Raw genomic sequence first — 144179 nt, 5'->3', positions numbered from 1 at the left:
TTTCGGGTCATACAATAGTAGTTGGCCATAATCTTTCCTAATTATAATCTCTCCACTCTTTGACAAACCTATTGGATGCAAGAATTTAAACGGCATAGACATCTCGTTTTGTCCAACTTTAAACAGCTACGTCCAAGAACCGGCAACACCATATTCTCCCATAACCCAAATATCAACTTCCATTACTTGAAACATATGGAACAAAGAAAGTAATCCACCTAATTCTCCAAGACTCACTCTGACCTCACCCAGATGAGACACATAATTAACATCCAAATCCGGCAATTGCATCTCATAAAAACGCTCATCCTTGATATCAAAACAAATAGTAACACCCTCCGATTCACAACCTAACCAATGTGTCACTCCATTAACAAGTACATAATATGTTTGATCAAAACCCGACACCTCAGGTTTTTCTACGTCTCTCCATGCCTCTTCTATTCCTTTGAGGTTAACATTTTCTTGCGCCCAAATACCAACTTTAATAGTGAACACACTTACAACACAACACGGTTTACGAAGGATCAATCTTATAATCTTGTACTCATTACTACTTTCACAATAACCAAATGTGAAATTAACGTTGTGATTCGAATGCCAAAGTCTTTTTCAAGGTAACTTGCATTTAATAGTAATGTAATCTTGTGTAAGAGGATTTAACACGTATAAGTTGAACGAATGGTTAGCTAACCAACGACTTAAACATATTAAACCATTGTAAACGCCAACAACCATTAAAGCGGAAGCTGGAATTTCTATTTTTATGGGATTGGAATTGGAGGTAACCTCTAAGTGGTAGAATTGGGATTTTATGTGGTTGGGTCTAGTGACAAAGATGACGCTGGAACTGTGGACTTGGATTGAACGGTTGAGATGTAAATTGATAAATCTCAAATCGAATTTGAGTAAGTTAACCATTGTTTGCAAACGCAGTAGAATTTTATTAAGTGTATGGCTTCTACTTTTGAGAGTATTTCGTTGAAAATGATGTCTTCAGGGATTGTGTGTTTTAGGTCCTTAACAGATCGATCTAATCACTTCATTATTCTCTTGAGGGATAGATGGAGAGATTATAAAAGGGGGGGAAATCACAAAACTAAGAAGTTGGGTTTGTAAAGTACCAAGAGCTACATGACAGCAAACAAAAGAGAGGCTCCTAGAAGTTCTACACTCGCGTCATAACAGCACCACTAAGCTTTCAATCACCTGGGAAAAAAAACAAATAAATAAGGCGTCAAATGCGCATAGCAAGTATAGCTACCCAATAATTCATCAAGTTAACGAAGAGAGAATGTAGCAAGAGAAACAACAAAAATGCAATTAATACCATACATACGTGTACCCAAATAAAATAGATACAACACATCAAAGCGTACCCGTATTAACTATCATGTTAAGGAGCATCCATGTTATAAGACTTACCCAATGCATAGGTTCTCAAAGTGTATGAGAATGTATATACTTAACTACTTCAATAATCTTCAATATAGAAACCGTGACAACTTTACTTTAAGGGTTTTCCTTAAGTAAAATCTCCAAATTTAACACGCTCATAATTAGTCCAATGCTACTATGAGCCAACGTACGCCGAAAGGATCAATTATGCTCACACGAAGCCAATCCACTTAATTACGGTGACAATTTGTTACAAGTAAATAAGGTTAATTGGTAATCAAATAAAATAATAATCTCTAATTCGACAAAACCGTCAATTTCTTACATGTAATTAGAGCTAATTTCGTGTTTAGTTGCAATAACAAACACTAATTCAACCAAACCCCCAATTTCTTACAAGCAATTACACTTAACTTGTGTTCAATTGAAATAATAAATCATAATTGGAAAAAACAATCCCCAATTTATACTAGTAAGTACGGTTAATTACTGTGGACAATTGAAAAGTAAACCATAATGTTTTTTATCAGTAAAAGTAAACCATAATTAGACTAAAGCCCTAAATTTTGACATGTAATTAGGGTTTGGTCTCAACAATCCTTATTAAAAATTATGGGGTTTGGTCTCCACATTAATATATTGATTCAATTAAGTAAACAGAAACATGCAAATGGTACAATAAACGCCATACCTTTCGACAAGCGATACTCAACATGATTGTTTTCCCGCGTTCTAACCAATCTTTTCAATGGATCCAACTTCACCAACTAAAAGTACCCAAATTGACTTGATACAATAACTAATTAAAAGATGAGGAGATGTGGTTGGCTGGGGTTATGGAGTAATGAACTAATGTAGTGTGATTACGTGTTGGCTAATGGACTTATGAAATGATTGAGTGTGATGAGGAGATAGATCGATCAGGTGATGGAGGGCTAGGGCTTTGGACTGATGGACTTCTTCTTTTTCATACGTGATGGCTGATGGACTTCTTCTTTTTCATTAGCTTACAATTGTTTCCCGCGCTCTTGAAATATTTCGCCAGTTAACAACTTGGAATCTCACTAGAATTTGAAATGAAATATCAAATCGAAATTTAACTTAACAAATCAACAGGAAATTGACACTTTCATCTAGGGATGTCCGAAACTCCTGATGTCCATTTTTTGGGATGATACATACTAGATAGCATTATGTTGAACACCAAGTTTTGATCTGCCAAAGTATGGATGGTACATACTATGTAGCATCCCATTTAGGAGCGTGAAGATGATCCGAACAACATTGTTAGATCGTTTGGCTCATAGAAAAGCGATCTGTGGAGGTCGTTAAGGCCTGTTCCGTCTGTTTAGGATGGTATATCATATGTAGCATCCATTTTTTGGGATGATACATACTATATAGCATCCTGTTGAGCACAAAGTTTTGATCTGCCAAAGTATTGATGGTACATATTATGTATCATCCATAGTTAGTAAATTCGCGGAAGGCTAAAAATCAATAAGGAAATTATTCGCCAAAAATTCAAAATGTAATCATAATAATACGTTTAAAAATTCGACAAAAATGCCAAACATGCCATTCGTGTTTTATACAGGTATAATACAAAAAAAATCAGATATATTTTGTCGCATTACAAGTTTAGAATGCAAGAAATTGTCAGAATTGCTCATTAACTACACATGCATAACTCAAATTTTCATTTATATATACTTGCTAACACTTTAGTTCTTCGATATTCTTTAGGTATGGAAGGTTCTAACTTAAGTGGATTTTCAAAACCTTCCATTTTGAAGTTGCATCATACATTTTATAGTACGTTTTTTTCCATTTAAAAAATACTGACCATATTTTTTGGTAACTATAAGCCTGGATCATAGAATTCGTGTATTAATTCCTAGGTTTGAAACGTTCTCCTTATTAATCATATTATACATAAAAATGTATAAAACGGGTATTAAACACAAATTTACTAGCTATGGTACCTACAAGAGTTTTGGGGTTCAAAGATTATCTGAACTACCCCGTCTGATCGTTTGGCTCCTTGAACAGCGATCTGAGGAGGTCGTTTCGTCTGTGAGGATGGTACATATTATGTAGCATCCATTTTTTGGGATGATACATACTATATAGCATGTTGTTGAGCACAAAGTTTTGATCTGCCAAAGTATGGATGATACATACTATGTAGCATCCCGTTTTAGGCCTTGAAGATGATCTGAACGACATCGTCATATCGTTTGGATCATAGAAAAACAATATGTCTAGGTCGTTAAGGACCATTTCATCTGTGTAGGATGGTATATCATATGTAGCATCCATTGTTTGGGATAATACATAATATATAGCATCATGTTGAGCACAAAGTTTTGATCTGCCAAAGTATTGATGGTACATACAATGTATCATCCATAGCTAGTAAATTCGCGGTCGGCTAAAAATCGATAAGGAAATTATTCGCCAAAAATTTGAAATGTAATCATAATAATACGTTTAAAAATTCGACAAAAACACTAAACATAAAATTCGTCTTTGATACGGGTATAATACGAAAAAAATTGGATATTTTTTCTCGCATTACAAGTTTAGAATGTAATAAATTGTCAGAATTGCTCATTAACTACTCATGCATAACTCAAATTTTCATTTATATTTACTTGCTAACACTTTAGTTCTTTGATATTCTTTAGGTATGGAAGGTTCTAATTTAAGTGGATTTTCAAAACCTTCCATTTTCAAGTTGCATCATACCTTTTATAGTACGTTTTTTTCCATTTAAAAAATACGGACCATATTTTTTGGTAATTATAAGCCTGGATCATAGAATTCGTGTATTAAATCCCTAGGTTTGAAACTTTCGCCTTATTATTCATATTATACTTAAAACTGTAAAAAACGGGTATTAAACTCGAATTTACTAGCTATGGTAGCATCCCGTTTTGGGGCTTGAAGATGATCTGAACGACCACGTCAGATCGTTTGGCTCATAGAAAAGCGATCTGAGGAGGTCGTTAAGGACCGTTTCGTCTGTTTGGGATGGTACATATTATGTAGCATCCATTTGTTGGGCTGATACATACTATATAGCATGTTGTTGAGCACCAAGTATTGATCTGCCAAAGTATGGATGGTACAGACTATGTAGCATCCCCTTTTGGGCCTTGAAGATGATCTGAACAACATCGTCACATCGTTTGGATCATAGAAACGCAGTCTGTGGAGGTCGTTAAGGCCCATTTCATCTGTGTAGGATGGTGTATCATATGTAGCATCCATTGTTTGGAATGATACATAATATATAGCAGCATGTTAAGCACAAAGTTTTGATCTGCCTAAGTATTGATGGTACATATTATGTATCATCCATAGCTATTATATTCGCGGACGGCTAAAAATTGATAAGGAAATTATTCGCCAAAAATTCAAAATTTAATCACAATAATACATTTAGAAATTAGACAAAAAGAAACGAGAAAAATGCCATACATACAATTCGTGTTTTATACGGGTATGATACGGAAAAAATCGAATATATTTTGTCGCATTACAAGTTTAGAATGCAAGAAATTGTCAGAATTGCTCATTAACTACTCATGCATAACTCAAATTTTCATTTCTATTTACTTGCTAACACTTTAGTTCTTCGATATTCTTTAGGTATGGAAGGTTCTAACTTAAGTTGATTTTCAAAACCTTCCATTTTGAAGTTGCATCATACCTTTTATAGTAAGTTTTTTTCCATTTAAAAAATACGGACCATATTTTTGGGTAATTATAAGCCTGGATCATAGAATTCGTGTATTAATCCCTAGGTTTGAAACGTTCGCCTTATTATTCATATTATACTTAAAAATGTATAAAACTGGTATTAAACGCGAATTTACTAGGTACGGTAATGTCCCGTTTTTGGGCTTGAAGATGATCTGAACGACCTCGTCAGATCGTTTGGCTTATAGAAACGCAATCTGAGGAGGTCGTTAAGGACCGTTTCGTCTATTTTGGATGGTATATAATATATAACATCCATTGTTTGGGATGATATATAGTATATAGCATCCTGTTGAGCACAAATTTTTTGATCTGCCAAAGTATTGATGGTACATGCTATGTATCATCCATAGCTAGTAAATTCGCGGACGGTTAAAAGTCGATAAGGAAATTATTCGCCAAAAATTAGAAATGTAATCATAATAATACGTTTAAAAATTCGACAAAAATGCCAAACATACAATTCGTGTTTTATACGGGTATAATACAGAAAAAATTGGATATATTTTTTCACATTACAAGTTTAGAACGCAAGAAATTGTCAGAATTGCTCATTAACTACACATGAATAACTAAAATTTTCATTTATATTTACTTGCTAACACTTTAGTTCTTCGATATTCTTTAGGTTATGGAAGGTTCTAACTTCAGTGGATTTTCAAAACCTTCCATTTTGAAGTTGCTTCATATCTTTTATAGTACGTTTTTTTCATTTAAAAAATACGGACCATATTTTTGGGTAATTATAAGCCTAGATCATAGAATTTGTGTATTAATCCCTAGGTTTGAAACGTTCGCCTTATTATTCATATTATACTTAAAAATGCATAAAACAAGTATTAAACGTGAATTTACTAGCTATGGTAGCATCCTATGTTGGGGCTTGAAGATGATCTGAACGACCCCGTCAGATTGTTTGGCTCATAGAAAAGTGATCTGAGGAGGTCATTAAAGCCCGATTCGTCTGTTTTGGATTGTATATAATATGTAGCATCCATTTGTTGGGCTAATACATACTATATATTGGCAAGGTATAGAAACAAAGGCACATCTCTTTCATAAATGTACGTTTGCACACTCTGTGTGGAGTGCACTATTACGGAGAATGGGTTTTGTTCGAGTTATGGACATCACATGGCAAGAAGAAATTCAATGGATTGAAATGGTGACACGAGGTAAAGGATTTGAAAAAGATGGGAATAGGCTTGTGTGGAATGCGTACATGTATATGATTTGGAAGACACGAAATGATCGCATTTTTAACAACAAGCATGCTGACGCGCATCAAGTGATTGATGAAGTGTGGAGAGATGCCAGAACAAGATTAATGGGAATGAACATCAACATGGAGACAGGACCAGAGTCACAGAACTTTATGGAGAAGTGGAATATATAGATTTGAACAAAACAGAGGAAACGAGAATACTGCAGATGGGTGAAAGCAGACAAAGGGATATACAACCTAAACACTGATGGCATCCGGAAAGGTACAAAAGGAGGATGGGCAACAGCAATTCGTGATGACCAAGGAAGAGTAATAGCTGAAAGTCATGGAAACTCAGATATGCAGAATATAGCACTGATAGAACTACAGGCGGTAGAGAGAGGTTTGGGGATGGCAGTAAGAAAGGGTATAAAAAAAATCGAGCTACAAACTGATTCAACAAATGTAATCACGTTTTTTAACAAGACCAGCAAGTATCCATGGGCAGCAGAAAAGATGATACGGATGATCCAAACTCTCAAGGGATAGCTAGAACACTTCAAGATAACTCATGTTTACAGGGAAACTAATATATTAGCAGACGCTTTAGCAAACAATATTCCTGCTGTTACTTATATAGATTTAGTGCCAAGCTGTTTTTCTGAGGATGTAAAAAAAATAATCTATGAAGATGCTAGTGGTAAACAATATGTAAGGTTGCAACAAGATTTTCCTATTTATAAAAAGGGGTAGGGGACCACTCTAAAAACCTCGCTTACCAACCTAAAAATAAATAAAAAATGTTGAGCACCAAGTTTTGATCTACCAAAGTATGGATGGTACATACTATGTAGCATCCCCTTTTGGGCCTTGAAGATGATCTGAACGACATAGTCACATCGTTTGGGTCATAGAAACGCAATCCGAGGAGGTCGTTAAGGCCCGTTTCGTCTGTTTTGGATGGTATATAATATGTAACATCCATTTTTTGGGATGATACATAGTATATAGCATCCGGTTGAGCACAAAGTTTTGATCTACCAAAGTATTGATGGTACATGCTATGAATCATCCATAGCTTGTAAATTCGCGGACAGCTAAAAATAGACAAGGAAATTATTCGCCCAAAATTCGAAATGTAATCATAATAATACGTTTAAAAATTCGACAAAAACGCCAAACATGCAATTCGGATTTTATTCGGGTATAATACGGAAAAAATCGAATATATTTTGTCGCATTACAAATTTAGAATGCAAGAAATTGTCAGAATTGCTCATTAACTACACATGCATAACTCAAATTTTCATTTATATTTACTTGCTAACACTTTAGTTCTTCGATATTCTTTAGGTATGGAAGGTTCTAACTTAAATTGATTTTCAAAACCTTCCATTTTGAAGTTGCATCATACCTTTTATAGTACGTTTTTTTCCATTTAAAAAATACGGGCCATATTTTGTTGTAATTATAAGCCTGGATCATAGAATTCGTGTATTAATCCCTAGGTTTGAAACGTTCGCCTTATTATTTATATTATACGTAAAAATGTATAAAATGGGTATTAAACGGAATTTACTAGCTATGGTAGCATCCCGTTTTAGGGCTTGAAGATGATCTAAACGACCCCGTCAGATCGTTTGACTCATAGAAAAGCGATCTGGGGAGGTCGTTAAGTACTATTTCGTCTGTTTAGGATGGTACATATTATGTAGCATCCATTTGTTGGGCTGATACATACTATATAGAATGTTGTTATACACCAAGTTTTGATTTGCCAAAATATGGATGGTACATATTGTGTCACATCGTTTGGGTCTTGAAGATGATCTGAACGACATAGTCACATCGTTTGGGTCATAGAAACGCGATCCGAGGATGTCGTTAAGGCCCGTTTCGTCTGTTTTGGATGGTATATAATATGTAACATCCATTTTTTTGGATGATACATAGTATATAGCATCCTATTGAGCACAAAGTTTTGATCTGCGAAAGCATTGATGGTACATGCAATGAATCATCCATAACTAGTAAATTCGCAGACGGCTAAAAATCGAAAAGGAAATTATTCGCCAAAAATTCGAAATGTAATCATAATAATACGTTTAAAAATTCGAGAAAAATGCCAAACATACAATTCGTGTTTTATACGGGTATAATACGGAAAAAATCGGATATATTTTGTCGTATTACAAGTTTAGAATGCAAGAAATTGTCAGAATTGCTCAGTAACTACACATGCATAACTCAAATTTTCATTTATATTTACTTGCTAACACTTAAGTTCTTCGATATTGTTTAGGTTATAGAAGGTTCTAACTTAAGTGGATTTTTCAAACCTTCCATTTTGAAGTTGCTTCATACCTTTTTTAGTATATTTTCTTCCATTTAAAAAATACGGACCATATTTTTGGGTAATTATAAACCTTGATCATAGAATTTGTATATTAATCCCTAGGTTTGAAACGTTCGCCTTATTATTCATATTATACTTAAAAATGCATAAAGCAGGTATTAAACACGAATTTACTAGCTATGGTAGCATCCCATTTTGGGGCTTGAAGATGATCTGAATGACCCCGTCAGATTGTTTGGCTCATAGAAAAGTTATATGAGGAGGTCATTAAGGCCAGTTTCGTCTGTTTTGGATGGTATATAATATGTAGCATCCATTTGTTGGGCTGATACATACTATATATTGGCAAGGTATAGAAACAAAGGCACATCTCTTCCATAACTGTACGTTCGCAGACTTTGTGTGGAGTGCACTATTACAGAGAATTTTTTTTTGTTAAAGGTAATTGATTAATTATAAAGAAGAAGGATTACATGATAGCAAATGTAGCAGAAAAATAAAACAAAAAGATACAAGCCTGCACTAGAAAAGAAGATCTAGTGAACAAAACGATAATAAGTCGTATGATGGTTCTCTAGATGAATCATGAATGAAGGTCGAGAAATCCACCATATACCGCCCCCGTTAACGTTAGCCCTCCTCTCAAGGCACATACCCACACTCCCCAGATTGGTCTCTCGCCAAGATGAAGTGAGGTTAATCCATGCCGCTTTATCTTTCAAAGATTGCCAGGTTTCTTTGACTCTCCAATGTGTTGTGTTGTTCGAAAGCTCGGACAACCGGTAGAATCGCATTCTACCCAAAGATAGCGCAACCCAAATCAATCGCGCTTAATGGCCTGTATAATAGCCATTGTTTCCGCCATGTAGTTAGTGGATATACCCATCCCACCAGCAGCTCCCAAAAAAATCTCCTCTCAGTAGTTTCAAGATATATCCCCACCCCCGATCTTCCCGGATTTCCTTTCGAACATCCGTCAGTGTTTATCTTGAGTATACCCGGAGGAGGAAGTAGCCAATAGCACTCAAAGATCTTTGGGGACCTGAGAAATTTGAGTTGTAGCTGGAAATGCTTTAGAATCTTGAGGTCATGCATCGAGTTTTCCATAATCCCCGAGGACTTATGATGCGCTCTTGTAATCGCTCTCCTGACCAAGAAGCAAACTTCTGTGTAGCTTGGAGCTTTGTCGTCATAGAGGGCTTTGTTCCTGGTTTTCCAAAGACTGACCATGATCGTCAAGGAGCAAGCCTTCCACATATCCAAGATGAGTGAGCTGTAGTGCTTGCACTGCTACCGCACATCAGAGAAGGACTCCAAATCCCACTGAATTTGAAAGATTTGCTGAGCAAACTGCCAAATCTTCTTAGCAAAGGCGCAATGGAATAGGATATGTTCCAGCGTTTCTTCCTGATTTTGGCAAATACAGCATCTAGATGCAAGGTGAAACTTCCTTTTTTGCAGCTAGTCATCCGTTCTAGCCGCACCATGCGCTAGTTTCCAAGCAATACCCTGTGTTCTCGGCAGAATTTTGGCGCTCCAAATGAACTTACTCCAAGCTGATTTCGGTGTTTTTTTTCTGATGCTTTCAACTGCCGCTGCCACTGTGAAGTGCCCATTTATAGAATCGATCCAAACTCTTGAATCTTCTTTGAACTGCCGGGTTGGGGTAGCTTAGAGATGTCGATGCCCAAATGATGGAGTACTAGTGTCATTTCGTTGGAGAAGGACCATCTATCCTCATGTATGTAATCACGAGAGTCTAGCTTGAATTTAACAATTTCTTTCCTTTCCTCCGAAAAAGTCACATATGGGCCTCTCGCGAACAACCGGTTTTCTCTCCAAATGTTTATCGCCTCACCATTACCGACGTTCCAACCATGTAGGGTGCCATTTCATGAGTGCCCATTTGATGCCCCACCAAACTGTTGAGGTTTTGTAGTTTGACCATCCACCAACTCTGTTGATATATTTCCCCCTCATGAAATCTGCCCAGTCACCATCTCCGGACAACAGCGTCCAAGCTTGTTTCATTAACATCGCAAGATTAATATCTTTGAGCCTCCTGATTCCTAACCCTCCCTCCTCTGTTGGTTTGCATGATTTCTCCCAAGAAACCATTAAAGCTTTCCTTTCCGCTGGGTTGCCACTCCAGATAAAGTTTCTGATGACAGCTTCACATTCCTTTATCACCGATTTTGGCCATTTGTAGATAGCCATATTGTGAACCGGTATACTATTGAGGACGTGCTTTGCTAGCACCACCCTTCTTTGGAAGGATAGCATTTTACCCACCCAACCTGCCGCTCTCTTTCTGATCTTATCCACTAAAGGAGCAAGAGTCGCTTTGGTAACTTTTCCCTTGATGAGAGGAACACCCAGGTAGTTCTCCGGCAGAAGACCCTCATTAATGTTACGGGCCTTTCTTCTATTAGACATAGGGCTAAGAAAAATCTTGCATTTTTCCTTATTAATAACCTGCCCCGAGGAGTCCTGGTATCGATTCAGAAGTTTCATCAGATTCTTGATACCTTTCATATTAGCATTGCTGAATAGAAATACATCATCTGCAAACATCAAATGTGAGGGGCTACAGTACTTTGTATTGACCACCATATGAGAGAGCTCTTTCTTCTGGATCAGTTTGCTGATGGACCTGCTTAGACAATCCTCCGCCAGGGCAAAAAGCATGGGAGAGAGAGGGTCGCCCTGTTTGAGACCTCTTTCTGCAGTAAAGTGACCTTGTGGACCTTCGTTGAGCAAAATTGATAAAGTATTGCTTGCGAATGCTCCCTTCAACCATTGAATCCATTTGTCTCCGAATCCCACCTGTTGTAGCACCGCCCAAAGAAAGTTCCAATCCATAGTGTCGAAAGCCTGCGAGATATCTATCTTTATGGCGATGTTACCTCCATATCTAGGAGTTTGAAGCTCATTAATCAATTTGGAAGCTAGTCCAATGGCCTGCTGGGAGTTCCTGTTTGGGATGAACCCATATTGCTCCTTGCTGATGATCCTTTCTGCAAACGGAGATAATCTCATGGCAAGAATCTTAGTGATCACTTTATAAATGAAGTTAGATAGGCAGATAGGTCTGAATTTGTTCACCTGGTTTGCATTTTTCTCTTTCGGGATTAGGACTATGAAGTTAGCGTTAAAACCCATGGGCAGTCTCGCTTTGATGAAGAAGTATTGTATAGCTCTGACAAGGTCATGTTGCACAATGTCCCAACAGTGATGGAAGAAGCACCCACCAAAACCATCAGGTCCTGGAGAGCTATCTGCTTTCAGCTGGAAAACTGCGGATTTTATTTCTTTTGCTGAAGGTTGGGTGGAGAGAGAAGCGTTGTCAGCCTCCGTGATAATCTGAGGCATGGAGGCAATAAGATCCCAATTGATATCATGCTCCACCTTTTTAAATTTCTCTGAGTAATGCCCCACTAGGAAGGAACCAATTTCTTCTTGAGAGTCCATAGCGACCCCCTTATAATTCTTCATATCAGTGATCGTAGATCTACATCTGTTCAAATTTGCTTGGGCATGAAAGAATTTGGTGCTTCTGTCGTTGTCATTGTCCCATTGTGCTCGAGCCTTCTGTCTCCAGAATTTCTGTTCTTGCTCCAATAACATCTCCACCTTATTCTCTTGGTCCACCATGAGAGCAGTGAAACCCTCCGACATGTTTCCTTGATCAAACTGCTCCTGCATCTGTTCAAGGATTTTGGTTACAGAGAATGGGTTTTGTTCGAGTAATGAACATCACATGGAAGGAAGAAATTCAATGGACTGAAATGGTGACACGAGGTACAGGATTTGAAAAAGATGAGAATAGGCTTGTGTGGAATGCGTACATGTATATGATTTGGAAGACACGAAATGATCACATTTTTAACAACAAGCTTGCTGATGCGCATCAGGTGATTGATGAAGTGTGGAGAGATGCCAGAACGAGATTAATGGGAATGAACATCAACGTGGAGACAGGACCAGAGTCACAGAACTTTATGGAGAAGTGGAATATACAGATTTGAACAAAACAGAGTAAACAAGAATACTGCATATGGGTGAAAGCAGACAAAGGGATATACAACCTAAACACTGATGGCACGCTGAAAGGTACAAAAGGAGGATGGGCAGTAGCGCTTCGTGATGACCAAGGAAGAGTAATAGCTGCAAGTCATGGAAACTCAGATATGCAGAACATAGCACTGATAAAACTATAGGCGGTAGAGAGAGGTTTGAGGTTGACAGTGGAGAAAGGGTATAAAAAAAATTGAGGTACAAACTGATTCAACAAATATAATCACGTTTTTGAACAAGACCAGCAAGTATCCATGGGCAGCAGAAAAGATGATACGGATGATCCAAACTCTCAAGGGACAGCTAGAACACTTCAAGATAACTCATGTTTACAGGGAAACTAATAGATTAGCAGACGTTTTAGCAAACAATATTCCTGCTGTTAGTTATATAGATTTAGTGCCAAGCTCTTTTTCTGAGGATGTAAAAAAAAACTCTATGAAGATGCTAGTGGAAAACAATATGTACGGTTGTAACAAGCTTTTCCTATTTATGAAAAGGGGTAGGGGACCTCTCTAAAAACCTCGCTTACCAACCAAAAAATTAAAAAAAAAAATGTTGAGCACCAAGTTTTGATCTGCCAAAGTATGGATGGTACATACTATGTAGCATCCCCTTTTGGGCCTTGAAGATGATCTGAACGACATAGTCACATCGTTTAGGTCATAGAAACGCGATCCGAGGAGGTCGTTAAGGCCTGTTATGTCGGTTTTGGATGGTATATAATATGTAACATCCATTTTTTATGTTGATACATAGTATATAGCATCCTGTTGAGCACAAAGTTTTGATCTGCCAAAGTATTGATGGTACATGCTATGTATCATCCATAGCTTGTAAATTCGCGGACAACTAAAAATCGATAAGGAAATTATTCGCCAAAAATTCGAAATGTAATCATAGTAATACGTTTAAAAATTCTACAAAAACGCCAAACATACAATTCGTGTTTTATACGGGTATAATAAGGAAAAAATCGGATATATTTTGTCGAATTACATGTTTAGAATACAAGAAATTGTCAGAATTGCTCATTAACTACACATGCATAACTAAAATTTTCATTTATATTTACTTGCTAACACTTTAATTCTTCGATATTCTTTAGGTTATGGAAGGTTCAAACTTAGGTGGATTTTCAAAACCTTCCATTTTGAAGTTACTTCATACCTTTTATAGTACGTTTTTTTCCATTTAAAAAATACGGACCGTATTTTTTGGTAATTATAAACCTGGATCTTAGAATTCGTGTATTAATCCCTAGGTTTAAAACATTCGCCTTATTATTCATATTATACTTAAAAATGTATAAAACAGGTATCAAATGCGAATTTACTAGCTATGGTAGCATCCCGTTTTGGGGCTTGAAGATGATCTGAACATCCCCGTCAGATCGTTTGGCTCCTAAAAAACCGATCTGAGGAGGTTGTTAAGACCTGTTTCGTCTGTTTTGGATGGTATATAATATGTAACATCCATGTTTTGGGATGATACATACTATATAGCATCCTGTTGAGCACAAAGTTTTGATCTACCAAACTATTGATGGTACATACTATGTATCATCCATAGCTAGTAAATTCGCGGACGGCTAAAAATCGATAAGGAAATTATTCGCCAAAAATTCAAAATGTAATCATAATAACACATTTAAAAATTCGACAAAAACGCCAAACATACAATTCGTGTTTTATAGGGGTATAATACGGAAAAAATTGGATATATTTTTTTGCATTACAAGTTTAGAATGCAAGAAATTGTCAGAATTGCTCATTAACTACACATGCATAACTCAAATTTTCATTTATATTTACTTGCTAACACTTTAGTTCTTCAATATTCTTTAGGTATGGAAGGTTCTAACTTAAGTGGATTTTCAAAACCTTACATTTTGAAGTTGTATCATACATTTTATAGTACGTTTTTTTCCATTTAAAAATTACGGACCATATTTTTTGGTAATTATAAGCATGGATCATAGAATTTGTGTATTAATCCTTAGGTTTGAAATGTTCGCCTTATTATTTATATTATATGTAAAAATGTATAAAATGGGTATTAAACGCGAATTACTAGCTATGGTAGCATCCCGTTTTGGGGCTTGAAGATGATCTAAACGACCCCGTCAGATCGTTTGGCTCATAGAAAAGCGATCTGGGGAGGTCGTTAAGTACTGTTTCGTCTGTTTAGGATGGTACATATTATGTAGCATATATTTGTTGGGCTGTTACATACTATATAGCATGTTGTTGAGAACAAAGTTTTGATCTGCAAAAATATGGATGGTACATACTGTGTAGCATCCCCTTTTGGGCCTTGAAGATGATCTGAACGACATAGTCACATCGTTTGTGTCATAGAAACGCGATCCGAGTAGGTCGTTAAGGCCCGTTTCATCTGTTTTGGATGGTATATAATATGTAACATCCATGTTTTGGGATGATACATACTATATAACATCCTATTGAGCACAAAGTTTTGATCTGCCAAAGTATTGATGGTACATACTATGTATCATCTATAGCTAGTAAATTCGCGGACGGCTAAAAATCGATAAGAAAATTATTCGCCAAAAATTCGAAATGTAATCATAATAATACGTTTAAAAATTCGACAAAAACGCCAAACATACAATTCGTGTTTTGTACGGGTATAATACGGAAAAAATCGAATATATTTTGTTGCATTACAAGTTTAGAATGCAAGAAATTGTCAGAATTGCTCATTAACTACACATGCATAAATCAAATTTTCATTTATATTTACTTGCTAACATTTTAGTTCTTCAATATTCTTTAGGTATGGAAGGTTCTAACTTAAGTTGATTTTCAAAACCTTCCATTTTGAAGTGGCATCATACCTTTTATAGTACGTTTTTTTCCATTTAAAAAATACGGACCATATTTTTGGGTAATTATAAGCCTGGATCATAGAATTTGTCTATTAATCCCTAGGTTTGAAACGTTCGCCTTATTATTCATATTATACTTAAAAATGCATAAAACAGGTATTAAACGCGAATTTACTAGCTATGGTTGCATCCCATTTTGGGGCTTGAAGAAGATCTGAACAACCCCGTCAGATTGTTTGGCTCATAGAAAGTGATCTGAGGAGGTCATTAAGGCCAGTTTCGTCTGTTTTGGATGGTATATAATATGTAGCATCCATTTGTTGGGTTGATACATAGTATATATTGGCAAGGTATAGAAACAAAGGCACATCTCTTTCATAACTGTGTGTTCACACACTTTGTGTGGAGTGCACTATTACGGGGAATGGGTTTTGTTCGAGTAATGAACATCATATGGTAGGAAGAAATTCAGTGGATTGAAATGGTAAAACGAGGTAAAGGATTTGAAAAAGATGGGAATAGGCTTGTGTGCAATTCGTACACGTATATGATTTGGAAGACATGAAATGATCGCATTTTTAACAACAAGCATGCTGACGCACATCAGGTGATTGATGAAGTGTGGAGAGATGCTAGAACGAGATTAATGGGAATGAACATCAACATGGAGACAGGACCAGAGTCACAGAACTTTATGGAGAAGTGGATTATGCAGATTTGAACAAAACAGAGGAAAAGAGAATACTGCAGATGGGTGAAAGCAGACAAAGGGATATACAACCTAAACACTGATGGCACGCTAAAAGGTACAGAAGGAGGATGGACAGCAGCGCTTCGTGATGACCAAGGAAGAGTAATAGCTGCAAGTAATGGAAACTCAGATATGCAAAACATAGCAATGATAGAACTACAGGCGGTAGAGAGAGGTTTGGGGTTGGCAGTGAGAAAGGGTATAAAAAAAATTGAGGTACAAACTGATTCATCAAATATAATCACGTTTTTTAACAAGACCAGCAAGTATCCATGGGCAACAGAAAAGATGATTCGGATGATCCAAACTCTCAAGGGACAACTAGAGCACTTCAAGATAACTCATGTTTACAGGGAAACTAATAGATTAGCAGACGCTTTAGCAAACAATATTCCTACTGTTAGTTATATAGATTTAGTGCCAAGCTCTTTTTCTGAGGATGTAAAAAAAATAATCTATGAAGATGCTAGTGGTAAACAATATGTACGGTTGTAACAAGCTTTTCCTATTTAGGAAAAGGGGTAGGGGACCTCTCTAAAAACCTCGCTTACCAGCCAAAAAAAAAATGTTGAGCACCAAGTTTTGATCTGAAAAAGTATGGATGGTACATACTATGTAGCATCCCCTTTTGGGCCTTGAAGATGATCTGAACGACATAGTCACATCGTTTAGGTCATAGAAACGAGATTCGAGGAGGTCCTTAAGGCCTGTTTCGTCTGTTTTGGATGGTATATAATATGTAACATCCATTTTTTATGATGATACATAGTATATAGCATCATGTTGAGCACAAAGTTTTGATCTGCCAAAGTATTGATGGTACATGCTATGTATCATCCATAGCTAGTAAATTCGCGGACAACTAAAAATCGATAAGGAAATTATTCGCCAAAAATTCAAAATGTAATCGTAATATTACATTTAAAAATTCTACAAAAACGCCAAACATACAATTCGTGTTTTATACGGGTATAATACGGAAAAAATCAGATATATTTTGTCGAAATACAAGTTTAGAATGCAAGAAATTGTCAGAATTGCTCATTAACTACACATGCAGAACTCAAATTTTCATTTATATTTACTTGCTAACACTTTAGTTCTTCGATATTGTTTAGGTTATGGAAGGTTCTAACTTAAGTTGATTTTCAAAACCTTCCATTTTGAAGTTGTTTCATACCTTTTATAGTACGTTTTTTTCCATTTAAAAAATACGAACCATATTTTTTGGTAATTATAAGCCTGGATTTTAGAATTCGTGTATTAATCTCTAGGTTTGAAACGTTCACCTTATTATTCATATTATACTTAAAAATGTATAAAATAGGTATTAAATGCGAATTTACTAGCTATGGTAGCATCCCGTTTTGGGGCTTGAAGATGATCTGAACGTCCCCGTCAGATCGTTTGGCTCATAAAAAAGCGATCTGAGGAGGTCGTTAAGGCCCATTTCGTCTATTTTGGATGGTATATAATATGTAACATCCATGTTTTGGGATGATACATACTATATAGCATCCTGTTGAGCACAAAGTTTTGATCTGCCAAAGTATTGATGGTACATACTATGTATCATCCATAGCTAGTACATTCGCGAATGGCTATAAATCAATAAGGAAATTATTAGCCAAAAATTTGAAATGTAATCATAATAATACGTTTAAAAATTCAACAAAAATGCCAAACATACAATTCGTGTTTTATATGGGTATAATATGGAAAAAATCGGATATATTTTGTCGCATTACAAGTTTAGAATGCAAGAAATTGTCAGAATTGCTCATTAACTACACATGCATAACTCAAATTTTCATTTATATTTACTTGCTAACACTTTACTTCTTCGATATTCTTTAGGTATGGAAGGTTCTAACTTAAGTGGATTTTCAAAACCTTCCATTTTGAAGTTTCATCATACCTTTTACAGTACATTTTTTTCCATTTAAAAAATACGGACCATATTTTTGGGTAATTATAAGCCTGGATCATAGAATTCGTGTATTAATCCCTAGGTTTGAAACGTTCGCCTTTTTATTTATATTATACGTAAAAATGTATAAAATGGGTATTAAACCCGAATTTACTAGCTATGGTAGCATCCCGTTTTGGGGCTTGAAGATGATCTAAACGACCCCCGTCAGATCGTTTGGCTCATAGAAAAGCGATCTGGGGAGGTCGTTCAGTACCGTTTCGTCTGTTTGGGATGGTACATATTATGTAACATCCATTTGTTGGGCTGATACATACTATATAGCATGATGTTGAGCACCATGTTTTGATCTGCCAAAATAATGATGGTACATACTATATAGCATCCCCTTTTGGGCTTTGAAGATGATCTGAACAACATCGTCACATCTTTGGCTCATAAAAACACGATTTAAGGAGGTCGTTAAGGCCTGTTTCGTCTGTTTTGGATGGTATATAATATGTAACATCCATTTTTTGGGATGATTCATAGTATATATAGCATCCTGTTAAGCACAAAATTTTGGATCTGCCAAAGTATTGATGGTACATGCTATGTATCATTCATAGCTAGTAAATTCACAGACGGCTAAAAATCGATAAGAAAATTATTTGCCAAAAATTTGAAATGTAATCATAATAATATGTTTATAAATTCGATAAAAAATGCCAAACATACAATTTGTGTTTTATACGGGTATAATACGGAAAAAATCGGATATATTTTGTCGCATTACAAATTTAGAATGCAAGAAATTGTTAGAATTGGTCATTAACTACACATGCATAACTCTCATTTTCATTTATATTTCCCTGCTAACACTTTAGTTCTTCAATATTCTTTAGGTATGGAAGGTTCTAACTTATGTGGATTTTCAAAACCTTCCATTTTGAAGTTGCATCATACCTTTTATAGTACGTTTTTTTCCATTTAAAAAATACGGACCATATTTTTGGGTAATTATATGCCTAGATCATAGAATTCGTGTATTAATCCCTAGGTTTGAAACGTTCGCCTTATTATTCATATTATACTTAAAAATATATAAAATGGGTATTAAACGCGGATTTACTAACTATGGTAGCATCCCATTTTGGGGCTTGAAGATGATCTGAATGACCCCGTCAGATTGTTTTGCTCATAGAAAAGCTATCTAAGGAAGTCGTTAAGGCCAATTTCTTCTGTGAACGATATGTGGGGATGGTACATACTATGTAGCATCCAGTTTCGGAAATGATACAGACTATATAGCATCATGTTGAGCACTATTATTGCTGGAAGTTTTGATCTGCCAAAATATGGTTGGTACATACTATGTATCATCCTTTTTTTGGGTTGATACATACTATATAGCATCCTGTTGAGCAACTAAGAATGCCACAATGAATAAAATTCCAAAATCTATTAGAAAAATCATGTCAGAATCTATTACTAAAATCATGCCAGAAGATTCGCAACGAGTGCTTAAAATTACTTTAAAACTTCTATATTGTTCGAAGCCAAATATTCTTTTTGCAATTTCTAGCATACACAGGGTATACCTACGCTATCAAATCTGGGCCCTCCATCACACAAGGGGTGCGGGTCCATCTCCATGGCAGAGTCTTTATTCAAAGCTCTAGATGCCAACGCACACATAAGGCTGCGCACTCTAGAAGCTCTCTATTCTTTTTCCCTTACATCAAATATTTATCATTCGGAAAAAGACATGTCCATCATCACTACAAAACTTTTGGAGTCTATATCTGTCTTGAGGCTCGCACCCAACATCGTCATCTGGGACAACATCATCATCTGGGACATTATCAACCGGTAGGCCTGTAAGTTCAATATATATATTGCGTATTTACCTTCTAAAGTCATAATCATTAACAGGTAACACTGAAAATGAGTAAATATGGAAACATTCGCATACCTTGCAAATTAGGTTTAGGCACATGTGTACACCTACGCTTTGTATGCTCTGTAGATTGACAGTTGCTACACTTGTTCTTTCCAGCTCTCCCATTTTGCTCAGCAGCTTCCACTACAACTGCATAACAAGCAACCTAAAATAAAACTTCATCTCTTCACAAAGGAAATTTCATAATCCAAAAGTGAGATCTACATACATACGTGTTATTTTTCTTAAAATGTGTACTCGGACAACTTATCAAGAGAGATTAAGAGCATTTACTTACATAAGTAAATTTATTTAGAAAATATACTCGTATAGGAACTTACATTCAACATTTCCGTTCAACTCGTCATCTGCAGCTCGAGCATTGCGGTCAACATTCTCCTTATTTACACCTACAACAGAGCGCACCACAACAAAAATGCGGCCAAATAAAAATCACAAGCAACTGCCCCATCAAAAATAATCAAACAAAGTGTGAACAAACAACTGAGAAAATGGATCATTACAATATTAAACAAGGTTGTCACCAACTTATATAAACTTACCCCTACCTTTTGGACACAAGCGTGGGCATTTGGGCTTCGTGTGCCCTACGATACCACAATTGCCACACTTATTTCTTTTCATCTCGTTCTGACCTTTTAGTCTACTAAGATTTTTGGCCCGACCCTTGCATTTTACATATGGTGGATCATTAACTGATTGATGATGTGTGGTTTTAGGAGTAAAAGGAAACTCGAAGGGAATTGGTAGGCTACGTTCAAAAGTTGATGGAGTCTCATCCATTCTATAAGTTCGATCATGAGTAGAAGGTTTGTCAGATTGAACCTGGGGCTTGCCATCCGAAGTAGATCGAGTCTCATCATTTATTTGGAAAGAAGCTAACACGGCTTTAAAGGCTTCACTGTCTCCCTGAGTTTTGGAAGCCCACAAACATATATCTTTGCAGTTGCTTGTTAGTTCACCATAACGAACGGCTGTGGTAGACCGATTAGAATCATTTGGATTAGGTACTCTAACAACTGATTTAGTGACCCGGGTCCATCTCCTAGAAAAGCAACTCTGCGGAATTTGTCGAACGTCTTCATGTTTGTAAACTGAAATTATATGTTTACAAGGAAATCCGGATGACTCAAATAGTCCACATGAGCAATTAGCTTCCCTTTCTAGGACGTTGTATTTCACAATTGACTTTTTATGTCTGTTTAAATGACGACTTATAGTGTATGCACGGACATTCTCACTCGCATCTTCTCTACCCTCTATAGTGTACATTGCTTCTTGCTTTAACTCCATCATGAAGACATCAAAACAAGCTCGAGTGTAGATAGATTCAGCCTGTTTTGCATATTCATCTAAGTGGGTATCAATAACAGGCATGCTCGTTATAGTCTCACCTCTTCCTCATGCTCTCTCTGGCAGATATTCCAAACTGCAATTCCTAATTTCCCAAAAACATCAAACAACCGCATGCCAGGCCTCACATGATGTCGTATAACATAATTTATACTCTCGCACTGCTGGTTGCTTTTACAACCAGCAAAGAAATAACCATGGAGATAAGCTTCTGACCACTTTTCCCTTTTTTCGTATATCATTCCCACCCAATTGTGTTTATCAACCTTGTAATTTTCCATGAACTTTTCCCATCGTTTATCAAATTCATTGCTGGAGCACTTCATATGCATCATCAAGTTGAAGGATTTTAAAAATCCTTGCTTGGGGACATTCTTGAGGTAATTATTCATGATGTGCCAACAACACAAACGGTGCTTTGAATTTGGGAGAGTCAATATCAAAGCCTCACTAATCGCTGGGTCACCATCAGTAATCACATATTTTGGGTACTCTCCGTACATTGCATCGATAAATGATTGTAATACCTATTTATAAGACTCCGTCGTCTCACTTGTCATCAATGCAAAACCAAAAATTACTATCTGTCGATAATTGTTGATCCCAGCAAATACTACAATCAGAATCTTGTATTGATTGCTCCTGTATGTTGAATCGAACAACAACAAATCACCAAAGTAACTATAATCTGTACGTGAGGTGGAATCTGCCCAAAACAGCCGAACTAGCTGCCCGCTCTCATTTAATTGGTAATTATGGTGAAAGAAAGGATCTGCCTTTGTCTTGCTATCCATGTAACCCAGTAGAGTGTTGGCATTGCCATCAATACAACAAATTCTCCTATCATACCCTAATTTATTATACAAGTCTTTCTTCAGAAAGCCAACATTTGAGAAATCTCTAGCTCTATGTACAAAGATATCCATTATTTTCCAATGACGAATGCCCACATCATTCAGAGTCCTAGCATATTCCAAATCATGTTGAGGCACTTTTCTATGTGATCGACCGAACATCAAGCTTGGATACGGCACAAGTGAATGTGTGTGATCCCCAACAAAATCTTTCACAATCCACAACTTTGCTTGGAAATCATAACCAACCTCAAATCGAGCTTCACATTTAAATTGAGTGATTGCTTTGGTTCCTCTTTTGCGTTTCCTCGGTATGAGACGCTTTGGATCTCGTTCACCTGCAGCTGAGCACAAAAATCTCCGCTTAACACGATCACCATTTTTACGAACTCTCAAAGTATCCTTACGAACATTAAAGCCCACTACTTTGGCATAATCATTATAAAGTTTGTACGCCTCCTCCAAAGTTTTGAACTGCAAAGAATAAAAAGTTGTTTTGTCTTCTTCATAAAGTCTATCAGCCTCTAGCCTGCTCATAGATGTATCCCTGGTGTCTATAATTTCATCATTTTCACTATCAACCATGGAAACATTTGATTCATCCTCTTCCTTAGACCTAAAACTGTCAGAACATGTATTTCTAAAACATTCTTCGTCGTCCTTGGAGATATGATTCATGTTAGGATCACTACATAAAACAAATGGAGACTTTTAGCACAAATTTACACAGTTCTACACCCTCTAAATGGTAATACTTGTAAGACATTAGAGAGGGGGCGTGGTCATTTACCCCCAACAAAACAGATTGGCACCCACTTGGTAAAAAGGCAGTGCCATAATGGTTATTCCACCAATTTCCTTTTTTAATATGGGTTTACAGCCCCGTCCAGGCATATTTCCTTTTTTGTTGACCAACAAGGATGACAAATGTTATCTATCATTCATTATTGCCTCTAGAATGTTTCTGAAGTCTAGATTATTCATTACAATGATATATTACATGTACCATTTCTTCATAGAAAGCAAATAGATAGAATGCACCCCTCCTTTTTTGGGAGAATGTTGTCTAACAAGGTTGATACTTGTCATCTATCGTTCATCTATTTTTGGGAGAATATTTTGAACTATCCACTAGAATGATATATTATATGTACCATTCGTTCTCATAAAGCATATCCATAGAATGTCATTCATGGGATAGGAATGAATCTCCAAAATTAAGAAATAAACCCTAAGAACTCAACACATTATAACACAAATTGCAAATTGAATTACAAACACATTTCAAAAATCTTTCTTTCAGTTGAGGAACTAGTTTACTAACCTTATTGTTACTGTAAAGGTTGATAGTGTGTCAGAATGTAAGATGAACTTTTGACTGGAATGTAATCGACGATGGTTGTATTAAATGAAGTTAGGGGAGGAGGAAGACTGATAATTTTGTTAGTTGAAATGGTTCGTGTAATATCCAAACCAAAATCTAATCTAATTTAAAATCTAAGATGTAAATTATGTTTTCACCCTTTTAATTAATTATCATTAAACTTACCTAGCCGATTACCAAAAATATGACAAAAAAAAAACTTGGACAAGGAGCCTGCGTACTGGTGCAGCAGGTGTACCCTAGATTTTGGTAAAATTTTATATTGGCATGAAGAAGTTATGCTAAACTTTCCTTTTATTGGTACAATACACGCTTGCCTTTTGTTTTTACAATTAAGCCCTTACTATAAACAAATCAAACGGCCAAACAATAAGAATTACAACTATTAAAGGGAGGGTATCCATGACTAACCCAAAACTTTTTTAACTCCGCCAATGCATTTTGTGTTCTTTCAATTGCTAGTCCCAAGCCCAGATAAAGGAGGAGGGAAAATTAATTTATTGTGATGCCTTGTTAGCAATTCGCCGAATCATTCGCGAATTCAAATTTTAATAGCCTAAACGTTTCATTCGTCCAAACCTTTCAATGATTCGAATAATTCGTGTATTTTTTAAGCAAGACGTTTAAAACACAAATTTTTTAATTTTGAAAAATTCGGTGCAAAAATACACCAAAATTACCTTTTACTAAAAAAAGGAAGAAGTGGAAACCAGAAAACTACAATGAACTAAGGTGGAAAACCTTCTCTTTCCTCCAAAAACCAATTTGCCTAACAAATTTGTTCAGCGGGTTTTGCGTTTCTCCAAATTCTTGAGTTTGTGTTTTCTCTTCATTAGAAATTGTGAATCAAGAAACAACATAGATGATGGATCTGAAACAAATGAACACGCATCGGCTCCGCTTTCATTACGAGGCCCTTTAATTTTTGAGAAAAAACCAACTACAAGCAACAAATCATCTAATTCTTGGTAAAGTTGGTAGTTGGTATACATTTTGGATAAGAGCATAAAGAAAGGGGCTAAAAAAAATCGTCTCATTTCTTATCCGTAGGATGAGATTAGAAACTAGAAAGGCATAAAAAAAGTATTGGTAAATTAATTGGTTACGTTGTTGCATGTTGGACACTTGGACTTGGACTTAGCTTGGATTTGTTTCGGTGCTCTCATTCCTACCAAACATCAATAATGGTTTGTACACTAAGTCCTTGAATATTTCAAGCCTTCAAGTTTGCCTAAAAATAAATAGATCTATGCATATATATTAGGATGCTTATTCAATTCCTTTTAAAACATAGCAAATTTTTGGATTACAAATTTTTGCATCAAAACGTTTAAACATGAATAAATAGTGTAACTGTAGTAGCCATATTCAGGGATGTATCACATAGGTACTGGGCCAAGAGATAAGACCCAGACCATAGTATGTATTGGGCCCAGAGAATAGGCCCAGGACCATACTATGCCCCATGAGTAAACCTAAGAGAGGGATATAAAAGAAAAGAGAAGAGAAGAGAAAAAAGGGAGAGAGCTCATAATGGAGGCAGAGAGGGAAAAGAGTGGAGGTGAATTACGACGGCTTGATCCCGAAATGGGTACGTAGGCAACCTAATTGGTGCAGCCGATCCAAAATGAGAGCCGGAGTACTAGTAAAGTTATAGGTCGCGATTATGGTCGCAACAAATGGCGCCGTCTGTGGGGAAGATTAGTAAAATTGTATGTCGTCAGGTCTGATTAAAAGTTTGGTTATTAAAAGTGGAGCTATGGATCGTGGAAAGAAGAGCTGGAGGTTTGCATATTCATCAGACTCAAGATTTGGAGTAATGGAATCTTCTAAGTCTTTAAACTGCAAGCCGACATCAGAACACCATCAGAGAGAGATTGATTCAGTTCGGGTAACATTTTGTTTGGCAGTGGATATTTGAAGAAAATCTCCATCTTAATTTTAAGCTTCATGTATTATCTTTAATTTAGTGAATTGAACTGGAAATTTAAATCAAGGAGGAATGGAAAATGGGTTATGGTTGGTTCTAAACATTATTGGTTGATATCGATATCGGTATCGACTGTGGTTACAACGCACGAAGCCCACAAGTGTAATTTTGAACTCTGCATCAGTCCTTCAGATTGAGTAACTCTATATTTGTATGAAAATTGTTTGTGGTCTCTTTGACTCCGATGCCCATTTCTTACTTTTCATCTCACTTCACCCCACCAATCTCTGACCAAGACATTTAATTGATTCTTTTCTTAAATTTGAAATTGGGAAGTTTCTGGGAATTTGGCATCGAAATTTGGCTGTTGGTATTTGACTGGTATTGAAATTGGATGTTTGGATATCAGACAACTGTGTTCCAATTCCCAAGACCAGTTGTTGTGTGTCAGCAAGAGATCGTGTCTTCCAAAGGACAGTAGAGAATGGCAGACGCCTAGGACATTCATCCTATTGTAAAGAAGCTTTGCTAACTTTAGCCTTAGAAGAACTTGATTACTTGGAATTGGCATGTAGACGAGGGCATTGGTTGGAAATAGTTTCGCTTGGAGATGCATGACATATAATGATGAGAGAAGTTAAGCAAGACTGCTATTTTCTGATGTGCGTTAAGCTCTTTACATATTTTTATATCCTGAAACCATGAAGTTTCTTGTTTCCCTTTCCATGTCAGAACTTACATATTCACTAAAAGTGACCGAAAAAAGCGATGTATATGGTTTTGGAGTTGTCTTACTGGAACTAGTAACTGGAAAAAGTCCAATCGAACCCAAGTTGGTGAAGAAAAAGATATTGTTTACTGGGACTCAACTCATCTTGGTTCTCGCGATGATATTATCGAAGTGTTGGATAAGAGGATCTCTGGCACTGCTATGGATGACATGGTTAAGGTCTTAAGGATTGCTACTGTCTACACCACTAAGCTTCCATCTCTGCGTCCTAATATGCAGGATGTTGTCAAGATGCTCGCTGATGCAGATCCTTACATTATCATCACTGCAGAAAAGAATCCCGACAGTGACTGAGGTTATGTTTCGGTGAGCTGTCTGTCGGACTGTATCTTTCCGTCCATTCCAAGTTTTCAGGACTTCTTCTTAGTCCATTTAGGCCTGTTTTGTTTTCACTTTGATGTTCTTGTCTTGTAATTATGTCGTTGGCTTAGAGACAACGTCGAATAGACTACATCATAAGATCTTGCGGTTTCTAGCAATTGTGTGCTCTCATGGTAGTATTTTGGCTGGTCACGGTATGATATGGCTGTTGTGTAGATTGAGAAATCGGTTGGACTATCGTACCTCGAGTCCGCGGAATGGAGTTGGTCAATAACAGAATCCACTTCTTTTCAGCAAGATAATTTTCGCAGAGTATTCAAAAGGGGGTTTTTGCGATTAGCAAGATGGGAACAATAAGTGTTTGACAAAACAGCTGGGAGAGCAGGAACATTAACAGAAACTTTAGCATCGATGGTCCATTCTATTTTTAGTACAGGGGGCTACACGTTGTTATACAGGTATTGTACGCTGGATATGTTGCCATTATACAAAAGTTAGTTTCGATGGTAGATGCGAGGGGTGTGAACAACTGGTGCTCTGTGAATTCGGATGTGGTCTATGATTGTGGTGGTGATCGACAGATGAGGACAATGATGTAGTAAGTTGTGTGTCTCGAGTTTAGCTAAGCTTGCACATATGCATGAGTGCGGGGGGAAGAGCCCTCCGCAGACCCTCGTGTCCAAATCAAACGTGGGGCAGGCTAAGCTGTTCCTGAATGTGCATTCCAAAGGAGAGTGGAGGGGTTCGAGAAGACCCTTCGCGGATATGTCGTGGGGATATCCGAATGAGTGCGGGGGGGATGAGCCCTCCATGGACCCTCGTGTCCGAATCAAACATGGGGCAGGCTAAGTTGTTCCCGATAAGCATTCCGAAGGAGAGCGGAGGGGTTCGAGAAGACCCTTCACGGATATGTCGTGGGGCTATCAGAATGAGTGCGGGGGGGATGAGCCCTCCGCGGACCCTCGTGTCCAAACAACGCGTGTGGGGCAGGCAGAGTTGTCCCGGACCAGCGTGTCCGAAGCCTCGAGCGGGATAGGATCCGCGGACCCTTGTGTCCAAATAGCGCGTGTGGGGCAGGCAAAGCTGTCCCAGACCGATGTGTCCGGAGCCTCTAGCGGGATAGCATCCACAGACCCTCGTGTCCAAACAGCGCGTGAGGGGCAGGCAGAGCTGTCCCGAACCTTCAGTTTGAAGCCTCCAGCGGGATAGGATATGCGGACATAAGATCGGAACCAAACAGGGGGGCAAGCTGAGTTGCCCCTCATTCAGATTCCACTCCTGAGCAGAGACGGTGGGGGGGATGAGCCCTCCGCAGACATGAGATCTGAATCAAACATGGGGGCAAGCTGAGTTGCCCCTCATCAGACTACACTCTTGAGCAGAGACAGCAGGGGGGGGGGTGAGCCCTCCGCCGACATGAGATCCGAATCAAACATGGGGCAAGCTGAGTTGCCCCTCATCAGACTCCATTCCAGAGCAGAGACGGTGGGGGGGAAGAGCCCTCCGCAGACATGAGATCCGAATCAAACATGGGGGCAAGCTGAGTTGCCCTTCATTATACTCCATTCCAGAGCAGAGATGGCGGGGGGATGAGCCCTCCGCAGACATGAGATCCGAATCAAACATGGGGGCAAGCTGAGTTGCCCTTCATTAGACTCCATTCCAGAGCAGAGACAGCGGGGGCAATGAGCCTTCCGTAGACATGAGATCCGAATCAAACAGGGGGGCAAGCTAAGTTGCCCCTTATCGGACTCCACTCCTGAGCAGAGACAACGGGGGGGATGAGCCCTCCACGAACATGAGATTATAATCAAGCTTGGGGGCAAGCTGAGTTGCCCCTCATCAGACTCCATTCCAGAGCAGAGATAGCAAGGGGGATGAGCCTTTCGCGAACGTGAGATCCGAATCAAACAGGGGGGCAAGCTGAGTTGCCTCTCATCGGACTCCACTCCTGAGCAAAAGACAGTGGGGGGGGATGAGCCCTCTACGGACATGAGATTAGAATCAAGCTTGGGGGCAAGCTGAGTTGCCCCTCATCAGACTCCATTCCAGAGCAGAGACAGCAAGGGGGATGAGCCTTCCGCGAGCCAGAGTTCCAAATTACAATTGGGAGCAAGCAGCATATCCAGAAGAAGCAATACTATTGAGTTCGACAAAAGAGAAATAGAGGGGACGAGGCCCTTTGTGGACGGGATATCAAGTTCCAGGAGTAAGTGCAAAGGGGATGAGACCCTTGGCGGATACAGGGTTGAGTTCTACGAAAGGGAAATGAAAGGGGAAGACTCCACGGAAATAGTAGTGAGTTCTGTGAAGGAGAGCTTATGGCAGGGCTGAGACACTCCGTGGAAATAGTGGTGAGTTCTCTGAAGGAGGGATGGGGGCTGAGGTGATACACTCCGCGGACAGGTCAGTGATTTCCGAGAAGGAGAGTAGGTGGCTGGGGGAGGTGTTCCGCTGACATGGTAGTGAGTTCTATGTGAGAGGTGCTGGCTGGGTTGAGACACATCGTGGGCATTGTATTGAGTTGAAGAGAGAGAGCGAAGGGGATGAGACCCTTTGTGAATACGTTAATGGGGTATATGAACGAGAACCGATGGATTGAGTACTTCACAGACATACGGTCCAGTAGCAGAGTACATGGATATGAAATGTCTTGAGGAGAATAAGACTACGTACAGTCACAGGATACTGTGGATATCTAGAGTTCAAAGAGAGAAACAAGGAAGTTTGAGGACTTCTCGGGTCCGTCGTCGTCATCATCGCCGAACCCGAGAAGGGACAAATGTAGTAGCCATATTCAGGGATGTATCACATAGGTACTGGGCAAAGAGATAAGGCCTAGACCATAGTATATATTGGGCCCAGAGAATAGGCCCATGACCCTACTATGCCCCATAAGTAAACCTAAGAGAGGGATATAAAAGAAAAGAGAAGAGAAGAGAAAAAAGGGAGAGAGCTCATAATGGAGGCAGAGAGGGAAAAGAGTGGAGGTGAACTACGGCAGCTTGATCCCAAAATGGGTACGTAGGCAACCTAATTGGTGCAGCCGATCCAAAATGAGAGTCGGAGTACTAGTAAAGTTACAGGTCGCGATTATGGTCGCAACATTAATGCATAATTACCGTTTTGCGAATTATTGACCGAATATTTGACTGTATCTTTCTATATGGAAACCAAATAATACTCGAATCATTCCCGTATCGAATTTTTGCCGTATCCCAAATTACTAGCAAGGTTATGATGTTCTATGTTCTTAGTTGTTCTTAGTCCTAATAGCTACAGTTGGGACTTTAAACATAGCATGTTAGGCACTACAACTTTTCTTAGGAAGTGCTGACGATCCAACTGTAAATTCCTGCCGTTTCATACTTTTTACATTTTAGGTTCTGCATGTGGTGGTGGAGCAAGATGTCACTGAAGTTAATCTGCAAGTACAGGTTAATAAATCTGCTATACAATATGGACACCCATTATTGGGTCTATAAGATTAGGAATTAAGAATTAAACTCTGTACAATACTATAATGTTTGTGGTGGTGGAGCAATATAGACGTCACTGAAGTTGATCTCCAAGTACAGGTTAATAAATCTGCTATACAAGATGGACACCCATTATTGGGTCTATAAGATTACGAATTAAACTCTATACAAGACTATATTGTTGTCGTCACTGTTGATGTATGCTACTGGGACTTCATTCTGACATACATAAAACAATATACTTTGTTCCTTCACATGAATTCATATAGAGATGACTTTAATCAAATCGTTTTCACAAGTTGACACATTTAAACTTAGTATAAATTTTGCACTAACTATAAAGTGTTATAGCAGGTAAAACCCAATTTTCTTCATAGCATTGCAAGCTCCCCTCCTTGAGTCATTTGTCTATGGTTGCAACATTCTTTTAACACTTGACACTCATTCTTTAAAATCTTCTCACATTTTTCTTCAATTGTAGTCTCCTTTTGAACCTCTTAATGTTAATTTTGTTCATGTGTCATTTTCCAAAAACTATCATCACTAACATTGCTTTTAAAGTTCAATATAAGTTTGCCTAACAAAAAAAACTATCATATATCTTTTTGAAAATCATTATTGCTATGGAACATTGTAAATTTGGATTTGAATCAGCATTTTTTTACACGTTTTAAAGTTATATTCAAGCATTTTATGAGGAATTACTCTACGTTTTACAGAAATTTTCCTACTATTTTTTTTTTCGGAATAAAATGGTGGATACTTATTTCATTTTTTCCTTGGAAAATTGGGTTGGGCTGGATATAGGACCAACCAAACATCTGAGCCGCCATATTATCTCAGTTATAAGCAATTACTCAACTACTTCCCTTAAAGCCAAGAATCTATGTTTCAAGGGTCGTTTGTTTTTTTGGGGCTCTGAATGCTGAATATAAATCATTTGGACAATTTTACCCCTGTTATCAATTTTGAACACAAACTTATAGTTTGTAAAAAACAAAATATCTTATTTCTTTTTTATAGCTAGAGTTTCCTTTGTTTATTCAACATTTTGAGCACCTGTATGACATCTAAAACATTGCATATAGTAATATTGGATAAAAATAAAACTAAAAAGACAAAGGGAAATAGTTTTACAACTATAACTCCAAAGTACATTACAAATAACTCCAAAATACAAGTACTTTAAACCTGATCAAATGTTTCCACTCCACAATTGTTCTGGAATTTGGTCACGCAAGTTGACCATGTACTCATGTGCCTCGGGTCCAAATGTATGACTCAAACTCGGTGGTGCTTCGGGTCTGTCAGAGTCAATTGATGGCCCTACTGGAATAATCACTTCTTCATCTTCATATCGCTTGAATAACCGATCATCGATTAAAACGCGACGGAGAAGGTTATGTATTGCCATGCTTGCTACAACAATTTGAACTTGTGTGCGAAAAGCATATGGAGGCATTCTCTTCAATATCTTGAATCTTGCCTTCAAGACACCAAAGGTTATCTCAATTACATTTGTTAATGAGGAATGTGCCTGATTAAATTTCTCCTATTTGTTTCTAGGAAGACCACCATGATTAAAATCAGCTAACCAATACCTAACATTCCTATAAGGACACATAAAGGCCCTGGTGTGTGTGTATGCAGCATCACACTAGTAATGCATACCTACAATACAATAATGAATTCATATAAGCATATATAAGCATGATAAATAGAAAAGTTATTCATTAGGTGATGTTTTGAAACACACCTTCCGGAGGCAATGAAAATCCGTGTTTTTCTGGCCATCGAAATGTCTCGTTCAATACACGAGCATCATGGGTAATCCCTTCCCATCCTGCCATCACATATGTAAATCTTATATCATAATCACACACAGCTAAAACATTCTAGAAACAACCCTTACCCCTTCTTCCTCGAAAAGGCATTTGCTTCTCAAGTATAACATTTGCGTCTATTAGTGTACCATCCAAAGCTCCAACAACTCCTTTGAATGGCCCTCTCTTAAGACGACGTTGGTAACGAGTTCCACCTTTATGAATGACCCTGTCAAATGGTGGATCAAGTATCATCTCTTTTGAGAAATGGAGCATTGCCACTAGCACCTCATGGAAACACTTGCTAATGGTTTGTGTTGAATGTTGAAATCGATCCACTATGGTTCAATTTCGCTTATTATGACCAATAGTCATTAAAAACATTGCCATTTTTTCCTCTACATCAATATGTTTACTATCATAAAGCTACTCCCTTTGTCAAAAGTGATCACATAGCATAACAAAGGAAGGCCTCTTCAACCTTAACATGTTAAACATATTTGTATCATCCCATGAAAAAGCTCTGGTACATACATTCTCCCAGTAAGGGCAGATATGCATATCTTCTGCCTCACGCGCCTAGGATTCGTAGCATGCTTAATCCATGCGAATATTATGATGTAGTAAACCAATAACCATTGTTGTGGTGTCATCTTTGCTAAATGAAAGTAAAGATAAAAAATGTTAACTACACAATCATCCAAGTAAACAAAATCAATCATAATAACTATAATCACTAGCTGTCTTGTAACACCCCAAATCTCAAACAATTATACACCTAAGATACGTGACTTTTCTAGAAAAATTTCGACATAGTCTCCTCTGTATTTTCAACATTCCATAAACATAAATCCTGTCATAACCTAAAAATCAAAGCAATATATCTCATTGATCAACCTAGCTACTTAACCGTCTCGACCAATGCCAGAGCAGTTAAGTAACTTGATTGTTTATAAAAGCAAACGATATAACAACAAACGACATAGAAAAATTTTGACAGAGTCTCCTCTGTATTTTCAACATTCCATAAACATAAATCCTGTCATAACCTGAAAATCAAAACAATATATTTCTCATTGATCAACCTAGCTACTTAACCGTCTCGACCAATGCCAGAGCAGTTAAGTAACTTGATTGTTTATAAAAGCAAACGATATAACAACAAACGACATAGAAAAATTTTGACAGAGTCTCCTCTGTATTTTCAACATTCCATAAACATAAATCCTGTCATAACCTAAAAATCAAAGCAATATATTTCTCATCGATCAACCTAGCTACTTAACCATCTTGACCAATGCCAGAGCAGTTAAGTAACTTGATTGTTTATAAAAACAAACAATAATTAGTTAAGTAACCTGAACATTGCATACATAGGATAAAAAAAAACTAAAAACGACAATCATCCAAGTCAACTACAACCTTCAACATCAACAAAAACTAAATACGACAATTATCCAAGTCAACTACAACCTTTTACATTAACAAAATATAAATACTAACAATCTTCTAAGTATCACATCCTTAGGCTAGCTAGACTAGGACATAGATCGAGTAATGTTCTTCAGGAATTGGATTTTAAGCCTGTTTTCTTGCAGATTCAGAAGCATCTTGTTATGAGAAGGATGAAGAGAGAGAGCTTCCAGTGAGTTAAGGTAGAGAGTATCATCCAACAAATCCAAGAGGCGTAACTCCTCCACCTGCAAAACACCTTCATCCACAAGTTTTCTATCTCCCATGGTTTGAGTCTTCACCATCTCTACAAGCTCTCCAATACTCTCCACAAGAGGATCTGGTTCAGGAGAATCTCTTTTACATTTTTGCTTTAAGATTCCAGCATCACTTTTTGCTCGTGAAGTAGTTGGAACTTGTGTTTGTTTAGGTGGTGCAGGTGTAGTACCACTATGTGCACAACTAGTAGGTACATTATCACTTGGAACATGGGAAGAATGATCATCTTGTGATATATAAGGGTTGTACTCCTCACAATAGGTGACATTTGGGAAGTGATCGTCAAGATAATTAGATCCATGAATCTGGTTATCCTCTCTAGCACTATCAACATTCTCAACCTCTATAGTATGAACGTTATGGGGAGTCACCACATGAATTGGATGTTTGTGGTTAAATCCTTCATCACCACAAGATACAGTGGGTTCAAACAAGAATTCGAACAACTCGCTATTTGCCAACGGAGCATTCCTAAAATGGCTCGCCAAAGGATACTTCTGTTTGGAACAATAGATAGCTAAAAAAAATGAGGTTAAACAACTAACAAAGTAGTTGTATACTAATAACTCGTATAAACTAAAAAGTTGTTGATTTCTACCTTGATTATATCATCCCAAATATCATCCAGAAAATCTAAAACCCCTCCAACAAAATCGACACTGTGTCCCCTCCTATTTGATAGAACTCTCCATGTTTTATATTGTTTTCAGAGGTAGTCCCATTGGTTCTTGAGTTGCCTTTGTATGCATGGAACATCGTAGGCCTTACTCATTTTTTCATTAATCCTAGTCCATGCCTCTAATTTGAGTGAAGTTCCACTATAGCCATAATTATTAACCTCTTCTAAACACATTTCAATGAAACATTTTTTCCATGCATCATCGGTCTTTATCCTAGGAGTTGGAGCGGATTTCTCAGCCACATCCAGAGTTGCCTTGTTCTTCCCCTTAACCCGTGGAGTTAACTTCTCCTTCCGAGGACCCATGCCTAAAGTTACTCAATAGGAATCAATTAAGGAATTGTACACAAACAAATCAATGGTATGCAAAGAAAAGTATATATACAAATATCACTACAGACTCACAACATAGTCAGTTAGTCACTCGGGGCAAAATCTATAATTCTCATTACATATTCTATAGTCCATTTGTTAAGTTTTAACTCTTAAGACTTGTTAAGCAATTATCCATGACCCCAATACATTATAATTTGTGTACATTACCAAGATTGCATGGTTTTGTTAACTGTCATAAGCAGCTGGACCCATGCATCACACAAATCACACACATTTCCTGCACTAGTAGTAGACTAGTGGAGTGAGCCGAGTGACTATACCTTTTTCCCCCACGTGAGTATCTTCACAGGAACTATATATTTAGTGGTCTAGAGACAAGTGTAAAGGCGGAGGACTCATATATTTATAAATACCGTGAAGTCCCAATATACCATGGGTCCTATGAAAGTGATACTCTGAGCTATCATAAGTCAACCTAACTTTATTGCTTATGAATACTGAATTACTGATCGTGATAATCCATATTTGATTTTACTCTTTCCTCAAAGTTGACTTTTTGTGGGTGAAGTTTCAGTTCAGCCATCAAAATCCGAAAAAGAGGTCAAGAAAAAGAACATAGAAAATCAACAAGAAGTCAGGAGAAAGAGATTCATTAATTCATGTTGTGGTCGTCGGCCTCCTTTGGTTATTACCAGGAAGCATGGGGCATATTAATAGTTAAAATTGCATATTATTGTATTATTGATTATGGACTAATATTTTCTCTATCAAAGTAGAACAAATACGATAATTATCAATAATGCGTACCAGAAAATTTTAATGTAGTATTAGATGTTAATTAACTTCACAAGATAATTTAATAAGATTTGCAGAGAATCAACCAGAAGAACAGAAAATTGAATTATAATCATAAAAGAAAAACACAACCTAGATGTGAAGGTATATGAGAATAGTATAATATTCATTATCACAAAATGAAATGCAGCGAATTGAAAGGCTCGAAAAATAAAAGTTCTCGCCCATTCATTCAGAAGACATACAATTGATAACAAAAAGTATACATATAACAATAAAGACATAACAAACCTAAAGATTGTTGCTTGAACACAATAGATGTGATGATGAGAAGGATCTGCAAAAAGAATAATTTAATTGAGAAAAAACATTCAATTTTTGCTGGAAATTGAACAAGAAATTGAAGATTGGTGCTCTTAAACATACCTGATGGAGAGAAGGGAGAGCGGCTAATGAGGGGCAAGAGAGGAATGGAGTCTTTCACGTTTTTAGTTTTAGCGTTAAGGAGGAGAGAGACCGTGGAACACTGAAGAGCCAATTGCCGCTGAACGCTGAAGAGTACCAAAAAAACAAACAACTTTGAGCTCCTCTTATTGCTGAAAACTTAAGTTTCAGCACCTCTGAATGCTGAAACTTGAAAAAACAAACAACCCCTCAATTTTGTTCATTTGAAAAGAGATACGTCCTACACACCGTTCATAATACAGATTCAGTTACTTCATACATTGATAATCCTAACCATCCTGTAATTAATAGGTATGATGGTTAGTATAAATACTAAAAGCTTTGCATTTTCAAATCCCTCTCTTCTTCTACTGTTGTTCCATTTTTCTTATGCGTCCTCACGAAGAACAACAAGAACCCAAATCACTCCAAAAAGGTTGGCTCCTAAATCTTATCACTTTTTTGTTACAAGTTTTTATTTTGTTCTAGATTGGCTTTCAATTCGAAAGAAAATTACCAACAAAAAAGCTTTCGTTATTTCGTTACTGTGAATATTGTTGATTTATTTTTCCTTTCTACTAATTCATTTCACTATAGGTGCACTTAAAAATGGGCACAGAAGAATACGGGGATTGTCTAAATTAACTGACAAAACTCATATGTGTAAAGTAAAAGTTAGTGTCTCGAGAAGATGGACTGTAGGCAGTAAAGACTCCCAAAAGAAGAAGATCGAAGAGATTTGATGTTGTCCTGATTGATGAACAGGTAATTCGTATGAGTCGTTTATGTTCAGTCACATTGAGTTTTCCTCATTATGTAATTGCCTAAATGCTCTGATTTATTTTAAGGGAAATCAAATTCAAGCAATTGTTCCTAAGAACCATTCGAACACATTCTTAAATGTTCTTCACGAAGGACATGTATATCATATTGAAAACTTTAGCATGCAAACTAGAATAGATTCATACCGCCCTGTTCAACATGAATTTCTTATACTTATCAGATGGGACACTATTATTAGGGGATCTTCCGAAGCACACCCCACCCTGAAATTCCAAAATATAAGTTTGCGATCGTTGAGTTTAACAAAGTTAGTAGGTTGCTTCCTAAAGGAAATCTGAATCTGAAAGGTAATAAGTTGCCATAATATAATACAAGTCTTTAATTCTAAAAATTGCATTAGAAATGACTATTTCATCAAATTTTTGTGCTAGATGCGTACGGAACACTTGAAGGTGTTTCAAAATTGATGTTTAGAAAAGGACTCATGTTGAAAGAGATCTTCTTGAAGAATAGTAGGTTTGTATTTTCCATATGCTCATTTAGAATTTAAAAAATGCATAACCAAATCTATACATTAACACAATATTATATTATCTATGCAGTGGAACTGAATTGAAAATAAATCTCGGGGAAATTGCAATACAATTAATAGATAATGTGATTACGTATGCAACGAGCGTGCCGATGTTGGTTGTCACTTCGCTAACTGTTGGAAACTATTATATTGGATTTGTAATCTATATAGCACTTTTTTTTCCTTACCTATTCAATCTTAAATTTTTCTTTCTCAGATCAATACTTCCTTAATTCAACAAGCACAACCCAGATCTATGTCAACTTGAAAATTCCAGAAGTGTTAGATTTACAAAATAGGTGATCAAAAAATTGGAAACTTATTAAAAATAGATCGAATATACACTTGCATTAACTAGGCATTGCTCAAGTATGAAAAAATATTTTATATTTTTACAGCTCCACTTTCTAAGAAAGAAATATTTTGATGCTAGCTACAAGGGTCATCATCGGTTGAACGTCATATGAAGAACAGATCTTTAAGAAATAGAAAAAATCTTTCACAAATTGTTCAAATGTTGAACGCAGAGTCTGTTGTAAGTTTACTCTACATTTGCCTATCGCCCATATTTAATTTTAAATTTCTCAATATACTTACGCTCCGTACAGGGACAAGTCTGCACATGCAAAGCAATTATTTATTATATTGTTCATGATTATGCACCGTTCTATAAGTCTTGCACCAAAATTGGCTGTCAGAAGAAAGTAATAGACATAGGTGATCATTATTGGTGCAATAATTGCAACAACGCTATTCCATCTCCAGATGCTAGGTATGTATTGATATTCATTTACCACTTCTCCCGACTTTATGATTGTAATCTGATAGAAATTTATGCTAGATATCAATTGAAAGCTCGCATTCAAGATGACACGGAAAGTACCCTTATAACTATATTTGGCGATGAAGCAGAAGAATTGCTGAAACATCCAGCTTCTGAGTTGAAAAATCTTATCAAATCGGTAAAACCATTATGACGCTATCACAGTTTTCACATTCATTCTTTGTGCCATGCAATATATCTTTACATAATACATAATTGTGACTGAATAATTATCTTTTATTGGATTAGGAAAATGGTATCCAGACTATTAAGGCCATAATAGATGAAATTATTGGTACTTTAATAGTGTTCGAGATCAAAATCAGCCAATACAACATCCAAAGTCAAGGCAGGTGTGGCTTTACTGCTTATAAGATTTTTCAGGTAGATTACAAACTTGATTCACACCAAATACAAGAACAAATTGAACAGGTAAACATGTATACAAACTTATCCTTTATGAATGTGTTTTCTTTATTCAATACATACTTCATTTTTTCCCTTCGGCTCCGTTCAATTTATTACGCTAGCTATCAATCATATGCTTATTTATCATTGGCTGATATTTGTTATTTAACGTCATAATGTACACTCAGGTGATAGAGGCATCACAAATTTTCAATGATACCTTCCAAGCCCATACACCTACCTGACAACATACATAAGAACAACTCAAATCTGATGAAAGAGAAGGTCTTCGTTTACTTTTACTCTACTGCCAATGACTTAATATCTATACAAAATATGCATATTCCTTGACTCAACACTTTATTCTTATTCTAAACTTTTGTGTAGCAGCAGCTTTGTTTGGCAAAGTCCCCTGACATTCCTTAATCCTCAAATAAAAAAAGCAGGTCTAAGAAAACTTACAAAAACAAAGCTTCTGTGGTATGTGTTCAAACACACCAAAAAAGTATACTTTTATATGTTTCCCTTTTTAAAAAATAAATAGACATTCACTTATCCTCTTTCTACTTATTTGTCAAAGGAATTTTCGACTAGCGATTCGAATGAAACATCCCAGACTTCAGCCATGAGAACTCCATCTAAAAGGGTGCATACAATAAAATAATACATGGTATTTAAACATTACTACTTATGGTCAACAAAAAATTACCTTTACCACAATTCTACATGATTCTTCTTACTATTTAAATCACATCTAATTTCTATTAATTATATTCGTTGTTATTATTAGTTATGTTCTTAATAAGAATACTTATTGTACTATCTTCTGTAACTTTATTGCATTTACATTGAAGTGCATCTCTATCATACCGCAACTGTAATTCAACAATGCAAGATTTTTATAATTATGTAGGCTCTGTTTGGTAGCACAAATAGTGGACCCTATCCATGTTTTTATGTTTGGTCCATCTGAGATATGTATAGCTTGTTAATATAGTTGTTGGCGAAACCACAAAAAGGTGGATATTGGTATCCATGTGGGAACATGGGATTATGATCTACTTGTTTAGTTAGAAGGCACAAAGACAAAATAATACAACAAATATCGAAAAAAAAAAAAAAAAAAAAACAAGCTTTGTGTTCGTTCATCAAAAATTAGTCTCCTCTTCTCCCAATTTCCCGTGATGAGTATCAAGCTTCACTTCTGCCTCCATCCCACTACCAAGTAAGCTCTCCTCCCCAGTGCCTCCACTTCATCTTTTTTTTCCAATCAAAGACAAAGTAAAATCAAAATCAAAATGAAGATCCCTCCACCCCAAGTAGTCTACTCTCCTCTTCAAGCACTTTTCTAATATATTGGAATCAATCGAAATCATTTTGGGTTAAAGTAATATTGGGGCTTTTGTGTTTATGGGTTTGAAGAAGAATTTCATACTTTATGAATCAGTTTTATGATGTATTGCTTGAGAGAATATCTAAGAAGAGAATGGAGATGTTGTTTACTTTTGTGAGACAAGTAGAATAATATCAACAGACTAATATCATGTTGGGAAACTAATATATTATTCTAGATGTTGTTTACTTGTAATATCAGCATACTAGCACATGCATCTTATTATTCTCTCTTACAAAGATATTCCATTCATCAATCAACTCAAACAACAAGAGAATACTGAAAAACACCAAGCCATTAAATTTTACATTATATAAATAAACCCACAAATCCAAATCCTAATTTACAAATCAAACAAATAAGAGGTACAACATATGTTACATTGGAGAAAATAGTAGCAGCAAATCCAATTAAGAGCTTCCTCCAAACCATGGAGTGAGGAGATGCATACCAACGCGACAAATGAGAAAACAGCAAGTCGGCAAGTACTATGCACAGTCAGAATTAGCATCATCCATTTGACCCCTTACATTCTTGGGTATGTATATATATATCTATTTTTCTAACAAAAAGGGTCGCCTTAGTTTCATACTTACCACAAAAAAGATGAGACCGCAGAAAGTTAAACCTAAAATGTAGTTTATACTGCAAAGTCATGTAATGAGCATGTTACCTCAATGAAGGCATAGGTATCTGGATAGTTCTTTTTTTTTTTACAATCTCATAATGCACTCTGTAGCACCATGGCCATCTCTTACGAAAACAGGTTTGAAGAACAACATTAATTTATAACTCCATCACTACTTTAAAGCTCAGGAGACTTGGATTTCAAGAACCCTCTTGGTGCTCCCGAGTTCCATTCGTGTATCATTATGTCTAAATTAGTTTCATACGCCTTGCATCTAGTATTATTAGTAGTATTATTAAATTAGTAGAGTTTCCTAGTTTTTTTAGATCTAGGTTAATTAGCAATGTTTATATTTTGGTTTCCAATTAGAATGAGGAACATAGTTTATTATATAAAGGCATCTAGGCCTTCATTGTTAGATGGTTGTTTTTGAATATTATTTCTTTCTTCAAACCCTATATTTAAGTATTTGTTTTATTAAATCTTATTGATGTTCATCTATTGTTGAAGCTTCTGCCAACAAAATACATCAAATTTGGTATCAAGAGCCAATTGAGTGTTAGGAAAAAAAAATCAGAAAACATTGTTTACAAGTTACTGTTCACACAGGCTACTATTTAAAAACCCTATTCACCCGAAACTAATTATCGTGGTGCTGTTCACAGCAAAAAAAAAATTTATCCAATTTTCTTGGTGAATTATTATGGAGTATCATAGGAGAAATAGAAGAGAGTCATTGCAGCCACCCGATTATCGAAGCTTCTATGGGTCGAAGTACCATGTCAATCACAATTATAGGAGAACTTACAATTTGGATTGCAGCCGCCGCGAGAGTTTTACTCTTTCGAGAATATATGATGTTCATTCCCCTCACATCCATCACCGGTTGTTAGTTTGAGACGACAATTCAAGTTAGAGAAAGAATGTGAATTTTTCTCTCACGAATCAATGTATGATTCCGATTCCGACCACACAAAGAGAGATGGTGTTTCCCCTATTAAAAATTGTCACTACCACCACCACAAGAAAAATTTAACAAATTAGGCAAACACCCCCACCTTCTCTTCCTAATTAATCAACTTGGTAGATCATCTCAAGAAAAGAAAAAATTAAAATCGCGAATGTGCTTGGGAAATTCCTCCACCACCTGACCTTGAAAAGGAGTGACAACGTCAACATTTGTTCCTAAAAGCCTCTCCAACAACCTTCCCACCACCCCAACTCGATATTGATCTTTTAGGCTAAGTCCAATGGTTTGGTGCGCTATCCCACCAAACCACAATAGTACAGTGGATAGTGATAGCGGGTTAGCGTTTCCAAAACCAATGGTTTTTTTGACAGCCGCCAGTACCAATGGCGTATAGGAAGGAATTTTGTTTTTTTTTACTCTCCACTCTCCAGCCGCCATTCCCAAAGGCGGGCGGGAAAAAAGATTTTAAAAAAAAAATTCTACCTGCCACACAGTGTGGCGTGTGGCTTAGATTTCTTCTACCCGCCACTTATACTGGCGTGTAGACTTGACGCTATCTCGTTAAAACTGGCGCTATAAATAGGTAAACTTATATCGATAGCGTTGGCGGGTTAGCATTTTGCCGCACCATTGGACTTAGCCTTAGCACTAGAAAGTGAACATGGGAGAGTAAGAGAAGAAAAACAGGGCAGGAAGAAATTGTCAGCGAAAAATTAGCAACATTAATGCCGACAACCGTCAATGGGGGTCATTAATTCAAACCAGCAGCAGTGCTCACCACTATCTCCTGCTATTCTATCCGTTAATGTTGTTGAGGTTTTCGTCTTTACAAAACTAACATCAGTTGAAGGTGAAAAGGGTTAGAAGACCAAGCCAATCCCACCACCGCCGCCACCACTACCATCAAGTTTGTCATGGTATTCAGGGAATGGGGTTACTTCATAGGTACCGAATTGTTCTTGATGTACACAAGGATACCATTATGGTGCAAATGCATCTTAATATCCAATCGACTACAACTTAAACCAAAATTCCATCACCTGCTTGTTGCAAGATATTATTGCATTCGTCGTATTCCTTGCTGGACATAACAACCATGGTCAAATTTGACCATTCCGCACGCACATCAAGAGGACCAGACTCACAAAACATGCTTGGTGCCGAGGTTGATAGTCTGACCACCCAACTTTATAGTTTATTTATAGCTCATTTAAATACTAGTATATAGCCCGTGCCCACGACACTGTTTCAAATTAGGCCCAAAAGAACCCCAACCAACCGACTAATAAAAGCCCAGCCCACAAAGCAGTCATTGTTAACCAAATCAACAATGATCCAGTACTCTTTCAAATTAACATTTTAAACTTGTACATATCATATAAGACTTTGGATCTACCATGTCATAACTTGTGAGAAATATTTGTAGCCGCCGGATGGGGATCTGTGGCCCCACACCAAGCTTTTTTATTAGATAGATCATTTATATTTGGAGTTGTGCGGGTCCTGATTCTGTCAAATTTCACGACACCACTTGGTTGGTCAATTTTGTGATGCTCTACCCATTTCAGATGGACCGATATACACTTATTTGGTGAAAGAATAACTCTAGTTGAAGATGCATATGTTGATCCCTTCATTTACAGCATCGAAGAGGATTTTTCTTGCAGTACCAAAGTATCAAAGTTTTTATATCGTGAACTCTAGCCACCAAGTTATTTTTCCAAAGGATTATTTGGGTAAAATTCGCGGCCAAATTTTCTGCAACCTAGGGAGGGTGTTGTATTCAACTAGGAAGAACTTTTGCGGGTTTGAAGATTTTTAAGAGAACAAACTCGAGGACGAGTTTCTTTCAAGCCGGGGAGTATGATGCATGAGCATGGAATAGTATTAGACAGTTCTAATTGTATTATTAATTAATATTAATAGTCTTATTAAGTTAGTAGAGTTTTCTATTTATTTTAGATCTAGGTTAATTAGTAATGTTTCTATTTTGTTTTTCAATTAGAATTAGAAATATGATTTATTATATATATAAAGGTATCTATGCCTTTCATTGTTAGATAGTTGTTATTGAATATTATTTCTTTCTTCATATTTGAAGATTTAGGTGTTTGTTTTATTAAATCCTATTGATGTTCATCCATTGTTGAAGCTTTCGCGCGCCAACAAGATACATCAATCTCAAACCGCAAAATATTAAAAATTAAGGTATATCATACAAAATGTGTCTGTCAAGATACATCAATCTCAAACGGCAAAATATTAAAAATTAAGGTATATCATACAAAATGTGTCTGTGTGTGGCCAATATAGACACGTGGATACGTGATCCACAAGTCCAACACATTATTTTTAAAATATGGCGTAGCAAAAAACAAATAGGTTTGGGAAAAAAATGTTTTTGCCCATAAAACAAAGTTAGGAAAAGCAGATTTATTATAGCTACCACTATAATTATATTAGATACTCCATGAGGAATTTATTTACATGAAGTTCACAGACAACAACAAATCGAATTATCAAAAACCGCATTGATTGAATCAAGGAAAGAAACCAAAAAACTAATAATACTTATGTCAGCAAGGGATGCAGGACTCACTTTCTTCTCTCCTGGTCTACGATGGATGGTCTTGTTCCAACCACCATATAAGTTGTCTCAAATCCCTTGTGTGATAAGCAGAGCTTCAAGTTCTTCTCTACGCCTCTCCAATTGCTGAAATTTATAAAGAACGTTAAGAAATACTGCATTAATGTGCTGATAGTGGGCTTGCTTTCAAGTTATAAAAAGAAAAGGAACATCAACTTATTTTCCAAGGAAATCAGTATACAGAACAAGTTGTCATAGTTGTCACTGAAATTAAAAGAAATTATAGTTATAATCCGGCCAATGTAACTCAACATTTCAAATGAACTACAAGTTTTAATTGCATACTTGCATACGTCAACACACTGGGTATATATGTTATCCAAATGTATTCTATGAAACACAGTTACTCACACCATAAGGGTAAGATTAAAAGCTCGATCAAATTCAAAATTCTTCTATTTTACTCTTTCATAACTACATATTCAATTACCAAAATAAGCTGATCTAGTTTCAGGATATTAGTCTTGCCAAAAACTACAAGTGAAATCTAACAAGCAGTTCAAAGCAGCTATATCTATACGGTCATATTAGCAATTAGACCTCATATGTAAGTATTTAGGACATTGTGGCGTTATGCTATATAAAGTAGAAGGGTCCGTAAAAATAACCAAAATTGAAAGACAACCAAACATCATCGCTGGTTCTAAGATGTCGATGGATACGCTGGTGACCTGGTGTAGAGTATCTTTTATTTGTACAAAATAAGGGGAGAATTGCCATGGTGAAAGTTATTTTTTCTTTGTGAGAGTTTCTTTATCCCCACCATAACATGTCTCCCCTGTACTTTGTTTGTCTTCATGAGCTCATGATGAAGTTCACGTGGGTAAATTTCATATGGGAGGCATACAGAACTTCCACGTGAAAATTTTCTCATGACTTTGTCAGATAATGGGATGAAGTAAGGTGCAGGTAGAGAAGTTACGATAGAGCTCAAGAAACTCCTATCCACTAAAATATTTCCGCCAGTCAAGCACAAGCTATAAGTTTCAACATGAATGCCATTATATCTTTCCAAATATAACAATATTATAACATTTTCTGATTTGAATTGTTCATAATAGCAATCTGAAGAACAGTAGTTATCAAATGATAACCCAAAATATTTAGAGAGGACGGAAGTCAAACAATATGTAGTAGGAATCAGATCCAGTGGTTGCAGTTACTGCTTTTGGCTAATGCCAGTTTCCTTGAAATGTGAAGCCTAGATGGATACAGAGTATGAAAAAGCTGGCCTTTTGTTTTAATGCAGGTGGGAGGCCAACTTTGCAAAGCATTGTACCAAACTTGGCACTCAGCAGCAAGAAAATTAGCATAAGGCAAAATTTCATAGCTAAAGATATGGGAGGTCCCAGGAGAGGCATACTTTAGATGAAACTAGGAGTTCTCTGGTATAAAAATATATATCGTAATTATTTGATTCATCTAATATAAATTCTGCTTTTTTTGAGAAAAAAAATGTTGCATGTGTTTCCTTGATTTGGTCGTGCTTCTTATCAATTCCACTTCTTTAGATGAAATGTTTCTGGATATATCAAAATTAAAAACTGACTTTTAAACATATATTCGATCTTAGACATACTACTCAATGATTTTTCCCCAAAAACAAAAAATTAAGATTCAGCAAATAGTAGTTGGAGAAAATAGCAAAAATACTTTAAAAATACCTCATTATTTAAAGTTACAAGTAAAAACCATGATCACCTAGGATTATTTTGGAAAGGCCAAAGACAAATATATGGAAAACCAAAAGTGACTGCACAATTTAAGCATACCACCAGATGCAAGGCTCTATAGCTTATACTCTATCTTACCTCTAGATCCTTCGCTGCTTGTTCTCTTGAGATTTCTTTGTGTTGCCGAGCACGTTTAAGAAAACCAATGCATAGTACTCCCTGAGAAATGATTGAATAAACCATGGAACTTCAGCAACTTAAATTCAACTTGCATTGTATGTCAGTTGCAAAATTAATATTCGTAAAAAGTGTAAACTATAATCAAGTTATATCAAATTTAGGTACAATATTTACGTATATGTGCACGGCCTAGACTCTTTCAACACTTCTAAAGCAACCTGAAAAAGCATTCTTGCGCGTACTTTTCATTTTGTCTAGCAAACTTCTTTGTGCATATAAACCACATTTCAGAAGTAGATTAAATCAAGTCACTAAAGCCATGTCATTTGTTAGAACATTAAAGTGAATGAAAGTGTTAAGATTTTGCCTCTGTTAAAATTGGTTTTGGTCAATTTGATACGCCAATTAATTTTACACTATGCTCTGGTCAGTGAAGATAATTGTATGAAAATGTACATTCATCTTCTAATAACAAAGAGAACTCTGATCTTTTCCGTAAAAACCTGATCCTTACCGAAAGGATGTAGATCACACCACAAGCAAGAAGCAGATAACTTGCTATATCTTGAAGGAGCACTAGATCTTTCCGTTCACCACTAAGATCAGGATAAGCTCTTGTCATAACGGCAACACTGAAAGGCAATAACTCTGAAATGTCATTTTTAAAGCAAAATGCGGAAAATAATTTGCCTTTACCAGTGGAACTATTGACATGTAATGACTGATGTTCGTAGGACAAATTGTCAATTTCTAAAACAAGACTAGTAAGACTTAAAGAGACATACAAGATCTGCAGCATGCCCCTACCAGCCCAATACTCCAAGACCTGCAACATAACAGAAACATTTATTTTATCTCATAACTGAAATTCACAATATCAACAGCAGAGAGTAGTGCATAAAAACTTAACAACTTCACATCGATGGATAAACTTAAGAGAGACAAAAGAGAACACAGACAGAAATATCAACCACGCTTGATAAAAGCAATAACGTAGCTTGCTATTTGGGGAAGCTAAGCTATCCAGTTAAAGCAACAACGACTTAACACAAATAGATAGGACATTGTAGCATATTGATGGTATTCATTGATAATTTGATTGTTTACATTGAGAAAGCAAATACTTAAATAGATGTATCGAATACATCAAGATGGAAAGATATGGTAGAAGATTATGAACAAATCTGTAAAGGAGCATTTTAGTTATCCCTTACAAATATGATAGAAGAGCAGAATAGATTTGGAAATGGGAAAGATCGAGTTCGTTGTTAAGCGAACTGCCTACGTATCTATCTCTTGATTCTGGGGGGAGAGAAGAATCAGGTCTGGCGTAGTTCATATAGGAGGTATTTATAGCTGGTGAATGTGGATCTCTATCCAACACGTGTACTGACAACCACAAATGTATGGTCAAGATTGAGAAGGAGTGTTGAAATGGTGGTGGTAAGAATTCTGTAATGATGGGGATGAAGTGTGTAAGTACAGTTTGCGGTGATGAAGTGTGTAAGTACAGTTTTGGCAATGATTGTTTCTAGAAAATAAGTTGAGTCATGAGATAGAACGCTCTGTGTAAATATGTGCGAGTCAATCTATTCTAGAGCGATCTCGTAGCTCGTGGATGTGAGTTGATGATGTAGGTCGCTCTGAAGGCAGTTCGGGGAACTAGGTCAGAGGTCGGTGTGGTATTTCCACTATGCTGAACACGTGCTTGATATTCTTGAATGAGGATATCACTCCCTCACACAGCCCCCTCTCAGTAGGGCGCGCTGTTCATTGAAGTGACCTGCTGAGAGAAAACGGTGGCGCGTGTTGAGCATGAGTGAAGATGCGAACTGGCGTGAAAGGAGATACCCACCGTGCTATGGAAGTCAGTTCGTGTTGTATGACAAACTGATGTGGGTTGATAGTTGGCACGTGACAGAATCTAGGCAATTGGTGAGGAAACGTGTCACCACTTTTTTTGGAATTTTGAAAAAACAAGTCTTTGGTAGATGTGTGCGAGCTATGGCTTAGGTTGTAGTCATGATGCATTGGGAACTGGAGGGGCGGTTGTATAAAACAACTTTTGGAGATTCGAAAAGTCATTTTTTTTTCATTTCCAGAACTGCAGAGACTAGAACTGTTCAGGTTAGTGCTTCCGCCATTGTTGCTGCTCATTTTTCTTGTGTTCTTGTTAGTTTTGTTGAGTTGTTAGGTCGTCTTTAGCTTGTTTTGTTTAGGACTTGTAATCACTAAGAAAAAAGGAATGTTTGATTTGGACAATACTCGATCTGAAGAGATTCGAGAAATATCGTTAAGTTGTGAGGAAATGGAGGAGGAGAGGGAGGAATCAGTAAAGTTTGAGGGTGAGGATGTGGAGGAGGAAGTACGATCTGAATCTATTGCTGTTGTAGCTAGTACTTCAGGTCGTGATGAGGGGTTGTCTTCTAGTGGGTTGCCTCCTAGGGTTGTAGACAAACGTGCCACGAAAGCTTTCGCTGATCTACGAGAAGTGTACGGTATCCCGGGGGGCGACCTGGAGATACATGAACTGGACAAGAACATAAAAGTGTTCAGTGAGAGGTACATGCCACCGAACTACAGGATAATAGTCTACAAGGGGCAGCTGAGGGCTGGTATGAGGATATGGTTCTCGAAGCTAACTTGTGACTTTTTGACGTTCTGTTGGGAAGCGCCCTGCCAGTTTGTGGGTAATACCTGGCGGCTGCTTAGGGTATTTGATATGTTGAATGCGAGTGGTGAATACCGCATAGAGGTCGCTAACATTATTGAGTATTACTCGGTAAAGTAATCTAGTGCATTTAACTTTAGCTTGCAAACGGTGACTGGAAGATCTAGCGTGTTGGATGGTGTAAGCAATGAGGCTTGGGAGAGGAAGCCGTTGTTGTTAGTGGGGAACTTCTGTGCCCGAGGATGTAGTTTGCAAACTAGGGTTTGCAATTTTTCGAGTGGGTAGGAGTGAATTATTCTATTGTTTCGATGTTTGAATTGTTGATATGTTGACTAACATGGTTCTGTGTTATTTTTGCAGAGCTCATTATAAAGAAGCGAACTAATCGAGAGGTGATAGAGAAATTTGCTAAGTTAACTCGGGCTCAGAAGCGGGAGAAACTGTCGGAGGTCGCGCATTATTTTGTAGAGCGACGAGGGCATGTGGTCAAGGAGAAGAGGAGGAATCAGAAAGAAAGGGCTCAAGGCCTTGCTGTTGGTGAATCTTCTGGTGGAATAGCGATGGAGAAGTGAAAGAGCGATCTGGTGACAAAGGAGGACAGGAACCTAGGCCGTATTGGTCCTAATTGACCCAGCGGAGGTGCTGGTGCCTCAGGAGCTGGTGGGTCGAGTAGGCAACCTGAAGGGGAGGGGGGTCTAGTAGGTCTCCCTTAGACTTGGAGGTTATCAGCTTCAAGCCTCGCGAGCATAGCAGCTCGCTAAAGAGGAAGGCTGACATGGCTGAGCAGGACGCTGCTAAGGTTGTCAAGGCAGTGTGGCATGTGCTTGGGGATAGCTCAAGATCTGGCGGTGGGGGGCAAACTGGTGGGAAGGCAGTTCGTAGCTCTAGGTCAAGGCCTCATATCGACTTTAGTGTTCTAGGTGATGAGAACACTGAGGTCGTGCCGACCCAGGAAGCTAGAGATACTGCTGGTAAGATGAAGGGGAAGGCTGCTGTTAGGGAGACTGGGAAGGGGTCATTCTGGTACAGGGAGAGATGAGCTGGAACGCAACTTGGTGTATGTAAATGAGGTGTCTGGTAAGAAACGTCTTGTTAAGAGGTCGGATTGTAGCTACAAGTCTGCGGCTGTAGCGGCTTGCTTACTGGAAGGGATGACATTAGATGGTGATAGGAAAGATTTGGTAAGTACTTCTTTTATTTCAGTTCGTTTTCCTCTGTTCTATTTTATGTTGTTGCTTGGTTCTGATGCTGTGTTGTGATCTTACTGATGCAGTTCATTGCTGGGTACCAAAAATTGAAAACAGTGACTCAGATTGCTGAGACGGAGAAGATTGATGTCGAGTCTTTGAAGGACGAGCTATCGTCTCTTCGAGAAGTGCAGCAGTCTGAGAAGAAAGAACTTGACACTTTGAAAGTGCAGCACATTTCAGTGACTCTGGAGAAGACGGTGGCTATCAACGAGGTGGAGGAGCTGAAAAGAAAGTTAACCACAGCGAATGACTTCGTTGAGAAGTGCAAAAAGGCCACGCTGCAGGCGAAGGAGGCATATGATGACGTTTGTTTAGAAGTAGAGGAGCTAGAGAGAAAATATAAGGAACTGCAGGAAGAACATGAATGTGGTGCTTCGGGAGGTTGATTGAACAACGCACCTGAAGATGCTAGTAATGTTCTTGATGTCTTGCCTTCCTCTACTGCTGGTGTACCGGCCGACCTGCCTCAGGTTATCGGAGGCCTGGAAATGACCGTTATTGATTCAACTGTGGTAACCTCCGTAGAACCTAGCTCTTTTCAAGTGCTAGATTCGCTTATCACTGAAAGCTTTGAACATGTTGTTTAGAAATATTTGTGTAAGTTTGTGTTTTTGTGTGGCCATTGGCTTGAAACAATAGAGCTGGTTTCCTGGGGTAACCTGGGCAGTTCGCTTTAAGGAGTAGTTTTTCTGTGTTGTACTTGGACGACCTGATCTCCTGGAATGTTCTAGGGAGTTCAGGAAGTGATGACTGGTGGCAAGCCGAGCTGGATTTCCTAAGTAGACTCAGCAACTCGGTTAGTAGATGAACTGGGGCTTGCGTTTGGCCTTCAGTTTGTTCTTTTGTTTTTAGCAAATGCATGTTTCTTTTTTTTTCTTGACTTCTTGATGCTCTGAATGTGACATTCCTGATATTGTTGTAATTGTCTGGCTGTGTATACGACCATTGGTAAGAGTGAGTGAGGCTAAGTAATCTGTGAGCCTGATTGAGCATCCTGCTATTTAATACTAGTGTTGTAAGGCTTGAATTGTGAAAGGTCGGGTGATCGTCCTGCTCTTATGAAATGTTCTCCCTTATAGAGCGCTCTGGTGAGAGGAGATCGTAGCACGTGCGTGGCACATGTAGTAATATGAACAGTTAGGGAGATCCATCGATGGTTGCCAGCTAGCCTGACGTTTGGCATCTCGATGTAATTATGATGTGCCTTGGAAGGTACGTTACTTGAATATAAAAGAACTGTTACGATCAATTAAAGGGTATTTGTTCTACCATTGACTGACGCTGCTGCTCCAAAGTTCTTGTGCAAATTTGTTGAACATCTCAAGTAAGTGTCTTTCATTGTTCTGTTCTTCTTTTGAACAACTTTGCTTTTCTGTTAGTTCGCTGAACGTTGGTTTGTTTGCAGAATCTATTATGGCCAGGCGACGTGGAGATGTTCGCGATGATGGGGAACCTCCCCATGTAATGGAAGAGATTGAGTTCATAGATCATCGCCGGTGTGACCGTGGCAAATGTAAGGTTGTTGCTTCTAGTTCAAGGGACGCCAAACGTTCCGAGGTGGAGGGACGTTATACCACTGGTTCGCGTGAGCGACCTGGCGGTATAGTGTTCAGGTCTCCCAGTTAGAGGGATAAGGACGACCTAACGGCTGAGGAACATGGCGACCTGGGCCAAAGTCACAATGCTGCTGGTGACTGCTCGGCACAACGTGCTGGTGACGTGGGGAGCGAGTTCTTCTATGTTGGGAGGACGGGGAAAAAGCGTATAGTCAAACGTTAAATCAGAAGTTTCCACTCAAAGACCCATAGCGACCCGGCCTTTCTCGGAAGGGATAGTACTGGACGGTGATAAAGCAGAAGTTGAAGATGAAGACTTGGGGAAGCTGTTAGGAACTATGGACATGGCTTGTTGTTTGGTAAGCTCCACATCTAGTATGGTTTCTTGTTATCTGATGAGTGAATCTAACCTTGGTGTTTTATGTGTAGTTTCTTGCTGGGTATGATAAGTTGAAAGATAATGTTCAACGTGCTGACAATTGTGACAGTTCTAAGGTCAAGCTGGGTTGCATGCGAGCTGCATGGGGGGCTGACAAGAAGAAATTGTATGCAATGTTGAAAAAGTACCAGGACGTTGTTGACGAGAAGTCAGTGTTGGTTAGGTCGATGAAGGACTTGCAAGAAAAGTTAGCGGTTGTGGCGGAGTACGCTAAGCATTGCCAGGACGCAAGGCACAAGGTGCATACGACCGGGCATGTGGCAAGTATGCAAAGCTGGAAAAGAAGTACTTGCAGCTGAACGAGGCGTATGATCGCGGGGCTTTGGGTACGAGTATGTGTGTCGTATCCAACGTTCCCTCGACCAGTGATGCTCCCACTATGCTTACTGATGATAAACACATTGTTGCTAATTCTTGACTATGATTGCTGGACTTGTCTTTTGAATGTAAGTTGTGAAATTTTACTTAATATCTTGTCTGTTTATCTCTTTGTAAGAGAGTAGAAACAATAGAACTGATTTCTCAAGCTTGCCGGGGCAGTTCGCCTTGCTTTACAGTTACCTTGCTACAATATGAACTGGTTTCCACGCAAGTGGCAGTTCGCTTTTTTTAAAAGTTGTAAGAAGACCGATCTAGATTTCTGGGTAGTCCCAGCAGATCGGTGGATTTGCGAACTGGTTTCCTGAGTTTGTTTAGGCATTTCCAATTATAGATGTTAATGGAATGCATGTCTTTTGCTTATGCTTAACTGCTTGTATCTATTGTTTTGTTCACAATAAATAAGGCATGTAGTGGCTGAGAAGTCTGAGAATTAGCTTAGGGAAGCTCTTTGCTCATAGAGAGCGTTCCCATTTAGTTGATCCTACAGTTGTAGGTCCTCAACTAGTGGGAATTGGAGAGGTTATGGAGCCTATGAGCTTAAGAAAGCGTGTTGCTCACGGAGAGTGTGTTGCTCATAGAGAGCGTTCTCACTGAGTTGATCCTACAGTTGTAGGTCCTCAACTAGTGGGAATTGGAGAGGCTATGAAGCCTATGAGCTCAAGAGAGCGTGTTGCTCGCGAAGAGCGTGTTTTTGATTCACTGGTGCTGGTTATTCTTTCAGCATGAGTTCCATGTCTGTCGGTGAACTTGAACGGAGTAGGTGGTTGATAAGAGCCCAAAAATGTAGTTTTAACCCTGTAATAGTCATACTTTTAGACCAATTATGTGAGTAATAATTAAGAGTTAATCGCGATTCACGTGTTTTTATGCATTTCAGGCTTCAAAGTCCATTATGTGCAGATATGTGCCACTTTAGTGAGATAAAGGAGCAAAGGTCGGTTGCTAAGGAGTTCTGTGATTAAAGGCCAAGATTCAAGAAGACAAAGCCTTTCTAAAGCCCAGTCAAAAGCTGAAAAGTCGACGCGGGCGTAAATGACACAAAGTCGCGAGAACTTCCGAAGGCCGTATCTTTGGACTCAGACCTCGGAATTGGGCCTACCTTATGTCAAAACGATCGGCTCGGAAAGAGCTTTCCAATGGTCTATGCCTTGATCCAATCAGAGGAGCAGAAGTGGACAAAAAGTCTATTGAAGCCAAGTGCAGCTGAAGAGGCCTTTTTGGACTGAAAGAATTGGGTTTTGGGCTTGATTCTCTGGCCCAAAACATGGCTCCAAGCCCATGCACGATTTTTGGATCTGAACATATAAAAATAAAAGCTTAGCTCTTTGTTAATGGTAGATAGTTAGACCTAGATTAGTTAGCCTCCATTAATTAGTTTTAGAACTTAGTTTTAGAATTTCAATTAGTTAATTAATTAGTTTTTCATATCTTGTTTTAGATCTAGTTTCATGTTTAATTAATTACTTTAGAACAAGTAGATTATTAATTTAGTATTTGAATCATTATTTTATTATTCATTAGATTAATAAAATAGTGTTCTTGGTAATCTAGTTCCATTTTCCATTTACTTATTTAGTTCAATTCTTAGATTTACTTATTTGTCATTATTAGTTTAATTCAATTATTACATGAGTAGTTCGAATTGAGTTTAAACAAATAAATTTTCAATCTTTATATCATGTCTTGTTCGAATTTGATTGGGAATGATAGCGTGATGATTCTCGGTTAAACCTCCATTAGAGGGGGTTGAGAAGCCTTGATGAAAGCTTGATTCTGATTATTGTAGAGTCGTCGTAATTTTCTTTCCACTCTAGAAATGATTAGTTCACCATGAGAATGGGTGTAATCGTTCACATGCTAGTTATAAATTGGTAGAAATGTCATGTGTAATTAGGGATTAGGAATAACCAGATTGTTCTGTGAAAGCAGTCAATTCGATTTCTTAACGATTAAATGTTAGTGGATTAAGTTGAGCTAAGGTGGAATTAATCCCCCTCTAACTCCTTATCATAGAATCGACGTAGTATTCCCTTATTTGTTTAAATAGTCGACTAGTTGCATCTTGTGGGTAGTTGCATCGTAGTCTAGTTATCATTTCATAAATCTCTCATTAGACTTTAGTTAAGATTATTTATACATAGAGAACATTACTTTGTGAAAGAACTAGGAGTGGAACGAATCATCTACTCCACTATATCTCAATAGGATTGAGAGTAGAAATCTTTGATAAAAATAGGCTCGTAATAAATTTTAGTTTACTTACGTTTTGAATTTTATCGTTCATTTCGTAGGTAAACTATCATTTTTATATTTTATCAGTGGTGATAAGAAACATAAGTACAGTATACCTAATTTTGCAGTAAATAGTAATATAAATTGCAACAAATTACACTTTTATTGATAAAATTTCATTAACAAATAAGTGTTCCAAGGACGTGGTAATGGTTTCCCCTCTTGGGTCTTGATTCAGTACGCTCCATTGCCCACGACGCGCTCTAGTATGTACAGACCCTCCCATGTTGGTGCTAGCTTAGAGTCATCTTGAGTCTTTTTCAAAACTAGGTCACCAGGTTGAAAGGATCAAGGATTGACTCACTTATTGTATGACTTATTTAGAGTATGATGGTAAGATGTCACTCTAATGACTGCTAGGTCGCGGCGTTCTTCCAATAAGTCGACCTCTCGAGCTAGGACGGAGTCGTTCTGTCCAGATTCGATGAGTTCTGACTAAGTCGTGGTGACTGTCAGTTTGGTAGGAATAACGGCCTCCGTGCCATAGCATAGTGAGAATGGCGATTCTCCTGTGCTAGAGCGAGCTGTTGTTCAGTGAGCCCATAAGATGTTTTCCAACTAGTTTGGCCATTGGCTTTTGTTCGTTCTTTTCAATCTTCTTCTTCAAATTTTTGAGAATTGCTTTGTTGCTAGCTTCTGCATAGCCATTGCTCTGGGCATACTGGGGAATGAAAAATGCATGAACAATCTTCCACTTGGCCAGAAACTCCTTAACTGTTTTTCCCTTGAACTGGGAACCGTTGTCCATCACCAGTATGTGTGGCAAACCAAATCTGGTGATGATGTATGTCCAGATAAAGTTTCTAACATGTGATTCTTTGACATGAGCTAAGAGTATTGCTTCGACCCACTTAGTGAAGTAATCAATTACGGCCAAGACAAACCAAAAGCCAGTGCTTTTTTGTGGGATGAATGGTCCTATGGTATCTAAGCCCCACATGTGGAATGGTCAAGGGCTTGCAATGTTGATTAACTCACGAGCTGGCTGGATGATATTGTGGCCAAAAGTTTGGCATTTGATGCACTTGAGCACATACTTTTTGGCATCGACCTGCATCCATGGCCAAAAGTATCCCTGGGAGATCGCTTTGTGAGCCAAGGAACGACCTCCAGCATGGTTTCTGCATTCACCCTCATGAATTTTTGCAAAAATCAACTGACCTTGTTTTGGGCTTATGCACCTTAAATGAGGTCCGCCAGCAGACTTCCGGAATAACTTGTTGTTGCTTAGGCAGTAATGACGTGCATGATATTGAACATGTCTGGCTTTGGTACGCTCCTCTGGGATTGTACCATGCTAGATGTACTCTATGATGGGCTGCATCCATGTTTGACTCATCTGATTGTCAGAGAGTGGGCACAGGTCGCTGATTTTTAGTACGTGTTCAGTTTGGTAAGCAGGTCGGTTGATTACTTCAATGAGTAACTGTCTAGGGCGCAGTTCGGTGTTTGAGTAACCAGGTAAGCTAAAATGTCTGTGTGATGGTTCTCATCTTGCAAAAAGTGGTGTATGGTAGCTTTCTTAAAAGAAGGAAGTAACTGATAAACAACTTGAAGGTATTTAGAAAGATTACCTTCATGGGTAGTGTACTCTTTAGCAATCTGGCAAACAACCAGTTGCGAGTCACTAAAGACTTGAAGTTCTTGTACACTGAGCTGCAGCGCCATTCGAAGCCCCATAATTAATGCCTCGTACTCGGCCTTATTGTTAGAGGTCGCGAAATCGATACAAATTGATTTCTCCATCATAGCTCTATTTGGGGACACTAAGACGACTCCGATCTCACTCCCTCCGGGGTTGCTAGAACCATCCACAAAGAGAAACTAGATGGACTTGTCCTGCTTCTTCATGGATGGGATATCTGTTTCTGGCTCCCAATTCAGGTCATCGACAGGAAAATCTACTAGAAAATCTGCAACGACTCACCCTTTCTGAGAAGTGCGTGGGACGAACTCGATGTGATGTTCCCCGAGTTCTTCTGCCCACACTGCCATGCAAGTTGTCTTATTTTCTTTGAGAAGGATTTTCTTCAGTGGGAGGTCAGTGAGTACCTTGATTGGGTGTGCTTGAAAATACGATCTTAACTTCCTTGCTGAGTATAGTAATGCGAGTACTGCTTTTTCAATGTAAGAGTAGTTCTTTTCAGCTAGAGATAATGTCTTACTTGTGAAGTAGATCGGTTTCTCTGAGTTGTTGTCCTCCTTGAAGAGAACCAAACTGATAGCAAAGTCTGACACTACAAGGTAGAGCCCCAGCGTCTCCCCGTCTATTGGTTTTACTAGGACGGGTGGTGTCGTTAGGTACTCTTTAAGAGTAGAGAACGCCTGGTGGCACTGGTCGTTCCATGAGAACTGTTCGCTTTTTTTAAGAAGTTGCAGGAAATGTCAGCATTTGTCTGATGCCCTTGATATGAGTCGGTTGAGTGCTGCAACCATTCCTGATAGCTTCTGTATTTGTTTCTTTGTCTTTGGATTGGGCATTTCCAAGAACGCTCGAATCTGGTTTGGATTGGCTTCGATCCCTCGTTGTGATACCTGATACCCGGGAAACTTTCCGAAAGACACTCCAAAAAGGCATTTCTCGAGATTTAGCTTCATCTGAGTTCGGCGTAATCTGGAGAACGCCTGCTTAAGGTGAGTGAGGTGGTCACCCGCTTTCTTGCTTTTAACCACCATGTCATCGATATAGACTTCCATGGTGTCGCCCAACATGTCAGTGATGAGCCGTTAATAGGTCGCTCCTGCGTTCTTGAGGCCGAACGGGAGGACGTTGTAGCAGTAGATTCCCTGTTCGGTGATGAATGAAGTTTTTTCTTGATTCTCTTCAGCCAGTGGGATCTGGTTGTATCCACTATATGCATCCATAAATGATAAGAGCTCGTGTCCACAGGTTTGGTCTACAAGTCGATCGATTCTAGGTAGAGGGAAGTTATCTTTAGGTGTTTCTTGGTTGACATTGGTGAAGTCAACGCAAAGGCGAACTGTGTCATTCTTTTTTGGGACTGCTACTATGTTAGTGATCCAGTCTGGATAATCGACCTTCTGGATGAAGCCGACTTGTTTGAGTTTGTTGACCTCATCATTGATTGCTTTCTGAATTCTCAGGGAAAGCCTCCTAGGTCGTTGTCGAACTGGCCTCCTAGGTCGCTGTCGAACTGGTCTAGCATTAGGGTGGACGATTAATCTATGACATGCAACACTAGGGTTGATAGCAGGCACATCGATATACGACCGAGCGAAAACATCTTTATTCATTGATAAAAATTTTACAAGCTGGGCTTTGAGTGTAGGGTCAAGGTTTTCCCCCACATAGACGAACTTGGGATCGTCTTCTGTTCCTAAGTTCACCCGCTCTTTTTCTTTAGTTTGAACTGCAACTTTTGAAGATGAGGCGACCTCTGGGGAACTGTTATCTGGTGATGCTTTGTCTGTCTGAGGAGTGGAGGTCTTGGCAGCAGGAGTTGGGGCGACCTCTGTGGTTACGACAACAGGGGCTAATACGACCTCTGTAGTCATGACAATAGGGGCTGGCGCGACCTCTGGAATTTGTACTGGTGGACTAACAAGTGCTGGGGCGACCTCTGGGGTCCTGACTGGTGGATGAACAAGTGCTGGGGCGACCTTTGCGGTCATGACTGGTGGATTAACAAGTGCTAGGGCGACCTCTGGGGTCCTGATTGACGAATGAACTTTTTTGATATAGCCCCCAGTGTTTTGCTTTGGTGCTTTGTTTTTGACATCAGCGACTAAATCTTTGTTCATCGTGTAGCTGGTGGGCTCGTTTCTAGTGCTGATAGACGGGTCAATAAACTTGTTTGCTGAGAGGATCTGATTGCAATGATAAGCCTCGAGATGATTGCTGCAAAGCTCCATCATACCCCTGGGGCCAGGAAATCGGAGCACCTGATGAAGTGTTGATCTACTTCGTTCCCTGCGTGTCATGAGCTTATGGCGCATGTCGCCATCAACGATGTTGGTATAATGCTTGATATGTCTTGATTCGACGAGGTCCTGGAGGTAGTGCTTGACCCCCTAGCACTCATCGGTCTCATGACATTTCGCTCGGTGGAAGGCACAATAAGGCTTGCCAGGGCGATCTTCTGGTTGCCGTACGTCAGGTCGGTAATAAGCAGCTCGTTTGATCTTGTCCAATATGTAACTGGGAGATCGGGTGAGTACAACGAACTCACGGTTGTTGCTTGGTATGTTCCCAGTTCTCTGTCCTTGCTGCCTGGGCCGCTTTTTTGAAGCTGGGGGATCATCAGAGATCGTTACTACTTCTTGTTCTTCTACTAAGTCATGACATTTCAAGCCTTCTTGTAACTTAATGTACTTGTCTACTCGAGCGTATAGCTCAGATAACGTTTCTGGACATTCTTTCATCAGTGATCTGGAGAGCATCGTGTTACGCAGACACACAGCAGGCGTTGGAGAATGCCAATGTGGCGAATGACTCTTTGAGACCGCTCTCCATGCATAACAGTTCGGTTTTGAACCGACCTAGGAATTCGCGAATGGTTTCATTTTCGCCAAGTGCAAACGGGAATAGTGAATCAAGATCAGCTTTTTTACACCTGTTGTGGACGTACTGGCTAACGAACAGATCGGTGAGTTGCTCGAAGTTCTTTATCGAGTCTGGCTCGAGTGAAAAGAACCAATCGAGAGCGCCATCTTTAAGACTGGCTAGAAACAAACGGCAATGGAGATGGTCAAACTCCTGAGCACTATAGAGTGTAAGGCTTTGAATGTAGCATGTCACGTGTTGACCAGGACATGTGCTGCAATCGTACATTGGAAAACGTGGCTGGATGAAATCTGGAGGAGAAGCTCTACTAAGTACTTCAGCAGCGAACGGGGACACGCGGTATGTCTTCAGCATCTTTTGAACGATCTGAGTGGCGTCTTTCTTAACTGCAATTTGGTCGATTCTTTGTGACAGTTCATTAATCTGTTGATTAACCTCATTGATACCGTCCTCTGCTATGGCACCTGGTGGATTTTGCGTGTCTACTTGTGCACGCAAAGCAACATTCCTACCTCGAAAGGGGTAATGCTTCGCCATTGTACCCTAACCGACTGTCAAACTCTGGATTTGAGCTTCGAGGCTTGTCATGCTTCGTGGGCTTGAGGATTTTGTTTCTTGGTTTTGGGATTTGTGAAGTGGTTTCTCAAGAAATAGAGACCACAGACGGCCAATGTAAAGGAGCGTTTTAGTTATCCCTTACAAATATGATAGGAGAGGAGAATGAATTTGGAAATGGGAAAGACCAAGTTCGTTGTTGAGCGAACTGCCTACGTATCTATCTCTCAATTCTGGGGAGAGAGAAGAATCAGGTCTAGCGTAGTTCATATGGGAGTTATTTATAGCTGGTGAATGTGGATCTCTATCCAACACGTGTACTGACAACCACAAATGTATGGTCGAGATTGAGAAGGAGTGTTGAAATGGTGGTGGTAGGAATTCTGTAATGATGGAGAGTGGTTACAGTGGTTCGTAATTTGCGGTGATGAAGTGTGTAAGTACAACTTTGGCAATGATTGTTTCTAGAAGATAAGCTGAGTCATGAGATAGAACGCTCTATGTAAATATGTGCGAGTCGATCTATTCTAGAGCGATCTCGTAGCTCGTGGATGTAGGTCGCTCTGAAGGCAGTTCAGGAAACTAGGTCAAAGGTCAGTGTGATATTTCTGCTATACTAAATATGTGCTTGATATTCTTGAATGAAAATATCACTCCCTCACAAAATCCTAGAAATACAATCTTGCCATACTAACCTAGATTAAGAAATATTATCTTACCATACTAATTTAAATCTAGACTATTCCAATCCAAATGATATTATGCAAATATTGCATTTTACATTCCAACAGTTACCATGAAGGCAAAAGAGAAAATACTCAAAAGTGCCTACAATTACTCTCACTAATAAATACGTACTCTTTCACTAAGCATATATTAGTCCCCTGCCATTACAAGTACACGCCAGACGCCACACAAAGTCGAATAGAATATGATTTCACACCAGAACTAATAAAAATTTGCAGTTAGATCGACGTACTATGTGTGTCTAATATTCTCCTTTTCAAATTAGGAATAATAGATCGCTGTGGCTTCTAATGAAGTTCACTATCAAATATTTGACATGTGCACCAAAGACCTTTTATTTTTCAAAGAATGAACAAATTGTTCAGGTAATTCAAATATATGTACATCTAATTGTTGCTAGTAAAACCGCAATGCGGCAAGGACCAACGTTAGTCCCGCGCAATAAATCCCAGATAAATACAATAAACATCTTTAAAACAACAATTAATCAAACCAATACATTAATCAACTTGTAAATCACTGAATTACCAATCATTTAAACAAAATTACGAGTTAAAAAAAGCAAAACTAACCCTCCAGAACTGGAAAATGAATCCCCATTCAGTCTCAGCAACAGCAACAAAAATAGCAAGTGCAACAGCATAGCATCTAAATATCCCATTAAAAATCTACACCAACAACAACAACAATAAATGAGCCAAGACAAATAAACATATAAGGTGGACACGTAATATTAATGAAATGCATGCTTACATCAGATGAACCATTCTTGAAAGACTTAATAGCAGAGATAGCATTAACAACAAGACAAAGAGTTGCAACTAAAGAAGTAATGAGACTGAACCCTTTGCAAACATATAAAAGTGGGTCCGGTTGTGATGTAGGAGGTGGTGGGTGTGGTGTAGTGGTCGTGGAAGATGGTGTTGAAGGTGTTGAAGGAAGAGGTCGTTGGTGTGAGCTTTCTATGTCACCTTGTACTCCTCTTTCGTTACGAGCCATTTTTGTTTTTTACTGTTTTTTGGAGAAAATAAGGACAAGTCTGTTATTAGTTATTACGGTTACTTTGAATGGGACAGCTGATTTAGTGACGAGTTATGTGGCCGTAAGTCAGGAGTTCAGTTATTTGAGTAACTGACTGGGTTTGGGTTTTATAAATGGGCCTCAACATGTAGGTTTGGGCCTCTACAACCTGTTATTGCAGAAAGGCATCATATTTCCGCGATCAGATCAAGAAATATATCGCTATGAGGAGGTTGAAGGATTCCCAACTTAATTAGCTGTGTGACATGATATGGACGAATTACTGATAGAGATGTTATCAGTAATTAGCTGGGGGCAGTAGGGTATCCGGTTTCGAAAACCATGCTTACAACTATCTATCACTTGTGACTAGGGCTGTCAATGGATTTGGATAATCCGATAATCGACCCAAACCAAACCGACAAAGAGTGATTTGGGTTTTAGTATTTCGGTTTTAGTTTGGAGTATAATTTTGAGTTCCGATAAGATATTGGTTTGGTTTCAGGTTTGCCATCTACCGAACCAATAAGATGTTATTTTAGTAAAATTTTATGATTAATTGTGTATAGATTTTATCAATTGTGTGGCTAAAATTAATCAATTTATTAAGAATTTAATTGATTTTATAGTTTTCAGTTCGGTTCGATTTAAAATAAAATATAATATTATATGTTCGGTTTCGAGTATCTATCCTATCGGTTCAGGTTTGGATTTTCTATAATCCTGCCCTATTTGTGGATCACCTATTTGTGAATTTGTGATCCACAGGTTAATGGGCATTACCTACCTAACTAATGGGCCTTTATTTAGCTCAAATTTCCATTTTCAAGTGAGCGGAGCGAACGATTTTGGGCCGGGTGGGGGTAGGTGGCCCAAAAAAACTTTTGGTTGGTTTCTGTCTGTCCTCACTCTCGTTCTCACACAAACCGATTTCTCCTCACTCTTCTCTCGCGCCAGTATCTTTCTCTTTCTCTCGCGCCTGGAACTCACGGTCCTCTTCTCTTTCTCCTCACTCGATATCTCCTCTCCCTCAACTCGATACAGGTATGTACCATATTTTTTTCTTATTTTCTCGCTGTCTGACTTGATAAGTTCCTGATTTTCTCATCTCAACTCCACTCACTTCTCATCTCAACAGCTTTTACTATTTGATTATTGTTAACAGGTTCCCCTTTCCACATTGGATGTTTTCTTGTCTCGCAGCCCACCCTCTGTTCACAGAAAGGTACTCAACTGGCTTTTATTTTTTTTGTTCCCTTCTTAGGGTCCCCCTTTAGCCCCTACTTGTTTATTCGGCACAAATTGGTCCCCCCCTTTACCCTGGTTGTTTATTCGGCTTCATTGCTATCAAGAAAAGAACTGCGTCATTAATCTGTTTTTTTTTTTTTTTTTTTGCTGCTATATCTGCTATGAGAATGCTTGGGGTTCGATCAACTGGGCTATCATTTTCGCTTCAGAAAGGGTTGCCGTTAGGGAGTGGTTTGGGGTCGAGTGTGGCGAGTCTTCTTTATTCTGTTCCGGTAAATGAAATGAATTTTTGGTGGGAGAGTGGTTTGGGGTCGAGTCGCGGCGATTTTATCATTGAATATAGCTGTGAATGAGATTTTTGGTTGGAAAGTGGTTTGGGGTCGAGTGCGGCGAGTGCTGCTAATGAGATTTTTGGTGGGAGGTTCATTGTTCCTGATCTTGTTCATGTTGGGTTGGATTGGAAGCGATGGTTTCGGGTTATCATGCGGATAATGTAGCTACGAGCTATAATGGGTGTGTTTGTTTTGATTAGGAGTTTTGACCCATTGGAATTAATTCGGCTGAAATTTCCGTTTGATAAGGACTTGTTGGTTTGGGGTCGAGTCGACGAAAGTTCTTCTTCTGCGAAATTTATGCTATGTGAGATTTTTGGTGGGAGGTTAACTGTTCCTGATCTTGTTCATGCTGAGTTGGATTGGAAGTGAAGGTTTTGGGTTATCATGCGGATAGTGTAGCACCGGCTATAATGGGTGTGCTTGTTTTGATTAGGAGTTTTGACCCATTGGAATTGATTCGGCTGAAATTTCCGTTTGATAAGGACTTGTTGGTTTGGGGTCGAGTGCGGCGAGTGCTGTTGTAGCTGTAGCTATAGCTGGGAATGAGATTTTTGGTGGGAGGTTAACTGTTCCTGATCTTGTTCATGCTAGGTTGGATTGAAAGCGAAGGTTTCGGGTTATCATGCGGATAATGTAGCACCGGCTATAATGGGTGTGTTTGTTTTGATTAGGAGTTTTGACCCATTGGAATTGATTCGGCTGAAATTTCCGTTTGATAAGGACTTGTTGGTTTGGAGTCTAGTCGGCGAGAGTCTTTACATTTGTATGAGAAATGAATGAGATTTTTGGTGGGAGGTTAACTGTTCCTGCTCTTGTTCATGCTGGGTTGGATTGGAAGTGAAGGTTTCGGGTTATCATGCGGATAATGTAGCATCGGCTATAATGGGTGTGTTTGTTTTGATTAGGAGTTTTGACCCATTGGAATTGATTCTGCTGAAATTTCCATTTGATAAGGACTTGTTTTTTGTTCTTGTTAATCCTGAATTTGAAGCCCCAACGAAGAAAATGCGGGTGGTATTACCGACTAAAATCAGTATGAAGGAACATATTTGGAAATAAAAGATTCAAGCAGAGGCGTGATTGTCGATTCATCTTTGGGATTGGATTAGGCGAAGGTTTCGGGTTATCGTGCTGATAATGTAGCACTAGCTATAATGGGTGTGTTTGTTTTGATTAGGAGTTTTGACCCATTGGAATTGATTTGGCTGAAATTTCCATTTGATAAGGACTTGTTTTTTGTTCTTGTTAATCTTGAATTTGAAGCCCCAACGAAGAAAATGTGGGTGGTATTACCGACTGAAATCAGTATGAAGGAACATATTTGGAACAGTAGTCAAACAGGAGCGTTGGTTGCGTTAGTGCTTCAAGGAGATTTGAGAGTATTGGGTAAGGAAATGTCATCGGACAAGATTGTCGAACTCAAAAGAGCACTATTGGGCTTGGGGAAACTGTAAATTTTATCACCAGAAAAGTTGTTTGTCATGGACTCACTATTAAAACAAAATGTTTGGTCGGTTGGATTCAAAGTTGAAGGTGTGACAGAGCTACCAGTGAAGTTTGTGGTAATAATTATATTCTAATTAGTACCTGTGACCTTTTTTTTTAAGCATACATGCTATACAGTTCTCTGAAATTAAATGAAGTTTCGCCTTGTCTTGTTATTAAATATTCTTAATGAACATATTCATCTTGTTATTGACGACTCTTTGTCAGAGGAATAAATTTAGAACGAGTTTATATATATAATTTAGAAGGAATAAATTTATATAATTAATTTAGAAGGAATAAATTTAGAAGGAGTTGATATATATAATTTTATCCATATATCCATTCCTAAAAAATATACTAAGCATACATTACTTATATCAACAAATTAGGCGATCGAAATCATCAAATTAGGCGATCGGGATTAACACGTAAAAGATTGAATACTATGGCTCTGTTTGGCAAGAGAAAAATTTGTAGTAGCCAACCTGGATTAGGAGATGTGCAACTTAAAGCAAGTTAATCCGAAGTTGTTTGGCTGCCAATTGTTCTCATTACAAGTTCAAAAGTGTCCAATGCTTGTTCACATTGTATCTGTTAATCGATAACCTGTTACATATTTGAAAAAATAATAGAACATTATAAGTCAAAGAAAATAATAACTTAAATACAATGTCCATATTCTCACCCAAAAAAAAAAACAATTCCACAAAATATTTAATTTGAAACAACTATAACTGGTCATTTCATTCTTAACATGAAACAAATCCAAAGCAAAATCAAAAGTATTACATCAATCTGCATTGTTAGTCACAATAGTCATTCCACATTGCAATGGCAATAGACTTTCTATAATTTTCTCATTCTATTTCTACTAAGGTTTTCTAGATCTTGTCTCCTCATTCCGAGTCTCCTTCAAGTTCTTCTTGCTCTCTTTGATCCTTATCAAAAAATTCATCATTATGTTTCTCTCTTCGTATGTGATTGTGTAGAATGCAACATGCTATTACTATCTTTACTTGTGTTTCAAACGGATATGGAGGTGGAAGAGCCAAAATAGCAAACCGCTTTTTCAAGATTCCAATGATACGTTCAACAGTATTCCTCAAAGATGAATGGCGAAGATTGAATAACTCTTTGTAATTTGTAGGATGCAACACTCCAAATTCTTTTAAATGATAACGAGTGCCACGAAATGGAGCAATAAAATTTGGTGCATTGGCATAGCCCGCATCAGCCAAATAATATTTACCTACATTTCAAATTAAATAAAATTAAGCATTATGATCATAAACATGTTCAAATAGTATAAAGGGTTTTGGAATATTAAGCATGACAAAAGAATCCACAAGATTTAACATAATAATAAGCATTATGTACCTTCAGGTACTTGTAATTTGTCTTCCCTTGTTAGTGCTGAATTTAAAACACGGAATCAGAGTTCTACCTTCCCAACCGGCAAGAACATATTGAAACTGCAAGTCAAACTAACATGCCACCAAAACATTTTTATGAACAATTCCTTTCCTATTTATAAAAGGAACTCTCTCCTTTGAACCAATCAATGCAGGGATATGTGTTCCATCTATTGCTCCAACACAATCCTAATAGACGATATTTTAAGTAATAAAAAAAACAAACTATTTAAAATGCATCATGCAATTTAAGTTTAAAAAATTATAATCATAATGTAGTCAATACCTTAAAATACGGATAAAATCTATAACCACCGGGCCAAGAATTTCAGGAGGAGTACTAGATCCTCGGGTTGTAGAAAATCTTCTTCGATAGTGCTACTATTGCATTCAAGACATTGTTGAAGTGGCGCTAATAGTTTCTCCGTAATGCTGAAAACGCTCTTGAATGGTTCGATTACGCTCAGTTATGACCAATTGTATACATAAATATTGCTAGTTGTTCCTCAACCCTGATCAGTATCGAGTGAGTGAGTAGACCTTTCGTTTGTAAAATATCACACAATCGCAAGAACACATGTTTTTCCATAATGAAAGTTTTTCTTGGCACCGCGCACCATGTCCAAGGCACTTCTTCAACCCACTCTGGAGCCGGCGCGGCAAGGAATTTTATCGACATAATATTGATAATAACCACCGTTAACATGGTAGTAACACATGCTGCTTGCATTATCATATCTTCTTCATCGAGTCGCCGACATAGTAGTATAGCCCCAATCAACACATTTATTAAGCAAATAATATATTTAAGTTGTATTACATAACACCTGATAAACATAATTTTTCATATAGCAAATATAAAAATACTACTCCATTGCATAAATAGAACAAACTTCACGGAGTTTTGCATTCTCATTAAATACATAGAACAAACACATGTTCAATCAAGCAAATTTTGCATTCCCATAAGTGACCATAATTAACAAAATAAATATATATCCAATACGCACCCTTGCAAAATATATACTACTAGACTCATAAAGTCTACGACACTGACACCTAATGATCTCCAATAGACCAACAAACAAAGTATGCATTTTTCCACATCAAATATATTGGGGATCAACAAAAAATAAGTTATAAACTTGCTTATCACTTTTCTTCAAATTGATAAAGCAACCATTCCTTTCGCCCTTCCATAAATGCAGCCCCATGAACACCCTTGCTTTCTTTTCATCTTCTAAGAAATCCAAGGCTCGCGATGAAAATACGGGTCATCAAGATCAGGAATGGCTTCTAATTCAACAATCAACTTTGCTTCCGCATTTATGGTTCGAATTAGGTGTTGCAATTTCTTTCTTCTTGTTTGCTATTTCAAGAAATGCCGTTGCCATGCTTTGAATAGCATCTACCATACCCTCTCCAGTGCTTTTAGGACGCCGGCTTTTAGAATCATGATGGTTTGGCATCATCTTTGGTCGCCTCTTTTTGAGTTGGGCACAAGCTTCAAACTCATCTGTCCAAATTGATCGGTTTTAGAGTATTATTACCCAAATCATCGAAACCAACAAGTGGACTTTGGGACCCCTCTCCATTCAGATTCCCGCATCTTTCGAATATGTTTTTCATGGTTCATAACTTTCTCACTAGGCACTACTATGTTTCCCACTAGCCCCACCATCACCAAATATTATGCACAAGTCCTCATATCCTCGTAATAGACTTAGTTCTCCAAATTCAAATCCGGGTGTGCCTCCGATATGGTGAACAAAATTTTCTAGTGATGAATTATGGTTCTTTGGAAGACAAAAAGTTCTTAAAGTAAAGTAAGAAAATCACCTTGACATAATCATCCCAAACCTGGTCATCATACACCATTTCTCTATCATTATCCCAAAAAATCCACTTTGATCAATTAAAGTTCTTATAGCACTATGGTTCTTCTTCAATGCTCTATAGTGATTCTTTAAAATTTCTAGATCATAATTGGGACCAAATTTAGCTTTGAACTGCTGTACTATATGCTTCCAAGCATGTTTACTAAATTGGCCATCAAGGTATTGTCCATCATGCACTTAAGGAATTTTTATCCATTGGAGGCGCCCACACCGTCCTCTTACTTTTGGCCTTTAACATTCTCGTGTCTCTTTCTCCATTCTTTCAAAGTTAAAAACATAATAATTCAGTGGTCGAGTGGCTGAGTATAACCCAAATTAGCTGAAAATATATATAAAAGTGCGAAGTTCTCAATTCTCTACAATATCACACAAATAAATAAAAAAAAAATAGTTTGGACATCATTGAAATGGATAATGGACTCAAGTTTCATACATTAATGCTTGTGAATTATCTAAGGTGCATGAGGGTGTGTATATATCAACTAGGCACTGGAGAGGGTATGGTATATCAACTAGGCAATCGACGACGCCGCTTTTAGAATATTGTTCAATCCCAAATATCGAGAAGATAACCGATAACCGGTGCTAAAATATGGATGAGAACCAAATTATTGGTGTAAAAGTTTTTTCTAACACTTACAATTGGAGAGGGAAAAAGTTAGTCAAAGTTGTTTACTTCAATTCTAATATTTTTACTTTACAAAGTTGGAGAGGGAAAAATTTAGTCAAAGTTTTTCCCGATGTGATAGTACAAACTTCTACACAAATTAATTCTGATATTTAGATAGCCATATGTGTATTTCATAATCTCCATAAGATTATGTTCCGAGTCTCTAATTATTTTGTTCTCATGAAACTTTTATTTTATTAATACGCTTTTACAAAATAATGCATTACTCCATACAGATTGAGCCTTGTTATTCTTTTTACAAGTAAACTACCACATAGCACTATAGCAAAGAACGCCTTGCCAAAATTATTTATGTTGTTTGCCAATTGCAACAATTGGTAGTTAATTATGCCTAAAATTTGACGACAAACACTCCAGCTTATTTGTCCCTTTCTCGTTCGCTAATTAGATAATGTTCATGGTGAATCACTTCAATGACAACGCCAAATTTTATGAGAAAAAAATGGCAAGATGGGAGCTCTCAAGGTTATGCTCACAAGAAGAAAACAATATTAGGTACAGCCGGATGCATGATATATTTCAGAATATTACAAGGAGACACGTAAAACTTCCATCGAGCCATGGTCCATGGGTGTCTCTCATTTTACAAAGTTTGGCAAGATTACTCATTCTTCCCAGATTTGTAATGAGCCAAAAAAAGACTTCTTTGAAATTTTCTTAAAATATATATGTATATATCTAGAATTAGGATTGCCTAAGAAAACATCTCATCGTGGAAAGCTATACTATAAGCCGCAGAGAGAGAGATAGTAGCAACAGGGATAACATAAAAGATAAAATATGTAAGATAACAACTTCCATTACCTTACCAATAGCGATAGTAGCAAGAAGTAATCGAGAGACACCACTGTTCTTCAGGTTTCATGGTCTTTTTTTTTTTCTTTCTTTTTTTTTTTTTTTTAATTTTACTGTGTATACTCTAATGTAGATCGTAATCCATTGCTTTCCAATGGATACTATTATCCGTAGTTTTGGGGTTGGGCCAACCAACTAATAGCATAATGGCCTATTGGGCCCAAAATATAGGAACCAAACAGAATAACAGGGATAGTGCACCCTAACCCATGAATAGGATGGGCTATACAGGCTACCAAACAGGGCCTATATGCCTTGGATGAAAGTTAGAAAAAATTTCCCAAAACATGTAACCAAAAAAATGCACTCTCTTTTCAACATGAATGCATGTAACATATGTTGATTTGCCAAAGAAGACATGTGGCATATATCCTCATTAAAAGCTGTAAGTTTGGGGAGTAGTGAACTACTATAAAAAAGATGGTTCATATACTGTTCAAATAGAAAGAAAGGAGTCAAACGGAAACTGATCTAGCAGAAGCATTATTAGACGAGCGTGGCTGCTTCACATGCTCTTGTTTCTTATCTCCAACATATTCAAGTTTCTTGTGCAGTTATGCAACTGCTGTTAAGGCTCATAAACATCCACACACAAAATTTAATCAAACTTCAAAATGGGTTGATCAAATGGATTGAAGAGGGACTTTAATCTTTCACCCCTTCCCTTGACCAATGTTGTTTTGAGGAGTTTTCTCATTTATGTAAAAGAGGTGTGGGGATTGAAAAGGAGTGGTGGATAAGTGAGAGAGGTTAGATAGTGGCAGAGAAGAATTCCAGGTTTAGTTCGTGGGATTTTTCTTTTTTTTTTACCTGCATCTTGACCTTGTTTGACCCGCGTCCATATCAACTGACTGTGTCTTGACCATGTTGACCGCGTCGGACACGCGTCTGTCCCCGCGTCCGACGTGGACACAACCCTTTGCTAAGTGCGTCCGTGCATTAGAGGTTCTGATAGTACTTATTATTTGAAAGCAGATATTCGAATCCTATTTTTATTTGAAAGCAGATATTCCCTACTAGGTTCTGATAGTGGATTAAACCGAAACCACCTACTTTCTATTTTGATAAAGTTAACAACAAGTAAGCCGTTTGACCAACAATATCCCTTCCTCTGTCTTAAGGGTAAGGGCCGCGTCTAAACAAAATTAAGGGTAAACCACCTACTTTCTATTTTGACAAAGTTAACAACAAGTAAGCCGTTTGACCAACAATATCCCTTCCTCTGTCTTAAGGGTAAGGGCCGCGTCTAAACAAAATTAAGGATAAACCACCTACTTTCTATTTTGACAAAGTTAACAACAAGTAAGCCGTTTGACCAACAATATCCCTTCCTCTGTCTTAAGGGTAAGGGCTGCGTCTAAACAAAATTAAGGTTAAGGGCCCATACTCTGTCTTCTGTAGAGACGATATCCCTTCCAGCTATGGTATGGGGGAAGGGAAGTAAGATCTACCAATTGATTTGATATTAGATGACTAGTCGTACTATGATCGTTCGGGAGACATGGCCCCAAGCGCTATAAAAAAATTATTCACTACAATGTTGATATTTTAGAGATTTCCGATTACTACAATGAGAAACCTTGAACTTATATGTTATGTCTTTTTAAAGTATATATTTATTTTCTTTAATTCTTCATTTTACGAAGTATTTTTTATATTCAGAATTGTGGCATTTAACATGCATTGACTGTTTGTCTGTTCCTTTCTAAATTATGTGGCACTTTTCTCTATACTTTTTGTGTTAACTAGCTATGATTTCGTCCATATTCTACTATGTTGTGTCCCAATAACCCAATAGGAGGGATGCAAGTAGACTTACAGCTAGTGGGTTACACCGCTAGGCCCGATGTCGAAAGCCCCAACCACATCACCAACTAAAGATCCATTAGTGTTTACACTTGTGGGGAGGTTTGAAGATGTGGAACCAAGCCTTATTAAGTATATATTCATTTTCTTTAATTCTTCATTTTATGAAGTATTTTTTATATTCAAAATTGTGGCATTTAACATGCATTGACTGTTTGTATTGTTCCTTTCTAAATTATGTGGCACTTTTCTCTATGCTTTTTGTGTTAACTAGCTATGATTTCGTCCATATTCTACCATGTCGTGTCCCAACAACCCAATAGGAGGGATGAAAGTAGACTTCTTTACTAGTCGTTACACATTAGGCCCGGTGTCGAAAGCCCCAACCACATCACCAACTAAAGATCCATTAGTGTTTACACTTGTGGGGAGGTTTGAAGATGTGGAACCAAGCCTTATTAGATGCGTAAACCAAAACTCATATGTAGAATTACTAGCAAAAATAATCATTTTTGTAGTCATTAGACATTTAATATAATCAACGTAGATAAATATTTTTATAAAGCAAAACCCCAATTATTCGAATATGCTTATTAATTCTTGTCTCAACGATTAAGTTTTTCATAAAATATTGATTTTTTATGTCAACCTGTAGTATAATCAACATATGTAAATTTGTTTCATATTCTTATTGAACTATTTTATTTCTATAGGAGGAGGTGGACAATGCTATAATGAATACCAAAGTGCCTAATAAAAGTCTATTAGAAATCATTAAAGATGATTGGGATGATGGTGATTGGATGGATTGGAGGCAAAAGAGTGGTATGGGAAACACACTAAGTTTAGCTAAAGTCAAAATCAATTGGGCTTTCATAGAAGCACTAGTTAGATGTTGGGAGCCAAATGACATGGTTTTCAAATTTGGCTCCCATCAACTTTGTCCTACACTAGAAGAATGTTCTCATCTTCTTGGGATGACTCTTGAAGGAAGCCCTGCTTTTCCCCATCTAAAAGAAAGCTATATAAAGGAGCTTGTCAATTTCCTACATGTCTCTAAAAAAACGCTTGAAAAGGAAAAAAATGGACAAGTGAAAACTTGCTCTCTTGATTTCCTTATTGCTAGACACTTAAATATCGGTGATCCAAACAATAAAAAAGTGGCACTGGGGCGTGCCAATTCAATAGACTTAGCAATTGTAGGACATATTCTTTTTCCAAATAACACCAACAAGATTGATGCCTCCTTATGCAAAATTATTCAAGACGTTAGAACTGGAAGTGTCACTATTGTACCTATGATATTAGCAGAACTTTTGATAGGTTTGACCAATTGTGTCAAAAATAGACATACAAAGCTTTCTGGATGTATTCCACTTCTTCAAGTTTGGGCATATGAGCACTTATCAAATTCCTTAGTGAAAATGAAAAGTGTTGAAGATCGAAGATATAATCTTATCAAGACAAGCATTAGTAAGCGTCCTCGTACAATCCTTGAGAATGAAGAAGATGGTACGCAAGCTTAAATTCTTTGAAGACTGAGGACATCAAATGGGAATGTGTTTGGCCCTTGTGTAAAAGCAGTATTTATCTACATATGCCAGGTCGACAAAGTCTTGTACTTGTTGGCCTTCATGGTTCTACTCCATATGTGCCACTTCGAGTACTTCATCAATTTGGGTGTGTTGATCCATTCAATCCAACCACTAGTGATCTTGAAGATGACCATGTTGATTTTACTTCATTCTCTGTGAAGAAAGAAATTAGCTATGTCAAGACATGGGAACAAAGTCAGCAATCTATTTTTGCGTTTGTCCAAAACAATACCTCTACCATAAGTGAACTAAATCAACTTGGTCCAAAGCGTAGTAAAGAATTTGTGCCAGATTACATTATACCTCCACCTCCACCTGAGAGATTGAGTGGTGATTGAGAATCTGAACTTGTTTACAACAAATGCATGCATGTAAGTTCAACTTTTGACATTATATAGTCATATTTATTTAAAAATGTATTTTAACTTTATTACTCGACCCTTTTTCAAACAATTTAGAAGCTAAATGTCAAATCGTTATGCTGATTATACAGCAAATGCATGCATGTAAGTTCAACTTTTGACATTATATAGTCATATTTATTTGAAAATGTATTTTAACTTTATTACTCAACCTTTTTTCAAACAATTTAGAAACTAAATGTCAAATCGTTATGTTGATTACGTGTTTCCCTTAAAGAGTTCATTATGGAGCTAAAGATTATATTATCTTTTTTGTACTTGCAGGTACAGTTTTTTTGGTCCTAGTCTTTTTGTTTTATGGAAAATATTTAAGCCGCAAGAGGGATGTCTTCATTCGAATTTGTTATAATCCCAATCCTAGAACAAATATTTAATTGGGCTCTAACTAACGTGATTGTCGGATGTGATGTCTTATAGTAATTCATGCATTCATTGTGTCTTATAGTAATTCATGCGTTCATTTTTTTAATTAATAAGTATTAATCATTTGCGAGTCCACTAGCCGTTTCCATTACAATATATTCCCAAAGCTAACCATTATTTGTTTTGTCCCTGCAGGATCAGTTCTGTTGGTCTTTTTTGGTTATAAGTTTTTAGGTTTCTTGGAAAAATTTGAGTCCAAAGAGGTATGTCTTCATTCAAATTTGTTAATGATGTAAACCTTTCGATAGCTATGGGACTTGAAAATATATATTTAATATGTGTTTTCGGTAATGGTTTTGTACGAGGTGCTTGGATGATCTGACATTAGTTGAGACATTCAAGTTCTTCAGTGTACTAAGTCCTACTGTTGCAGTGATCTCATTTTTTAAACCGGTTATTTAACTGCTTTGGCATTTGTCGAGACGGTTAAGTAGTTGAGTTAATTAATGAGAAGTATATTGTTTTAAATTTTCAGGTTATGACAAGTTTTATAATTGTTCGAGTTTTGGGGCGTTACAAGACAACCATTATTTGTTTTGTCCTTGCAGGATCAGTTCTGTTGGTTTTTTTGGTTCCACGTCTTTATGTTTCTTGGAAAAATTTGAGCCGAAAGAGGTATGCCTTCATTCGAATTTGGTTTGCTGCTTGTTCAAATGTGTACGAATGATTGGGACTACTATTTACTTGGCCTCTAACTTATATGATTGTCAGATGTGGTGTCATATAACTCATGCATTTTTCATATAATTCATGTATAATTCATGCGCTAAAATTTCTGAACTCCTTTTTATACATTAGTTAGTATTAATGCATTTATACGTCATGTAACAATAGTACAAAGTTCACTGTTTTTTTTTAGATATCACAAAATAACTTATCATATTTATATTTCATATGTTGCAAGTTTTTAACATTTATGACCACCGTGGTTGAAATGATAAGTTTTGAGTGGTTGGACTTGATAGGTTATACAATAGGAGTAGAGACAACATTTTCTTTGTTTAGTTAGGTTACATGAAAATCAATACTACTTGGCATTTCGCAGCTAGACCATATTGAGATCATGTTAGTATTATTCGTTTACTAAACTTTTCCCTTAGTTAACTTCCCATGAGATAAAAGGAATAAAAACTCTAAGCAAAACATAAAACTTTTTAATGGTCCAATTTGCCAAATATGTAGGTATTGCAATTAAACTGACGGAAGAAAGGTTGCCACTCGTCCCTCCTTTTCTCGTCTCGGTGTTTGAATACCCAATGGAAGTGGTGGAAGGAGGTTTACCAGTACAAGTACACCGAATTGATAGGTTACTTGGTCGATTCTATAGTCGTCGTAGTCAGCACCGAGTTGATAGGTTTTTTGGTCGATTTTATAGTCATCGGAATCGACGTACTCCACTACCAACTACTCGGCTGCGTCTTCATAATCGTCGACCACGTAACTCTTTTGCCCAATTTTCAGCAGATATCAGGAGATTAAACTGTCTAGCGGATGAAATTTCATATCCAACCACTCGAAGACGTGCAATTCGATCTAGACGTACTTCTTTTGTCTCCTTTATTATGCCAGATACTCCTTTTCAGAGGAAACATGATCAGCCGGAATCCTCTAGAGGTAATCAGAGAGTTGGAGCTCAACCTGGGAATTCTATGCTTATTCAAAGGATACATGATCGGCCAGAATCCTCTAGAGGTAATCAAAGGGTTGGAGATAATGAAGAAATATTTTCGCAAAGGGAGAGGGTGGATGATCTAGATGAAAATTGCCCACTCAGGCAATGGATACGTAATATAAGGGTGGTAGCTCAACCTGAAAATTCTAGGCTTATTCAGAGGATATCAGATCAGCAAGGAACTTCAATTCTAGAGGTAATTGCAGTGTTGAAAACCGTGATACAAATTATTTGCATGGGATTGGGGAGAGGATTGATGATTTAGATGAAAATTGTCCTCTCAGACAGTGGATTCGTAATATGAGAAAGACAACTCAACCTAAAAATTCTATGTTTATTCAGAGGATACCAGGTCAAGAACAAAGTCTATTACAAAGTCAGAGAGTAGAAATTAGAAGAGGTGAAAATTCTGCTAGACGTAAAAGAGCACGTTCAAAACTAACAAATGAGCAACGTGCTGTTATTCGGGATATTGACACCTCTCGTCGAAAGCGAGCACGGACAAATCAGACAACTGAGCAACGTTCTTTGTGCCGAGATATTGATACCTCACGACGCAACTTGTCCAACCAAAATGAAACAGCAGAGGTACATCGTTTCAAGTTAGCTTTACGTAGAGCTCGTCGAAGACTAATAGTTGAAAATCAAGACCCTGTTGAACGGGCTGTTCATAATGCACTACGTGTGTTTAATAGAAAGGTTCTTCACAGAATTGGTCACCAAAGATTTTCTTGCAAAATTGTTGCACTTTCCCGCCGGATAGTTGCTCGACATGGACGAGTTCCACAACCACAATCCCATGTACAATTGAGTATTGGAGATAACAATAGATGTGAAATGACTATTCAAACACAAATTGTGAATGATTACTTACCTCATACCAATGCGCAAGCTTTCTGAAAATCATGTAACGATATTGTATGGTTGAGTTGTCCAGAAGCAAACGAAGATTTCCTGATTTGAAGATATCTGCGGTATTTGTTCTTCTTGCAAGTCTATGGTTAAGTTGTTTAGATGCCAAAGAAGATTCCCTAATTTGAATTTTTCTGCAGGTATATGTTCTTCTTGCAAGTTAGATAAGCGAGGGAACTACCAAGCAAGCATGTTCAGTGTGGATAACTCAATGCATCCTGGTATTGTGCCTCTAGAATTGGCTCGTTTGACAAATTTAGAAAGAATTCTTATTGCTAGAGTGCACCCAATGATGTCTGTATATCGTGTTAAAGGTCAACAATACAAATATGGTGGTAATGTAATAAACTTTGCACAAGATGTCAACGCAATTGCAACTGTTTTGCCATACAAGCCTACTGATTTATCTGCAATACTAGTTGTTAATAGGGGCAGGCCACATACAAGCAAGGAATTTCGTGTTCGTCGCGAGTTTGTACGTGAAGCATTGGTTTGGTTGAAAAAATATCATCGGCACTATGGTGATATAATTATTGATGACGGAACTCTAGAAAGACTTCCAGTAGATGGGATACCAGAAGACATCCCAAGTGCTGGAGAAAGTTTGGGAGATCATAACAATGGAGACAAAGCAGTGCATATGCAGGCAGATGAGTCTCAAGGACTACCTGAGCTACTGGACCAAGATTTCCACATTGATGATTTTCATGCTGCTGGTACTATTGCTATTCTGCCGCAACCTAATCAACAAGCATGTCTCTTAAGGGCATTGCAAGTTCCAAATGCAGATCAAACACATGTGCATATGCCTTTCACTACAGAGATCATTAATGAGTTCTCAACTCCCGGATACATTGATATGGCTTTTCCAACCTTGTTTCCTTGCGGCAATGCTGATTTGAGGCAAGCTTGTCAAAGGAAAGTAAACCCGTTGCAATACTTTCAATATTTGATGAAGTACGATGATGGTCGTTTTGCCAAAGATTCAAGATTTCGGTACTTTGCATGGAACTCTTTATCAAGGTGGCGTGCACTTGCATTGGGTGATGTTTTCGTGAGAAAGAATCCAGGAGATGCAGAGTTATCAATACAAGATATTCGAGATATGATTTCATCTGGTGACAAACAACTAGTCAATCGCATTTCTTACTTTGCAAGGAATATCCGTGGTACTCGTGCTTTTTGGTTTACAAGGTTGAAAGAGTTAACAGCCATGGTGAAACAGTTAGGTCCACCAACGATATTCTTCACACTCAGTGTTGCTGACATGCAATGGCCAGAACTATTTCACATTTTGGATCCATCTAATGCACTTGAAATGATGGTGTTGTACACCATTTTAATATATCTTGGCTATGAGTTAGGAATTATTTGAGGATCTTTACAGGTATGACATGTTGAATTATATGACTTACAGGTTGTCTCCTTTAGAAAAAAGGAGGGGACATGCAAGGTTGGTTAACGAAAATCCAAGTGTCGTCGCATGGTTCTTTCAGGCCAGGGTATCTAATTTCTTTCAGGAATATTTAAGCAATGAGTTTTCTGTGGTTGATCATTGGTACCGGTTTGAGTGGCAGAATCGTGGCAGTGGTCATATTCATGGATTTCTTTGGCTAAGAGATGCTCCAAATGTTAGTGGGATAGGTATAAGCACAGAGGTTAGATCAAATGGCATTGAATATTTTGATAGGCTTGTTTCCACTGTAAATCCAGATCCTAGCATGGATAGAAATATGCAAGAGCATCTTTGTGCGCGTACTTTGCCACTCGAGTTGAATCTTGATACAGACGAAAATGACTATGCTTTATTGGTTAATTGGGTCATGCGACATAGCATATGTGGAAACCATTACTTACGTTTACATAAAACAACGAAACAGATGGGATGCCGCTTTAGATATCCATTTGATGTACTTGATCAATCGGAGATTGTTGAAGATCCGCCTAACAGTAATATGTTTCGGTTTATGGGGCGGCGGAATGATGAGTTAGTCTGCTCCCATAATAGAAAAATTATGCAGACTTGGCGTGCAAACATTGATTGGTCACCAGTCCTTTTGGTGCAGTCTGTAGTAAATTACATTGCTAAGTATGCTTCAAAATCTGAGCCTGCATCAAAGAGTTTCAAAGAAACTTTACGAGAAATTATTGAAGATCTTCGTCGTCCATGTCAGAATGCAAAATCTGCTTTCAAGCGATTGCTTATGAAAAGTGTATCCGAAAGAGATATTTCTGTCCAAGAAGTAAGTCATTTGTTAATGGGGTACCCATTGGTACGATCATCAAGAAAGTTTGTCCTTTTAAATATAAGTGAAAAGAGCATGTTAGCATCAACTTTATGTTGTAGAAGAGGGGACGAAGATGAAGAGATTGTTGGAACAGACCCAAGCTTTGTAGGAAGATATATGCAATGACCTCCTTGCTATGAAAATACATCCCTCCTCGATATGGCGAAAAGACACTACTTTGATCGGAAGGGTTGGCACACTTCTCGAGCTAATGCAATTGTGCGTTTGGTTCCACAACTGGATGGTGACATCCTACCAAACACTGAAAAATGGGAATCATTTTGTCGTCAACAAATCTTGATTCATCACCCTTTTCGGACTCTGAAAGAAGCAAAAGGGGATTTCATACTATGGTCAGAATGGTACATGGACTTGGGCTTCGGAGAACACCTATCAATAATTCTTCCTGAACCTATTGATGAAGAATTCGAAGATGATATTGAGATAGAGAATGATATGGAAAACATGTTTCGAGATGAATGGATGATGGCAGCAGCAATGGGGCCTTTGTTTGTCCCTGGGGAAAATGTCAAATTAGGAAGGCGAGACTTTGATATTTCACACAATTGGGCTGAAGGTTTATATCGATATCCAAACATGGAGAGTGAAAGAAAATTTGTGCATACTTTGCGTAGTGGAGAAGAAGTTAACATTGAACCTCTTATTGTAACCCTTGATGAACTGTCTCTTGAACAAAGAGTGGCACATGATATGGTTATTCGAGCACTAGAATGTCGAGCATGCATTCGTATATATGATAGTTTGTGGTGGTGCAGGCACGGGGAAGTCCACTCTCATAAATGCAATTGTGCATTCAATTACTGGATTTTTTAGATCAACCAAAGCAGTACGTGTCATGGCTCTAACTGGAGTCGCTGCTTTTAATATTGGAGGTGCAACCATACACCATGAACTCGCCATCAGAACTGAACAAAGAACTGAACAAAATGCTTCAAAAAAATGTAAATCTTTTGAAGGTGATCAATGTTAGCGTATGCAAGAGGACTTTAAAGACACCAAACTCATCATTATTGATGAATATAGCATGGTCAGAACATCTATGCTTGCGAATATTGACCGTCGTTGTCGAGATATTTTTGGGCCTAATGAGCCATTTGGTAATGTCTCTATTCTCCTTGTTGGTGATATGCGTCAGTTACCTCCTGTATGCGATAGGACATTGTATAAAGGAGGTGGGAGTCCTCAGCAACTATATGGTGGACTTATGTACACTTTTTTTTGATAAATGTGTTCGGTTGTCTCATATATTTCGACAAGCAGGGGATAGGCAAGTATTGTTCCGAGAAGCATTGATGAGACTCAGTGATGGAACATCCATGATCGATGACTGGAAATTATTTCTAACTAGATACTTTTCCTCGCTCAGTGCGGAAGAAATTAACACCTTCAAATATGCTTTGCGTCTATTTCCGACCAAGCAAGCTGCACATGATTACAATCTCAATCGACTGATTGAGCTTGGAAAACCTGTTGCTCGAATTGTATCAAAAAATAATTGTGATACTGCTTCCAGGGCTTTATCTAATGATGTGAAAGGCTTGGAAAAAGTTTTGTGTTTATCAGTTGGTGCACGTGTTATGCTTCGATCAAACCTTCCCACACACAATGGTCTGGTTAATGGTGCAATGGGCATTGTTGTGGACATTGTCTATGCAAATGGTTGCAAATCACCAGAAGATATTCCTCTTGCGGTCATGGTTAACTTTGATAACTACCGTGGTCCTAAGTTTCGTCCAGATTCTAATATAATACCAATTGCTCTACAAACAACTCATTGGAAGACAAATGATACTTCATGCCAAAGAACTCAAATTCCTCTAGTTTTATGTTGGGCTATAACAATTCATAAAAGTCAAAGGCTCACTCTTGATCAGGCTGTGATAGATATTGGTGAAAAAGAAAGCCTCGGTTTGACATTTGTTGCTTTGTCACGTACTAGAAAGTTGTGTGATCTAGCATTTAGCCCTATGTTCACTTTAGATAGGCTGCAAAGAATTGGAAGATGTGTTGGTCTTAAAGGTCGATTACAAAAGGAGAGTCGTTTGCTCCACATGTCAACTACAAGCATTAGTTGAAACTACACTTATCTTGAGATTTTTTTTATATTCTCGGTATGTTAATTCGTGATTGCATTTTATAGTTGATTCATCTATATGTACCTTTAAACTAATGCCTAAAGTTAGACAAAATATGTTTCTTATAATACATATTTTGTATACTTTGGGATAAAATTATAATATATCACTGATGCAAAATTGTTATGTGACTGACAGGTATGTGTTCGATGTATCTTGAGACTGTTTGGTGTTTCTGGACGTGTTTATTCGTGCTCATTGCTTTCGTCATCGTATTTGTATTCAGTTCTTGAAAAATCATACTCGTCTCATGATTCAGATACTTGGCGTCCCTCTCTTGGCCGAAATCACCTTATTATTGCGGTGTTTGTTTAGGCATATTGCGGTTTTGTCACACTTATGGGAAAGTAAAAGATCAGGTTTTGAGTTCACAGTGTCAATTACTGAGATGGTAAAGAAAGAGTGTCATGAGATTGAAATCTTTTGTTTTGAGATCTTCGTACCGCCAATTATTTCTGCAAACGAGAATGTTATATGGTAATATTAGTTTATCTTCTGCATTTAAGTCGTAATGATGGTGATATACGTATTGAAAGATTTGTTCATTTGTAATTCAGGTTGTGCATGAAAAAAACAAGTACGGTCCGAGCTTTGGTGCCAAGAGGAGAAGCTTCTAGCTGAACACATTTCTTTGAAAGATGCTTTGAAAATGTCAGTGACAGATTCACTCGAGACCTTGTTGGTAAGAACCCCATTGTATGTTATTGTTAGAGAAGATACTGATTTTCATTTTGTAGGTTAAACCGTTAAACTAATAAAATACTCCTTAATGGAAAGATCCAATCAAACATTGCCAGAGAAAGAAGGGATGTTAAAAAATTGATAAAATTGGCCGTGTATCGCTAGAAGAGAAGAATTTATTTACTGATCAAGAAGGGATGTGCATAACTATCATATTTATCCCTTAAAATTTGACAATTTCCAGACTGGTAAATATGCACTTGGCTCTTTCCATATTTGTTTGACATACACTCAAACTAAAGCATCATCATGGCTTATGGGTTGTCAGGACAGGAACCAAGATTTCAAGAGAAGAAAAACAGGCATGTTTGCGTGCCTTACTTTCTAAATGAAATGCGAATTACTTTTCTTTTCACTTTTACTTCTCAGTTGTAGTTTTTCTGGTACTTTCGTTCTTTGCTTTATTACTCATGCTGCATATAGTTTATGCTTTGATTGCCAAAAGAAGCTTGGATACAACCTGATGAATGTACTCTAGTAATATCTTTTGGCCCCATGATTTTTATAAACCAGATAAACATTGTTCATATACAATGTATCAATCATGAAATCATAAAGAGATTTATTATAATTATTATTATCATTATTACTATTATGGTTTATTTATTTTATTTTATTTTTATTTTTGGGACAAATGGGTAGGCAAAAACAAGTCTTTTTGTATGTCTGATCCATCAACAGTTGGTATTGTTAATTGTTTACCTTCTGGGCCTATTATAAACAGCTTGAAACACAATAATGATTCTTCTACGGAGGCGATGAAGCGATGTACAAAGGGCTGGAATGCTCTGAGGATGCTAGTGGTGAAGTAGGGTCACAATGGACACATCGCTTAATGGTTTGCAAGACGGTGAGAGCTTCAATTCAAAGACCGAGAAGGTATTCCTATTTGCTCCTATAGTATCTCTGTGGATAGTGCTGTCACTTGTCGGTGTAATTTTGCCAACATAGAAAATGAACATTAGTTTTTATAAGATCACCATGATTCAAATCCTCTGTACTGCATCCATGTTACGCGTTGGGATACACTCTAATTTATCCTCCTTCAACAATTTCGCATCCCGTCTTATTTTGGTTTGTATCTATTCCAGGTCAAAGAACCATGCTGCTTGACGTGTCATTGCTATAGAACGCCTATTTATGTAGGTGGGAGATACTTGAAGGTATTTCACTTCTCATTCGTTAGCCACATATTTGTTGTTTGTGTGCCTTGTCAAGGTATCTAAAGGTTAAGAATGCATGTTGATCGGTTGACAACAGAATGTGTAGGCTATGGTTTGTAAAACTAGAAACACACAACTATGAGGATTGTCTTAAAATTAAAAGCAAGAAATCCAAAAGAAATAGAAAAGTGTTAAACTGAAGTTTCCTTGATTTATGTTTTCTTCTCTAAACTTAACGATACACAGATACCCAATGAAGAGATATGATCATACAGATGAAAATTCACATCATAAAAGGAAAATGCCGAAGTAATCGAAACACGCATTTATATTGCAAAAGTCGCCTTTATCCATTTTGGGTCTTTGTGCTAAAAGTGTTTTAACTAGGATAAGGCTTTAAAAGTCAGGAGTTTGAACCATCAACGAATCGAAACTTAAAAATAAGTAGATTAATAAGGAATCTAGATGGTTAATCCATAACCTTGGGTGAAGGAATAAGATGTGTTCACTTGTTTATGTTAACTTCAGAGATGATGATGATGTGTAACCTGTGATGATGACCATAATAAGTCTTTGTCGCGAGAATATGTTGGTCGCGGTACTTTGGAGTTCGTATTCTAGGGAGGGTAAGATTATCATTAATATATCATGTGTTGTTACTTGTCCTGTCTCTTAAAGTATGTGGTTTACTTTTCGCGTGGATCCTAATGTATTTTGGGTGTATTTGTTGAGCTGACTCACTTGTTTGAGCATATTTTTAAACGAGAACAATAACTCATTGGTGTGGTGGGGTTCGAACCCTAGACCTCCGGTATCATCACCCAAAAGTTTTACCAACTTTGCTAGTTTGCACTTACAATATTTCTTGTTATCTAGTTAGATAAGCAATATGTATATTATATTTGCTTAAGTTCAATTTTACATTTGCGGTTAAGCCTACAATTATCTTACTTTTACTTTTGAAGTAATGTTTGTCATTACCTTGAAGAATGGTTTTTTTTTATTACTTTGGTAAAGTTGATGTTTTTTTTTTTTTTTTTTAAATCTGTGTAGGGACTCGACAAATACGAACCATGAAGAACATTTTTTGACACTTGCTGCATATGTTTTGGTGCAACTGCAGAGTGAGAGCTCTGTAATGAAACAATTTGTAAAGTTTTACGCGTATTTTGTTGTATGTATTATCTTTTTGAACTTATAAAATGTAAATTGTTATGTACTTTTGTGGAAGGATGGTGTTGTACATCTTAGTTTTTTGTAAAAGTCGAAAGCAGGTATGACGTGGAGATATGATTTAATGTTGAAATTGCAAAGGAGGCTCTGTCAAAATTTTGGATGGTGTTGTACATCTTAGTTTGTTGTATGTATTATGTTTTTGGATGGTGTTTTACAAGTATAACGTGGTGATATGATTTAATGTTGAAATTACAGAGAAAGTTTTGTCAAAATTTTGAATAGTGTTATACATCTTAGTTTGTTGTATATATTATGTTTTTAGAATGGTGTTTTATAGGTATAACATGGAAATATGATTTAATATTGAAATTACAAAGGAGACTATAAAAAAAATTAAAAATGGAGAAAAAACGAGGTTGATGTACAGCTAATTTGATTTTAGTCTTAGTAATGTGTTGTGATATTTGGTTGTTTTAGACTTATTTTGTTTGTTTTAGGCTTATTTTGTTAATATGTTTTTTGGAATTCTTAAATTTGTGTTATCATACGACAATTTAAGTTGTGGGACTTTTAAGTATATTGTTCTAACATAGCTTGAAAATTATGTCTGAAAATATAATATTTTGAAGGGCTACTTGAATCATAGATTATTCATGATATAGTCCAAAAAAAAAACAAAAACAAAGGAGTAATTATGTGAAATCCAATTGATTTTTTTCATTTACGAATATAAATATTAAATTCACTCTCTGTCAGAACCTTGACTGCTACTTGCATGCCATTAGAAAACTGACCTCTGTAGACAGTTCCATAGTAACCAAAGCATACTTTAAAAGAGAAATTTGACATAGACGTTTCTGAGATCCCCATGTGAAAATCGCCTCAGTTTATCTATTGCCATTTCATTTAGTAACATTTCAATGGATTCAAAGTTAGCATTGGCCTCTTCTTTTTAAAAATTCACAGCTTTGAAATTGTCAATCACTTTCCTATTAATAGAAGATAGTATTTCAATATTTTAACTAAACATGGTTACGTGGTTTGCCTAATTTTTTATCTTAACATTTTGAGTTTTTTTCAAAGTCTTTTAATTTTAGTCCAAATGTGGTGATAAAAAAAAAATTCAAAAGAAAATTTATAATTAAATAATAATTAATTTAACGAGTGACATTTTTATAATTAATTAAATTAAAAAATATAATTTATAATAATTATAATTAACGAAGTGCTATGCTCCGCTCACGCCCCACTGCAATGCAGTATACTAGTAAAATTGGGCACATATCAATGCTATTATTATCACCGATTCCTTACGAGATCTCACGGCATTTTATATCATTGGAGCAAATCCGACACTGATTCTTATCTAAGTTAGCACTCGTGGCCTATTTTATCTCATCTTCATATTTTTTTCCAAATAAAAAAAAATGGCTGCTCCATTCCCCACGCCATTTCAGTCCCCTTCTTCTTCTTCTTCTTCTCCCTACACAACTGACTCCTCTAAAATCCCACGTCATCATAACAACAACACCTCTTTTTTCAAAAGCCCCACTTCTTCTTCCCTTTCCCGCCACTTTCCACCACTAAAAAAATCATCTTTCCATTCTCATAGAGTGTGTTATGACACTTCTTTTCTTTGTCGATGTAGTAGTTATGAGGGTACTTCTGGTAACAATAATGACAAGACTTGGAACTCTCAGTTTGGAGATGTTGTGAAAAGTGTTGTGAAGAAGATTGAAGATTATTTGAACAGGAGTAATGATGTTGGAGTGAGTTTGGAAGAGAAGGTGAAGGAGAAAGAAGAAGAAGAAGTTGACGATGATGAATGGGATTGGGAAAGGTGGAAGAAGCATTTTGTACAAGTCGAAGAGCAGGAGAAAATTGTTTCCGTTTTAAAGGTTTATGATTCACAATCACCCCTTTACTCAATTTTGTTAATAAATCACAATGATGCCAACATATAGGTAGATGTGTTGTGACATTCGTGATATGCTGCTGCTTGTCTCTTTCAACAAATTTGTCTTTTCTAGAACATTTTATGCTGATGGTGTTTTGGTTTTACCAACAGTCCCAACTAGGTGATGCTGTTTATAGAGAAGAATATGAATATGCTGCAAAACTGAAGGTGGCAATTGCAGCAGCAACCGCAAATGATACCCTTGGAAGAGTGATTAATCATTTCAATGTAGGATCCTCTCTCTCTCCTCTTTTATCTTTTGCGGAGCTTGTCGTGATATACTTTGTTGTTGCAGAGAGCCATAGAGGAAGGACGTTACCAGGATGCTGCTTTTTATAGAGATCATGCTGGTGCTGGATTGGTGAGTTATTTTATGATGTCAATGTCTTTTACGAATACAATGCACATGCTGATATGCATGTTATACTTTGCATAGTTGTCATATGTTTTTCTCGTGTCTGCATATGTGGACCAATGGATTTTTCTTACAATTAAACATGAGGCTATTATCTAACTTCAAAATCAGAATTTGTCTAGTTTCTCTTTTATAGATGTGTATACGTGAATGGTATGTTTATCATAACTGTCGTAGCAAGTTCGCCTCCTGTTATATGTCAAGACTAGTGGCTTCTCGTGTCTTTTGGCAACAATACCTCGGTGCCCCCATGAAAGCCATGCCTTGGCCCCACTCCGCTCTCCCGTGAGGGCGTGCCTTTGGAACAATGCCTCGGCCCGCCCACGATGATTATGCCTGCGACACAATTCTGCTCACTTATGAAAGCGTAAAAACACTTTAAAAGAAATGATAGGTGTTTTGTTCATCTCTGGTCTCAATGGAAAGGTCTAGGCGCGAGTGTTCCTTATTTTGTAATGTATATTATACTTTTCCTTTAAAGAGTTGACTTTTGGATCAAAAGGTATTATACTTTGAAAGTTGAAAATGAACCAGTAATTCTTTCAACCACGTGTAACACTTGTTCCTTTTTCTGCCAATGTTTGTTACATATCAAAGCCTCTGTATTTACATTTGCGAGTTGTGACATTGTATGGTTAACAAGTTGAACCCGAAGATGTAAACATAGGAGCAATAGATTAAAAGTTGTAGTTTTTAGTTACTATATATATACTGTTGGGCTACATTCAAAAGCATTTAAAGTTTGTAGTGGTGAGATGGTGTCGAGAGCGGTCAGTTCAAATAAGAAAGATCTGATTAAGGGAAATATTCATAAACCAATACGGCGAGGAGTAGATACTGGAATTGGGTACAAGATGGGGTGCTAGAGCGTAAGAAACAGAAGAGTTCAAAAACTGATAGAGAGGCAAGGAGGTAGAAACAGAGGGGTTGGAGTCAGAGGATAGTAGAGCTTTTTAAAGATTATGATGATAAGGAAGGAGGGGGGAAATTAAACTTGGACTTATCAAATAACATTTGGAAGGAGAGGAGAAATACAACTGGCTAGGTTATTGTAGCTAGGGTGGTGTTTGTGTTGGATGCTTCTTGTTTTGTGATGCTGTCTCATTACTGCTGTTCTGTATTGTTGGTGTTATGCCCTGTAATTTTGACCTTGGGTCTGTTTTTCAGTCTCCATTGTGGGACCCGAGTCTGTTGGGGTAGTCCTATGGGTGGTATGGGAAATGGTATAAGTACTTAGCTACTTGCTAATGAACTTTAGTGTTGCTGTAATCTAACTCTGGTTCATCAATAGTATATATTTAGTTTGTAAAAGAAAAAAAAAAAAATTTGATCGGTAAATTTGAAATTTTATTAAAATCAAAATGAAAAGTTGGTCGAGAGAACCTAGAAGTAGAAGAAAAAGGAACCTAAAAATAACAATTTAGAAATCAAATACTAGCTGAAATATGAAATTAAATAGTACCTAAAGTTGTAATTGAAAATTACTTAAATAACTTAAAAACTAAACATAATTCTTAAAATTCCTAAACATCATATAAAATATGGAAATAAATTTAAGACGCAAATTAGGGTGTTGTATTGGGTTAGAGCAAAATACTGTAAAGTTTCCATTTTGAGAATCCAACGACTTACATTTTTAATGAATCGGCCAATCGGGAATAATTGTAAATTGTTTATTGTAAGAGTTCAAAAAATTTATAGATGTATCATGGCATTATGTATATGTACAAAATATCTAATATACTATAATTACATATTTTTATTTTATATATCTTACATAATCTCATTCGTTGCAAATGCCTTTTTTATTGGCTTATGTGGTATTGTTTTGTAAAATGAAATTTACACACCTTGATTTGATATGATACTTCCCTGCCAGAGATGCTATAAAAATTCATAGATTTTATCTCTTTTTTATTAACACCTGTAATATACACTTTTCTCTTGTTAAGATGCTACAAAATTCGTAGATTTCATCTATTTTTTTGTACTAAATAAAGAAGTGGTGAAAGATGATTTTCATTAATTGCCGAAAATCCGAACTTACTAATGACGACGATGATACTTTCAAGTGTCTTGGTTTATTTCATTGGAGAAAGCCTCAATGTCATTGATATACTTCTTTGTAAGTGGCTCTGCAACGATGATAGACACAGATTGGAATCGATCATGAGAGATTTTCTATGGGACGACAACGATGATAGACACAGATTGGAATCGATCATGAGAGATTTTATATGGGACGACAACGATGATAGACACATATTTCACCTCGTGCGATGGGACAGGGTTTGCAAGCCAAAAGATGATGGAGGACTGGGTATCAGAAGTCTACGGCAGTTTAATCAAGTGCTTCTTAGTAAGTGGATCTGGAGGTTTGGGGAGGATAGAGAGAGTCTCTGGAGGAGAGTTATTGTGTCTCGGTTTGGGGAAAGAAATGGAGGCTGGGAGAGCGGGCCTGTTCATACTGCTTATGGATGTGGAATATGGAAAGGGATTCAGAAGGTCAGGAAGTTTTTTCTTAAGAACATTGGCTACAGCCTAGGTAGTGGGGATAGTATCCGCTTTTGGGAGGATGTTTGGTTGGAGGAGAGAACTCTGATGATGTCATTACCTCGGCTATATGCTCTATCTGACTCAAAGAATAAACCAGTTCGCTGGTTCATGCGGGAAGATAATGGTTTGATTGTTTGGAACCTTGGGATATATAGGGCTCTCTGTGACAGGGACATTGTTAGTGTGGCTGCACTTATAGGGAAGTTGGAACTCATTCCTAATGTGAGACCGGATATAGATAAAAGACTGTGGCTCATCAACAAGAAGGGAATCTTTTCTTGTAGATCATTTTATTCCATCCTTCATTCAACGCTTCAATGTCTAGGTATGAGAGTGTTGCATGATTTCCTGAGTCATATTATATGGTGTTCTAAAGTCCCTTTGAAAGTTGCTTTCTTTGTATGGTGTGCATCTCTAGGCAAGATTCTGACTGTGGATAATCTTAGGAAAAGGCGTATTAAAGAGATGCTTATTAATTTCTGCCCTCTGTGTTTGAGGGCTGGTGAGTCGGCCAGTCATATCATTCTTAGATGTCCTTTTTCTTGGAGTATTTGGTGTTTCTTTGTCTCGGAATCAGGTGGAATCAGGTGTTTTGTGGGTATGCTCTAAGTCAATGAAGGCTTTACTAACATCATGGCACTTGGATGTCTATTCTCATAAAGGGAGACGCGTATGGAATATGCTACTTTTTGCTATCTTATGGGGTATATGGCTAAAGAGGAATAACCGCATTTTTTAGGGGGTGTCTTTGCCTAGGGAGAAGGTGGTGTTGACCATCAAGGTGCTATTTTGCTTCTGGCTGCGCATTTATGATGAGTTCCGGACAATACCTTTTGAGAGTTATGTCTATAGATGGGAGTCCATTATGCTATGAGAACTCCCATAGAGGTTTTTCGTTTTGCTTCTTTTTCTCTGGTTTCTTTCCCCTTTGGTTCTTTTTCACCGTTCTTGTTTGTACGCATAAGGATATCTCATCCTTTTTTATTTTAATTTTAATATATACACCTTTACCGAGCAAAAAAAAGAAGAAGATATACTTCTTTGTCTTTTTCTTCTTCTCTGAGTGGCTGAGTTAGATTTTTTTGGGATTTAGTTGACCTCATTTGAGCACTTTGGAAGGTTTGTATTTGTAGTACAGACTGTTCTTTTTTTTGCTGGGTATACTTTTGGATTGCACTCTCTGTCTAATAGCTCATTTACTATAAGAAGTATGCTACGTATCAAACAATTGTTGCATTTTAGAGTTCCTGTGAAGGGTATAAATTCGTCTGTCCTGGTTTTTTAATTTCTGTATGCTCCTTTTTTAAATACTGAATAAAAGTTGTGATTGTACCTTCGATAATTTTTGGGACTTTATTTTGAAATGATATAACTTGTTTTGACTTCGAAAATGTAATGCATGGTCACGGTTACCTGTTTCATTATGTTTATAATGAAGTTAGTCTGTTACTTCTCATTTACAGATGGGCTGGTGGGCTGGCATTTCTGAAGATTCAGATGATCCTTATGGTCGGATTATTTGTATTGGCGTAGAACATGGACGATATGTGGCAAGAAGTTTTAGTCCTCGGTAAGATAAAAAGACATGACTTAGTAAAGTTCCTTAGCTATCTTAAAGTATTTTGTGAATAGACACAAGCTAATGCTACGATAAACCACTAGATGAAAGAAGCTCATGCTACGATAAGATTCAGATGAACAGTTTTTAGTTTGCATTTGTGGCGTTTTTTCTGTTGTACATAAGCTGTTTGAGCATGCAATAGTTCGTTTGGGACATTGCAAGAGTTCAATCTTTCAAGCTGATTGGATTACAAAATTGAAATATTATTTCCACATATCTTGTATTCTCATTCCTGCATATTTTATTAAGAAATAATTGGGCTATAAATAAAGGATTAAACTTTATATAGATCTTTTCACTATTTTCGAGGTATTTATAATACCAATATAGCATGTGCACAAATTCAAATAAGGTAAAGCCTTTGGAGGTTAAGTCTAATGTCTTGAGTTGAATCCCACCTTCACCAGGAATGGGGGATACTAAGGGTTTATAGTTGAAAAATAATTGCTACAAAATGATATAAAAAAGGAAAACAAAAGCCTTGGGAGGTTTTTCTATGAGGTTGGGCCCAAGACTTTCACTGCTATAAAATAATTAAAAAAATGAAAATAAAAGCAAATGAACATTCAGAAGATTAATAAATAAGTTTATATATCTCTGGCTGCCTGGCAATTCATAGTTTAAGGGACTATGTTTGTTAGTTTGGTCATGTCAGAAGGATCTAGTTGTAAATTGGACTAGAGATGTGTTCAGTGACAATTTGTCATTCAGTGCTGACTGCTTGTTATGTCTGTGAGTGTTAAGTGTAACATATTATGAAGGGTGAAATACTTACTCTCACACTACCTTCTTAGGCATCTTGCTACAGCTGCTCCTGGAGTTCCCCTGTTTGAAATCTTCATTACCATGGGCTCCAAAGGCGAATATAAGCAGCAGGTATATGTCATACTCCTAGGATATCCTGATAATATATCGAGGATTACTGACATATGATTGTATGAAACTGTGAGCCAACTTTAAGTTTTTGCCCCTCTGTTTCTGCATTTTTTTTTAATTATTTTTTTTGTTAATTGTGTGCTCTGAACATTATATTTGCCAAAACTTTCCTTTATGTTTTCTGTGGAAGTGTGGAGAGGTGATTCTGATCTTTGTTTACATTTCTATTATTGCATCCCATATTAAGATTGGAACGATTCCACTTACAGGAAGAAATAACTAATGCTTGTCTCTTAATGTTTCGCTGACTGATATAGGAAAGATGTTTGCTTGATAATGTTACATCAGTCACTCAGAAAATTTGATTGCTTTACGGTTAGCAATGCTGTAATAATAAATAGATGGTGAGTGTAAACTACGGCTTTTCTTGGTTGCATCTTTTCAACTTTACGATGCATATTTTTCTCCAGTTTTGTCAAAATTTGACGTTTTGTTTTTATCCATAACATTGACACCGTATTTCAAAAAAAAAAATCCATGTTGCATTCATGGGTACATGTCGATATTGGGTACACCACATGACATGTTGAAGGTTACATACCTGATACCTCTTTATTTGGTATTTCGTCATGGCAGATACTGCAAACCTGTGTTGGGTACCGATACACACGTGAAACATGTCATTGTTACTTAGGATTTTACTATGAAAAAAATTCCTTTCATCTCTTAACTGAGAATAATTTTCTTCTCATATGTAACTTTCATGTCAAAAAGCTTTTTGTTATTCTGTGTCATGAAATTTGACTACAATTTTGTAAGACTATCATGACATAGTTGTGAATGTAATTAACCTTTGTGCTTGACGGCCAATTACATTTCTGATTTCTATTCTCTACTTGCAGGCCGTGTACCTGAAGCGAAATGGTGGAAAGTCTACGGATTCAACACCCTCTTCCAGATTATTAGATCCTAGCAGCAACACAAGCCAGTTAAATGGATCCACTGATGCGAAAAATGAGCGATCTGCTACAAGCACCGAAGATATTGAAGATAGAGATGATGATTCTGATATGGCTGAGGGACTGGCTGGTTCTCAGAATATTCTGCAAGATATGACCCCTGTTGTTAAGGTCACGGTCTTGAAAGTTACAACTCCCGGAGACATAGATAAGGATCTTATATCTGAGGTAATTGAACAGATAATCGAAGATGAAGAAGATAACGATGAAGAAGAAGAGGAGGAAGAAGAGGAAGAAGAAGATGACGAGGAAAAAGATGTGGAGCTGGAGATTATAGACACTGATGACGATAATGTTGTCAAAGCTGAGAATCACCAAGACGAAGACGAGATTGAAGTAGATGCTGGAGATGCAGATAGTGTTAGTGGCAAAGATCGAAGTCAAATGGCAGTTAAATTTGTAATTGGTGGCCGTCTACCTAAACCATCCAGCAATAGACATGCTAAGACATTTCTTCGAGTGCCGGCCAGGTTAGAGCGGAAGGATCGTGTATCATTTTCATTTTCTGTTGAAAAAGATGAAAAACAAATTGAAGTTGGTCGTAAAGGGATTGCTTCACCAGACAAAACTGCTGCACTTCAAGGTCAACGTAGTATTAACCATGTCATGTCTGATCTCGCTAAGTTTGCCCTCAATCGTGAGAAGATACCCATGAAGGTTTAATTCTACCCGTACTTTTCAAATGGGTTCATCACTTCATGTATTATTCTGCAGTCATTTATCATGATCATCTTCACATTATCTCGAACATCACTTACTGCAGTATCATTAGTATATGATTGTATCATGAAATGACTCTTTGATATTTTCGATTAAGAAGAAACCATGTCAATGATTTGGATAACTTGCTAAAGAATGGCCATCTGTTCTTCTGCAAGAATAATACGAAAAAATATTTTTTTTGTCCAAGCACCTGAAGAATTGATATTATTATGGATGTGTGATTGTGTGTTCACTAGTTATAGTTTTCAGACGTAGTAAACCTAGCTAACCACGTGTTTATCTTTAATTTATATCTCGACCCCAAACCAAAAAAAAACACTTTGGTTTTTTCTTAAGAGTTTGACTATCTAATTTACTTTTGTGTTTGCTTCTTTTCATCTCACTTCTTTTTATCATTTTGCAGGTGCTTAAGGATGTAGAAGAATTGATAAGTCTCACCCTTAGTCAAGCTAAAAATCGTCAACCTCTATCTGGAACCACAAGTTTTAATCGTATTGAGATACCAGAAACTCCAGATCTTCTCAATGGTGATTTTACTGACCTGTTTGATTTAAAACATGCTGAATGTCCTGAGTAGTTTTGTTATAGTACCGGTGCATTTTCTATACATTTAAATAATTATTCACATGTTTATATGTTGGCATCGAGTCAAACGTTACTGTAGCATTTATTTTTGGACATCTCTTCTGGATTAGGATTATACATTGGTGCACATGGTGCACAAGAGCTTTACACCTCAGAAGTCATTCATCTGAGCCGGAAATTTGGTCAGTGGCAAGAGGATGGTGTGAATCAGAAGCGTTCCAATTTGGAATTTTACGAATATGTGGAGGCCTTAAAGTTAACAGGAGATCCTCGCGTTCCAGCTGGTCAGGTGAATTTGTATGTCTACTAGATAGGACATTGTACAAGTTCACTATACTGCAGCCCTTGAACGGATTTGTTTGGTTGTAACTCCTTGCCTATATGTAGTTATTTGTAGCAATGTAAATTTCACAAAATGTTCAATTGCATGAGATCTGGTCAGTTTTCTTTGGAGTTAATAACGCTCTCTGTTTACAAAAAAGTACATATACTTCTGCCTGCCCTGAGTTGGAGAGTGATCATAATGGTGTCATGTGAAGGTTAAATATATGAAATCAAGTAATACATGTTTCTGTGACTGATAGAAACATGTAGGTGGGGCTGTCAGCTTCTATATATTCAAAGGCCATACCCCTGGATGGTGACTATGCATTTAAGGCGATGGTCAACACCTTCTGGATGAACAGGACAGGCAGAGTATTGTAGCCAATGTCGGGGGAGAATTGACGAGATTGCGGGTGTCAATTTGGCACCTGGGCATAAATTGTGTTTCTAAATTCAAATGGTTCCCAGAATGTCATGTTTTGCATTTGGGTTTCTAGTCTCTTGGAATTTATAGTGTCATTGTGCTCTTCAATTTTGACACATATTTGACTGGTTTTGGGGTGAAGATAGATCAAGAGATTGTAATAAGAGTATTGTCCTCTCTGTATGGTTACTTTGAAATTTCCTTCTTTATATTGGAGTAAGGTTGTCTCTTCTTTTCCTCCTGTTTTTTTTCTTTGTTATTATTAATTTTACCTTTCTACCTTATTTTTGTCTTCTTCTTTCCCTATTATTGACTTACTGTTATCTTTTTATTACTTTTGCTTCCCAAAATTTCACAATAGATGTATTTAAAATTTTTCAGGTAGCATTCCGCGCAAAGGTTGGCAAACAATATCAGCTACCTCATAAAGGGATTATCCCTGAAGAATTTGGAGTGGTAATTGTTAACTTGTAAGAAGTAATTATGCTCTCCTTTTTATTTCCTTCCCTCAAGATTATTATATGATTTGCTCAGGTTGCCCGATATAAAGGACAAGGCAGGCTTGCTGAATCAGGGTTCAAGAGTCCACGATGGGTTGATGGTGAACTTGTCATCCTAGATGGAAAGGTTTGATTATATCTTCTACTTATTAGTCCTACGCTACAGATTTTACTGTGAGTGATCTCAAGGACTGCCTTGAGGCCCAGACCATTATCTAGGCTTCTAAACAAGAGTAACAGAAAATTTAGGGAAAATTACCTCTCCCATAGAGATTTGATGAGAATGAACATTTTACTTCTCACATACCTTCTGGAAGTTAGCATTTTTAGCGACATGCTATGATGGTACTGAAAACTTGAAGGGGTGATTTTCTTTTTATTATTTATTTATTTAAAACATTGCTTATTTCATTCACGTATTCCAGTTCGCCAAAGTAAAAAGGCCCCCGTTGGTATGATAGTGGCGACGACTAGGTGGATAATAACAACGATACCCCTTGGACATAGGGGAATACCCTAGAAAGACACCGAATGGATTTATCATCCAATTTGGTCCGCATAGGACTCTTATCATGAACATAGCAAACACAGCCAAACACCCGGGGGATAATGGGAAACATAACACGACTGGGGTATACAACCTGAAGAGGGGCCTTACCATTAAGAACTCTACTAGGTGTGCAGTTTCAAAGATAAGCAACGGTAAGAACCGCATAATGCCAGTAGAACTGAGGAACATGCATACCTTGCAACAAACACCGAACTACATCCATAAGACTCCGATTTTTTCTTTCAGCAACAGCATTTTGCTCTGGTGTATAAGGACAGGTCAGTTGCTGAAGGATACCCTATTGGTTAAGACCGGCTACAAATTCGTTGGAAACATACTCCTTCACGTTATCAGACCGAAGTCCGCGAACCACGATATTGAACTGAGTTTTAATGAGCTGGAGAAATTGAGTGAAAACAGGGAAAACCCTAGATTTTCTGCGAAGTAAATAGATCAAGTACACCGAGTATGGTCATCTATAAAAGTCACGTAGTACCTATGGCCAGAGAGGGTATTTACAGGAGAAGGGCCCCAAACATCTATATGAATTACATCAAACATACAAGGAGATCTAGAAATGCGAGGAATATAAAAATTACGCACATGTTTAGACAAAAAACGAGTATCACAATGAAAAAGAGTATTTGTGCATGCTTTTATTAATTCAGGAAATAAAGTACATAGATACTTAAAGTTGACATGGCCCAACCAAGCGTGCCAACTTTTCAAAGACTCAGCAAAAAACAAATAACAGCCACCACCCTAGCCGCCACCACCCCCTTCCTTCTTCATGGCCCGGGAAGCGATGCATGTTGCTCCTGACCTGTGCCATTGAGCTGTGAGCATCGTGTGCTGCTTGTGCCGTTTGCTGCCTGTCGCCTATGCCGCTTCTTACTGTTTTCCAGTAGGTTTCTGGCATTTATAACATTTTTCCGACAACCTATTATGGTTTCTGGCAATTTTAACATTTTTCTCGCATCAAGGTATTATCCTTTGCCTTCTTTCTAGTTCACACGTTCCATATTGCTCCTATTATTGTATTGGGTATTGCACTATATCCCTTATCATGACGGATAAAGACTATAAAGGCTCTGATACCATGTAGAAAGAGAGGCAGTAAAAGTTAGGTCTCAAAGTGAGACCCATCCTCTATTTATAATAACAGAGTTACAATGTACATAGGTTCGGCCCAAGTATGGGACTAAACAGAAATATAGAACTAATATTACAATAGGAAGATTGGTGGTTGATGTTGGGACCATTGGTTTTGGACTTCCTGAGACTCCGCTATCTTAGCCTCTAATAATCACCCATTCAGATCTCGTGTAGGACCCATTCAGATCTCTTGTAGGTAGTTAATTGTCACCTTTGTAAATCTGGGAATTGACAATGCCACGAGAGATAGGATACTGCGACTATTGGTGCTCTCTTGGATAGGGTCAGAAATATTCTTGTTGTGACACAGAAAATGGCTATTGTCTATGGACTAGTGGCAAAAATGGGAGAGATTCTCTTTGGAGTCCTATGTGATGTCTTTTTCTTTTGGTTGTCTGTTGCACAGAATGAAGTTCTTACCATTGATAATTTTATTAGGATGAGGAAAATTATTATTAATTTCTATACTTTGCTGTCAGCTCAGGAATCATTACTCACTCTCTCATTTATTGCCTGTATTTGTGGGAGGTTTGGTGTTAGTTTATCCGATAGTCAGGACTCCGGTGTGATCTAAGTCGATTATAATCATAAATATGTGTAAAGAATATATGATTTTTCCTCTTGCTATTGTTCCTCGTTTTATGTGTGTATATGTATTCTTGTTGGAGAGGGTAGGAGGGAGGGGATCAACCTTCTAAAGATTAACTCTCACTGTCAGCCTAGTCTCTATTCAGTACTTTTTTTGATCGGTAGAACTTTTATTCCCTAGTCGTGTGAAGGCGGGATTCGAACCCAAGACCTTGAGTCCAACCTCCGAAGTCTTAACCAGTAGGCCACTGGTCTCTATTCAGTATTTTGTATTCACATTCTTTCTTCCCGCATTTTCTGGAGTACTGATAGTGAGTTGCTTCATTTATTATTTTATTTCAATTTTACAGTACATCAAAGGGGGACCAGTTGTTGGATTTGTGTATTGGGCTCCTGGTTATCATTTCTTGGTTTTCTACAATCGATTGAGGCTACCGGAATAGACTTACGTCATACATGAGGTTCAAGCATAGTTGCTCTTTTTTCCAATTTTGTATGGTAAGTTGTTCTGTCTTGAACAGGGTTACTTTACCTATTCTAAGCACATCAAATTATGAAACTTCGAATCAATTGTACTATTGTTTTTGCAGCTTAATAATCCCTCTCGTGTCTGACAAGTAACCCAATGCGATTAGTGGGAGTCACGCAAACCATTTAGAAACACTTCTTTTTAGTTAGGCACATGTCTGGGAGTAGTTCTTCGGAAAAAAAACAATTAATGATGTCTTCTATTGTCGGCTTCTGAGAGAGTAAATATGTATTCAAGACACTTGTTGGGCCGTTCTGTTAGTTGAGTTACAATCAAGGATCATTTTTTACTTGTCAGTTTGAACAAGTGGCGAAAAGAATACGGTGAAGAGGTTGAAAGCAGACACATTGAAACACTATTATATTGTTGAATCCGACGTATGTCAAGGAATTTTAGCTTTTGGCTCTGTCATTATTGTATTAATTTAAGAAGTTCACAGATTTTTCTCCAGAGTAAACGTGTCTGCACCCTCTCTCTCTCTCTCTCTCTCTCTCTGCTCATCACACTTTTTAAACTGTAAAATAGGCACTTGAGGGTTTTGGAAATAAAATGTACACCTCTATCTCAATAGTTTTTCTTAGCTCTGCTATGTAAGTTGAGATGGGATGGGATTGGCTAGTCTTCCTAGCAGTTGTGAAATTTGTAAAAGTTCGAACTGTAACATTCTGCTCTGCAGTTGTACAATATCGTGGTAATCTTTAGTTGGAGGCTCTCTAGTTGATGATTCATCTATGAATAAAGGAGATCTCCGTTGTTTCTTTTCTTCGAGTTTTGCAGCGAAAGAAGTGATCGTGGCTACAAATATATAGCTGCTGTGTATGACCGGCTGGCTGGACCAATTGATATTTAGCACAGAATTTCAAAGCTTGAGTTGCAAGAAATTCAGCCCGTTCTGTTATTTCACACAACAGTTTTGTGTATATAATTGCTGACATCGTTAGGCCAACTGGTTTACTTCATTCACTTGTATGATGCATCTCTTTAAATATCTACCCCTGGTTTATAGGAAGTCCTCTTATCATTTTGTATCTGCAGCGGACAAAGGTATTACCACTTAACTAAAGACCCCGTACAATAATACTCGTATGGATTACTTCTGGGATTGGTCATACGAAATGTGATTATTAAGTAATCATCTTCAGTAACCTTATTATTGTTGAATACCAAAACCTTTCTTATTACTGAACAATATATTATGGATCCTTCCAAGCACAATTGTTGGTTGACTTTATTAGAAGAAAACCTTAAAGCGGACACAAAGGATGGGGGCTCTTGACCCTGATCCTAGGGATTTAGTACCTTCTTTCTTCTGGGAGAAACAAGGCTTTAGATATGGCTAACTTGGAAGTTTCTTCACTAGTTGTGATTGGTTATCAGCATCTCCTCCAACTGATGGATGGATTGAAAGAACATTAGAAGTAGTAATGTTAGTATGTTTGTCAAAATTTGTTCTGAGATTTTGGATATGAAGCCGTCGAAATTGATTACAAAACTTCTGCAAATGTGACAGTGCTATATCAGTATTTCGGTTATTTCCCAGACCTTACAGATAGTCATGGAGAGGTAAAGCTTAGTGAGATATTCGACACCTTAGTGCCCTATCCACAATTTGTACAACTCTTTCTTTAAAACATTCGGATTTCGGAGGTAACTTAATTTCGTTTTTTTTTTTCACTTTTAAACGAGATCAAATAAAGACTGAAAACTGGAGAGTTCATACTTGAGACCCACTACTAGAGATCATAGTATCTGTTTGTCACTGCAAATTTGTATGCTTGTAGTAATTTTTTTTTTTTTTTTTTTTTGAAATATTTAGAGGGTTAAAGCAGACCCACACCAGTTACATTGAAGGACTCTAGCTAGCCTGAAGGCTTACATTGTCCGAAGGCTCATCAACCCCGAAGGGAATCTAGCCCGAAAGCTTTTGCCGATGCGTCATTTTGAGTAGACCCAACCGCCTCCATCTTGTCAATGAAGACTTAGCTTTCGCTCTTTACTCCACCCATCGTAGCAACACCTTGTCTCTAGCTTGCAGGCTCACTTGGCCTAAAGGTCCATCACATAATTACACAAGAAATAAATCTTAACCAACACTTGGTGGCCTCTTCCATGAGAAGAGGGGTACACAACCAATTGAACTATACTTTGACTGTTAGAACTCATATAGTATTCTCTTATTATCTTTAGCTTGGTATGTCGATAATTAAGGGCATTCATGCATGGACTATCTCTCAATTGACTATTCGTCCATTCAATTATTTTATAGAACAGTACATTAAGAACTCTGTTCGATTCGAGAAAAGTTTCGGTTCTCAGCGCTTAGGACCGAGGTGCGTCCAAAGCACCTCAACACCACACATTTGTTGTCCACATCAGTAATTTCACACATAAATCATCAACAAAAAAAAAAAAAAACGAAATGTGTGGTGTCGAGGTGATTTGGACAATTGGACGCACCTTGGTCCTAATCGCTGAGGACCGAAGTCTTTTTCGTTCGATGACAGCCAGCTTATTTACCTTGTTACAATGTTACAAATTAAGAAGAACTGAGATATTCCCACATGGCCACATCCACCTTAGTTCATTCAAAATTGCATATTGAATAAAGATCTCCACTCGGGACGAGTAATTCAATAACTTGAAGACAATAAGATATGCACGTTTTGGTTTCAGGCTTCATTAGCCAATCTAACATTGTCAAAGATAAGGCTGATTGACTTCGATCTGAGAATTAATATTAAACCACACTATTGGTCTTTGGACTATGGTATATGAATATGATAATACGATTAAACGAGTACAACCAAAGATAAAAAGAATCAAATCGTAAGATAAACATGAAGAAGCTTCACTCGGGGCGCCGCATAAAATCCGTACAAACCATAGCATCCCTATAAATACAGACAGACATGTAGAAATATCATCAGTACGCAAATTTGTTACAACAACAATGAAGACTTCTTCATTTCTTCTTTTTCTTGGATTGTCTACTTTGATCTGTGCTTTCGAAGTGGATTTGGTGCTAGCAGATGCTGCACCAGAAGTTGTACGAGACATTACTGGCCAAAAGGTCAGGTCAGGTGTTGAATACCACATCTTACCCGTGGTTCGTGGTAGAGGTGGTGGGTTGACTCTTACAAGCACCAAGAATGGAAGTTGTCCATTTGATAAGGTGCAAGAACGACATGAGGTATCTAATGGTCTACCACTGACACTTTCTCCTGTAAATGTCAAAAAAGAGGTTGTCCGTCTATCCACTGATCTCAATATCAAGTTCTCTGCAGCAACCACTTGTGTACAATCAACAGTATGGAAGCTATCCAATTTTGATGAGTTGACGCGACAATGGTTTGTGACAACCGGTGGAGTTGAAGGGAATCCAGGTCGCGAAACTGTGGACAACTGGTTTAAGGTTGATAAGTATAGTGCCGAAGGTGATGATTACAAACTTGTTTTCTGTCCTACTGTGTGCAACTTTTGCAAAGTCATCTGCCGTGACGTTGGCATTTTTCTGGACGATAATGGAGTGAGACGTTTGGCTCTAAGTGATTCACCATTCAAGATAATGTTCAAGAGAGTGTAATTTGTAGAAAGCCTCTTGTCAGTGTCTTTATTCTTTAAGTCAATGTGTTACAGTAGCTACTAGCTAGTACTATATATCTTTTCCATATGATGTCCAGATTTTTTTTTTCGCTAATCACCCATCACATTAAAATTTAAACTTGAGTGAGATCACAATCTAGAGATGCAATACATTTTGGAAGAGGCCATATGATGTCCAGATTTTGTTTTATATATGTTGTTTCAGACTTTCAGTTCGTCAAATCTTCCTTATGCCGCTTGAAAAGAATGTTATTTGGAAAAAGTTGAACTCAGGATTTATTTTGCTATTTCACCTGAACAAATAGTTTAAACACGTAAGCTATTCCTCACCTTCATCTTTGTTGCCATTGTTGTTCACAGCATCTCCACCTATGGCTTCCTTTAGTATAAGTCGCAAAAGCCTCCGATATGTTTCAATAGTGCCTTCAAGTATATCAATAGCTCTCCTCCTATCTTTCACTACCACATTCAACATTGTTTCCATTTCACCCAACTCTCTCACCGGCCTACTTATTTCTCTCCCACTATAACCCAAACTTGGTCCTCTATATTCAACGCCACGGCGACTACAATCTCTGATCCCTTTTGCCACCACAATATCACTAATGCTTTCTCTTCCACTCCCAAACACCCTGACCACCTTACCCATCTCGACTTCCCAAATCCAAACATTTCCATCTTCTGAGGCTGATAAAAGATACCGTCCCTCGTTTGTCATTGCCACTGCTGTCACTGCCCCCTTATGTTCCGGAGTCAATGCCACTATGTGAGCATCAGCACCAGAGTGCCTAGTCCTGCCGTCTAACTTGATGACACCAGCATACAGATGACCATCTGATCCACCCACATAGAAATTTGACTCAGTGGAGTCCAATGCGAGACCTCGCAGCATACAAGGAAACTGCACAGTTCGTATGAGGTTGACAACCTTACATGCTAAGCTCCAAAACTTGACTGTACAATCCAATGAACAAGAAATGATAATCATCGGAGAAGAAGCCCCTATGGCAGTGACAGAAGAGGTGTGTGCAGAAAAGCAATACAAAGCATTGATGGAAAGGTGAGCATTGCCATTATCCAAGAGGTGAATCAATGGGAAAACACATATAGTCCCATCATCTCCACCAGAAATAAGAAGAGAGGCGTCATGATTGATAATGCAGCAAGAAACAGGCTTAGAATGAGCAGGAAATGAGCGAAGAAGACAACCAGATGGAAGCATTAATGCATGAATATAACCGGAAACACCTCCACAGAAGATGTAAAAGCCATCAGGCGAGGGAGCAAGTGGAGCAACAGGTTCAGGAAGAGGAAGGTTGCTAAAGGCAACGGGAGACCAGAAGTTGTATAGATGGAGAGAAGCAGTGGGGGTGCTTATGTGTGAGTAAGAGACGTGAGAAGCTACAATAAAAGCGTTGCCAGCAACAGCGAGGCCTCTACGAGGCGATGGACTACCAGCTTTGAAATGAGCAAGGATGGCACCTGATGAAGCATCATAGGCTGTGATGGGATTATCTGGAGAGCTTGCTAGTACAATTTCCCCAGATGAGGACGCCATTTTCATTCAAATTCTTTGTTTTGGTGGTGGTTGAAGGCTGTGGCGTTCATAACAAGGTGCCTCAGGGACTCAAGTTTCCCACCAGCCCTGCTTGAACTCGTTTTGTAATTATTAGTGTACAACAAACAAGTTTCATGCATAATTAAGAACCACCTTCTACAATTATTACAAGGTACAAACAAGGTTCATAACTTCATACATGCATAATCAAGAGCACCTCTCTTTCCTCCTATTTATGCCTCGAGCACTCCGCATACACATCTTTTGTTACTTCCCTCCAATCTAGATTCCTTCCAACTTTTCCTTCGTCATTCTCTTTTTCTGCGCATATTGCCCGGGAAATTTACTCCCCAGTTCCAAGTATCCAATCCAAATAAAAAGAAATGCAATCTGTATGTCACTGGAACTCTAACTGGTGATTAATTTGTTTGAATCACTTTTGTGATTTTACTCACTTTACACTGTTTTCTAGAATGTTAACTTCGCAGCCTCAAGTCAAGGAAAAAATGAAAAGCAACTGGAGAGGATAATTTGTTTAATTCGGCACTTCTACAACTTCAAAGCTCAAATTCTTGGTTCCACTTGGGCCAGATACAATTGTTGCTGACCAAACGAGGCTCGCTAACACATTCACAAATTCCTCTAGTCCTATGCCCCGTTATTATTTCGTTCCTAATTAATTCTTCTTTTATGACTTTTCACACATCCTCTTTTTAATGGTTTTGAGGTTGATTGAGTTCTCAACAGAATCACCAAGCACAATGATCAGCAGAACCATTTCAAAGCTACGGTTGAAGATAAATTGAATATGTAAGTGGTGAAGTGAATGTATGTTATCAATACGTAAAACCATGTTTGAACCATATAGCAACTCAAGGTTTTACAAATTCATAGACCAGAAGTTTAGTCAGTTTCCCCCGAGTTTGAGCAAAATGTGGCAAAGAAACCAATGATGATTTACAAAACATGGCACAGAATCCAATTTAAGTATAAAACACAATTGCACGTAAGGTACCTATGATTGCCTGCCCATTTGCTACGTACTATTGGACTGGAGAGCCATAGGCTTGCAGCATCCCAGACATAGACATCCAATTAAGAGCACTTTGACTAGTGATCTTTGCCCAGTTCCATTGAATTATCGTAGAAACAAAAATTTACTTAAATCCCCAAGCCGTCTATCTCATCTATGGAACCAAAAGATATGAATCTCTTTTGATATGTATCCAGCCACAGGGGAGCACGGGCCTCGAAAAGGGTGCTTATCCCTCAACCACAGTAGATTGCGTGGAATGCTTGACCAGACTTGATCTTCTTATATATATGTTTACTGTTTCAGTAATGCATCACCTGCAGACATCAAAAACATTGGTCAAGGGATAAAGGCAAAGGGTAGCTAATAAGAGTATGAATTGGCATTTTCATCTAATATCAACAACTCGAAGAGATTAAAAGTATTACCAGAAATCATTCTCTTCTTTCTCATTGATGGGGAAATTGGGGTGTATCCACACGTTCGAGCGTTCATGTATGTATGTGCTTGCAGTTTTCTTCAAAGAATCAGGAATACTAAAAACAAGAAATTCAAACAGGTGGTACTAAAAACACACACTATTCTCCTCGAAGAATGGCAAAAATCTGCTACCACCAAGAAACATTTATCAATGAACAACACCACATTTGAGTCTAACCACTAATGCTTCACAAGGATCGAAGCAGACGAGCTGCAAAAGACCCGTCAAGAGCATGTTCCACTGGGTTGGAAAAAAAGAAGCCAGTCTCTGTCACGAAACTAGATGGAACATATTTGGCAGCTGAATCCATGTGGAATTCCTGCAAATAAAACGTACGAAGATATTATGTTACTTCTTAACTGTATAGAACATCATCCCTCAAGGTGCATAGACTTTGACCCGAGTGGTAGTACATCGCTATTTCTGTGTATGCACAAAACTATGAAACAAATTAAATGCCAATTTATAGCTGATTCAACTCACTGCAAGGAATTATGAGGAATAAGACACCAATACTCTGTTGGCATAGATTATATGGAAGCCTTTACATGATATGGGTGATTTTTTTGTTTCTTCCAAAAGCAGGATTTAAAAAGATGAACTTGTTCCTTGATTATCTAAAATTTTAAGTGAAAACTTCAGCATTAGAAAACTTTCTATAGACATATCTCAATCCCACGAATTAGTGTATGAGCTTCAGTTTCGCATAATCTTTTTTTGCTACCAAATATAAGTGTATAATATTCTAATCTCGAGGACAACACAAATTAACAAAACAGATACATACTTCTTATCACAAGACCGATATATTAATCTAACTTGAAAAGCTATCATTGCTGTAAAATTGTAAGGACTTGCAGACTCAACTTCTTACAGGTTGTCTTCGAAGAAATGCAGCTACTCTTTCCTCATTCTCTTCAGGATCAATGGAGCATGTACTGTACACCAGGACCCCCCCTGGCTTTACCAACCTACAAACACAAACAAAGGGATTACTCTCTAAATATCTGATCAAAACAATAAATACATGTCGGCCTTAATAGACATGCTACATGTTGAATATAGGATCTAGGGTGATGTATCTTTGTCACGGAGGCAAGAACAATAGATACACAATGTATGAAAATACCCAAAACTAGGGTTTAATGAATAAAAATGAATTTCACAAATTCAATCTAATAATAAATCAAGTCCCTTCATCTCTTGTTTACAATGGTATTTATAAACAATCAATGAAACCTAAATAGAAACCAAACTCTATTCCTAATTAGAAGCTACTAATTACCTAAATAGAAACCAAGCTAAAAAAGTCTAAACCCCATGCCAATCATCATGTGTCCTCACATCATAGGGTCTATTAAGTTGTGCAGTTAGTGCCGGCCCTGAGGACAGTCCACACAGGCGGTGGGCTGGGCCCCCAAGATTTCGGCCCAAAATTTGTCAGATCCAACTATCAACTATGTCTCTATATCCCACTCAAAGCCCATTTCAATTATACTTGATATTTTAGGCTCAAAAGAGGTCCCTCAGCCACACCAAGTCCCATTAACTCTGTACTCTCTGCCACATGTAATAAGTCAGCCAAGTAATAACCAATATAACAAACCATTTAGTTGTGATTATTTTTAAAATTACGTACTCCAGCTTTTAAGGTTGATATATCATATATGTTATCCACAATGCTACGCTTATGCTACATTTTCTAACTTTCAAATTAACTTTTGTTATTGCAAGAGTGCAAAAAAGACAAGTAGATCATTTTCTTCTTCAAAGTGTGTGTGATGTGATTTTTTTTTTCTTTTTTACTACATACTTACATCAGCCCTAATTTTGGAACTCGCCTAGGCCCCCCCAAAACTCAGGGCCGCCCCTGTGTGCAGTGTGCACATAATGCACAAGATTTTATAAGCAATGTGCTTGGATAACCTTTATTGGAACCAATCTATAAGAGGACTGAAACAAGGAAAGATTTAAGCTTCACAGTATGTGCTTGGCTAGTTGGCTCTGTACCGATGCACCCTATACTCGTTATGCTGTCTTGCAGTTTGCCCAACCCTTTAACTTGGACTAAGTCTTACTGGCTACATAACTAGCTTAATTATACCAACCCATAGTCCATGCCCTCGTATTGAAATATTTTTTCCACGAGTTACTTTAAAATACCAAAAAACGTTATTTTTTTGTGTCTCCTAGTCTCGCCATCAATCTCAAAAATTTAGTTCAACTATGCTAGTTCTCAGTTACTGGTGCTCTATTGGCCCAAAACTAAATTTCACTGAACTTTGCTGGTTCTCTGTGTCACGAGAATTTACAGTTTTGAATGAGGAGTCAAGCATGCTTACTTGGAAGCGGCATCAAGGAGCTCATCCTGTAAACTCTTCAACTGTTCCATATCCTCTAATTTCCTATTCCAGCGCAAGTCTGCTCTCTTTGACAATGAGCAACGAGAAACTGGTTAGACACTTAAACTTTTCCACAACTTCTCGAGGAACCAAAAACGTACTAATCAAGTCTCAACCATATTGTCAGATTTGTTGCAACTACTACCAATTTTGAGGCAAAAGAGCGGCTCTCTGAAAGAAATACCTTGGAGAGAACACCTAATCCAGAACAAGGAGCATCCAGCAAAACTTTATCAGATTTCACCACATTGTTTTCCTGCAAAGGAAGATATTTAGCTTTATATAACCTGCTAATGGAAAAAAAACAAAATCCTGTGAAATGTACCATCCAACCAATGTCTTAAAAACTTACAGCAAAGATACGAAGATCAGCATGAACGGTAGAGACGACAACATCAACTTCATGCAGCTTGGCTGTCTCCTTTAGAACCCTTAACCGACCTTCGTTTATGTCAACTGCATATACCATGCCTGCAACCAATGAAAAGCATCTTGAAATGATTCAAAACTTCTGAACAGATATTGAGGCAATATACTACTTGGACGATTGCGATCAATGGCTAACTTTTTAAGACCAAATGCATATATATATATATAGAAACTAAAAGCTGATTTTATGGGGATGTGATCTCCACAACATGGAGATCATCTCTACAAAAAATCAGCTCCTTTGAACATGTCTAACCCTACCAAAAATTGAGTTCAAATTATAAATTTATCTGACGGTTCAGAATTTTAACACTCTTTTGACACTTTTTTGACAAGACTAGACACATCCGATTGAACTGATTTTTTGTGGAGATACTATCTATGGTAGGGAGATAATATCTACAAAAAATCAGCCTTTAGAGCAATGTGCAAATCCGCTTTTGGATTGTGTATGTCAATTCCGTATGTCATTTCTGTATGTCGACGTAGCCAGCCCGTATATATATATATATATATACTGTTCTAAAAAACGGGCTAGGCAGTAGTCATTCTCTAAAAAATAACTACTTAAGTTAACTTTAAAATAAGTACGTAATTAAAACTTAACTTACAAAATAAATTCAAACCTATTTTTTTGTAGATATGATATACTCAATATTAAAATCATCTCTACAAAATTTCAACTCATTTGGAAACCTCTAATATTGGCACAAAATAATTACAAAAACTCAACATTTCTGGACCGTTAGATTTCTTTTTAAAGATGACAACAGTTTTTATCTATGTTAGAGGTTTCTAAATGAGCTGAAGTTTTGGGAAGATAATTATTATAATGAGTGCTTCATAACTACAAAAAAATTAGATTTGAATTCATTTTGTAGGTGAAGTTTTACGTACGTACTTATTTTACATTAACTTAAGTAGCTACTTTTTATAGAATTACTGTATATATATATAGAGGGGTCATCCAAAACCTAAAAGTGAATTTGTACATTAAACTAAGGGCTGATTTTTGGTAAAGAAGATCTTCCTATTTTGGATAGAATCTCCACCAAAACTCATCTCAATTGGATATGTCTAGCTTTATTAAAAAGAGTGCTAAAATTGGGGACTATTAGATAAATATTGAACTTAAACACAACTTTTGACAAGGTTAGACATGTTCAAATGTCTTGATAATTTGTGGAGATGATCTCTATTGTATGGAGAACATATTCCCAAAAAATCAACTCTTAGTTCATTGTGTAAGTTGTGGATGTCAAGATAAGCTGTCAAGGTAGCCAACCTATATATATATATATTCTTAATATTAAAGCTCCCATAGAGGGTATTTTTCAAGCTCTATTAAAATTCCACCTCATCTCCTATTAAAACGGGAATTTCTCTCCTATTTGAAAAACGGAAATCCTTTTTTACAACGGGAATTTCACTCCTATTATTACGAGAACTCTTCTCCTATTAAAACAAATTATAACACTTCTAATTAAAGCAACAATCCTTCTCCTATTAAAATGGAAATTTCTCCCCTGTTGAAAATTAAGGAAAAATTCAGCGTATCTAATTAAAACGGGAATCATTCTCCTATTAAAACAAAATCTCTCTCCCAATTGAAAAAACAGGCTTTTAAAACTTAATTAAAACTTAATTTAAAACAATTTGTTAGAAAATTAAAATGGGTTAGCAACTAAAACGGTAGTCCCAATTTTAAAAAAAAAATTCTAAATGTTTTCAAAAGAGCCAGTGCATATGCACGGGCCTACAAACTAGTATATCATATATATATATATAGTGTATATATATAGGGCAGGTGGGGCAGGAACAATATACAACACTTTTTATACAACAATTTATACAATGGCCTTTATCTCTCTCTGCAAATTTACTTACAACTTTATTTTTTGTAGATGTCATCTTCCCACCATGGATAACATCCTTGCAAAAATTGGGCTCATTTGGAAATTTCTAAAAATGTCAAATGAGGGTTGCAAAATTTTAAATCCTAGCCGTTGATATAATAAACTCACATTTTCAAATCAACTTTTGAAAAGAGTAGAATTATGAAATGATTTCAAATTGTGTGGATATGATCTTTATAGTGGTAAGATCATAACCACAAAGTATTAGCCCTTAGTTCAACTTATAAAAGGGTGTTGTATAAAAAGTGTCGTTTACGGATCCCAGTGATTATATATATAATGAACTATGGTACAATACCCAGTGATTATTTTCTTAACTTGTCCGAATATCAATTCATCCTTCATGCCCAGAGAATAATTATATTCCATCAAAAACTCACCTCGTCCCCTCAAACGGGAAGCCATGAAGAGTGTTTTCCCTCCCGGTGCAGCACAACAGTCAACGATGGATTCTCCAGGTTGTGGATCCACAACAGACACCACCAGACCTTCACAATCACAATTCACTTCATTTAGTTTATCTGAAATCCCAAACCCCATACAAAAACAGCATCTTAAATACTCAAGAAATAGTTATCATACTTCAAACTTAAAGTAGGAATCGTGTTTATGGCAAATAACAGTTTTTTAGTATTTGAACTATTAGTAAGTATCAGCCAGCAAACAATTTCTGATCTGTGAAAATCTGTGAAAAATCCTACCTACATTTGTTGAATAAATCTTGAGGAACGGTAAAACACTTAGGATGAGATAATAAAAACGATGTACACAAAAAATAAGGGTTATTTAGTTTTTGGGCCCAATTATAATTGGATAATTTGCGTTTGGTCACCAATTGATCGTTTATTAGACATTGGGCCAAAATTGACGGTTGACTGCATTGACCGTGATTTCACCGTTAGTAAAAAAACAGATTTTGTATAATGACTAAAACACCCTTGCTCGTGTTTATCACGTGAATTTTTAAATTCAACATCAAATCTAAGATTTGATCCAACGGCCCCAATTATATAGTATCAAGAAGTCATCTTCTTCACTATCTATATATTGTCTACAAGTTCCATCATGAGAGCCTCCATTCACTTCTTCTTTGTTCATTCTCATTAATTGCTACCATAAAAACTTGCATGGATTTAGTTAGTCCCATAGTCAATGTTGTTGTTCGGGTATGAAATTGCACTGCAAGGCATATGAATTACTCCTGTGTGGACTTGAAGAAAATCTGGGAAACTTGAGAACTGAAATTAACGGATTGAAGGATGCTAGGAATGACATCAAGAGATGGGTTGACGTTGAAGAGGTGGCACAACTAATGATTCGCACTATTAATTTGGGTCTTATTATTTGTCGCCAATGTTGGGATTCAATCTGGAAGTATTATGTACATGTTTCATTTGTATTTGCTAATGGGTCTCTTCATTGGATAGCCATTGATAATAGTTCTTCCAATCCCAAGTCACGTATTGTGTCCTTTCATCCGGGATTGAAGAATTTATCGCTTTCCCAACACCCGATTCCATTAGACAAAATAGTGATGACCCATTGAAATATTGGGCACTCGGGGTACTAGATGATCGTCTTTCGTTGTTGGATTCCTCTTCAAGACAGTATGTTGATGCATGGGTTATTACAATGGATTGTGATGGGAAAACGTCTTGGAACAAGCTATTTTCTGTGAGGGACCCTTTGGTCTCTCATCGATTAGTTAGGCCTATCCAAGTTTATGGTGCAAAGTTTAATATTCTCATGTATGTTATGTCATGGTTGGATTATTTACACACTACAGTTTTGTTTCGGATTAAGTGGTATGACAATAACAGATGGAAAATATGTTACAGCTGGTTATATTATTTCTTGCCATGGGTTTGGATAATCAGATCATGGTGATATGATCATCAAGTTTCGATCGTCATAGTAATGTGAAACTTTAGTACTTTGAATACCAAAACCATGAAATTGTGTCTTTTCTTCATATTGCCGAGTCCGTTCAATGTTCAATTTAATCACCTAAGGATGATTGTGGTTGATAGAATCAAGGGTTTAAAAACCCATTAAAGCTTATGTTCGTTCTACTTACTCGATGTGAGGAAGATGATGTGACATCATCACTGCTAAGATTGTTGGGCTTTAACATCTCAATTTTGTTTTGGATTTTAACATCTCAATCACGCGCGGGCGACGCAAAGACACGTAAGGGTAAATGTGTCAATTTCTAAATTATGGACGGATCACCGTCAATTTTGGCCCAATGTCTAATAAACGATCAATTGGTGACCAAACGCAAATTACCCAATTATAATTGGGCCCAAAAGCTAAATATCCCAAAAAAATAAAAACAAAAAGCAAAGCAGGTGACAGCTAGCTTAGTTGGTAAAACCTTTGGTTGATTAAACCAAAGATCTGGAGTTCAAACCCAGCCAGCATCACGAGTTACTGATATCACTAAAAACAGGCTTACCAATAATAATAACAACAAAACAAAAAGGAAGATAAGTAAACAATTTCAAATGGGTGCATGAAGGCATGTTATGTACAAAACAGGAAAAAATACGGGAACACTATATATTGTTGCATAAAACGAAATACTTAAATGAACGGCATTGCATAAAACAAAATACGTAATTGAACGACAACACGCTCAAACAGAAGTACTACAACTTATCAAAAAATTAAAAAAACACGAGAAGTAGCACACCACACACTCAAACACGACATCACCCGAGCACATGCTCAAACATCATTGTTCTCATTATTCCCCGAGTTCCACTAATTGAATGCACTGCCTTGACCATAATTAAAATGTTTGGTGCCTCCATGTTCATTGTCAGCACTACGAAATTTTCACCACTGCCATTGTAGTCAGCATTGTGTTGAGGTTCATAATAACTCCATAATTTCCACCACAAGGGCTAAAGTAAAAACCACCAGAAGGAGCCCATTTGCTGCTTCCAAAGTTGACGTTATGTACAAGCAAGTGTCGCACGACATTCTTATTGTTTTTTTTCTAATTTCCACTTGTTAGTTACAAAATATTTTTTTTCATGCAGGAGTTAATTTAGAAGTCCTTATTCAATTTTGCCCATCGTCTCTCTTAGTAATCTGCACTTTTACCACTGTTCCGTTCCTCTTGAGTGGAAAACAAAAAAAGTAGTATTTGTTCGATAGACTCATAAGCCTTTTGAGAAACAATTGTTTCATCGTGCCGTCATTTTCAGCCACAATTCTTGGCGACTTAATTTTGTCTCTTCCAAGAGTTTTTTTTTACGTTGAAACTGATGTTTGATCTTGTTCTCTAGTTTGAGCCCCTGTGTTTACTAATCTAGGAGACTGAGTATCTCCAGGAATGTTGTCATTAAAAACAAACTCTGCAGTTTGGTCTGCCCATTTTGGTAGGTTTCAGAAGATCCAACAATGATCAAAACCGAATGTCTTATTTTTGCGACTTGGTCACATATAATCTTTTTTCAGCTTCAAACTATTATAACAAAAAATTATTATGGTACTCAAATTGGAAACTATTTATGAATTACAAATTTTAAATCAAGAGTTTGACTCACTATATCTAGATTAGTTTGATTTAGAACGGTTAATTGCCTCAGCAGTCACACACAACCACGGAAGAGAGATCGACTTCCTTTGATATTGTTTGCTCAGACTTTTCACTCCTATGGTTATATCCTCAAGTTGCTATATTGTAATCATAATACGTAGCTCTAATTTTTTTCCACATAATCTTAGAGGGCTGGTAAACCCCAGTAATTTCGTCCATAGGATATTCCAACCACACTTCGCAAAGATGCAATCCTCATTTACGACCCAACTGATTTAAACATATTGAAAATGTAATGCAAACGTAAAACAAAAAGGTTTAATAAAGAAACTAGAAATAAGAATTATTTGTTGTGTTTTTAACTTGTGAAGTTTATGTCTATTTATAGAATTGGTTTGGTGTTTGAGAGCAATTAGTAAGTTTACATGTCAATATATTGTTATTTTTTAGATTTCGCAAGATAAGATAAGAAGTTATGGGAAGGCAATATTGAGAAGTAACATTATTATATGCATTTTAAAATCAATCCTGCATAGCCATATATCCTGAAACATTGATTGGTTTTGCTATTGAGATGAATACATTGAGACTAACATTATTGAGAAGAATGTATATAACTCCTACTAACATTATTAGTTTCCTAGATAAAGAGTAAATATGACAAAAAAAACAAAAATATTATTTCACAGTATATTATTAGTTTAAAGATAACAAGTTGATATGCCAAAATCATTACTTTATAGCTAATGTGTATTAATTTCATCCAATCTGGAAATTCAATCCTTTCAATTATTTTCAATAAATAAGATAAAGATTGTGGTTTGAATAATAATTGAAGAGATTGAATATTCGGATTAGATGAAATTAGCACATGTTAGCAATAAATTATAATTTTGGCATATCGACTTGTTATCTATAAACCAATAATATTATAGTGGTTATCATATTTACTCATTATCTAGGAAACCAATAACGTTAGCAACTCTTCATTCATTTATCTCAATAATGTTACATTTTTCTCAATAATGGTACATGCTTCTTAATTATGTTAACAGGAGTTTCATATGTTCATCTCATAGCAAAACCAATCAATGTTTCAGGTTATATGGTTTTGCAAGATTAATTTAAAGTGCATGTCCAAATGTTACGTCTCAATAATGGCTTATCATGTCTTCTCAGAACTTCTTATCTTGCGAAAAAAAAAAAAACAATATATTGAAATGTGAACTTAATAATTGCTCTCAAGCACCAAACCAATTATATAAAATAGACAAAAATTTCACAAGTTCAAAACACAACAAATAGCTCTTGTTTCTAGTTTCTTTATTAAACCTTTTGTTTTACTTTTGCATTCAATTTTTAATAATCACATGGGTCTTCATCAACGTAAATGAGGATTGCATTCTTTGTGAAGCGTGGTTGATCGGAACATTCAATGGACGAAGTTACTGGAGTTTACCAGTTTGCTAAGATTCTATGGAAAAACATTGGAGCTACTTACGATTACAATAGAACAACTCGAAGATATAACCATAGGAGTGAAAAGTTTTTGATTGCTTGGTGACAAACAATATCAAATTAAGTAAATCTCTTACGTTGTTGTGTGTCTTTTGCTGAGGCAATTAACCGTTCTAAATCAAACGATCTAGATATAGTAAATTAAACTCTTGATTTAAATTTTGTTAATTCGTAAATAGTTTCTAATTTAACTAACAAAATAATTTGTTGTTATAATAGTTTGAAGCAACAAAAAGATCCGTTTTGATCATTGTTGGGATCTTCTAAAAGACCAACCAAAATGGGAAGACCAAACTGCAGAGCCTGTGTTTTCCCGAAGATACTCAGTCTCCAGGATCAGTAAACACGAGCTCGAACTGGAAAACAAGTTGAATAAGGTCAAACATCAGGTTCAACGACAAAGAGAACTTTTTGAAGAAGAGACAAAACTAAGCCAAGGCTAAGAGCTGTGGCTGAAAATGACGGCACAATGAAAAAATTGCTTGAGTTAAGACTTCTCGAAAGGCTTACGAGTCTATTGAGAAAGCCCAAGTAGATACTACTCTCTTTTTTTCCACTTAAAAGGAACAAAACAATGGTAAAACTCAAAAGGAACAAAACAATGGTAAAACTGTAGGGTATGAAGAGAGACGATGGGAAAACAAAATTGAATAAGAACAAATCTAAATTAACTCCTGCACAACAAGAATATTTTCATAACTAACAAATGGAAATTAGAAAAAACAATCAAAACGGTCATACGACACCTGCTCGCAATCTTAACTTTGGAAGTAGCCAATGGACTTCTTCTGATGGCCCAAACGAAAGTTCAAATGCAAACCCACATGCTGGTTCAAATACTGGACCATATGGTGGTGGCCCATATGATTCTTATCCTGGTACATACGGTGGTTTTTACCCTAGCCCTTATAATGAAAATTATGGAGCTCCTCCTTATGAACCTCGACACAAGTCGACAACTATAGTAGTAGTGAAAATTTCAATAGTGCCGACAACAAACGATGGAGGCACTGACCAATTTAATTTTGGTCAAGGAAGTGTGTTCAACAGGTGAAATTTGGGGAATAATGAGAGCAATGATATTTGAGCATGTGTCGTGTGCTCAAGTGATGTTGTGTTTGAGTGTGTGTCGTGTGCTATTTCCTATATTTTTTAAACTTTTTTTTATAAGTCCTAGTACTTCTGTTTGAGTGTGTTGTCATTCATTTACGTATTTTATTTTAGTCGTTCATTCAAGTACTTCGTTTTATGCAATGCAATTGTTTTGCTTCATTAATAAAAATTTGTATGTGTTTTGATTATTACAATCAGTAGCATTTTAAATTTTAAAGAGTCATGATAAGGAGAGATCATTCTCTCTAAATTTTGGAGAGATCAAGGCAAATAGCCATTGGATGGAGAAATTCCTTCTCGAGATTGAGGTTGTTGCATGGCCCACAACTGACAAACCACACCAAACCGTATGATCATGTCATCCAACGACTGATATGAAGTGCGCACTAAATTTAGAGAGAATGATCTCTCCTTATCATTTGCCAATTTTCAATTGTGATTTCAAAGGTATGAATACAAAAAAAAAAAACTAAATCTAATTGCTTTGTATTTTTCAAACCCAAAACAAATCGGTTTATATTAAAGTGGTGTAAAAAGAGCAATAGAGTAACCTGGAGAAATAATGGTAAGTGGTTTGTTTTTTGGAGTTCACACACCAAACGATATGAAAGCTGAGAAACTCACACTCCACATCTGGTGTTGCCCTTCATATGATATTTCATATGGAGTGTGAACACTTTGTTATCCTGTTAAAACTTGTCATATATATATATGAGAGTGATCATAGCAATATAACTAGTTTGAGGTTGCTAGGATAACAATTTGGCTCGCGGTTGGAGATTGGTTCCTAGACAGTTGGAGATAGTCTTACATAGATGAAATATCTGGTTTCGTTCCATTACGTCTTGAAATGACAGAGCACCTAAATGTAACACAATCTGAGAAAAATAACTGACCTGTACTCTCATCCTGAACTGAACATAGACCATCTTTCAACAATCCAGCTTGTATGATATTCTTGCAGTAAGAGAAGACAAAGGAGACATTTAAACTTTTGTTAAAAACCAAAGAAACTCTCTATGATTGGTCTAGGGAGCGGCGACTTTGAGGGACTTAACACTTAAGGTTTCAAGACTTCGTATGTAATTGGATTAGCATTGTCATGTAATGTAAAGTCTAAAATCTTTTAGTGGGAATGTTGTAACCTCGGAACTTCGCATCTAGCTAAGCGAGGATTGTATCTTTTGGGAAATATTTCTTTTACAGTTAAATAAAATATTGGAAAAAATAAACATTCTAGCAGCATAAAATCATCACAAAATTTGACTGTCATCTAGAAGTACAAATGTTTAATATTGGATAGACAGATTATTATAGAGCCAATAACAACAAAAGCTTTCAAGTAATCTGATCGCCTTTGACTTTTTTATAGTAATATTGTGATGTGTACTTTCAGAAAGACAGTGCTTTCAACTAGGAGCAAATACTAAAAGTCTAAAACTGGTTGGAATTCCAATGGTATCATACACTCAAACCTCAAGGGCCTTGGCAACCACAACAAAAAAGAAAAATGAGCAAGACCCTGAAAAAAATCATATACTTCTTTGTAAGAAAGTTGTTGCTATCTGTGTGCGAGAGGTCCTTATTGTTCTTTCAGAACTTCAAATTTATGTCCACAGTAGAACTATAATTATGCATATAATCCATATATATTAGTAATAATAAAATGAAGATGCAAGTTCAACTTTTCTCCATAGGAAATTTATAGTCACTGCAACTGATTATGATTCTCATTCATACCTGGTAAAATCTATACAGTATGTAATGATTCTGCTCGAGTGTTTAAAATAGCATATTAGTGTCATTTTTGTAGGAAAATGCTTATCACTGTTTTGGAGCAGAAATTCTGAATTATACCTGCATCCCAGTTGTAATGCGAACAAAATCATCCAAATTCCGAGACAGTTCATGTGGAACCTGAAGTAAGAAAGACAAAAAAGTAAACTCAGCACCTATCTACTCTTCATTGTCGAAACACTTTAAAACCTTGGGAATATACAACAACTATGGTTTATAATTTATAACAAGAAATTTGTTTGAAGTTTCAAGAAGATCTGCATTAGAATTTCTACTGTCGTCTTCTCATTTAAGTCTACAAGGGAAGCCTGGTATAATAATATAAATTAGACACGAGCATATGCTCTAACAGTCCGGGGAAATGGGTGGCCTCCTAGAAGCCTAGCAGGTATACTGGATTAAACAAGCTCAGTGCGGGCAACCAGTGATAATCAAATATATCTTTCATACCTCACATGATTGCTTCATACATAAAAATATAAAATAGATCACAAACTAAGTATACTTAGTGGGTCCATGAAGGAAAAAGAAGCAAAGCACCTTCAACGTTTCAAGCCTCTTTACAAGGTCAGCTCTTGAAAAACCTTTTGCTGTATTTGCCCTGATATTATAATTAGAAGAGGTTGAGGAAAATCAGACGCAACAGCAGTTATATACTTTACAGTAACAACTGAAAGAAAAAAATCTAATTAGAAACCTGAGACTGAAACTTGGATCACAGTTATTCCACGCCATCAATCTTTTGGCTTCTTCTTGCCCAAGATACTTTATCCATCTCCTTACCATCCACTGAGTAAGGAAATATGAACAATCATGAGAACAACTTTCATCGCTTGCAATATCGATATTCATATAAATCTTATTTTAATCACTTCACTAACTAATCTAAAACAGATTACAAGAAGTTTTCAAGTGTAAGTAATTACAGATAGACGAAGTATATGTATGTTGATGATTGGATCCAACAAATTGCCCACCCCTTCCAGGGAAAAATCTATAAATAAGTTCAAACCTATAGACTTTCTCTTGATCGATTATGTAATAGAACATTGAACTAAAACCCAACTCATATATTCCGTTACACCATCAATAAACATCTTCCACCAATTAATGGAATCTAGAGCATGAGAGTAGAGATGGAAAATTCAACTTTATTACCAACTAACAGGTACTACCAACAGAAGTACACCATTGTGGAGTCACATCTAACTAAGAGCTGCCCAAAAATTAAAAAAATCTTTTAAGAGCCCCAATATTCTTTAGAAGTTTCAAGTTTGTATGTTAGAAGTTTCTATTAACCAACCTCCCAACCCTCAGGAAGTGACAAATCGAAACCAAGCTCAAGATATCTTAGTATCACAAACTTCTCTGGTAAAGAAAAATAAGATGGAAATACAAGAGATACGGAAAAAACTTACAACAGGATGAGAATAAAGGGTGGCAAGTGCACGTGCTTGCATGCGATCATTGCCCTCTACTTTGGGCAGAGGAAGTGAATTATTTTCCTCAACCACAAAAAAATTGTCAATCGAGAACTCAAAAATACAAGCATGTGCAAAATGAAACATGTATTCAAAAGATGCCAAACCTTAAGAAAAACTAATCTCCGCAGAATGCCATTCACCATGTTCCCTGCACCAGGCCTAAGAGCAACCTTTGCAAGCGTTACATTCTGCAATATCATAACGCTCAAAACATAAATAAATTAGTAAGTACATCTTTCCATAATGAGGTTGTTGCTTAGAAGTTAGAACCCCAAACCAGTGACTGGAGCATGATGGATATTAGACTTTTCCGTGCTAGAAAAATGCATATATGCAAAACTATAAAAATGATAAATAATTAACCTCATCTGCACACCCTTTAACAGTGTATGATTGGAACGCAGGTAGAGATCTTAAGATTTGCCACTTTGTCTGCCATTTAAGAGATACTACAGACCAAGAAAACTGACGCATACAAACTTAGTGTCATCGTCCGTGTAAATATACATGTCTTTATGTGTCTATTTTTGGATACCTGATGTACAGTATCAACCATCTACACACTTGGGGTAGTGACATACCGACTCTAGTGTACATGATGGTGTCAATTTTTCACACCGTTTCTGCTAAATCCTAATGATTTATCAAAAACTGAGGCGGGACATTGAAGTTTACCTCGTCTACAACAGCATACGGTGGCATATCCAGCTTGAGAATCTCATAGAACCCAATTCGAAGAATCTAAGAACCAAAAAACAAACTTCGTGAGTAATTAAGGCAGGTGGTAAGGCATAACCATCAAAGCCATTTTGATAAACAAAGAAACAAGTAAATGGTTTTCATTTTGCTGCACTCCAAAAATATTAGGAAAATCCTACACTAAACCAGTTATGAGGTCAGCTGTAGACACGTTGGTTCATCATTGGCAGCAATTTCCTTTATTTGGTATGGAAGGTGCTTCCATGGACTTAATTGTAATACCTGCAAGAGAAGAGGTTCCATGGATCTAAACACCCTCTCATCGTGGCACAATGCTACTATGAGATGATCAAGATATCGTCTCCAGCGAATAGTACCTCCAACAATATCTGTCACCTATAAACAAATAAAAATGATGGGTCACGCAATCACGGTCAGGCCTAGGTTATCACAAAGTCTTGTAAGACCAACAGAAGCACATATGTCATATGCATATTTTTCAAAGTGTTGACAACTATTCATAATGGAGAAAGAAAAGTACCAATCTAAGATCTCTATCATCCAATTTACGCGTACAAAAACCAAGTGTTCTTTCAACATATCCCATCTCATTAGCACCTGAACCTTTTCCTTTCGTGTTCAAAAGGTCAGCAAATGCGCCCCCATACTCTATTCTCATCAACCTCACTGCAGATACTACATACACCAAAAAACAATCACACATATCACTACAGTTTTCACAGCTACAATAACCACAAAACCTACAAAGCTAGTGATATATAAACCTGCTCTGTGAGGCGAAACTTGTAAGTTAAGCTTGTTGGGTCTGGGTGTTGTAGTTTTTTCAAGTCCTGAAATATAGAATTAAGTCATGCTATAAAACAGAAAAAATGAGTGTGTATCTCCAGTATAGCTACTTGTTTACCTTGTTTCTGAGCTTGGATTGTTCTACTTTTCCATGTGGAAAATGGTGTTTTGGGAAAGTCGGAGAAGAGAGAGATATTGGAAAGTGATGTGGAGAAATGAAAATGAAGACCCTCCATTTTCAAACAGCAAAAATCTATAACAAACCAAGGCCCAATTTTTCGGGATATTAGGATATATCGGAGAGGCCAAAAAATATATATCGAAATCGAAAATGAAGACCGTTTTTGCCCATTTTCAAACATTCAAAAATCTAAAAATAATATATCGAAAATATCTAGTTTGCGTATATATCGTGGTAAGTGGTAAGTGGTAATACTAATAACCATGGCGTGAAGTTACCAAAACGACCTCCCACGGGTTTATTTGACGGGCTTTTTGAACAAATAAAGCCCACCGATTATAGCTTCTAAAAGCGGCATTGGGCCTGGGAATATGTTGGAGTTTGGGCTGGATCATAGTCCAAAAACACTCCCACGGGTTTATTTGATCGGCTTTTTGCAAATAAAGCCATTCATGCATTCCCCACTTGGGCCAATATGTTGGAGTTTGGGCCGAGCATAGATTTTTTTCTTAACCCAGCATTCCCCACTCCCCATCTTTTTGAGGTATATTTCGGATCTTTAAAATAAATATTTTATTATGATAGGGTTTTTATATTTAAAAAATTTATGGTCTAATTCAAACACAAAATTTGTATGGTTTTTTCGCGTAAGACTCCTAAGAATATAAGCAACTAACCCAACCAATGAGTCATGAGGCAATGACCTGCTACTAATTTTACTATCATCACTTGAAGTTTCCAAGTTGAAGTAGAGTTTACAAAAAAAAAACTTTCATTTATTCTTGTGACTTGCATTGCTCGGAAAGATAGTCTACCAGCCATACATGTCATCCCTCCAAACCCCAAAAACATTGCACGTATATATTGTTCCAATTACAGTTTCTAAACACTGCCAACTTGTTTCATATGTTTGAATTGAGACTATTGAGGATCATATCGGATTTGACTTACATATAAACCGACTTGAATAGCTGGTACTTTAATGGGTTTTGGGCTTGGCTATTGTAATTTGTCCAAACTTAATTGTTATTAGAGTGAAGACTACGTGTCTCTTGAGTTAGAGCATGTGTCCTGGTGTCTCCTATTTCAACTTTTTTTGTGAAACCCGTGTCCAATTTTTTAGTTGAAACTTGAAATTGAGAATGAAGTTATTACTTCATTTCTCTTTGGATTAATTTGAAGTTATTATATTTTTTGGATTTTTAAATTCTTTTTATGTTCTTCATCAGTTGCATTCGTCTCCTTTAATAGTTCTTTTTCGTTCTTGACAGTGTTATTGCAGGTATTTATTTGATATATTTATTTTTAAATGCATGTTTTAGTGCAATGAGTAAATACGTTCTAGAGAATTGGTAATTGATTAAATCTGTAGTAATGTATAGTATATTGTTGCATTGTTTATTGTTTCCTTGGAAATATACTACTTCGTTGACCATCCCACCTCAGCACCTCTTTAACCTGCCCAGTATTTTAGTTCACAGTAATGTGATATAGGTAATAGTTCGGTTATTGAATTGTTTAAGTAACATTGATGCTATGGGATGTTTTGAGAAGCCCATTCTTTTTTTGTTGAGATTTTTAAACTAATAAACCATATAAGTTGTTTCTATTCTAGAGAAAAAAAAAATTGTTCTCCAATCTTTATTATACTTGGTCATGTGTGATTGTACGTGTATCACTGTATTAGTGTATATCATTGTATATTTGCATGTATGTTGCTTTGAGTAATCAATATACATGTTCTAGTTTCTACATCCAAAATAAGGTCAAATCATTAATGAAATCTTATTCTCATATTTTAATGATTCAATTACATTGTCCAGATAATTTAGATATATATATCTCAATTCCTGTATAGATGTTATTCTTAAAACCACCACATACAATTGCCCATGTGTGAAAACTATAATAGATTCACATGAATTTCCAACCTAAATTTCCTAATACCTTGGAAAGTAGTGGAGGGTCTTTATGATTTTGGCAAGTCTCGTGCTATTGGTATTAGAATTTTGTTGTCAAAAAAGTTGGGATCGACGAGCTTTTGGAAGTTTCAAGTGTCCTTGCTGCTGTGTCAATCAGGTGGAATGCCACCCAGCTTGGTAACAGTCTCAGTTGCGTGCCTTTTGCCAATTGAACGGAGTACATCTATCCGTGAGTTATAAGTTTTATGGAACTTAAGCTTCTAACTTTAATATTATACCCCTCTTTGCAGAGCTTTTTTCCATATCTCATGGCCTTCACTTTGCAAGGATATTAACCATTAGGTTCCCCTAGTTCAGCATGGCTAAAGAGTATTGTGTGTAAGCATCTAAGATTAAGTATGGTGTCAGAAAAATTGTTGAAGACTCCTGCACAAATTGCTCTTAGTTGGGGACTCCAAATGGGTAACAGTGTGCTGCCTAAGAGGCATGGATGTGAAGTTCTCTGAAATTGAACAGGCAATAACTGATCTCTTGTAATACTTTTCTGGAATTGTAGGTAGATTTTGTTCTTTGCGTGCTCTCAGACTATACTTAATCAATCATTGCATGTTGTCCACTTATGCATCTGAAGCCATTTATTATTTCTTATTATTCAGAAAATAGGATCCCAACATATTAGTTATTCACTTGTGCTTATTGACTCGTCTTCTACTTGTTTGGATGTGCTTTTGGTGGTGTTGTTCATAAAATTAATCTGTAATTTATAGACATCAAAATTACGTATGTTGTAGTAGGTATATAGTACTATTTATGTCTTAATGTGGTGGCCAGACACTATATATTAACTTTGTTTTTTGTTTCGAAATAACTGTAAAGTTATCAAATGGTTGCATGACAATATTTTGATGCATTAAGTGAGAAAGTGTTGCAAAAGATTGGTTTGGGAATTGATACGCAAGGTAATGTCTATAAGGAGTCCAATTCAACAACCGACTCTATAACTTAGTTATCATTAAAAATGATTAAAATTTTGGCTTTTCGTGAACGACCTACCATGATCCTCAGTTGACTCTTCTTCAGTTTCCAGTTCTTCAAAATCATCAACCAATTTGTATAACTATCGAGTTGGGTTCTTCTCCTACCCAAATCGAATAGAACATTATGAGCAAAATCTGTAGTCATTTGTCTCCATTGTTTGATTTCTTTTCTATTTTATTGCATTTCATATATTAGAGGACCTATATTTGTATTTATTCCACTAAAAAGATTATATCATTGATGCATCCGCAATTCAATATGGATGGATATATACCACATATATATATGCCTCTCTTACTCTCATTTTTCCCTATAATTTAATTTTTTATTACTTGAACGGTCGATTATTATTATTATTATTTTTTTCCGCCGTATCCCTAAGGTTAATAAGATTTAAACTTTCCTTATAGATCGAGAGTTTCATAATAGGAAATTCTTCATTTTGATAGATTTTACATTTAAAATTTTTACGATCTAATTCAAGCACAAAATGTGATGCTTTAGTTAAACCCTTTCAATATACAGAAGGTTTTAACTATGCATTTGGTAGCAACTCCTGACACCACACGTGAACACCCCAACTAATACATCACAATTAATCCATGTAGGTACAAACTATAGCAGACACTTATAGTAGTAAGAACTTATAAGTTATAAGTTATAAGTACAAAATATTCAAGTTTTTGTATCTCCCCCAGTCCCCTTAATATTAAACTTGATAGTATAGCTTAATTCGAATTTTTTTGGCCATCTCAACAATTAAGAGTCTCCTTGTGTATTTGTCCTACTCAATTTATCTTCTTCTTTATTTCCTTTTTATAGATTTTAAATAAATTATGGTATGTTTCCAAGTTACAGTTGGTCGATCTCATCCCTAGCGATATTCTGGCCACCTGTCAATATTTCAAAATAGATATTTATTTGGACCAAGTGTGTCCTATGCTCCAATGCGCCTATCATCAGTCTATCCCATATGTCCCATTCCCCAAGCCCCTTTGACGTCCAAGCAAAAACCTCATTTCCAGTCAAGATTTTTGTGATGTTATGTCAAATGGATTCTACATTAAGATGGAACCTACATACGTACAGAACATAATTTCTAGACTTTTTTCATGATTTTTTGACAAACACACAATTTCTCTGAGTCAATTAGAGAAATTATATAATAGGAAAACACAAAACGGGACTCTAGACGCTAGGCAACACAACTTTGTTTGCTTAATTTTGGTTCCGATCAAAAGGTTATTTAATTGGCAATGAGGTTACTTGGCCACAACAATAATGATCTTTATAACACCCCTATTTTTATTCTCCTTTTTAATTAAATATATATAAAGTTAAATAATAATAATAATAATAATAATAATAATAATAATAATAATATAATAATAATAATAATAATAATAAAATATATAAAAAATAAAGATTAGAAAGGGATAGGGTAAATAGGATAAACCCCATTCCCTATTTTAAGGGGTTTTTGAAAAAAGGTGTTTACAGTTTACACACACGTAGAGTTTAAGGGACATACAGAAAATAAAATAAAAATAGATGCCGGAGCGCATCACACAAGTGAGTAGATATTTTATTATATGAACTATTGGATTTTTACGTGGCTTATAGCCTATTTAAACTTCTGTCGCAAATATAGGTTTTTCCGTTTTGTTCTACTTATCCTCAAACTATTATGCGTCCTGTTGAAACCAAGCTATATTGATAAACAAATTTGACTACTAATCGTTGTTTTTAATTAGTTATACACTGTTGATATAAACTGTTATTATTAGAGTTGTTGATTTGGGAGTTTAAATGTTTGAATGGGTTGAGTTTTATTTGATTGATTGTATTGGATTGTTTTGTTTGAACTGTCGAGTGAATATATGGGTTGTTGATTTATGTAGGTTGGTTATTGGTTGTTGATGGAGTTGGGTGTTTTGAATTTTGGTGTGATTGAACCGTTGAAGCTTTGTAAATGTGTTTAATGGAGTCTGTAAAGGAGCGTTTTTGTTTTCCTTAAGAAAGAGAGAGAGAGAGTTGAGATTTTCTGGAGGGACCGAGTTCGCTCAGGAGCGAGCTGCCTACGTATCCTCTTTTGGTTTTTCTTTTCTCGGGAGAGAGGAATCAGGTTCGACGTAGTTCAAATAGGTGGTATTTATAGGCTTGAGGAAATGTCAATCCGAGAGACACGTGTGTCTCTTGCTCACGTGTAAGGTGGAGATTGTGAATGAGTGTTGGGCTGGTTGTATTATAAGTCGTGTGTTGATTGGGAGTTGGCGCGGTAGTCCTTATTTCCCGGTGGTGGGAAGTACAAGTAAGATTTTGGTAATGATTATCCCTGGTGGTGATCTTATTCGAGGCGTTCTGTCTCTGGCCATGTGTTTGTACCGAGACATCTTTGTTCATACCACCTACATGAAAGGAGCTGCTCATAGATCGGTCTTGGAGGTTGATATCTTGGGTTCACCTATGCTGCGCGCATGTGTGTTCACAAGGGAGCTGCTCACAGGTCGGTCTTGGAGGTCGATGTCCTGGATTCACAAGGGAGCTGCTCACAGGCCGGTCTTGGAGGTCGATGTCCTGAGTTCGCTTATGCTTCACGCGTGCATGATAACTTCATGAGGATATCACTCCCCTACACAGCCCCCTCTCAGTAGAGTGTATGTGTCACGGGAAACGCTCTGCTGAGAGAAAAAATGGAAGAACGTGTGGAGCCTGAGCAAACTGTGGTGGACGATCCGACTGGGATGGCGCAACTTTTGAATCATGTGGCATGATGATTTGGCGGGAAAGGGAAGTTGTGCCATGATTTGCACGTGACAGAATCGTAGTAGTTGAGGAAGAAACGTGTCGCCGCGTTATACGGAACTACTGAAAAGACAGTATCTTGGAACACGTGTGCGGGCTAGAGCATAGGCTGTAATCATAACTTCTTGGTAACTAAACGGGCGGTTTATACAAAATCAAATTTGGGACAATCAAAAAAGGTATTTCGTGTTTGCTTCTTCCGCAAAAACGCAAGCTAGGGTTCCTCAGGTGAGTGCTTCTGCTGCTGTTACCTTTCCATTTTCACTTTGCATTCCTCTTTTTCAAGTGTGATTTGTTAAGTACGTAGGTCATTTTAAGGTTGTATGGTTTAAGCTTGAGTAATTGATAAAAAAGACTCGTTATAATGTCTGATTCCGATGATACTCGATCGGATGAGGTTCGGGAGATATCATTAAGTTGCGGAGAGTATGAGGACGAAGAAGCAGTGAGTGTTGGCGTTGAGGCTGAGTTGGATGAGGAAGCTAGGGTAGATGAGGGTAATACCCGATCTAGGTCAGAAGGTGGCGTGCCCAGTACGTCAGGTCGAGGGGAGATGTCGTCATCAAGCGAGTTGCCCCTTAGAAGTGTAAACCGTCGTGCTGTAAACTCGTTCCCCGAACTGAGGGCAGCGTATGGGATCAACGTCCCCGACCTAGAGATATACGAACCACGGTTGAGCGAAAATGTACGGAGTGAGGAGTACAACCCGCCAAATGGTGGAATAATCATCTGTGAGGGCCAGCTGAGAGCGCATATGCAAATACCGTTCTCGAAACTGGTATGTGACTTCTTGGTCCATTGTTGGAAGTCTCCTTGTCAGTTCGTTGGTAACACCTGGCGATTGTTCAAGGTGTTTGACCTGTTGAATGCGAGTGGTGAATACGACATAGGGGTATCCGACATAGTTGAGCATTATGTTGTGAGGCGATCTGGTAATTTGAACTTTAGCTTGCAAACGATGACGACGCGTTCTGCTGTGATCGACGGTGTGAGCAACGAGGCCTGGACAAAGAGGTCGTTGCTGCTAGTTGGCAACTACTGTGCTAACGGGTGTAGGTTGCAAACTAGGATTTGTAACATATCCGGTGGGTAGGAATATTTTTCTTTTGTTGCTCTTCTTAACGACTGACAGGTGTTCTAACAGGTCCTTGTTGTGTTTTGGCTGTAGATTTTTCTGTGAAGAAGCGAACTGACCGTGGGGAGATAGAGAGGTTCGCACGGCTGACTCGTGAAGAAAAACAAGCGAAGTTGCCTGAGGTTGCTCATTTCTTTGTGGAAAGAGGTGGTCCTGCGATCCGGGAAAAAAGAAAAGCGCAAAAGGACCGAGCTCGAAGTCAAACCAGGCAAGAAGTGATGGAGGCGCAAACGAGTGACTTGGTAACGCGGGAAGATAGGCAACGGGCGCGAGGCGACCTGCTAGAGGTAGTGCCTCAGGAGCTGGAGGGTCGAGCTCCCGACCTGAAGGGGGTTCGATCGATGCTCCTGTAGAGTTGGAAACGGTGGTTTTCAACCCTCGTGTAAGGAGTAGGTCGGAGAAGAGGTCGCGCGACGCCGCCGAGGAAGACGTTGTCCGAGTTACAAAAGTAGCACGACACGCTCTTGGGGAAAGTTCCAGCCGCGGGCGGTTCTCCGATGGTGGGGCTCTGGCTTCGCCCGGAGTCGGGCGCGACTGAAAGCAGGTCATGGACTTGGCCACTTTTGGGCCGGGGTCTAGTGCGCCTCACCGGGGGCGTGAACCGAAACCGGGTGAAAGCGGGCTCCGCGTAAAGCGAAAGTGGAAAGGCCGTTGTTTTGGTTCTTGCCGACCCTAGAGGGACGGTTTTGTGTATCTAGATGAGCATGGGGCTTAACGAACCGCGGAAACCGATAGTGATTGTACCGCAGAAATTTGATCGAAAAAGTAAAGGTAGCGGGCCTAATGTTAAAACAGATAGCTCGATGGCAACCGCAAAAAGCCGGATGAAAAAGGGTCGGGCCGATAACCCGAGATTTAATGGAAATTGGCGCAATGCTTGGTAATGCAGCGTGTTTATCTTCGTTTGATGTAATCGTTTCACTTATACACGCCGTTATTTTGTGGCTATTAATCATGTGTGTTTTTACAATTTGGTAAACCCAACAACTATATTTTAATTTTTTGAAAATTAAAGGAGATTGCCCGAACAAGACAACCCAATCACACGCGGAAGGCGATAGAGAAGCCGCGGGTGAAGTAAAACCCCGATGATTTGAAACTCCCCCAAAGATCGATGATTTGAAAAATGTCCGTGAGGCCTCAAAGATGGAACGCGAGGAACCGGAAGATCCTATTTATCTTCAAAGCCGCGTCAAAAATTACCGCCCGAAGTCCGCCAAGATGCCGAAAAGACAAGTTAAGCGTAAGATCCGAGGCAAAACTACAATGTGGTCACCAAGGCAAGAGAAATGTCCCGGCAAAAAAGCCATCAATCTTGGAAATTGGTAGGTCAACGCGAAACCATGCCTTTACACTGCAAGAAGGTTGCTTTCAGACGCTTACCAAAGCCTATGGACGCTCGATGTAGACTTTAACTGAACCGAATCCAATAAAAGGACTACAACGCTTTTAAGGTAGATCATGCAAAATTACGTGCCGTTTACATCTCACATGTGGTAGGTTTTACAGCAAAACCCGGAGAATTTAGTGGTTCCCCGCCGCTTTAGAGGTCATGTCGGAGATTAGAGCGATAACCCGATACCCGCGAATTGATGCTTCTTTGCGTCTAATGGGTTTCGTCAATGAGTTTAGACTTGGATGGAAGCCGGTGGTGAAGTCCGTCGATGATTTGAAAAATGTCCGTGGTGACCGGGAGGAATGCTGAAATTGATGAATCACTCGTGCACGGAGAATTAATTGTTGAGAATGTCCCCGCAGCTTCGAGATGGCGAGTTGTAAGTTTGTTGTGTTATCTTTGTCCACCGCTTATAAGCCGTGGATATAATAGAAATTTGTTTCCGGGTAACCCGGGCGCTTCGCCTTTTTATTTGTATGTGCCAGTATTGTAAGTGATCTGGTACCCCGTTCTGTTTTGGGGTACTCATGTGAGGACGAATATTGTTTAGTCGGGTTGGATTTCCTGAGTAGTCTCAGCAACTCGGCTAACGAACTATGTTTCAAGCTTGGTAGGGCAGGTCGTTGTTTGTTTGTATGTCACGCTTGTTGTTTGTTCCCCTATGATGTGTGAGTCGCTTGCTTGATCATAGTTGTGTGTGATTATACTGTGTATACCAAAGCATGGCGGCTGCTTTGCGGTGACAACTTCCCTACACATGACTGGTAAGCGTGCATGAGCGTCTTGTTGTTAAATTGTTTTCAGCTGCTAGGTGTTGCTCGTAACGAGGCCACCAGATCGCTGGACTCTGGTTCGTGAAGTAGGCCGAATTGTGTTGTATTCAGTGCCGCAAACGGCAGTGTTCCCTCGCGTGCGTGACATGTGTAGGGAGACGAGCGGTTCAAGGAACATAATGATGGCGGGCAGATGGTGTTTGGCGTCACAAGGTAATTATGAGGCGCTTAGGAAAAGACGTTTCCTATTGAATAAAACTGCTCATCGAATACCAAAAAGGTATTTGCTCATCGTCTTGCCTAAGCTTATCTCTGCCTTCGCCCTTTTTTTTTTGGCACTACACTACCCGTTGTCCCTTCCGTGTACGCTTCATTTTCATTTGTGAATGTTATTCCGTTAAGAAGAGCTTGGGATAAAACTTTAGCTTTTGTGACAGTACCTTTGTTTCCTAGGTTTTATCATGGCAAGATGTCGTCCATACACGAAGGGAGAAGAAAGCATGAGGGAAATGTCCCCTCTGATAATGGAGAGGATGGAGTTTGAACCTCACGTGCATGGTGATCGCAGATAGAAGAGGAAAGCCATTGCCAGATAGGCGGCGGGTCATAAAGAGGGGGCGGACGTCCCAAATTGCGGCATTGTGTTTAGGTCGCCGCAATGAAATAAGGCGACATCGATCGTCCACGCGGGAGTGTAGCGACCGAGGCAAGGTCGTCGGTCAGCAGGAGAGTTCGTCCCCGATGTGGGGGATGTGGGGAGCGAATTCTACTACATGGGGAAGACGGGAAGAAAGCGTGGGTGAAACGCCAGATCAGAAGCTTCCACTCGACGCCCATAGCGACTAAGCGTTCGGCGGGATCGTCTTTGGATGATGATGACAAGGCAGAGGTGAAAGATGAGGGCATGGAGACGCTGTTGGGGACGATGGACATGGCCGCTTGTTTGGTGAGTTCATGACACACTAGGTTGCTATGTCGGTTTCCAAGGCAATCTGATTCTGTAACTTCGTTCGTTCAGTTTCTTGCAGGATATGATAAGTTGAAAGATGTTGTACAAAACACCGAGACTGATGATAACCCTCACGTCGAGCTAGGGTGTATACGAGCTGCGTGGGGGGCTGACAAGAGGAAGCTGGAAGTGATGACTACCAAGTACCAGAACGTTACTGCTGAGAATGTTGTGTTAGTGACTGACGTGACGGAGCTAGAAAGGGAATTAGCTGTAGTGACTGCTTATGCTAAGAAATGCCAGAAGGTGGCGCGCAAAGCGAAGAAGGCATATACAGAAGCCTGTGTCGCCTACGCCGCTCTAGACGAGAAGTATGACGCCCTGAAGAAAGCGACTGTAGGCGATGAACAAGGGCAGGGGATGCGTGTGACGCTAAGATCTGCCCGGCACACTGCTTCTACCAGCGCGGCACCAGAAGATAAGCATGTTGTAACTGAGATTTGATGATGTGATCTAGCTTTGTCTCTGTCAGCCAGAAATTGTAAGTGTTGTTTACATTTTCCTCTCTTATATGAGAGTTAACAATAGAGTTGTGTCTTCAGGCTTGCCTGAGTAGTTCGCCTTTTTTGTTCAGAGAACTGGTTTCCACGAAAGTGGCAATTCGATACTTTGTTAATTTTGTAATAAACACCGATTTGGATTTTCTGGGTAATCCCAGCAGATCGGTGGATGTAGTTGTTGTGACGATTGGTCATATATTGTTACTGGTTAGGCTCCGCATGCATGTTGCTGCTTATTTGTGTGTAACTAGCGTCCTGCTTATGATGCGTGTGGCTTGCGATAACTGAGGAGCTTGAATTTTAGCTTAGAAACATGATCTGCTTGTGCTTAGCGTTGTCTGTCTTGTTTATCATGTTGTAAGAGTAGAGATATTAGGAGTATGCTAGCTGCCCTGAGTCTAGGACTGAGAGTTCTTCCTTAAGTACGTTACGCTGAGTTGTAGAAGTAAGACTCAGAAGAATGCTATAGTCAGGCCGAACGTGGGGGCCTGTATAAGCATGAAGCACATGGAGAACGCTTTCGTATAGTCGACTCGAAGATCGTCAACGAATGACGCTCTGGGGTTTGTAGAGTGTGTGAGCTCCAGAGAGTTGTCTGCTCGCGGAGAGCGTTCTCGCTTAGTCGATCCTAGAAATATAGGTCCTCGGCGTGACAAGAATTGGAGAGGCTATGTAGCCTGTAAGCTCCAGAGAGCTGTCTGCTCGCAGAGAGCGTTCTCGCTTAGTCGATCCTAGAAATATAGGTCCTCGACGTGATAAGAATTGGAGAGGCTATGCAGCCTGTAAGCTCCGGAGAGCTGTCTGCTCGCGGAGAGCGTTCTCGCTTAGTCGATCCTAGAAATATAGGTCCTCGACGTGACAAGAATTAGAAAGGCTATGCAGCCTGTAAGCTCCAGAGAGCTGTCTGCTCGCGGAGAGCGTTCTCATTCATGAGAGCGTATGGCGCGCTAAGCGTGTTGGATCGGAGAAGTATACTGGTCGTGCATCGGATGCGAGCTGTAGGGCTTTTTGATGCCAGTATATGGAATACCTTATACTAGGTAACTTAAAAATTTAACCTTAAACTTACAGTGCTTAAAAAACAAAATATACAACAACAAAGGTTTTATTGATAAAATCTTTTCAGCAGATAAGTATTCCATGGGCGAGGTAACAATTTCCCTTTTTGAGTTTTTATCCAGTATGCTCCATTGCCTACAACGCGTTCTACGATGTATGGGCCTTCCCAATTAGGGGCTAGCTTGGAGTCGTCTTGTGTCTTTTTTAGCACTAGATCGACAGGCTGGAAAGATCGAGGATGCACTCGTTTATTGTAGGAGTTCTTCAGGGTTTGCTGATAAGAAGCGACTCTGATGGCGGCTAAGTCACACCGTTCTTCGAGCAAATCGACCTCTCGTGCTAAGACAGAATCATTGTGTCCTATCTCAACGAGTTCGGACCGAGTCGTAGTAACTGTCAGCTCGGTGGGAATGACAGCTTCTGTGCCATAACACAAGGAGAATGGAGATTTGCCTGTACTAGACCGAGCTGTGGTGCGATGAGCCCACAAGATGTTCTCCAACTGGTTCGGCCATTGGCTCTTGTTCTTTTCAATCTTTTTCTTCAAATTTTCTAAGATGGGCTTGTTGCTGGCTTCTGCTTGACCATTACTCTGAGAGTACTATAGAGTAGAAAATGCATGAACTATCTTCCACTTTGCTAGAAATTCTTTAACTGTTCTGCCTTTGAATTGGGGCCCATTGTCCATCACGAGTGTATGTGGCAAACCAAATCTGGTGATGATATGAGTCTAGATGAAATTTCGGACATGTGATTCTTTGACATGTGCTAAAGAAATGGCCTCGACCCACTTAGTGAAATAGTCTGTTGCCGCTATGACGAATCGAAAACCAGTGCTCTTCTGGGGGAAGAATGGTCCCATGATGTTCATACCCCACATGTGAAATGGCCATGGGCTTGCTATATTGATCAGCTCGCGTGCGGGCTGAATGATATTGTGGCCGAATGTTTGACATTTTAAGCACTTGAGGACGTACGCTTTGGCATCGATCTGCATACGGGGCCAAAAGTAGCCTTGGGAAATTGCCTTGTGGGCTAAAGAGCGACCTCCGGCATGGTTTCCACATTCTCCCTCATGAATTTCGGCAAATATCAATTGGCCCTGCTCTGGAGTAATACATCGCAAGTGCGGTCCACCAGCAGATTTTCTAAACAACTTATTGTGCAACACGCAATAACGACGTGCTTGATATTGGATTTGTCTGGCTTTGGCACGCTTTACAGGGAGCGTGCCCTGATGGATGTAGTCCATGATGGGCTGCATCCAGGTCTGGCTCAACTGATCTTTGGAGAGAGGGAATAGATCGGCTATAACTAGGGCATGCTCGACCTGGTATGCAGGTCGGTCGACTACCTCAATGAGGAGTTGTCGTAGAACGCAACTCGGTGTTTGAGTGGCTAGGTAAGTAAGATCGCCTGCATGCGTGGACGATTCTCATCACGCAAAAAATGGTGTATGGTAGATCTCTTAAAAGAAGGCAACAAATGATGAACGACCTGAAGATACTTCGAAAGGTTACCTTCCTGAATAGTGTACTCTTTAGCAATATGGCGAATGACCAGTTGCGAGTCACTAAAGACTTGAAGTTCTTGGACACCGAGCTGTAGCGCCATACAAAGGCCCATAATCAACGCTTCGTATTCCGCCTCGTTATTGGAAGATGCGAAGTCGAGTCAAACTGATTTTTCAACCATAATTCCTTTGGGAGACACTAAGACGACCCCGATGCCACTCCCTCTGGGGTTGCTAGAGCCATCGACAAAGAGGGACCAGATTGATTTGACACGCTCTTTGTCAACAGCGAGCTCCATCTCTGGTTCCTAATGTGGGTCCTTAACAGGGAAATCTGTGAGGAAATCAGCGATGACTTGACCTTTCCGAGAGGTGCGAGGTACAAACTCCATGTGGTGTTCACCGAGCTCTTCGGCCCATACTGCCATACGAGTAGTCTTATTTTCTTTGTGGAGGATCTTCTTCAAGGGGAGGTCGGTCAGTACTTTGATCGGATGTGCCTGAAAGTACGGCCTGAATTTTCTTGCCGAATACAATAAAGTCAGGACGGCTCTTTCAAGGAAAGAATAATTCCTCTCCGTTGGCGTGAGCGTCTTACTTGTAAAATAGATTGGCTTTTCTGAGTTGTTCTCCTCTTTGAAGAGAACTGAGCTGATGGCGAAATCTGATACTGCCAGGTATAGCCCCAGTGTCTCTCCATCTATTGGTGTGGCTAAGACGGGAGGCGTGGTGAGGTATTCTTTGAGAGTGGCGAATGCTTGGTGGCATTGATCGTTCCATGAGAACTGCTCGCCTTTCTTAAAGAGTTGTAGGAACGGACGACACTTGTCTGACGCCCTGGATATGAACCGATTAAGTGCAGCGACCATGCCTGACAACTTCTGTATCTGCTTCTTTGTCTGTGGATCAGGCATGTCTAAGAACGCTCGGATTTGGTCTGGATTTGCTTCGATCCCGCGTTGTGACACCTGATATCCGAGAAACTTACCAGAGGACGCTCCAAAGAGGCATTTCTCTGGGTTCAACTTCATTCGAAAAGCGCGGCACTGGAGAACGCTTGCTCAAGGTGAGTAATATGGTCGACTGCTTTTTTGCTTTTGACGACCACCATGTCGTCGATGTAAACCTCCATGGTCTCTCCTAACATGTCCCGAACATGTCGGGTTACCGACGCCGATATATCGCCCGTTCTTAAAATTTGAACGGGAGGACGTTATAACAATAAATTCCTTGTTCGGTAATGAACGAGGTTTTCTCTTGATCTTCCTCAGCAAGTGGGATTTGATTGTATCCGCTGTACGCATCCATAAAGGAAAGAAGTTCATGTCCGCAAGTTTGGTCGACAAGTCGGTCAATGCGAGGTAGGGGAAAACTATCTTTCGGTGTTTCTTGATTGACATTCGTGAAATCGACACATAGGCGAAGTGTTCCATTTTTCTTGGGGACCGCAACGATGTTAGCGATCCAATCAGGGTAGTCCACCTTTTGATGAAACCGACTTGCTTGAGTTTGTCGAACTCGTCATTAATGGCTTTCTGAAACCGTAGAGATAACCAGCGAGGCCGCTGGCGAACTGGTTTAGCATTAAGACTTACATTTAATTGATGACATGCTACACTGGGGTCTATACCGGGCACATCGATATATGACCAGGCGAAAACATCTTTATTCATAGCCAAAAAGTTTACAAGTTGGGCCTTGAGTGTAGGGTCAAGGTTAGCCCCTACATATACAAACTTGGGATCATTATCAGTTCCTAAGTTCACCCACTCTCTGTCGACTGTTGAGGTGCCGGGCGGGTGGCGGCGCTTCTTGTGGTGGCACCGCAAAATGACGAGGAGAGTGGACTTATTCACCAACCGGATCGGCATCGTGGTGACGAAACGAGGACCGGAATGGCTTCTGTGGTCATGCTAACAGGGGCTGGAGTGACTGTCGGCATGGAGACTTGTTGTGCGACACATGGCTGAGAATCCATTGGGATGCTGACTGGTGAGGTGACAATAGTAGAGGGGTCCTCTGGGGGCGTGACTACGGTATTGACACCAACTGACGCGACTTCGGGGATTCGTTCTGATGGAGCGACAACGGCTGGATTGACTTCTGGAGTGTTCGTAGATGACTGCATCTTCTTACTGGAGCCCCCAGTGTGCTGCTTTGATTTGTTGGTTCTGACTTTGGTAATCAGATCTTTAGCCATGGTAAAACTGGTGGGCTCGTTGCTTGTGTAGATTGGTCCACTGTCAATCCTACCTGCTGTCAAGATTTGGTTGCAATGATATGCTTCCAGTTGATTGCTTCTCAGCTCTATCATTCCTCTGGGGCCTGGGAAACGGAGAATTTGATGCAATATTGACGGTACAACTTGCATTTGGTGGATCCATCGTCGTCCTAGTATGGCATTATAGGACGACTTGATGTCCAGGACGCTGAAGCGTGTATTGCAGCTGACTTTGTCCTCTTTAGATCCTAGTGATACTAGGAGGATGATATCACCAACGAGGTCGGCCCTGGAGCCATTGAACCCATAAAGGGGAGCAATCGGATCTATAAGAACTGACTTGGGCAAACTCATTTCTTTGATGGTGTGATAAAATAAAATGTCGCATGAACTCCCCGGGTCGATCAGGACGCGCTTTACTGTCCAGTCGCTGATCTTGACGTGGACGACCAGTGCGTCGTTGTGAGGAAGGCAGACCTTGTTGAGGTCGGCCTCTGTGAAAATGATATCTCCCCGAATGGCGACTGAATCTGCGGAGCGCAGTCTTTGGAAGTGAAATGATACACTTCACGGTGAGCGCCCGACCACGATGTCTTTTCTCTCTGGATGAGGAGACAGAATCATCGGGGAAAGTAGTCATGTGAATTGTTCGAGCATTATCACGATCTGATGAGTGTTGTCTTCGCTCGTGACGAGAACGATCTCTGGGACGTCCTCTACTGTGGGGGCGAGCTGGAAAGTCTTGATGGTGACAGTGAGGTGGAGATCGACTTCGCACTCGGCGAGGTGGAGATCGACTGCGCACTCGGCGAGCCATGAGCTTATGACGCAAATCACCGTCAGAAATGTTGGTGTACTGTTTAATATGTCCAGCTTCGACAAGGTCTTGGAGATAGTGCTTAAGCCCCCAGCACGTATTGGTTTCATGACATTTTGCTTTGTGGAATGCGCAGTATGGCTTGTCAGGTCGATCTACTGGCTGCCTCACATCTGGGTGGAAGTACGAGGCTCGCTGGATCTTGTCTAGTATGTAACTAGGAGAACGTGTCAAGACAGCGAATTCTCGGTTGTTATCCTGTCGGGTACCTGCCTTTGGTGTCAGCGACTTGGATCGCTTTTTGGCATGCGGGGTATGATCCGAGATCGCTGCTACCACCTGGTTCTCGGCTAAACCACTGGACTGCAAACTTTCTTGCAACTTGATATACTTGTCGACCCGGGCGTACAGTTCGGATAGCGTTTCTGGGCGTTCTTTCATCAGCGATATGGAGAGGTCGGTATTATGCACTCGACAGGCGTTAGAAAATGCCAGTGTGGCAAAAGACTCTTTCAGTCCGCTTTCCATACACAACAGTTCAGCCTTGAACCGCCCTAAGAATTAGCGAATGGTTTCATCTTCTCTGAATGATAACTGGAACAGCGAATCAAGATCTGCCTTCTTTCGTCTGTTGTGCATGTATTGGCTAGCAAACAAATCAGTAAGCTGCTCAAAAGTTTTAACATAATCAGGTTCAAGAGAGAAGAACCAATTAAGTGCGCCATCCTTGAGACTGGCCGGAAATAGTCGACAGTGAAGATGATCAAACTCAGGAGAACTGTAGAGGGCCAGACTTTGAATGTATCGAGCCACATGCTGACCGGGGCAGGTGCTGCCATCATACATGGGGAAGCGTGGCTGGATAAAATCTTGAGGAAAAGGCTTACTGAGAACTTCAGCACTTAATGGGGACGCGCGGTATGTCTTGAGCATCTTCTGAACAATTTGGGTCGCATCTTTTCTGACTACACTTTGGCCTATCCTGTGTGATAATTCGTTAATCTGTTGATTAACCTCATTGATGCCGTTTTCAACGCGTTACACCGGGTTGCCGCTGGTAAGCGCCTACTTGGGCGTAAAGCAAAAGATTTTCTTGCCTGAGCAAGGAAATGCTCTCTTTGGTTAAACCCAGTTGTTCTACAAGGTATTGAACTTGAGCTTCGAGGCTGACCATGCTTCGTGGGCTTGAGAATTGTAGATTTTTTAATTGGGTTAACGTGATTTCTCAAGTAATCGAACCAACAGATGGCGCCAATGTAAAGGAGCGTTTGGGTTTTCCTTAAGAAAGAGAGAGAGTTGAGATTTTCTGGAGGGACCGAGTTCGCTCGAGAGCGAGCTGCCTACGTATCCTCTTTTGGTTTTTCTTTTTTCGGGAGAGAGGAATCAGGTCCGACGTAGTTCAAATAGGTGGTATTTATAGGCTTGAGGAAATGTCAATCCGAGAGACACGTGTGTCTCTTGCTCACGTGTAAGGTGGAGATTGTGAATGAGTGTTGGGCTGGTTGTATTATAAGTCGTGTGCTGATTGGGAGTTGGCGCAGTAGTCCTTATTTCCCGGTGGTGGGAAGTACAAGTAAGATTTTGGTAATGATTATCCCTGGTGGTGATCTTATTCGAGGCGTTCTGTCTCTGGCCATGTGTTCGTACCGAGACATCTTTGTTCGTACCACCTACATGAAAGGAGCTGCTCATAGATCGGTCTTGGAGGTTGATATCTTGGGTTCACCTATGCTGCGCGCATGTGTGTTCACAAGGGAGCTGCTCACAGGTCGGTCTTGGAGGTCGATGTCCTGAATTCACAAGGGAGCTGCTCACAGGACGGTCTTGGAGGTCGATGTCTTGAGTTCGCTTATGCTTCACGCGTGCATGATAACTTCATGAGGATATCACTCCCCTACAGAGTCGAACTAGATTTTGGGTAAGTGATAGGAATCAAGTTTTGATTATATTATAGTATGGGATTTTATTGGTAACCCAAAACCGAACTATTTCGGTGGTGTTTGGTGGTGCTGTTGAAGTCCCAAGGTTTGTTAATAGCGTCAAAAACGATTTTGGAGCAGTAAGGATTTTAGTTTTAATTATACTAATAGGTTGGGTTTTTGATGGGGAACAAAAACGAACCGTTTCATGGTGTTTGGTGGTCGCGTTGTGGTCGTTGATTCGGGAGAGATGAGCTGTTGAGACGAGGAAGAAGGAGAATACCTTCTGTGCTTTTTTGGGCTTGGGCTAAGATAAGATATGTGGGCTTGAATTGTTTTAAAAAATAGAATTTGTGGGCTTAAATTTGTTTAGAATTTTTGGCTTGGGCCGGAATACTATCTTTTGCTTCTTTGGGCTAGTTTTCATTTTTTATGTGGGTTGGTTAGTCCTTATGTTTCCAAGTGGGCCTCCAATCATCATTCCTCATTCTCCTCAGGTTTCTGTCTTTTTAGTTTTTATGCATGTGAGTGTTCCTATTATACTTGAGTTCATTTCCGACATAAAATTACTTTGTGGATAAAAGTGATTATTGCCAACAGGGAACGTTATTATATTAGCTCATATATGAGCTCTCTGGCTTTGATGTTGAGCTGCACATTCTTGATTGTCTGAACGTTAACCTACTATTACCAGCACTAGTTTTTGCACACTGTCAATTCCGATTATGGTCAAGCATGGTGCCCGACAAAAGTATGCACAATAAGAACTTGGATTGCCTACCCAAGAAAACAAAAAAAAGAAAGTAACATAAGAAGAAGAATTATAAAGAACTAAAGTGGACTTTTACCATGTTGCTGCCTTTGATGTGGCACCTGTTGTAATCTAGCACAGTAGCTATATAGGGAAAAGCCTCCAAAAAAGAGAAAATAGAAAGATAGAGGAACAAGAGTGAAGGATTATTACCAGTTTTAAAAAATAGTTGTCTTGTATGTTGTATGCACATTACTGATGCTGACCAATCCAATTAGAATATCGCACCCACTGTAAAGAAATTGACATTTGTTGTTGTCTTTCTATAGCTCTTGATTAGTTAAGATACATTGGTTTAGATTTTTGGGCTTGGCCCATGCTATGCTTTGGTTTTGTTTTGGTTAGTTGGCTTAAGACTATGGGTTTAACTATTTTAAGCATGGGTTTGGATTAGGACCTGTTTGGATGACCACCGGTTTAGGACTATTGACTGTTGGGTTTGATCGTTGACCTTTGACTGGTTGACCAAGTTTGACTTTTGGCATATTGAACTTTGTGGACAAATCCAATAATAAGATGTTGTCGAAACTTGTATAAACATGTTTGTAATTATCTAATAAAGATTTGAAGTGGTATTATATATATATATATATATATATATATATATATATATATATTGGATTTGGATTTTGATTTTTGACTATGTGGTCGATAAGAAACTTTGAGCAAAAAAGATTTGGATAGCCACTTTGACACTATAGCCACTATATATTATATATTATATATTAGTTATTAGTTATTGTGATAATTAACTGTATGTGTACAATGTTAGTACTTAATTGTGTACGTGATTGTAGTAGTTTAAAATATATTAATGGGACATTTAACTAATGCGTTATTTCTGATTGAACCTTTTGATATTTATGATTTATATAATGGATAATGAGGTGAGTTGATTGATTATTGTGTTTAGAATATTTATTAATGATTCTATTGCTTGAGACGATATATATTTTATAATATAATGAAAATATTATAATAAATGAGAACTCTTGAGTGTTAAAAATCCGGTGTAAAAGTGTCCGATGAAAATTTAATGTGTCACCCACATCTTTAGATCTATCCACGCCTCTTTGATGAAAAGAAAAGAAATGAAATGTTTATGACTAATGATGTCATGTGAAAAAGCCGCCTTAGAGAGGAACTAAGGCTTTCGCCTTGCGGGTGAGCTGTATTTCTTGAATGTACGGGAATGTAGGTGGGTATTCCTTGAATGTGGCGGGAATGACCCAAGGTATTCATTGAATGTGCCATGAATGACCTATTAGTGTTATGATAGGTATTCCTTGAATGTGGCGGGAATGACCTAAGGTATTAATTGAATGTGCCATGAATGACCTGTTAGTATTATAATGGGTATTCCTTGAATGTGGCGGGAATGACCCAAGGTATTCATTAAATGTGCCATGAATGACCTGATATTTGTTATGCCCAAAGAAGGCTTTGTGATTATGTGTATGGAAAGCCCAGAGATGGCTGTGACTCACAAGTTACGAGTTTACAAGATGAAAGTATGTTTCCTGAAGGCGATATCCCGCTTGGGACATATGTCTTGTAGTGGTACTCGGTGTGAGTGGGGTACTCGGTGTGAGTGAGGCACACGGATATGTGTGATTTGGCAAATGTGTGTAGTGCAAATCGTGGAGTAGGAACTAAAGGTTGGGCTGTGTCTTTTAATAAATAAGTCAACGAGATAATTAATAAGTAAAGTAAAATATTGAGAGATGGCTGTGACTCACAAGTTACGAGTTTACAAGATGAAAGTATGTTTCTTGGAGGCTATATCCCGCTTGGGACATATGTCTTGTAGTGGTACTCGGTGTGAGTGAGGCACACGGATATGTGTGATTTGACAAATGTGTGTAGTACAAATCGTGGAGTAGGAACTAAAGGTTGGGCTGTGTCTTTTAATCAATAAGTCAACGAGATAATTAATAAGTAAAGTAAAATATTGATTTTACGTGTGATGGAGTTATTGCATATAATGTATATGATTTCTTATGAGAAATATATACGTGGTTTGTATGAGTTGATACTCACAATGGATGAATGTACTCCTTGGTTGTGATATTTCCCCGTTCTTATAAGTAGACGCGTGGTTTTTAAGTAAAAGTATATGAATTGTGTGATGTTATGAATGTGAAGTGTGATTGTGAATAATATTAGTAAATGATTGTGATTTCTATGTGACTGCGAAATGACTATAACTTGATATGTTGTTACGAAAATATTAATGACTTGTGATAGTCTGAGATCTATGGTTATGCACGCAGAAACTTTATGACGTAATGATGTCATATGAATGACTACCATTGATATAGGTATTATGATAAGTGGTATTCCCCGAATATGCGGGACGAACCAGGTTATATCAATTAGACTTAAATGTCTTAAATGAGGTTTGGTTATGAATGGAAATTTGACTAGCTGAGATAAATCATTTTATTGTGATGTCTAACTCTGTTTTCCAAGAGGGTAGGATCTATTAATCTTTTCTGCAGGGACGTAAATATCCTACCCTAAGACGACGTGTTGGCTTAAAGGTAAGGTATACCAAACTCATATTTAATTAGGTTATCATATGTGCAGTTAATAAACGAAATGTAAGTGGTATTTATGTTGTGAGTTATTTTAGAAAGTGGGAATGATGAGTACTGTTATATGAGATTCTTGGAATTTGTATATTGGGGGTGAAATCTTACTTGGGAAGAAACTACACGCCGTTTTGGAAAACGGAACTATATTGTCTTCCAAGTTGAAATGGTTGGTAATGTTATATTTATTAGGTATGATAATTTCTTTTCTATTTATGCGGAATAATTGCTAGCTAAACATAATTATGTTTGCGGAATTTGTGGGACTAATTTGAATTGTACTTACGTTGTGAGAGTTGTACTAAAATAGGAAACCATGTTGGGAGAGTTGTATTAAAATAGGAAACCATGTGGTAGAGCTATATTAATCGTAACTAAACACTCTTTTGAAAAGTGGAAATTGAATCAAACTCTCTAAATAGTCCACGTGGCATGGTAGAAAACATTGTAAAAGTCACATAGGAGAGAGAAAAAGTTATTTCTCATATTAGAGTGCCACTTAGGGAAGAGAAAAATTTCTCTGAGAGGTCTCTGCTTTAGTATATAGATAGTAGATTCGGCAATGATAAAATCCTTAATTTGTACAAATTCATTTAAAAATTCGGAAAAAATCGGGAAAGTCATATATAATAAAAATAAAAAATAGTATGCAATGTGTGATTGTACATCATGTGAGGATTATTTCGAGCATATATCAAATTCAAAATTTACAAATATATATATGTAAAGTCTTGTTATATCCTACAAATATTTGCAATTCATAAAATAAATGAATAGAAATCGGAAAAACAATCGAAAAATCGAAAAAAATCGGTAAACATCAAGAATTAGGAGACTTTTATTGTTTTTACTGTTTATTCGTATAGAAATTCAATAACCAGTCAATTCGGAGACTTTTTACATTTTTTTTTTAAAAAATTAGATATTTTTGTGACTATGGCTTTGAGATCGCTCTTTCTCGTGCCCCTCATTATGTTAAGTCAAGGTGAAGCCATACAGACTACTAGCATCATGCACGTGCAAAAGCACGTGATAACGATACAAATTTGAACAGGGCAATAGAATATATGCAGAAGAATAGGTCTTTAAAAGGTTCTGACATCCAAACTAAACCTGTTCCTCTAAAACCATGAAAAAATAGGCAGACAAACCTCAAAAATTCAATTTTTACATTGACAGCAGAAATTATAACTCTTCACAATATGAAGAACACATGCCAAGAAAGAATGTTTTAGCTTTATCTGGTTCCACATCAATGCTCTCTTTTTGCTTTGAGAAATAGTTAGAAGAAAAGAGAGCCTTTGAGTCAGAATGATATCCCATTCTGCTTGTCTGTGGATACTTCTTCCTTAAACATTTTGGCATCATCAACACCTTTAAGATCACTATTTTTACTTTTAAATTAGCTCCCGGGTCCCAAAATTCACTCTGCAGTTTACTTGGTTGATCTTTTTCATTTTCCTTGTTATATGAGTGAGTGCACCTTGCAGCTAGCCATGGTAGCTCTTCATTCCTAGTGTTGAAGTGCATCAGCTGCAGATTAGATTATAATAATTTTGAGAAGATAGAACGAAAACCAGCGGGTAACAAAGAAAAGAAGAGGCATTACTCTGCTTTTCTTTTTCATGTATAGCTTCATATGACAAAGAAATTGCTCATATGATTTCTGCAACTCCCCAACTGGCTCTGCAAGACTTTTCAAGCGGTTTAGACAGATATTTCTTCAGGGGAGCAATTATTGATACATACAGTTTAACACAAAATTCAACTAAACCAATGATTATTAACCACAACATATCTTTTATGAACCTATTACTTTACCAAGAAAATTAAGGAAACAAAAAGAGATGAAGGTGGTCAAAATGCTCTCTAATAAAAACTATGTTGTAGCGTGGCCTTCTGCCAAGACACAATAATCAACAGATATGTAGCAAACAACTCCAACCGATATGTAGTGAACCAAATATGGCCGACACCTCACATATTTTTGTAATCCTTTCCCGTGGAATCAGATGAAATTGGAAACTCCACATAAAACAGTAGATGTTGAACAAAATCTTACAAAAACACTTTATCATTGAGGAAAAGAAGTAAAATCAAGTGTCAAAAGTATTATCCGATAAAAGACCAGGTCATGGTTGTGTTAAATTAAAACTGAAATTAATATACTAAGAAGTATAAGTCAATCATTCAATGTTAAGTAACTTATTGCCCTTAACATACCTTACTAATGTTGCGTTAAACATGGTTATGACTAACGAAAATTTGAGTGACAGCTTGAT

General features: G+C 37.9%; 8 protein-coding genes and 2 long non-coding RNA genes across 16 annotated transcripts in view; 4 read left to right on the top strand and 6 right to left on the bottom strand.

The window, feature by feature from the left end:
* Positions 1 to 21659: 21659 nt before the first annotated feature.
* Positions 21660 to 22133, bottom strand: LOC147492648 (protein FAR1-RELATED SEQUENCE 4-like). The gene has a single exon (XM_086567572.1). It carries the CDS (start codon positions 22131 to 22133, stop codon positions 21660 to 21662), a length of 474 nt encoding a protein of 157 aa, XP_086423698.1.
* A 24-nt stretch (positions 22134 to 22157) lies between these two features.
* Positions 22158 to 23162, bottom strand: LOC147492647 (protein FAR1-RELATED SEQUENCE 5-like). Its single transcript, XM_086567571.1, has one exon. It carries the CDS (start codon positions 23160 to 23162, stop codon positions 22158 to 22160), a length of 1005 nt encoding a protein of 334 aa, XP_086423697.1.
* Positions 23163 to 38067: 14905 nt separating this feature from the next.
* Positions 38068 to 39029, top strand: LOC147492646 (replication protein A 70 kDa DNA-binding subunit B-like). The gene is made up of 5 exons (XM_086567570.1): positions 38068 to 38088; positions 38162 to 38325; positions 38395 to 38515; positions 38626 to 38808; positions 38973 to 39029. Exons 1-5 carry the CDS (start codon positions 38068 to 38070, stop codon positions 39027 to 39029), a joined length of 546 nt encoding a protein of 181 aa, XP_086423696.1.
* A 5164-nt stretch (positions 39030 to 44193) lies between these two features.
* LOC147492645 (uncharacterized) lies at positions 44194 to 61747 on the bottom strand. The gene is made up of 6 exons (XM_086566149.1): positions 61445 to 61747; positions 61264 to 61359; positions 47061 to 47101; positions 46790 to 46907; positions 46234 to 46314; positions 44194 to 44488 (listed from the first exon to the last, which is right to left on the bottom strand). Exons 1-6 carry the CDS (start codon positions 61688 to 61690, stop codon positions 44432 to 44434), a joined length of 639 nt encoding a protein of 212 aa, XP_086422275.1. The 5' UTR covers positions 61691 to 61747; the 3' UTR covers positions 44194 to 44431.
* A 20995-nt stretch (positions 61748 to 82742) lies between these two features.
* On the top strand, positions 82743 to 84037 carry LOC147492644 (uncharacterized). Its single transcript, XR_015200415.1, has 2 exons — positions 82743 to 82816; positions 83870 to 84037. It is a non-coding gene; the product is annotated as an uncharacterized LOC147492644 (long non-coding RNA).
* A 1351-nt stretch (positions 84038 to 85388) lies between these two features.
* On the top strand, positions 85389 to 98961 carry EX1 (UvrB/UvrC domain protein (DUF3506)). 5 transcript variants are annotated; one of them, XM_086566176.1, is made up of 12 exons: positions 85389 to 85890; positions 86061 to 86177; positions 86245 to 86310; positions 90384 to 90490; positions 91336 to 91417; positions 92320 to 93093; positions 93563 to 93686; positions 93855 to 94033; positions 94874 to 94948; positions 95027 to 95119; positions 97636 to 97783; positions 98491 to 98576. In XM_086566176.1, exons 1-11 carry the CDS (start codon positions 85420 to 85422, stop codon positions 97726 to 97728), a joined length of 2181 nt encoding a protein of 726 aa, XP_086422302.1. In that variant the 5' UTR covers positions 85389 to 85419; the 3' UTR covers positions 97729 to 97783; positions 98491 to 98576. The 5 variants fall into 5 exon arrangements, with proteins under 5 accessions (XP_086422302.1, XP_086422304.1, XP_086422303.1 ...); XM_086566175.1 differs by lacking the exon at positions 98491 to 98576 and adding an exon at positions 98592 to 98961 and having other exon boundaries at positions 85390 to 85890; XM_086566174.1 differs by having other exon boundaries at positions 85390 to 85890; positions 97876 to 98842.
* Positions 98962 to 100624: 1663 nt separating this feature from the next.
* Positions 100625 to 101584, top strand: LOC147492642 (kunitz trypsin inhibitor 5-like). The gene has a single exon (XM_086566182.1). It carries the CDS (start codon positions 100765 to 100767, stop codon positions 101395 to 101397), a length of 633 nt encoding a protein of 210 aa, XP_086422308.1. The 5' UTR covers positions 100625 to 100764; the 3' UTR covers positions 101398 to 101584.
* LOC147492641 (protein ROOT INITIATION DEFECTIVE 3-like) lies at positions 100740 to 103131 on the bottom strand. Its single transcript, XM_086566181.1, has one exon. The coding sequence runs from the start codon at positions 102979 to 102981 to the stop codon at positions 101737 to 101739; it is 1245 nt and encodes a 414-aa protein (XP_086422307.1). The 5' UTR covers positions 102982 to 103131; the 3' UTR covers positions 100740 to 101736.
* A 662-nt stretch (positions 103132 to 103793) lies between these two features.
* Positions 103794 to 120471, bottom strand: LOC147492640 (NOL1/NOP2/sun family protein / antitermination NusB domain-containing protein). Of its 2 annotated transcripts, none has more exons than XM_086566180.1 (18): positions 120323 to 120471; positions 120183 to 120248; positions 119939 to 120093; positions 119680 to 119793; positions 119374 to 119439; positions 118803 to 118886; positions 118633 to 118719; positions 117912 to 118003; positions 117755 to 117815; positions 117275 to 117334; positions 116314 to 116374; positions 109617 to 109724; positions 107244 to 107362; positions 107076 to 107147; positions 106832 to 106917; positions 105357 to 105460; positions 104437 to 104808; positions 103794 to 104325 (listed from the first exon to the last, which is right to left on the bottom strand). In XM_086566180.1, the coding sequence occupies exons 1-17, from the start codon at positions 120438 to 120440 to the stop codon at positions 104768 to 104770; spliced, it is 1494 nt and encodes a 497-aa protein (XP_086422306.1). In that variant the 5' UTR covers positions 120441 to 120471; the 3' UTR covers positions 103794 to 104325; positions 104437 to 104767. The 2 variants fall into 2 exon arrangements, with proteins under 2 accessions (XP_086422306.1, XP_086422305.1); XM_086566179.1 differs by having other exon boundaries at positions 105364 to 105460.
* Positions 120472 to 143323: 22852 nt separating this feature from the next.
* The window catches only part of LOC147492639 (uncharacterized), a 3526-nt gene continuing 2670 nt past the window's right edge, over positions 143324 to 144179 (bottom strand). Inside the window, exons 2-3 of one of the 2 annotated variants that reach the window (XR_015198942.1) lie at positions 143507 to 144179; positions 143324 to 143430 (exon numbers count right to left, since the gene is read on the bottom strand). The exon at positions 143507 to 144179 is cut by the window's right edge and continues 1051 nt beyond it. This is a non-coding gene — a long non-coding RNA (uncharacterized LOC147492639). The remainder of the gene's footprint in view (positions 143431 to 143506) is intronic. The other variant, XR_015198943.1, reaches the window with a different exon arrangement.

This window comes from Coptis chinensis, chromosome 6 (genome assembly GCF_015680905.1).
Source record: "Coptis chinensis isolate HL-2020 chromosome 6, ASM1568090v1, whole genome shotgun sequence".
NCBI lineage: Eukaryota > Viridiplantae > Streptophyta > Magnoliopsida > Ranunculales > Ranunculaceae > Coptis > Coptis chinensis.
Note: the sequence above shows the minus strand (reverse complement) of the source record. Positions and strands in the feature narration are given on the sequence as shown.

Bases quoted from the DNA above. Each gene is read 5' to 3' on its own strand.
- LOC147492647 (XM_086567571.1), bottom strand. From the start codon at position 23,162: ATGAATCATATCTCCAAGGACGACGAAGAATGTTTTAGAAATACATGT.
- LOC147492641 (XM_086566181.1), bottom strand. From the start codon at position 102,981: ATGAAAATGGCGTCCTCATCTGGGGAAATTGTACTAGCAAGCTCTCCA.
- LOC147492642 (XM_086566182.1), top strand. From the start codon at position 100,765: ATGAAGACTTCTTCATTTCTTCTTTTTCTTGGATTGTCTACTTTGATC.
- LOC147492640 (XM_086566179.1), bottom strand. From the start codon at position 120,440: ATGGAGGGTCTTCATTTTCATTTCTCCACATCACTTTCCAATATCTCT. The intron at 118,887-119,373 runs GTAAACTTCAAT...ATGATATTGCAG, and splicing joins CGTATGCTGTTGTAGACGAG to AATGTAACGCTTGCAAAGGT. The intron at 106,918-107,075 runs GTATTTCTTTCA...TCATTGTCAAAG, and splicing joins GATTAGGTGTTCTCTCCAAG to AGAGCAGACTTGCGCTGGAA.
- EX1 (XM_086566175.1), top strand. From the start codon at position 85,420: ATGGCTGCTCCATTCCCCACGCCATTTCAGTCCCCTTCTTCTTCTTCT. The intron at 85,891-86,060 runs GTTTATGATTCA...TTTTACCAACAG, and splicing joins AAATTGTTTCCGTTTTAAAG to TCCCAACTAGGTGATGCTGT. The intron at 86,178-86,244 runs GTAGGATCCTCT...TTGTTGTTGCAG, and splicing joins GAGTGATTAATCATTTCAAT to AGAGCCATAGAGGAAGGACG.
- LOC147492648 (XM_086567572.1), bottom strand. From the start codon at position 22,133: ATGTACGGAGAGTACCCAAAATATGTGATTACTGATGGTGACCCAGCG.
- LOC147492646 (XM_086567570.1), top strand. From the start codon at position 38,068: ATGTTGAACGCAGAGTCTGTT. The intron at 38,089-38,161 runs GTAAGTTTACTC...CGCTCCGTACAG, and splicing joins TGTTGAACGCAGAGTCTGTT to GGACAAGTCTGCACATGCAA. The intron at 38,516-38,625 runs GTAAAACCATTA...TTATTGGATTAG, and splicing joins TGAAAAATCTTATCAAATCG to GAAAATGGTATCCAGACTAT.
- LOC147492645 (XM_086566149.1), bottom strand. From the start codon at position 61,690: ATGGCTCGTAACGAAAGAGGAGTACAAGGTGACATAGAAAGCTCACAC. The intron at 61,360-61,444 runs GTAAGCATGCAT...TTGTTGGTGTAG, and splicing joins TCAAGAATGGTTCATCTGAT to ATTTTTAATGGGATATTTAG. The intron at 44,489-46,233 runs GTAAGATAGAGT...TATAAATTTCAG, and splicing joins AAGCAGCGAAGGATCTAGAG to CAATTGGAGAGGCGTAGAGA.